This window comes from Hemibagrus wyckioides, linkage group LG22 (assembly GCF_019097595.1).
Source record: "Hemibagrus wyckioides isolate EC202008001 linkage group LG22, SWU_Hwy_1.0, whole genome shotgun sequence".
In the NCBI taxonomy this organism is placed as follows: domain Eukaryota; kingdom Metazoa; phylum Chordata; class Actinopteri; order Siluriformes; family Bagridae; genus Hemibagrus; species Hemibagrus wyckioides.
Window position 1 is genome coordinate 12327028 of NC_080731.1, and position 135043 is coordinate 12462070.

Here is a 135043-nt window from a genome sequence, read left to right on the forward strand (position 1 = left end):
GGGTGGTGGACACATGGTTGCACACCCATTCACACACTACAGACAATTTAGAGATGCCAGTCAGCTTACTACTCATGTCTTTGGACTAGAGGAAGCCCAGAGGTATCCAGAGGAAACTGCATACCCAACATGTGAGGCAAACATCTCACTATGCCCCACTACAACTAAGATCTGAATACATAAATATAAAACCACAGGAACACCAGAGACCCAGAAATAAACCAAGAGGACAGTCTTTGATATATTGACAATATTTCCATGTTATTTTCCTCCTAAAATGAGCAGTGGTGTAGATTTACATTTATTTACTTGGGAGAGACTTTTGTACAAGGTGACCTAGAAACTGTGTGTAATACAATCCAAACACTGAGCTGTTAAAGGAGCCAGCAGTGAGAAAATGAACCAGAAGACGAAGGCTGTGTTTATAGTACACGCTTTATAGTACACGGTTTCCTGCATGATGTTTCACATTGATATTTATAAGCTGTATCATTTCGTATAACCGCACCAGCTGTCGAGGGTTATTCCTTACATCACGTGATATTTCTTACTTAACAACAAACTATTTTTTGTGCTGATTTTGATAGGGCTGAAATTTCACAGGACATCACAACAAATATTAACATGGATTTTCTCAAATACAAATTTTTGACTTACTCCAGTTTTTACCATGGGACATATACTAATCAGCCATAACATTATGACTACCTGCCTAATATTGTGTTGGTCCCCCTTTTGCTGCCAACAAAGCCCTGACCCGTCGAGGCATGGACTCCACTAGATCCCTGAAGGTGTGCTGTGGTATCTGGCACCAAGATGTTAGCAGCAGATCCTTTAAATCCTGTAAGTTGTGATGTGGGGCCTCCATAGATTGGACTTGTTTGTCCAGCAGATCCCACAGATGCTTGAGTGGACTGAGATCTGGGGAATTTGGAGGCCAAGTCAACACCTCAAACTCGTTGTTGTGCTCATCAAACCATTCCTGAGCCATTTTTGCTTTGTGGCATGGCATCATCCTGCTGAAAGAAGTCACAGTCATCAGGGAATACCGTTTACATAAGAGGGTGTACATGGTTTGCAACAATGCTTAGGTTGATGGTACGTGTCAAAGTAACATCCACATGGATGGCAGGACCCAAGGTTTCCCAGCAAAACATGACACGGCCTCCGCCGGCTTGCCTTCTTCCCATAGTGCATCCTGGTAAGCAACGCACACACACCTGGCCATCCACGTGATTTACTTGTCCATTTTTCCAGCTTCTAACACATTAACTTTGAGGACAAAATGTTCACTTGCTGCCTAATATATCCCACCCACTAACAGGTGCCATGATGAGGAAATCTCAAATGTGGGATACGTTTTTAATTAGAATCCAAATAACATTAGGTATGATCTGATATAACTGGTGTAGATAAATGATCCTTAAGGACTGGTAAATTTTGTTAAATTTAAGTTATCCTACTGGCAGAAAATTGTGCTTCAAAATATTTGTGAAGTAAATTAAATGAAAGCATGTACAACTAAAGCAGAGTTAGATTGCCTAGAAATAGGCTTACAAATCTTATAATTATAGATGAAATGACATGTCTAGATGAAACAGTAATGGGGGTGGTGGTAGCTCAAATGGTTAAGGCTCTGGGTCGTTGACTGGAAGATCAGGGTTTGGGCCCCAGTGCTGCCAAGCTGCCACCATTGGGCCCTTGAGCAAGGCTGCTCCAGGGGTGCTGCATCGTGGCTGACTCTGTGCTCTGACCCCCAACGATGAAATATGTGAAGAAAGTAAATATGTTTTCAGACATGGAAAGTCTTCAGGACTTTCAGGAGAGAGAGATTTATAAGTTTTATAAAGGGTCTATACCTTCAAGTATAACATTAAACAAAGGATTATTTTTATTTAATAACAAATTCAAGTAATAGATGAATTGCTGTGTAATATAAGATAAATAAACACTTCATTAGATGCAAAACAACCAACTTCCAGGTGTCACTGTTTATTTTCCTGTTTCAGCACGCCCCATATTGTTTTTTTTGGTTTTTTTTTATTAATAATTTTGAATAATAATAGGGGAATACAAATTCGTACAAAAATACAACATTACAGTCAATTTTACATAAATGACCACTTATACATCTGAGGCATTGAGTATGCTTTTCAACAGTTGAGTTGTCAGTCTACAACTGATAAATAAGTGAGAGACTCCTCTTTACAAAATCAACATAATGATGAGAACATTTCTTTAAACTTACTAATAAAATCATTACATGGATAATATCTATGCATTATTTTAAAATGAGTTTCTTTGACTTTATTAGGAATTACATATTTATTCATGTCTGACCACGGATTCTGAAAAATAAATGAAGGATAATCCTGTTTCCACTTCATCAACGCCTTACGAAGAACACTTTTTTCTTTGTTCTTGAATAATATATATTGATTGTCCCAAATAACACATGAATGGGGAGAGAAATTATGTTTATAAACCAATTTCCACGCATCCAAAGCCTGTTTGTGAAACTTAGATAACTTAATAGGGAGTTTGAAATCACAGGTAAGTAAAAAATGAAGACCACCATGTTTTTTAAAGATAATATTGGGGATAGAGAAACATGGAAAACTATTCTCACAAAGACAGTGCTTGATCCAATTAATTTAAGGACACTATTAATGGTATTAAAATCTATTGTTTTGATAGTTATAGAAACCCCCAAGCTTTTATTTTGAAAGCTGCAGCTGGGGGATTTTTTGGGTAGCAACCAGAAGCATCAGCGACACAAGACGCACAACTTTAACGTAAGTTCTATAAACTCATGTGATAATCACAAAACTGATACAGTTTGCTCCCCGGAAATAGCGCGAGCAACACTCACTGCTTATAACGAAGTCCTGCTGCTAAAATGTTTCGCTAGTAAATGTCATTTAAGATATTTATTGGATAACTAAGTTATATTTAACTATATATTATATTTAAAGCTGTAAGTTGAAAAAAAAATTAATGTTACAACTCGCTAGGCGGCCTAGTCTGTGAGAAATAGCTACATGAAACTGTGTTTGTTTGTGTAAAGAGTTTATGCAGACCACAGACAACAGAAGCCGGTGCATTAGCCGCTGTCGCTAGCTACTCGAGTACGTCAACACGTCCGCCATATTGGGAAGGGCGAGAGAGTGAGATTTGATTATTATACAGCTCTGGAAAAAAAAGAGACCACTGCCCAATCTCCAGATTTGAGCCCTATTGAAAACCTCTGGAATGTCATCAAGAGGAAGATGGATGGTCCCAAACCATCAAGTAAAGCTGAGCTGTTTACTTTTTTGCAAAAAGAGTGGTATAAAGTTCCCCAACAGCAATGTGAAAAACTGGTGGAGAGCATGGAGCCAAAACACATGCAAATCTGGGTTATTCCACCAAATACTGATTTCTTAATATTTATTTAGTCAAAGCATTAACACAATATGTTTACAAATGATTTGCATTTTGTTTTATTAAATCTCTGCAAATACTGCATGATCTTGGGTTATTTTGATGTGTTGTCATTTCCTTTAAATATACACTCTAAATAACAATAGTTATATTTTGGATTTAGGAGAAATATTGTCAGCAGTTCACAAAAAAAAAATGAGACAAAACTGTTTATCTCACCAATATATGCACCTGTAAGAACAAAACATAAGAAACTGATTATTTTGCGGTGGTCTCTTATTTTTTTTCCAGAGCTGTATATATATATATATATATATATATATATATATATAAATAACTGACCAGTTCTGACAGCAGCTGATTTGATGTTTTTCTATTGTTCTGACTCTTTAAAATGGTTAAAGATATGGTTAAAGATAACAGGATACCTTTTCCTCTTTTTCAGACTTAATTGAAGTTTGTCGACAAAAATTGTCAACAGTTTAGTCAAAGGTTTATTGTTAAATGTGACACTATTAGCAGTTTGTCAGCAAACCAATATGTAATAGTAGATATTGTCTATTGTAAAAAGATCTGTTTTTTTTTTGCCATCTCACTGACCCCTAAGTGCCCTGTGAGCAGTTCTACAAAACCCTGCTGTCAGTCCTGAGTGAAATGTGAGGAAACCCTGACTAATTCTCCCTGAACTGTGACCGATTACCAGCTCAGTTTCAGCTCTGTTAGAAAAGTCTTCCCCAGTGGAAAGCAGCTACCAGCAGGTGGCATCACCGGCCCATAACAGCAACCTTACACCAACATGAGACTCCTCAGACGTCCTTCCAGCTAACAGAAAGCTCCATCAGTGCCACTTGGTTCTTCTGTAGCTGAACCTCCTAGTTTAATTCTCCTGTTTCTTAGCTCCTCTTTCTGACAAAGCCATGACAGAATAGGACATAAAGTCAGGAAGAAATTAAGTACAAATTATTTACAGCCACTTTAATGTTCTCTTATTCATGACATCTTTCCAAGCTTTATTAACAGATTTGCATATACGCATGACATGATGCTTAATTACAGATTATTACAATATATGTGTACATCACATGCTTAAATGTTAAGTCTTTACAAGCTAGAGCGACTTACATTTATATCATTTATACAACTGAGTAGTTTAGGGTTAAAGCCCTTAATCAAGGGCCCTTAATTAATTTGTTTATACCCATTTTTTAGCAAAAACCACCTGAAGCACCTGTGTATCCTCTCTCTACAAACCTCCTATCTTTTCTCTTTTTGATTCCTTTACAAGCCTTTTAATAATTGCTCAATCCTTTAGCATGGTGGAATCTGATCAGATTCTTGGTCTCAAACTGCAGGAGGCATCAGTTCAAGTTTTAAGAATCACTCACTGTTAAATAGTCCTGCTGCCCTGTTAGGTGCTATTAATGTAACTCCTGATTGGGTCTCAGGATCCAAATGCTAACGCTACAATCACTGTCTGCTATATTAGGAACACCATCTTTATCTACAGTCTAGCAAACCTGACAGAGTGGTACACTGGTCATTTTGTCTGTACCCGGCACACATGAAATGTGTTACTTAGCTTAAGCCAAACACAACAGTAGAGGCATCCATCCATCCAGAGAGAGAGAGAGAGAGAGAGAGAGAAGCCCCTGGTGCTACAAATACATTTTGTATAACTGTATTTGTACAACTACAAATTCATACAGTTATTCTAGTCAGTGGCAACAGCACAATGCATAAAATCTTGCAGATACAAGTGAAAAAGCTTTAGTTAATGATCACATCAAACACCAGAATGGGGAAAAAAGGTGATGCCAGTTGGTGCCAGATGGGCTGCTTTGAATCTGTTGATCTTCAAAGATTTTCACATACAGCAGTCTCTAGAGTTTACACAGAATAGTACAAAGAAGAGTGGACAGTGTTACAGGTATTCTTAATAAAGTGAACAGTGAAAGTTTTAGGATGTCACTATTTATATATTGACAGTTGGATGCAGAAGATACAGGTGAAAGATAAAACTATGCAAAAAGACCAAGGTCCAGATGTCTGGGGTCCTCATAGTTAGTTGTTAAGTAGAAATAAATTAGGCAGCAGACGTTTTACAATATTTACACTGAAGTCTATTAGTATGTCATGACTTTAACATGGCAACATTACCATCTACCAAACCTAGCTGATTAATGAGCTAAAAAATCTATTTATTTATTTACTTATTTATTTATTTACTAACTTCATGTACCATTCAGCTACTTTTTGTATTATCTCATAAAATTGTATTAAGACACAATTTAACACAGAACTTCTTTAACAGTTGAATCTGATTTCTGTTGATTCGGCATTTAAAATGAAGTCAGCACCGTCCTAAGCAAATTGCAAATAACTCCAGACTTGCATCTCTTCTCAAAATCTGATTTTCATTTATGAGCTGTGGAATCAAAACGAGCTGCAAATGAAATTGTTCCCTGCTGCTTTCTCTACTCTCTTTCCTCGCCACTTATCCTCCCGCAAACCACAGATTTTTGAAACAGCAACTCGTAAAGTTTTTTTTTTCTTCTTTTCCCTCTAACGTCCAGGCAATCTCTAGTGCTGAGGCAATCTCACAGTCCATTTAGATTTGCTTCCCATCACATGTTCTTCAGCATTATTTAGAAAGCTTCACCTAAAAAGCGACTGCCCCTTTCGCTAGTTTACCATGTCCTTGTTCATTGATTTTGCTTTTCACTTTTCCCTAACTGCCTGAAGAATAACATTAACATGCGCTGATGAACCCTTCCCCCATCACCCCTTCTGAAACGCGCCTCTCGCCTGAAAACAAAAAGGCGACACAAAACAAGGGATTCGCCCAACCCATGGCTCGGGTGGCAGCTCAGCCTTGCCAAGTGTACGGTTCACTGTCCGGTCACCCCAATCTGTCAGTTTAGCAGGTCTGAGGCCGCAATCAGCGCTGGGCTCCTACACCCGAGGTCCCAAACATTGCCTGGCTCATTATTCCCCCTGGAGGAGGTCATGGCCTTGGCTGCCTAGACAGAACCTGCTCACTAATTAAATGCACTGCTTTGGCACTGGACGTGTCGTGTCTGCAGGACTTCCTGCTGGGATTAATGCTACCCATGTTCACTTTTCATAAGGCTGCAGGGGGGCAGATCCATTCAGCGCCAGGGGCTCCCCTCTCTCTCTCTCTCTCTCTCTCTCTCTCTCTCTCTCTCTCTCTGGATGGATGGATGGATGCCTCTGCTGTTGTGCTTGGCTTAAGCCAAGTACAGCATTTCATGTGTGCCGGGTCCAGACAAAATGAACAGTGTACCGCTCTGTCAGGTTTGCTAGACTGTAGATAAAGATGGTATCTCTTCAATTGTATTAAGCTTCAGGACTCAGCCGTATGGTGGAGAAATAGAGGGGGAAGGAAAAATTTGCCTGTCTGGCTTTGGCCTGCGGTGGCTAATGTGAGCTGTCCCATATGCGCATGCCCAGCCAGTCCCATGGCATCTTCTAATGTATCCGTTTATTGATCGCATCTCTATTTTCCTCCTTCTCCCTCTCTGTCTCATGTTTTCCTCTCTCGCTCTTTCTGTGTCTGATGTGAAAGTCATGCTCTGCGAGAACAGGGCCCTAATCGTGTACAAGTTACCAAATGTTTGCATGCAGGGTTCCACACAAAGTCAAACGATACCTCTTGGAAATATAAGGCCACCTGAGCTGCATTACAAATCGTTTGCTGATTGCTCAGTGAATGTCCAATAAGATCTGCAGCCAAAAACAAACGAATGGAAAAAAAGAAAAAAAAAGGAGAAGAAAGAACGAAAGCAGAAGACGCAGCACTGTGGATGCCATATGTGGAGCATCTATTGATCAGTCCTCCGTCTCTCTAACATGATCCTTTCTGCATTCTTCTAACGCAGCTCTGGGAGATCCAGCACTCCAGCCCAGCTGCTACACTTAGATAAGAGCTGGACATTGGGAATGGGTGATTAAAGGATTTGGATAACACTACACACTTTCCGAAATCTGCATGGTCAGGGATTATAACGCTGCCTTTAAACGCCGTGCCAGAGGAAAGCAGACCTCCAGTGATGTGTTCACATTGTTCTGGAATCCTATTAAAGCAACAGCCGAGGATTACAAAACATCTGAGATGTTCGGGTTTAAAACCAGTCTACTCAGCCAACAACTGGGTTCGCGTTTGACTTTTTGTACTGAGTGGAAAAGAAAAAGGTTCCAGATCTAGCCCTCTGGTCTAGCTAGTGGTCATTAAATCACTGCTGGGTGATTTTTTTTTTCCATCACCTTTTCGCCAAGTACCAGGTCCTGTAGAGAGACACTGACAGTCCACATGTTTCAATGGAAACTCAGCACCAGTGTCTCTAGGCTGCAGTGAGTCTTTCCTTGCCTAGATGGCAGTGTTCCCTAATGCTGTTCACCAGATAATCTGTTTTGATTCAAAGGGCAGGCAGAAGCAGAAGCGATGAACATTTTGCTTTGTTAGTGTCGGTTGGAAGAGCAGCCTGAACGTTCCTCTGTGAAATCCAGATGTTTTAGTCCTTAGTATTGGGCCATCTGACTGCTGATCTTGTACTTCTGTATTTTGTTGTAATTCTTTTTTATTATGGGAATACTCTGGGTCTTCCATGGAGTATAGATTGTTACAGATGTCCAGTTCAGTAAGACTCAAAATAAAATATAAATCCACAATGCAGCCTGTGTTCTATAAAAGTCAGCGTACTGTAGGTCTCGGTTTACTTCGAGTTACAGAGAAATGTATTAAGTCATGAAGTCAGACAGTAAAGAAGCTGACCACTCAAAAAAATATATATATATGGAAATAATATAGAGAGCCACTTTTCCCTTGCCCAAAGGATACACAAAACATGTGTAGCACTTTATCACTTACTTTACTGTTGCTTAATCCACAGTGCAGTTGTAGTCTTGAATCTGATTGGTCCTATTGTTGATTCATTTTCCTTCACAGCAGCTCTGATAGGTAATGCTGGCTGTGGGGCGTATCACAGATTTATATTAATGAGCTCATCCGAATAAGTCATCATTTCTGTATTAACAACTTCCAGGGCTTGTATGTTTTGGATGTTCCATATAAATGAGTTAATAAAACCATGCATAATAGAATAAATATGGGGGAGAATGTGTTTATTTAGTATTTCTCCAAGGAGTCTCCTGTGTCAGTGCTTTTTAACAGTCTAGGAAAAGCTTTATGTTTTTCACCACAGGAAAGTCTAAGGATAGAGTATTTTACACTCTAGCAATTTTAATAACTTCAAGAGAGAGCATGAGAACAATCCTTTATCTATCTATCTATCTATCTATCTATCTATCTATCTATCTATCTATCTATCTATCTATCTGTCTGTCTGTCTGTCTGTCTGTCTGTCTGTCTGTCTGTCTCTCTCTCTGTATACCTGTCTATCTATCTATCTATCTATCTATCTATCTATCTATCTATCTATCTATCTATCTATCTATCTATCTATCTATCTGTCTGTCTGTCTGTCTGTCTGTCTGTCTCTCTCTATATCTATCTATCTATCTATCTATCTATCTATCTATCTATCTATCTATCTATCTATCTATCTATCTATCTATCTATCTATCTATCTATCTATCTATCTATCTGTCTGTCTGTCTGTCTGTCTGTCTGTCTATCTATCTGTCTGTATACCTGTCTGTCTATCTATCTGTCTGACTGTCTCTCTGTCTGTCTCTCTGTATACCTGTCTGTATGCCTGCCTGCCTGCCTATCTATCTATCTATCTATCTATCTATCTATCTATCTATCTATCTATCTATCTATCTATCTATCTATCTATCTATCTATCTATCTATCTATCTATCTATCTCTATAATATATAATAACAACAGTATAGATTGTCATTATGTCATTTGATCAGGTTTTGAAGCAGTAGTATATAACTTGTGTTTGAGCTTAAAATAGATTTGCTGATGAGCAAGATTTTCTGACAAGAACCAAAAAAAGGCAATAAATCAGCCCCTTTTGGCCTGAAAGGACTGCAGCTACTTTTCCCTCACCGCTGACTCTCCTTAACCTGTAAAACTCTTATGCAGGCATAATGTTGAAGTATTTAATTAAAGGATGAGCAGTTAAATGAGCATCTAAGGAGATTTTTACAAGCCTGGAATGAAATACAGTTTAATATGGGAGAGAATAGGTTGTTTTTATGTCTTGGAAAGAGCGCAATGCCATTATCGTTAAAAAGATTGTCCAAAGTTAATAAACCCTTAGAGAACCAGATCAGGCTCCTGGAAGAAATGTGGGGCTGTACCAGAGCAGGGAGGATGATGTGAATCGAGGTGCTACTATTTATTCTGCAATAGAGCATGGCTAGTAATGAGGTCATGTGATCTAGCTAATGTTATATTAAATAGGGATGTGCTGTAAGCACTGTGGTTACATTCTGTCTGGATACGTTGTGATTTCAGGAAACAGTTATTAACCACTATTAGTTATTGATCTGATACTGTCATGTACTCCACCTTCCGTAACAATATCCAGTATCCAAATAACATAAAATGACAGCGACCTGAACGTGTTTCCTGATTAATAACAGCAATCAAATTAAAGCAGACTGCAAGCTGTGCTGTGGAAAAAAAGAAATACATCAAGAGGACACACTACTACATCTCCCTACAATACAAATAACCTGATTAAAACATCATAGTGTGTTTAATCTGCATCTTTAATAAAGAGCATGATGGAAGCCGACCTGAGCAAGCAGAGCAATAACAGTGGAGTTTGGTCATTAAAGGCATCGTGATTTGTATGTTAACAAAGGCATTTGTGAGTGCAGAGAAACTGGCTCACGTGAGAGCACTTTATTTCTGCGAGCACTGAGACACAATCATTCTCCTTCAGTCCTTCAGTATTATCCAGAAATGGCCGGTGTGGCTGCAGGTTTTTATTCCAGCTCAGCAGGAGTTCGTACCTGTTTCCACTTGTTAACCAGTTCATCTTGGTCTCCAATCAACTATCAAGTGTTCCTTCAATTTGGTTGGAATGAAAAGTTGCAGCCGTGCTGGACTTTTGTGGATAAGTTTGAAGACCCCGTCTATAATGTGTCCTCATCAACACTTTCCTTGCCTGCAAATTTAATATTCATTATTAAAGACCACACTCAGTGATAATGTTCTGCAAGCTTAGTTCAGCTGTCCTTGACGTACTTTATTAAAGATGCTCTTTAAAAAGGCAAAAATAAAACTCACTGATTGAAAACAAAATGATTTGTTCCATGATTGCTTTCTACTATGTGGGTTACTTGTTTTTCTGAATCAGTAGCGGTATTAATCAGAACCTAAACATGGAGTCTACTGTGTCAGTGCTTTGCAGTTGTCAGAGGTAAAGCTGTTCCTTTGCTTTTCACCACAGAAAAGATGACCGAAAAAAAATTAATAGTTGCTTGTTATATCTATAATTTCTATTTCTGTAAATCTCTATTCATCCATCCATCCATCCATCCATCCATCTATATCTCTCTCTCTACATATATATATATCATTCTCTCTCGATCTCTCTCTCTATTTTTTCTCCCCATCTTATTTCTGTCTTTCTCGTCTGTGATTTCTCTCTCTCTCATCATCTTTTCTCTCTCTCCCTCATTCTGCTTCACTTCCCTCTTTCTCCCCCATCTCTTGATTACTTTCACACTCTTTTCCTCTTTTCTCTTTCTTCCTTCAGCTTTCTCTGCCCTCCTCCTCCACTTTTTCTTGCTATGTATGTATGTGTGTGTGTGTGTCTGTGTGTGTGTGTGTGTCTGTGTGTGTGTGTGTGTGTGTGTGTATAAATGAACAATGACTTCATGAGAAACTGAAGCTAGCAACCTGAGGAAGGCACTCAGTCTTTCAGGTTCTTTTAAAATAAGATTCAGGTTTAATGAGCTACACGCGATGTGCACTCCTGACGCAAAGATCTGCTCGGCTTTTAAAACCTGATTACACACTCTCCAGCAGTGAAAAGGAAAATCCCTTATTGATTTGTTTTCCCCACTGCTATTAATGCTAATCCCTCTGTCCTCGGTAAAGCTGTACCTCTTCCTATTAGTGAGTGGCCCAGTGCTGAAATTATATTTGTATTTAATGTCAGCAAAAGTTATTTAGTGAATACATATAATCTCTACAAATGTAGATCGTATCATCCAATCAGCTAATTGTTAAAGTGCATCGCCTCGTGGATACCACATTCTCATATACCGCTTTTCTACGACATGATTTTTATTTTATTTTATTTTAAACGTAAAATGTCACTTATAAGCACAGTGGGTTTGCATGTGCCAAATGATTGCAATAGAATGGGGGAGAGACTGGCTTATTTGATGCAGGTTTACATGCATTTAATGCAATCTAATAGTGAGAATGTAGACTACAATACATGAGTCAGACAGTAATCAGATTTAATGTCATTACGAAGCTCTAACTGTAGAATTAGTTGCTGCTTTTTAAATCTAGCATCTATAGTATTATAGTATTATCTATAGTATTAAAAGACGTTATAATCGGGTATCCCCGATTTCTGTTTTTGAACCTCTGATGTCATGCTGTGATATATTTAATGTCCAGCTCAGTTGATTTTAGGTTTTTGGCTGCCTTGCATATTTATTTATTTTAAATGAAAAGCACTATTCAGACAGGATTTTAGTCTAATCCAAAACGAACCATTTTTTTATGGACAGCTTGTGTATGTATATGATCATGCATCAAGATGCTGTAATATTCTATTTTTCATCAGTATAAAATCCAGGAATCTATGATCTTCTGCCTAAAACCAATAACGTCTGAAACAACACAGAACAATAAAATCCAGTGTATAAAAGGATGCAATAGAGAAGCGAAGCTCCTGACGTTTTAAGGAAACTGAGTTCCTAGTATGGCTATAGCCTGTAGACATGCTATGGTCATGCACTGCAGAAAAAAAATCTAAATAAAACAACCAAACAACAGTGAAGGCATGTGGAAAATGTCTTGAATATTTGCAAATGTATCTCATATTTCTTATTAGATTTTTTTTTTTGTACAGTATTTATTACATTCTTATATAGAATGTTAAAGCTAAAAAATACAGTAGAGTGTTAGTCTGTTGGCAGATCATTTTTCCAGACTATTAGATAGAAATAGTTTTGATAATCTTACATTTATTTGACTGTAATAATAGGGAATGCTATGTTAATATGACTGCATACAAGATATTGTCACATGCAGTGAGGTTTTTCACAGTGCTTATGAATCTTGCAGTCACTTGGTGGTTAAAATAAAGTAAACAATCTGGTTGTATTTAAATAAGTTCTATGGGGAACACATGGGCCAGACTGATGTATTCATGATGTGAATAATCTGATTATAAGGCCAAATTCTGGTATTGTATTGCACAGTATTCATACATGTACAGTAATATAGATGGCAGTCTTTTCCAGACTCCCCCCCCCTTTTTTTTTGCTCCACCTCCAAAAGGAAGTGCATACCACTTTGACGTCACCGGACAAACCCCAATCGGTGTGTTAGTGTGTGGATGTGGTGTCTTTGTTTTATGTAAATGGGCTGTAGTGTGACGAGACGCTGCCTCTCCTGCAGTCAGGTACAGAGCCCCGCAGGCAGGAAAGCATGTGTTGACCTGTAATTCTTTCCAGCAGCTCACACTTCTCTTAGATGGCACTTCACGGATTAGAGCACACGGCCCATTGGCCTCTTCCCACACCTCACACACCGGCCGAGCCAGATGTGCACAGCCACAAGCATTTGTCACACTTCTGCTCACTCTCTCTTCTTTCTTTCTTTCTTTCTTTCTTTCTTTCTTTCTTTCTTTCTTTCTTTCTTTCTTTCTTTCTTTCTTTTTTGAGGCTTCTTTCTCTTTTTTGACGTAGAGAGCAAAAGAAAGCGTCAAGGGAGAGCTTTCTGGGGTTTTTTCTTGGCGGGTATCTTTAAAGAGCTACAGATGTAAATGAGTGTGTGATTGTTTACTAATCTGTTAGAAAGTGGTGGTATGGACTGGGGCACTGGGGGCAGGGGAAATCAAAGGGGTTGAGGTCATCACAGGATGTTTGGCCCATAAATTAACATTAATATCTCTCTCTCTCTCTCTCTCTCTCTCTCTCTCTCTCTCACTTCCTCACTTATATCTTTCCCTTTCTTCTTTTTCTTCTTCTTCTTGCCACATACCCCCTGTAAAAAAGCTGAATTAGTGATTGTATGATTTTCATGAGAAATCCCACAGTGGGGGGAGGAAAGAGTAAAGGGTTAAAATGAATAAAAACTAAATAAATAACTGATTAATAACTGACTAAGAAATAAACTAACACAACTTGTTGCCGGATTCGTCCTCCATCTTCATCTTCAGTCTTGTTCTCGTGTCTCATTTCCAGATGGCGCTCAGTGCTCAGATGGGGAAGTGCTCGCTGGACAGTAGCTCATTAATCAGCAGTGATCTGGAGAAACGTTCCCTCAGCATACACACCGAGTCGAACGCCGTTATAGTGGAGGTACACTGACTCACGAAAAACACAAACGCAGACGTGTTCTTCCTGTAACTGTGTTTTATACACATAGAAGAAGATGAGGAATAAACCTTTTGCAGATCAGTCAAATGACGTAATCTAAACCAAATGTGTACTGTGCAAGTGATGAGCAGGCTTTAGTGTCAGTGTTACCATAGCAACCAGATGTCCAAGTGGCCTTTGAGAGTGTAACATACAGCTAATGTTAGTTCAATAACTGGATTGTTAAAACACAAGCATTTTTTTTTTTATGTCATTTTAACTGTTGTATTTTATAAACTGCTTATTTATTATAATTTAACTGTTATTATTTAACAAATTATTAACTCTATATGATTATAAACTGAGAATGTGTAGTAATTTTTGGTGCTTCCGATAGTCTTAGCTTTTTGCCTCGCCTTCATATTTATGTGCACTTCAATTTTATTGCAGAGACTCGAAAAGGAAAATGGCAGGCTGAAAAGGCAGCATGAAGAACTGAGGTAACAGATGGAACTGCGTATTTGCTTTCCTCAAAGCCTGTCAGTTTTCTATATAAAGGGTTCCTCTGAGAACCGTGGTTCAGATACATCTTCCTGCCTGGCACCACCATCTGCCTCTGTGTTCAGGTGTCAGTATGTGCAGCTCCTAGAGGAGGCCAAGGAGGAGAAATATGACGAGAGGAGAGTCAACCTGCTCAAGGCTCAGGTCATGCAGCTGGAAAGACAGGTATCGAAGAGATGTATTTATCACCACAATGTACACTGTAGGTTTTTTTTCTATCGATTCTGTTTGCAGCTACACTGTCAATTAAAGTGAAGTCAAGCGCTCACATAAGGTACATAATACACACAAGAGACACAGCATGTTCAATTCAGATGATTTTGAAATGATGTTTTCTCTTGCCTATACTCTCTGGATAATGATATGGTACCATCAAGGACAAACCTTTACCTCTACTATGTAATTTGTTTTGGGTTTTTTTACCCAAAATATGACCTTAAAGCTATGTTCACACATGTAGTGATTTTTATCACTGTCTGCCACTGTACTATAAAGTCCCCGGTAGGTGATCCTACTTCTGGTTGCCATAGTAATAACGTTTATCAGTGGGTGGTGTAACTAGCATTCCACTTGACAACAAATCATTTTTCTTGCTTTTCAGTATTTTATTTTTCCATTCAGGAGGGACTAACACAAGGTGTCTATACTTTTCCAGTAAAGAAGCCTTGATTTTTCTCGATGTGGGAATACCTGTGTAGATACATATCATATCACACATAATATAAAAGTATATACAAGGTTTTCTGTTTACATTTGAAATTGATTTCAGGAGACTATTTACTCTATGTAGTGAGCACACTAATACAGTACATACACATTGTTATACCCTGTGTAGTGAGCACATACACTGTGTTGCCAAAAGTTTTGGGACGTCTGCCTTTACATGCACGTGAATGTAATATGGAGTTAGCCCACCATTTGCAGCTATAACAGTTTCAACTCTTCTGGGAAGGCGTTCCACAAGGTTTAGGACTGTGTTTATGGGAATTTTTGACCATTCCTCTAGAAGTGAGATCAGGCACTGATGTTGGACGATAAGGTCTGGCTCACAGTCTCCGCTCTAATTCATTCCAAAGATGTTCTATCAGGTTGAGGTCAGGACTCTGTGCAGTTCCTCCACACCAAACTCACTCATCCATGTCTTTATGGACCTTGCTTTGTGCACTGGTGTACAGTCATGTTGGAACAGGAAGGGGTCATCCCCAAAGTTGGGAGCATGAAATTGTCCAAGATGTCTTGATATGCTGAAGTATTAAGAGTTTCTTTCACTGGAACTAAGGGGCTGAGCCCAACCCCTGAAAAACAACACCTGAATTCAATGATTTGGAGGGGTGTCCCAAAACTTTTGGCAATATAGTGTACATGCATTATGTTGTACCTTATGTGTTGCACTACTGCTAATCTTCACTCATGTATCTATAGCAGTACAAGAGTACTTAATATTCAAATAATCCTAATCCTAAGTCTTTCTAGATGTAGATTCTCCAGATACTTAGTTCTGTTGCTCTTTCAGCTGTTGTAGTAAGTAGATAAACATCTGCTAAATGAGTAATGTAAATATGAATCAGGCCAGACGTACTGTCATCATTTTCACTCTTTTTTTTGTACCCATCTTTATGCATTCTGCATGCATCCTGATTGCTTTGCAGGTGATTTTGCTGTCTGAGGGCTTGAGCTCACAAGTCTGCCGCAGTCAGGATGTGGAGAAAGCCCTTGATCCTCTAACACAGAGATTAAGGTATGCTTACTGAGTGGTGAGGCCACGATTCAGTGACCTGACTACAAATAACATTTCTTCATCCTCTGGTCAGGTTACCATAGAAGCAGAGTTTTTGATTTAGACATGAATAAAATTTCAAGTCCAACTTGAAAGAAAAACTGACTGTAGCTCAATGACATGAAAATGTTTAAAGCATTTTTCCTCAGAAAGGTGTGAAATTCCTGAAACAGGCCCAGGTGGTAGTGGGAGGTATGAAGGTTGATCTGGTGTCTTAGCTATAATTCTTCTTACTGTATCAGTTATACTTGTAGCTTTATACTGGTATGGAACTTGAGAAGACCTATTACAGATAATCTATATTGGATATATTGCGACAGAGAAAATGATCGAGTGATGGTCAGAAAATGGGTTTATATTGCAGTATGCACACTGGTTGTGCTTGACAACAAGCATACAGCATAACATCACCTGAATGCCGCACTCTATTTCAGAGTCTTTACACTCATCTTGTGTCACCTCTGAGCCGCTGTTATTGATCAGTCAGTAATTGAACAGATTCTGCTTGCTCACGTGTGTAGAAAAAACAATACATATCATGTTTATATCTAAGAATGATCAAAATGAAAAGCTGATATTTATTGTTGTACTCTGTCCAGGGTATATCCTGCCTTGATGCCCGATGATGCCTGAGATAGGCACAGGCTCCCTGTGACCCGAGTATAGATTGGATAAGCGGTACAGACAATGAAAAAATGAAAAAAATTGATTGTTGTAACCAAAAATAATGAAGAGTGTTGAATAACAGGAGTAGAACCTGATGTGGCCTTTTGCTGTTATAGCTCATGCAGAAATACTCATACCAGCCCATTTATTATCAGCGAACATGCCACTGTCAAAGTCACTGAGATCAGTTTTTCCCCCATCCTGGTGTATGATGTGAACATGATTATATGCATTATGCTGCTAGCAAATGATTGGCTAATTGGATAATTCCATGTATGCACAGCTGTTGCTGTTAAGGTAACAGGTAGGTGTATATGGGATATTTGCTCGAGAGGAAAACCAAACCAAAGAATACCCTAAATGTCACTCAATAAATACAGTCCTGTCTGTTGAATAGGTATCACATTATATGTACTAGGAACCAGTGACTTCTCCCATGTACAATTAACTAGGGAAAAAATAGTGGTTAGTGGTTTTCACATTTGCCTCGCACTTCCAGCCCTAGTGGCTTGATTCCTGCCTCTTCATCCTATTTTTCAGGGGTTTCCTCCAGTTTCTGCCCCAAGTCCAAAGACTCTCTCTCTGTATATATAATGTTATTCTAATATTTTATTTTTATTTTCTAAGGACGTCATAGCTTTACTCTCACCTTGATTTTTGCCCTCTTACATGTGCACCTGCTCTGCTTAATCCATCTTACTGATCTCAGCTCAGCTCTGTCTATAAAGATCCCACCCAGACAAAAACATCCAGCCCTTCTCAGATCAGCTAAAGAAATCAGGATAGTGTGAGCCAGGTAGGGTCTCTGGATCCGTAGAGCGGGGGTTGAAGTGATTCAGTGCAGTTAATCAGCTCAGCTTGCCGCCTCTAAGTGCCTGTTATTGGGGCCTCTGATCCAATAAAGGCCAGGATTACGGCACTTTGCGCTCACATAATTTCATTGGGTTACGCCCCGCGAAAGCACAGTCGCATCTACTCTCTCTCTGCTGACAGCTTGACGATCAGCAGAAACAAGCCGAGAAATGGGCTGGCCTCTATAAAAAGAACACAAGGATATGACACCATCTTGGCTGTCAAAGCTGTCTTTTTGACATGGCTGACACTCTATGGCAAGGCGCTTGATTGTTCTTTATGAGTCGGCCGAGATGAATTTTCCCTCTGTCCCCACAGAGCACAGGCTGTCATCATGATGACACTCTAGGGTTAATGATATTATCTTTCATTTACCAGCCGTAATATATCTTTATTACTGGCAATTACAGAACTAATTAAACATTTGTTTGTGCTCAGATCGCTGCTGTGCCCCGAGAATCCTGCTGCTGATGTGCTGATCACACGGACAGAGCTCTTGCAGCTTCTAGAAAGGTGTGAGGATGTGAAACAGAAGCTGCACAGAAATAATAAGGTAAAGTATGTTAGGAATCATACTCATCCGAGCATGTGTATTGGAAAATAATCAATTAGAGGGTAGGGTGGGGTGATGGGGTGAGGTGATGTAATGGGGCTCGACGAGAAGCAGAGTTACTGTTATTATTATTTTCCTATCACAGCACATCCTGATGTATTTTATTCTGTTGATACCAATAACGGGTCATTTTTTTTTACATTAATAAATGGCACATTACATTTTTTTAAAATTAATTTATATTTGTGGGATGTCTGTGAAACAAGTTATTTCCTTTGTGCATTTATGTTATTGGTCATTCCCTTGCCAGCCTCTTCATTTTTCACCTGAAAATGATCCATGAATTTTAAATAACTATCTCCTTATGGAAAACCTTAACATCAGCGATTTACACAATAATGCAGTTCTTATTTGTTTATTATTAACCACCGGTATACTTTACCATTAAAAAAACAGCTGTAACACATGTGTTACGTTTGTTCTATCATGTCCTGTCTACAATTATTCCTGACTGTTATGCTAGGATTGGTTCCACTGTTTTTGTTATAGTTGCTATGGCGATAAGGTTTTTCAAGCCTCCAATCAGTGAGCTCCGTATCCAAATAAATGTCAGATTATTTCTCGAAGCATGCAAGCTTCAGGACTTGCAGACACGGAGCATGTGTTTGAGCACGAGTAAAGAGCAGCATCTGCAGTGTGTGTTTAGGGAAGGACAATATCAGTGCAGGTTTGTTTTCACGCAAATGAATTCCTTCTGAGCTGTGGATTGATTAGATAATCCGCAGTATGTGAAATCTTTGCAAACATTTGACACTGATTAGCGGTTTAGGGGGAAGCCTTTCTGTCCAAGCTGCTTGTTTTGAAATACCTTCTTACTCGATTTGGCTGAAAGTCCTACTGCATTACCTGCAGACACAACATGTCTTTCTGCAGCATTATAAAACCTGAAATAGGAACTAGCATCATGAAAGAAACTCCAGACGAAGGTTTTCACATGGATCAAAACGAGTGAACAAAAAGGGCATGTGTGGTGTTCGAAATATTATAATACAACACATTGCATTGTCATTTTCATTGTCATGTTCATATTATAAAATAATTTAACAATTCTATTTAGCATTCGCTTAAAGGAAAAATCCACACGTGATGTGGCTTACACTTCAAGCTCTATTATTAACATGCTAACATTCATCATCACCTAAGATTTATTATGTAATGAAATATACATAGAGATAAAAAGAACTCATACATTACCCACAATGCTATTCATCTACTAGCCAATATTGGTGTCAGTAACTTTATCTGTACCTAAAGAGAGTGATGCAGCGGCGCTTTTGTACATGAGCCCATCCAGTCATGTCACCTCTTCTTTGGTAGATTCTGCTCAAACATTTCAGCTTCCAAAGCTTGAATTCTGACACCACTGCCTACGCCATTTAGCACAAACTGTGTCATGTACCTGCATCGCGTTGTGGACCTTCTGGTCTAAAGTTTGTTGTCAGTGACTTCTAAACTGAACTATTCATTAACGTGATCTCGATCGTCGCCATAAATGGTTAATGAGCGAAGACGCTTGTGGACCAACCAAGAAAAAAATCAGCACCAAAATGACTGAGCAAATTACAAACAATTAAAAGATTTCCTTTAAAGATTGGCGCAAGAATATTGTGAAAATTATTGAAAATCCTTTTAGAAAGAAAGAACATACAGAGACTTTGAGAAAACATTTTTTTTTCTTTTCAGGTTAAATGAGCTTTATGGTAGAGGTGATAAATTAATCTTCATTAAATCCTCATTACTGCATGTAATATAGGAAAATTTCACCTAACATACAGTCTAATGAGGCGTTTACTTGATTACCAGCAATCATGAAACTATAATCCTGTTTTAAACATCAAATAATCTTTCCGAACTATTGTGCGTCCTGCTTCTGATTTGTCAACACAGACAGAGGAAAAAAGGTTCTCATCGGTGTATCAGTGATGGAACCTGATACAGCAAGCATCTCTCATCTACAAATCTATCATCTGAGAACATAACCTCATCATCATGACCCCTCTGCCACCATTGACGGATCTGCTACCACCAGGAGTGGTGCGTAGCTCAAAGACAGAGATTTGTCCTCGTGACTGATCTGGAACCTGTTCATCATCTGCTATCTGGCCTCTCCAGCGTCGTTCCCATCACTTTCTTTTGTTGAACATATACCAAAATACAATGTCTATCTTTCTTGCTCTCCCGTTCTCTCTCTCTCTCTCTCTCTCTCTCTCTCTCTCTCTCTCTCTTTCTCTCTCTCTCTCTCTCTCCAGATAATAACATGCCACAATGATAGAAAGTCCTGTTAAATAATAGGCATGGTGTTATTACATGCTCTGTCATTTATGTGCTTCAGGGGAGGATATTCTGTATACCTGTCAGGATGAAAGAATGGCAGCGGCCCAAGACCCAAGAGTCTTTCTTTCTTTCTTTTTTTTTTCTCTCATTGTTCTGAAAACGTGTCACAGAAGCAACTTGTCAGCTGAGATGTACTTCTTGTCCTCGCTCTCACACTTCTTTTATTGTCGTGCTTTCCATTCTCTTCCCGGTGGGACCGTAGAGACACAGAGAGCGCTTGCGAATAAAGGAGAACCGTGAGCTTTTGAATATCCTCTTCAGGTTCGTTGTTCACCTGGAAACGGTTAGCTAAAGCAAAAGCATGTTTGCTAAGCACTGTTTGTTTATGCAGTTCTTTTGAGAAGTGTGTGTGTGTGTTCTGAGGTGCCATATTGCTCACATTGAGCTGATTCCGACTAATCAGCATTGTTTACGGCTTTCTCAACCGAACAGGTGAGGAGAAAGAATGGCGCTTTTAATGACATACGGTGTGCTCGTTTTCAGATGGAGAGCAGGAGCGCTCCTTGTTGCTTACATATTTGCTTAAAAACCTTAAATCAATATCCCAAGACACCTCTGATAAGCTAAAGGCAACCTCCACCCTGGAACAAAATCAATATTTCAATACATAATATTATATCTTTATAATAAGATTTATGAAGTAATGGGTATTCTAGGATCTGTTTAAAATTTTTATTTATTTATTTATTTACCCAAAAGCATTGCTTGTGTCCCCCCCTTCGAGGCTAAAAATGTCATTTGTGCCTCTTCTCTTGTGTCCATGTTCAGTCGAAATTCTTTGTCATGTCACATTCCACACTGGTGGTTAATGGCTCATATGAAAGTAATTTTTCAAAGTATTTCTGTTCTTGCCTAGCCTTTTAAGGGCAATGTATGTAGTATCTTCAAAGTAAATAATGATTCTAAACACATTTCTGCTCGTTGAGATGCCCCTCGTGCTTGTTCATACGCATCTAAAATTTGAAGGTACTGTTTTCACCTACTGAAATTCTGTGTAGGTTTATCCCAACAGAGATAAACCATCTCGCACTGAAAGCTAACAGCATCCTGAATAATATTACATCAGATCTGCGGAAATAAAATCATTCATTTGTTTATGCTGATTAAAAATGCTCCATAATGACATAAGAAAATTTCTGCCAGCATAATGGTATGCCAGTGTACTGGTAAAAGGGGTTCTTCGCAGCTTTGGGTTACATTTTCAACCAAACTAAAAGCTGAAGGAAAGCTGACGTTTTGGAGCGAGATGTGTTTGAGTAGAGCGTACAGACGAGGAGGTACGAGAGCTGGACAAGCTAAAAGATTAAAGTGCTGCTGCATCGGTCTCTAAATCCCAATGGTGCCATTATGAACAGGGAGTCGAGCGGCACTGTCCTGCAAATAAATCAACCTGTAGATGAAAACTCGAGAAATCTAATTAAAGTTTGATATGCAAGGGCCTCTAAGATCAGTGGAGCATTTTAATAGTTGTCTGCTTGTGATTTATTCAGCTGTACATGCTCGATGAAAGCTTCTTTTTTTTTTCACCCCTCACTCCCTCGACCGTGGTTTCGGAGTCATTTGTTCCCCTATTAAGGCTGAACAGGTTGAATGGCTGTTAAGTAGAGCTTTCACAATCTCCTTCGTAATTGAAGTAATTACAGGTTCCAGCTGCTGCATGTTGCACCATAAACATTGTTACAAGGAGAATTAGGAAAGCAGTAGATCCAGCGCAAGCGAATGCATCCCTGAATCCTAATGCGCCCTTTTCACAGATTCATGGAGTCATGAAGCTTCCTTTCACCTTTTTAAAAACCTGTTATTGTACGGCATAAACACCGAGACGTGAATTTGTCACTCATTTGATGGTAAAATACTTCCAGTGTGCATCTCCTCGCTCATCTCATATCTTAGACTGTGATTACGGGCGTGAGAGGGAAAATCAGCTCATGAAAAATCTTCCCTTTTCCAGCCTGGAAATTCTTTAATTGAATTTGTAATCTCGTCAAGATGCTAAAGCCGTTGATTCAAACAAACTGCTGTTTGTGGTTTGCTGGTGCATGATGACAATTCCTGTGTGTGTTTGTGTGTGTGTGTGTGTGTGTTCATGATTGCAGGTTTGTTTAGACAAAATTGCAGTACATTCCTAATTACAAGCTTGTGAAACATACCACAGTTTACCTAACACAAATATAAATGACGCAAGAACACACAACCTTTCAGAAAGTAATTCTGTAAAAGTCATGTTGTGTGTTTTAAAGCACATTACAAATGTTGAACTGTAAGGCAGAATTAATGCAGTACCATTTTATTAATCATAAAAAGACAGAACGTTCATGGGAACAACATTGTGACTTCACTATAATCTAATATTATCATTTTCCAATTCTGAAAGTCTTTGAATACGATATAAATATTTCAAGATGATTAGATTACGAAGGTTTCTGGAAAAGGCGTTTTCAATTAAATCTGCTCAAGAGAAGAATTTGAAGGGTGAAATGTGTCTTTTCTTTTTGTGCTTGTCTGATTAATAATTCTTTGCAGCATTTGATCACATTTTCAAGGTTAAACCATGAACCTAAAACCAACTAAAAACCAGTATTGAAGAGCACAAGAAAAGAATCTATAAGCCGTGTATAGACTAGCCTCAAAGTTTACAATGTGTAAATTATGTACTATAAATAAATTGGTACAGTATTTGTACAGTTCTCAGCAGTGTAGCTAGACCATATTTATATGTAATTGAATAGCTGGGTGAAATAATGATGGAACAAAGAGGACTCAAAAGAGGACACTCAACACTTACACGCACACTGTCCTTGCAGTATTGAATATTTTCCAGTCCCTACAGACCATGAATTCATTTGCATCTATAGTAAGTAGATTTGAAAATAAAAGTAATGTAAGCTATGAAATGAATTTAAAGCCCAACTCTCTTCTTGCTAACATCTACAGTTTAGAGGTAGCATTTTTGCGACTGCATCCAGCCGAGAACGTAAAGCGGCATTCAGAACAAACACACACAAATTTCCCCTTGAGGGAAAAAAAAAAGCCATGTCACTGAACAGACCTGATGTGTAAAAGTCACATTTGCTCCTGGTAGTGGTTACTTTTGCTTCACACTGACTTTATCAGTGACTTTATTTGCCCTATGAGTTACTGAACCACATCCTCCATTTCAGTCCTTTTTCAACATACCCTTGTCACAGCTCAGGAGAACATTTTAAAATAAGATCTTGCCCATGGGACTCGCCCAAGGCCAAACAGCAAGGGCATGTAAAAAAATAGAGTACTGGAACTGGGTCTTGTCCTGAACTAATAGAACTAAGAAAACAAGGAAGGGGGTCTGTGGTATCAAGCCTGTCCAAAAACATACAAATACACATCCAGAAAAACGTCCATTAGGAAGTGGATTCTTGGAAGGCAGACCACCCACAGCTGCTATGTATAAGGTCATTCCAAACTCAAGTGATATAAAAAGCATTTACTACAAATGCAGCTCTTAAATGAAACTGGCGAGAAGTGTTTGTTGCATCAGTAGTAATAAAGAAAAGAAGGTACAGAAGCTATCTATCTTGTTGAATCTCGAGAGCTCTCAAGTGATGCAATAGAAAAACTTTCTCCCACTACCATCCGCGGCCTGAAGCCAGGGAAGCAGAATTGGCCGTGATCTCCGGTTGGGAGAGATGGCATTCCTCGACCTCCCCTGTCAATCACAGCAACATAAGCCAATCACAAGCGTCTGTGAGCTCATGTATGCGGAAGCGTGCGTGTCACGCCGCCCTGTGAAGCAGCAGTTTTTTAAAAGGGATAGGTTTGGATGGTTTCTCATGTCTCAGAGGAAGCATGTGTTAGACTTCACCCGCCCCATTTGGTTGCTGCTGTGTGATAAAAGAGAGCCGGCTGGGGGTAAGAAATGACAGGTGACCAAATTGGGGAGAAAAGTCCAGCAGTCTTGCTTCTGTGCTATGAAGGGTGGAGCATTCAGAGATTATTTTATAATATATAAATATTCTTTTCTGAAAGCATTATTATTATTATTTTAAACAAAGCATCTCTCTGCTGTTTATTTTACTGTATATTACTGTTTCTTCACTTACACACTCTGGGTCTTAATAAAACATTGTATTTTAGGAAGCTGTTTTCTTTTTTTCCCCCCTCATTTCCTTTGATTCATGCCAAAACCTAGAGCATCAGACCTTTTTTTTATTTTTATTTTGCACTTATCAGATGAGAGAAATGTCATCTTAAGTAAGCTCTTTAACAAGAGCAGTTTATCGGCCTGGCCTTGAGGACAGAGGGAGGATTTCTTTCATACTGCCGAGTCTGAGGCCATATTTGGTGCGAGGGCTACGTCTGGGATTCTCATCAGCTCTGCATCTGGATATCATCATGTTAACGTTCCGCCTTGTTAGACTCGCACCCTGCCTACGCAAAGCTGTTGCTGATGTGTATTAATAAGGATGACATGTATTAGATCTAGGAGGGGCGTTTAAAAGCCTTGGGTTTGATGGCCCTTATTGATGGCTGCAGTATTATATCAGAGGTCATGTTGCACAGTACGTGATCCCAGGACTTGACCGTCTGCCTGAAATCTGACGAACGCAGAGCATAGTCTTAGTGATCTTCTATTCAGTGGTGTATTGAACTGTGTCTGCTTAATTAGAGCAGAGATTCGTCTGTTGCTTCAAATCCAGCACAAACGTTAAGGTTATGAAAAGAAAGCCAATGATACATGAAAAAGAGCTGAGGGATCTTAGGTGAGGTGTGAAGATAGAGAAGAGATGGATGTATATACCTACACAGGCACAGAAAGCCTGTCTTGGGTTGTGATGTAGAAATGCGCTCTTGTGATAAGGCGCTGACCCCAGTGGGTGCAGGCCATCTGGATGGATTGCTGGCACTGAGCATCTGCAGAAGCCCTTATGAGAGAGAGAGAAAGAGAGAGAGAGAGAGAGAGGGAGGTTGCGACTGAGCCGAGAGCATGCTAGGCTGTTCGGGGGCCGTGGCTGACACATGGATCACTGTAATTACTGGGCAGTCCAGGGCCGGTTATTAGTTTAGGGAATGTCAGGGGCGTATATCAAACCCAATTTGCTCCATAGCTTGAGAGGTCACTCATCTTCCTGTGCCTCTTTCCCTCCCTCAGAGACGCAGGGCGGGTAGCCTTCACTACATACACACCACAACAAAGAATAGGCTCTGCACTTATCATACATAATTTATTAATTATTTTTTAACATCACTGCTTTGTCTGTAATATCAGTTGTCCAACTGCACAATATGACTTTTGTGAAAAAAACCCCCCACAAAGTTTGTCAAAGTCAAGATAATGATCTCATGCTGGTCAGTTTCTTGAGTAGAAAGGAATCCCCCCCACCCCACACACAATTTTATTTTACACCTGCAGGGCTTAAAATATTAGTGTTGTAGTGCTGTTATTCAGTTCAATTCACTCTTATTTGTATAGCGCTTTTATCAGTGGACATTGTCACAAGCTTTACATACTTAATATGGAAAAAAAGTATATTAATTCAGTATCTTGTTTTTCAATATATAAATGAAATATTATTTTGTCCTTTCTGTTGGCTATTCTATCAGTCTACCTTTTTATCTCTCTGTCTGCTGGTCTGTAATGTCTGTCTGTATGGATAGTGTACAGATAGTTGGATAGATGGATAGACATTTCAAGCATTCTCTCAGTCGCCTGTTGTTTTGTGTCCTCGTGATCTTGTGTCTCTGACTCTATAGCAGCTATAAACAGTCCCTTTGAAGAAAAAAGTGTATGCACTGGATTCTCCTTTTTTAAATGCTAAAATAACTATAGCAAAATTAGCTGGCAGTAGAACAAGAAAGTTTAAGGCATGAAATAGTAACGTGTGTAGAAAAGCTCAGCTTCAGAATCTTACATTTGGTTATACTGTCATCTTCTCATAGAAAATAGTAGATAAATCTGACTATATTAAAGATATGACTGTATTTTAGCTGCTAGGATTTTTTTTTTGCAGTGCATCCACCATACACATGGATGTGAATTAGCTGTTGCTATAGAAACGTTCACACGTTAGAACAAATGCCTTACTTTTGGCACTATTGCCAGTGTTGCTGTGAAAGAGAATTAAACAACACTTCCTGCCCATTCAAATGAGTGAATTCAACAGGTAGAACTCAGCCTAATAGATTTATATTTCTGCCCTCATATTATGAATAAGCTGATCCTTGTACAGTCAGTGATTCCCCTAGCAGCGTGATACCTCCTGCTACCATGCTGAACAGTTTTGTGCATCCTCCAAAGCCCCCCCCCCTTTGTTTTAACATGTTCCTTCGAACCCTCTGACCGCTTTCTGACAGCTTTATGCTAATACAGTGTCCTGGTCATGCCAGCTGTCAGGTGGCCTCAAAGATGGCAGTGGAGCTGCTGTCCCTCTGGAGGCTGATTGAATGTGTGATGGTTGTTCCAGAGTCTGGAAAGGTGTGACTTGGGGCCAGGAAAAGGCTGGACTGTGTACCTGTATCGGAGGAATGCAGCAGATGGTGGACTTGGCATGAGCACTTGAGCACAAGGGAATGACAAGCCTTCATTTAAATTACGCTTCACTGCCCATGCTATGAGGTTGAGCCCACCTGGCTGCTCAGTGCACAGGAGATGTGGAGGAACTTCATTATGTTCTCTTTGTCTCTACACTGAGACACGACTGCTGGACCTGTCATTAATAATGTTTGATGGGTTTCTATAGCATCTAGACCCCCCCCATGCCATTTCTGGTTGTTTTGATGGCGCAAATGATCAGAATTGAATTTCTTTGACATGCCACACTGTCATGTGGTGATTAATGGCTCATATAAAAGTAGACACTCGGGGCTATAAGGATTTGTAGTTTTGTAAAAAATATTTTTAGACCTAACCTACTAGGGGCAATATTTTAAATATAAAATATAAAAAATATTTTAAAAAAAAGTTATTTGTTTTTCCACTAAAATCTTTAAAGTAAATGGTGATATGAAACTTATTTCTGCTCCTCAATTTATACTTGTTTATAAAATTTGAAGTCGGTACCTTCAACCACTAAACTTCTATGTAAGTTTGAATATCAGCAGTCCTGACCCATATTATATCAAACTTGCGTTGATAATTCATTTGTTTGAAAAATGTCAGATAAGTTGATTTTCATATTCCACCAGCTGAACAAAACACCAGGGTTAAATCAAGCTCTTGGCTTTAGATCCAAAAAAAAATTCTGGGGATAGAAAATACTGACTTATATCAGTTTCCTATAATATTATATTGTTGCATAATATACTGTAGATTCTAATAGTCATGAATTATCCTCAGTTGTGCTCAAATGTAATGGACACATCCAAATTTTGGATTAAACTTCACTGCTTGTCCATATACCCATGTCTCCCTGCACTGAAAACAGAATTTTAGCATAATTGTCCTCTCAAATGGATTCTAGTTCAGTGTTAGAACCAAATGGTTTAGAGTTACTCACTTTTATTTACTTCAATAAAAATAATCCAGAGGGTGTAATGTGAGCTGGGTTTGTGATTTTGTGAGGTAAAGTCAGAATTGAATCTGTGCACTACGCTAGTTAATAACTGAGCTAATGTTTTTGCATCAGATGCAACGTTGGTTATTATGGTAGTGTTATTTTGGCAAGTGTTACATCGCTTATAATATCAGAAAGCATATTAAGCCTCAGTATTGTAGCTATCTGTGTCAAAAGTCAGCTAATTTACTAGCGATCGTTTTGCTGGCTAGTTATTTGGAATGGCAGGAGGTGCATGTGGATGTTTTGCATATCATGTATATTCATATATTTTTTTTAATGAGAATAGAGGCGTAGAGATTTTGTTTTTTCCCCATTTTTTTCCATTTCTTGGAATTCAGCAGTAGAAAACAGCTTCGCCGAAACGTAAATGCGAAGCACACCATAAACGCAAACCTATAAATAAATGCTCTAAATAAACACATCTATAGATTTATTCTTTATTCTATGGAGTGTTCACAGAGGTGGGATTGTGATCGAACACTGTGCCATTGATTGCAAATGGTAATAGCAGCCTGGAGAAATGATCTTCATAGCAGAGCTCAAGTCTGTGGGCTGTTTATTTACTGACAGGAACAGAGTGTGTACAGTTTGCCTTAAAGTATTCCTGCTATGCAGAGCTCTGCTCCTGAGCGATAAGCTGTGAGGACTAGAGGAAATGTTGTTTACTACAAAGTCCAACCTTGTTGTGAGCTTAGCATACAGACACTGATTAGCCTCCTCTGGGAATGTACACTTGCCTTGTTTGCACTGAAAATAAGCGGCAGACTGCAAAGCCGGACAAAAAGCAGCTTTCCGTGGAAGAGCGATAAATATATATGAAGCACATTTTTGGAGCCACCGTAACATGCGTGATTGGATAATGAGGCAGATTCTCAAATTATTGCAAATACTTTAATTATTGCATATTTCTTCAGTAGAGATATCAGTGTTGGGGCTGATATGCTATACTTATTCCACAGAAATGAGATCATTTTCCTATAAAAAACAAACAAACAAACAAACAAACAATAAATAAATAAATAAATAAATAAATAATAATAATAATAATAATAAAATCACGTTAAAAAGACTTAATACTTTCATATTAACTTTAATATTAACAATATTTATATCTTCAATAATGCAACAAAATTAATAATATTAAATTAACAGTGTAATATTAAATGTTTTGAATAATAAATGCCCTTACTTAATACTTAATATAAAGGAACTAAGTAATAGGAAGGAAGGAAGGAACAGAGGAAGAAAAAAAGGAACGGAGGAAGAAAGGGAAAAAAGAAATGTATTTTACATTAAAAAAATTTTACATTATAAAAATGATAAAATATAATATTTGACAAGGTTGAAACACTGCAAAATCTGTTACATAAGCTGAATAAAAATACAACTGAGTAAAATAACATGGCTGATTGGGGAGAAAAGTTACCGAGTGCAGGTTTTCATACCAACCGAGCAGGAGCCACACCTGAGAGTACTGAAAACCAAGATCAACTGGTGGACTCAGGTGTGGCTCCTGTTTGATTGGAAAACCAGCCCTTTCCGGGTTAGATTGGACACTTCACAGTTATGGTTAGAAATAAGACATCAATTGAAGGGGTTATGTTTGTTTTTGTAGTGTCATTTCATGTTTCTACTTTTGGCTAGATCCATGGTCTCCTTATTTTAAACCTGTAGTGGAGAACAAATGCATAGCTCTCTGTCCAATCATCTTTAAACATTGTTCACTATTTCACAAGCTTTTATTGATCAGACTAGTGAAGGAAATGAATTTTAAAAGTCTATAGACATCTGTGAATACAGAATCTGCTTCATGGTTAGAAAACTGAACCACAGCCTATGTTTATTGGTACGTCCTTTGAAATACTCGACTGGGACTGGGACTGGTCTATGATTTGCCTGGTAACCAGTTTTAATTTATTGTTGGATTTACTTTTTTTTTTTACCCCACTGTTGTGCACGTACATATATAATACATTGTATGGTAGCTTTGCAGTTCAAAATGACTGTATTTCATAAAGGGTGACATGAGATCAGTAGAGCCAATTCAGTGCAAGGTAATGTTCCAGTTTTGGTGAATAGTGAGGGGTCAATTAATCATACTATCTCTTTGATTTCTAAAATACTGTACTACTAACTTATATTTATGTCTTGTGTCGAGGTAAATGGCTAAAAAAAGTACATTTTAGATTTGCAGGCTAGCTAGTGGAAAGTATGATGACAGATCGTATAAAATTCTGAAACATGTTGTCTCGAAAGGAAGTCGTCCATTTCCTCCATTTCTTCCTTGATGAGTCATCTTCCTTGATGATAAACTACAGAAGGTATTAGTGGGACATTTCTAGCCATAAAGCAACTCTGGTGGGTGTACCTACTTTTTTAAAAATCTTATGAAATACAAACCTAAGGAACTCTGAAGCACTGATAGTACGTTTTTTTAATAACTATGTATTTTAAGTAACGTCTAGCCGAAGCGCTATCTGTTCCTGCCAGTTAATTTGTATCCCTGACAGTTCCATTAAGAGAAAAAAAAAATGAATATGTGTAAATGTAAACGTTCCCCTTGAAGTAAACAATCATATATACAGTATGTTGCTCACTTCCACAGGTGTCCATATTTCATGCCAGCAGCTCTCAGATCAATGGTGCAGCTGCTGTCTGTGCTCCCAGGCTGCTCTTCCTGTCTAAGCTTAGCTTTCTCTTGCTGTCAGATTTATTTAACTCTGGTGTGCTGCAAAGTATGTACTAGCCCCGGGCATCATCAATGTACACTCTGCTCCTCAGACTAATTTTCTGCTCGTTATGTGAGCACCAGCTAGAGAACATTGCTGTGCATTCCTTTGCCTCTACAGCCTAAAGCAGTGTGGTTAAATCAGAATAAGCAGTGATGACAGGAAATAGCATATGCAAGGTTTACAGTCTGGAGCCAGTTCAGGCTCTTCAGGTCGACTGGTAACGAGACGGAGGAGTAAATACGAATATGATATTAGCTGGAATGAGTATCAAGCAATAAAGACAAAAGAATGAAAGAAGTTATTACAGTGAGTGTGTTATGCCTTATGTATAGCACACAGGAATATTTTCTATATGTAGCCTATTCAGAGTGTGGAGGAAGATTATGGAAAAGCTTCACTGTTTAAAGTCTGGTTTGCTTCTTGAATATAAACACAGACATGTTTTAATCCAGTCTTTAATGATTATTTCTAGTCAACACTGTATTAGAAAATCCCAATAACATTTTGGCCAGATTATATAACACATATTATGTATATAGTGATCTAAATAAAATTTAAATAAAATAAAATAAGAAAGAAAAAAAAAACAGACAGTATTATAAATACAGTTGTATTATAATATTATTTAAAAATATTAATAATATATACATGGACAAAAAATATTTAATAATAAAAAATTAAAAAATATTCTGTACAAATATTAATGCAATATATAAAAACAACAAATATAATATTATTTTAAAATATTAATGTAATATATAAAAATTACAAATATGGTATTGTATTATTCATTACATATTATATAAAAATGTCCTACAATATCAATATAATATCACATTTCCTCAGCTCTACACTCTGCTGCAGAGTCGAATGTATTTGCACCCCACACTTAAGACATACTGTATATTGCATTATTATGTATTCTGCTACAAATGTGGCTTTTCCATAAATATTTGCATTTTGCTAACCTTTATATTTATATATAGTACATCTTTACACTTTAATGGTTTTAATTGTTTCACAGGTTAGGTATGGCACACAAGAATGTTTGACTTATAAAACTCTAAATGCTGTTCAGTATTCAGGTTATGTGGCTATCCCAAGAGTTTCATGTAATCCTGTGCTTGTCCTACTAATGGAGGATTTAAGGCGAGTGTCGTACTCAGATTTAAAATAAAAAAAAAATTGTAAGAACTTTGTTGTGGATTATCTGTGGTAGTGATTGATCACAACTCATGACCCTTAAGAATTTCAGCAAAATACAAGCTTTATAGATGATGGCAGGGAGGTGGACGGAGAGGGATGGAGAGGGTAAAAATATTCCCCAAATGAATATTGTTATGCTTTCATGTCCCCCTCTCTCTCTCTCTCTCTCTTTCTTGCTTTCTCTCCATGTTTCTACTTCATATTTCAGTTTTTCAAAGTATAAAACCCTTTCTTCTTTCCTTCTCACTGTAGTTTTTTTTCCTTCCACAGGCAAAGAACACAGACCTTCGCTTCAGCCCAAGCCATTACCAGTTACAATACAGCAGTAACGATCAGAGCACATGTATAGAAAGGATCACATCCAGTGTTATTAATGCCACTTTGGGCATTGATGTTAGAGCGCAGAAGGCTATTTTTCATATTCCGCTCGATCAGCATAGCCTCAGATGGTGCAATTGCTTTGATATTCTTGGTTCTGTGCTACGGCTCTATCCAAAAATAGTTCTGTTGCCCTTTGAAGTTCACCTCTATATTGAAAGTAAAGGAGCTTTAATCTTTCGGCATTGTCCCAATAATCCTGCGCCTTTGATGTCCGAGTGTAGGAAGAGCTCTAAAGCGTGGAGGCTGGACAGTAGCCGAGGGGTCACTGACTGATGCTGACCTACTCTTACTGCTTTTCTAGGTCACTTTCCCGGAGGATTTCGCCAAGCCCTGGATACTGAGTGGGTCGAACCTGAACAAGCAGCCCATCACCCTGCTGGATCTTTGTTACGGCAAGACCAATAACCTAAACCTTCAGCAAGTGGTGAGTCTTGAGAGTTAAGCTCAACTCTACCATTAAGTAATATGTTTCATTTTCTAGGGAGTTAAATTGAAATGAGATTTAGCATCTGTCCCCAGTGTGAGGCTGCAGATAACCGACAGCTCTCGACTCGTCCATTGTCCTGGTGTCAGATCCTGCCCCTGGTGACTGTCCCCATTGTGTCATATCACAGTATCTCTAATCCAACCTGTGTTATAATGGAAATCAATTTAGCTTAGAACTCTTCGAATGAACAGGTGATGTCTGTCCTCAGTTTGTTCATTTCTATTCTAGTCAAATATATTTCTTAAAAATACAGCACAAGATAGTATATTCTTCAACGATTAAAATGGGTCCATTCTAAATCCAATACAACGTCTGCTTGAGTCACGTTTGGCCTCCAATCAAGTATTATATCTCACTGACATTTATTTAGCAGATGCCCTTATCCAGTGTGACTCTAACCTGATCTCTCTTTTTATTTTATTTTATTTTAATACATCTGAACCTTTGAGGGTTAAGGGCCTTGCTTAAGGGCTCAGCAGCTTGGCAGTGATGGGATTTGAACTCGACCTTTCAATCAGAAGTCCAACGTCTATCCACTTATCTACCACTCCCCATTTCATTTGCTCATGTGAACACAAGCTTCCCTCAGTGTCACAGCTCTTCATTGTCACATACACAATGAAATCCTTACATGCATGCTGTTCCTCAAGACTGCCAGAACACTGCAGACATCCTCACAGCCCAAAGACAATACAACACCAAGCCAACAGCAACCTATTAGAATTTATAGCCAGTTGTAGAATTTTAAACGATAATTTGTAATCTCTTTCACGAAAAATAAAAATATAACAATCACAGCCTGCTGTGCTCCAACCAGGAGTCTGGATGTTCATCCTGAACTGCAGTGGCACACTCATCTTCTTGATCTTTTAAAAAAGAGAGCATTTAAAAAAAAAAAAAAAAGTTTCCTTCTTCGAATAGCTCGAGGCAGCGAGGAACTTAAATCATCATGCAGCTGTCTAAGCTACAGAATGTGCAAGGAAATGTAATGGCACAAAAGGAGAGATTTAAAGAGGGTTTATGTATCTTCCTCCTCATGTCCTTACAAATCATTGTACTCGGGAAGGACGAATGCGGTAAAATCACCTTATCAGGATAGCTAAACACTCGCATTTCAGACATTAAACAATCCACTATATATCCAATGCTGTGTAAAAGTCATAGTCTACAATTTTATGCACTCAATTATTTTAAAGCCACCATATTATGCTACATTTACACCACCAGTGACTCGCAGTGACAAAGCGACTGGAGATCAGTGAGAGCTGGTGACTTCCAGCAACATGAACTCATATGATATGATATTTAAAAAATAATGGAGAGAAAAATTGTTTTTAACATCTTATCAGTCTGTATTCTAAAAAGTTATATTTAATATAAAACATTATAAAAAAATATCTAAAAATATGTATTTATAATATCGAAATATTATGCAAAAGAAATGAATGGAATATAGAAAATATAAAAAATACTACATAAAAATATTATTTGAAAATAATACTATAACTAAAAATATAAATGTTTTATAAAATATTATGTAAAAAAATAAATAATACAACATAAAAAATATTATACAAAAAGTTGTGAGAATATAAAAGATCTGTCTACAAATATTATATAAAATATCATCCGTTATTGATTATCGTATCGCATTTACCCATCTCAACAAACTATTGAAGAATTGAATGTAGTTGCACCCCACTGTTGCTTGTACTACATACGTGGCTTTTTATGTAAATATTGGTTATGTGCTAGCGTTTAGGTATAGTACCTCTTTACACTTCAGTGATGGCGTAAAAGGTGAAAGCCATTATTGCTCTATACCTATTGAAAAAGCAGGAAAATGGATAGACACAACACCTTATTTCGTTGAATGTCAACATTTAAGCAAGCCACCTATCTCAGACTTGTCTTCTTTAAAAAAATGACCCATAAATCTTCCTGGACATCAAGTCCAAACCACATTACTAATAATTGGAAGCCAAGCATGATACAGTGCTTGAGAGAGAGAGATCTACATTTGTTATCAGCTGGGGGAAATTGTGTGTCATTCATAGCTGTGGAAATAGAAATGGTGTGGAGACTATTTTCAGGGCGTCTGGATGTTTTTTCCCCCTTCTGCGTCCAAGAGTAATTGTTTGTCAAATAGATTGTCCCTACTCTGTCCTCGGCTTTGTAGAGCTTCAAGAGAGATTTCACCCTAAATTTCACTCGGTTCCTTTCCCATTTCCACACCCTCCTATTCTCCACGGTGGGGGAAAATAACAAAAGGGAATGTCATGAACCAATTTGAATTTAAAGTGGATTTTTCTTTGACCGCCGTCCCCAGAGAGCAGCAGCACAGCTGCACGCGTGGAGTTCGAACGCGTGACTGGAGAATTCCTCCCAAAATCAAGAGCAGCACTTTAACTGCACAGTTGTGTGCTAAAAAGTTTACACAAAGAACATTTTTTTTTAATAACCAGATCTCAAATTGATTTTCCAATCAAGCCTGATGAAAATGAACAGAGTGCCGAGTGGTATGTGGTTTTAATCACCGTTCTCTCTCTATTGACTAATTTTGTGAGATCAGGCTGAAAATATGGTAATAATCTATTTAACATTTGATGAGTTTAATCGGAGTCAGACTGGGAGATGGCAAATGGGGACCGTGGGGGTTTTCAGCAGCACCTTTGCAACCCTAATGACATTTGTATATAATGAGGCCTCATATGGTGGCGTGTTAAAGTCATTAGGAGGAAGACGGTGCGATTTCGGTCACGGTGAAATGAATTCAAATAACGTTCGTAGATAGTACGCATCTGGTGCGACGTGATGTATTTCATTTGCTTCCTCTGCATTTGTAAGACACATTGTTCATTCAATTAAACCACTTAACGATGATTTATTATTAATAAAGCGATTCGCAAATGTAATAGATTCCGCCGGCTAGGGCTATACTCAGAGGCGATTCGTTTCAGGGGCTGACTTTAATTGGAGCGCAGCCGGCAAACTAAAAAAGAAACACAATGAACTGCAAGGCATGTATTAGCAGTGTATTTCTGTCTGACAACGAGCTGTCCGGTCGTCTTCGTGATCCTGTTTGCACAGACAGAAACAGACAGTTGAATGTAGACAGGGATGATTAGGCATGGCAGGACAGATGGGGAACACATGGGGCCGGACAGGCGTGCGTTTTTTCATACACACACATGTAGACAAACACGCCAGTACTTACGTGGCAGGAGGAGCTTCCTGCAGTTGCGTCTTTCTCGTTAGCGCTAGCCGGTAGCTGTCAAAATGGATGCGTTCGGCTGAGGTTTGCTCACCTCTCGAAGCCCTTGCGCTGTGTGAGAAATGCAGCTGTTTCAGTGGTGGGAGCATTATTAGCTTTTCATTTTCATCTCGATGACGAACTGAGCAGTAGGGAAGCATATTAATGTGTGTGCGTGCGTGTTTAATTTCATGTCAAACTGGAAAGCATATATTTACAAGTCTTTTTGTTATCAGTGTGTAAACAAGTATGATTGTAACATGGTTTGCGAGTGCAAAAATGAAATGGCTCTGGTTTTTCTGCATTTTTATTGTCATGCTACGTTCACACATACAGCGACTCGCAGCGACAAAGTGACGAGAGATCATTCATTTTCAATGAAAGCTGTGACTTCCAGTGACATGAATGACAGCGGCTGTTGGCGACTAGATGTGGGCATTTCCAATGACGTGACAAAGCTGAGAAACTTTGTGCAAATCTTAAGAGACTTGGTGCAGCGACTAGCAATGGGAGTGAAGACAGTAGAGCGTATGTAATCCATGGTAAAGAGCACACACTGCTCCATCTCATATTATATGATGCAGATAAACACTGCTGAAGTTTAGATACGAACGCCAAATCTCCCTCCAGGAAATCTGAATCGCAATGCTAGTTGCTCCACTCACTAATTACTATGGCAACCAGTTGTAGGAATGCCTAGTGGTGGCTTCATAGTACCGTGACAGCACTGATCCAAATCACTGTGATGATGTGTGAACACAGCATCAGTAAAGTCACTCAAACATTCAGGGAGGAACATTCTTGTCATTTTTTTTTTTAAAGAAATTATGAAATCAGTTCAGAGGTGTTGAAAATACTGAGATGACAGCAACACTTGAAGCTGGAGGACATTTCAGTAGAAGCTGACTCTCTCTTGGTTTGGGCTGAAGCCACTCTTGTCCAGCTGGGAGAATTTTTTGTGGCTGTAATAAACACAAACAGTATCAACAAAGCTGTCTTTGCAAACTTGCATTGCCAAGCATCCATCAAATGTGTTTTCACTTTGGCAGCACTTGTATGTTGATGTTCATGAAAATGCAATTAAAATATTTTGCCATTGAATCTGAATGACAGATTAAAATATGCGCACACACACACACACACACACGCACGCACACACACAGGAAATGCGACTGCAAACGAATTAGCACTTTCTAATTCAAGTGATGTCCGGAATACGCTGCCGTAACTGTGTGTAAGATTTGGATATCTGGGGGCATTGGCAGTATCTCTGTCAGTGACACTCTAACCTTTCATCATGTCACTGGAATGTTGGATGAGTTCAGTAGCACAGAGTTTATAGGCAAGTCTACATCTGAAACATGAGATGGGGTGAGAAGTTGAATTACATTTATCTCTTGTGTTTTGGATGTTGGACAAAGTCTGATTTAGGTGCAGGATTACAGGGTAATATTTAGCTTTCCTATATCCTGCTGTAAATCCACAAGCAAAAAAAAAAAAAAAGATTGGATATTGGGAATATACCCAACTACAGTGTTAGTTCTCACTGCCATGCTTTTAGCATTTAGAAGGCAGTTAGATATGGTAAGTATAGCAGTTAGGTATCTCATCTGGAATAATTTCACACTTAAATTTATTCTGGCCATACTAGAGCACCATATGTGTCCACTAAATCACATGGCTATGGCTGCCCAGGCTACAAATTGGTCATAAGTTCACTCTAATGGAGAGCATCTGATGCCTGGAGACACGTTGTCCTGACAGTGTGGTCAAAAGGCAAAAACTGACTTTTTTTTTTTTTACATGATGGATTTCTGCAAGTCGTGCAGGAATGAGACCAATAGGACAACTGGAAAGGTGATGTTTATTTTAATGCCTCAGGGCATAGCAAAGCATTTTAATTCACATTCATTTTAATTCACGTTACTTTCTTGCTTGTGTAATATAAATTGGATATCTGTGAAGATATTTTAGTTACGGTTATAGCATGTTCTCTAAGTCAGGTATTAATCATCAGTAGCGGTGATAATTTCGATTCATCCCACTGACTTTGTTCACCGAAAATATTTGTTCAGATTTGTCCAGTGATTCATTCAGTGACTCTTGTAGTTGTTATAAAATGTGCATGTCTACAAATGACTTGAAAATAATAACTGTGTGGTGCTTAATAACTGTTTCCAACACAAATGATAGCGGATCTGTTGTATTTTCCCGTATTTTGTCAACTGCAACAGGATTATGTTTCATGCACAGATATAAACCTTCTCCAGTGCTCTATGCCTCATGGCTCCGCCCCTATCTCCTCTTGTTGTACCAGTAAGTCTCAGATCTGTACTGAATGCATGACGCGTCTTGTTCGTTCATTTCACAAACCTGTTCCTTTAGTTTCTACTGAACCACATGTCCCAGTGTACAGAATCAGTACCGCATTTGTTCAGACTTCAGAAGTTAACAGCCTGTTTCAGTAAGAGGCATAGATTTTCAGTAGGTCCAACCTGAAAAGTGATGGCTCCTTGTTTACTGATTATAAGGTCGGAGGTTTGAGCCCCAGCACCACCAAGCTGACACTGTTGGGCCTTTAACCCTCTCTGCTCCAGGGGCACTGTATCATGGCTGACCCTGTGCTCTGACCCTAATTTCCTAAGCCGGGATATGCAAAGAAAAGGATTTCACTGTGCTGGAATGTATATGAGACAAATAAAGGCTCCTTCACAGCCCGCACTCTGAAAGGTGTAATGAACAGGTACCAGAAGCAGCAACAGATGACTTTAATTGTCCTTATGGATGCAATGAAAGAAAGGAGTTGGTTGATTCAGTAAATTAGCTCAGGTCAGGATAAGCATATTTTCTGTCTCCACCTGTTGCTGTTAGCCTAGCGTTGACTGAGCTAACGTTAACATACACTGTTGCTGCTAGGTAACTTCAGACTGTTAGCTATTTCATGTAGATTAGGAGATTCTGTGTGCCACGAAAAACGAGTTCACTTTAAACCGCTCATTTTCTCTCATCAACAGATGACCAGCAGACTCATGTTTATGCATGAAAGACATCATTAAAGATCATTAAAGTAATGATCAACTTTTTCATATAATTATATATTAATGTTGCTGCTGTCTATCTGAAATTGATATCATAAAATAGTGATGTAACACACGAAGTTCATTAAAGCTTTTTGCTTTTTCTATTCTAAACCCCTGCGGTTTGGTGGCTGTGTCTCTGACACACGTCCTGTACAACAAGTGATTTATTTTACATTTTCAGGTACAGCAGTCAGTTTAAAATAAAAGTTTGCTTAACAGTGGAAATTGAGTCTCACATTATTTCAATTTTATTCACACACAAAACATTAACGGTGAACATTTTTGACTTTTATAATACATAGCTTACTGTGTGTGTGTGTGTGAGAGAGAGAGACAGAGATTTTGCCCACATATTTCTGCTTATTCTATCTGTGAGACTTCACAAAATAATGTCAAGCTATTCATAGATTATTAAATTTGAGCCTCCCATCTAATATTACATGCAGCCGTATCTGGCCTTAATGTAACACAAAACTGTAAAAGACAATTAGATAGTTACTGTGTTGTTTTTGTGGCATGAATCTTTTATAAGCATTTAGTTTATACTGTGTGTCTACTTTCTACAATATTAAATAAAAGAGTGCATATGTAAATTACTGTTCAGTGTCGAACTCTATAACAGTATGTTTCTGTTTCAGACAGTAATCTTTTGAACTTTGTAGAAGATAATGTAACCCTAGAGCAAACCCTACATTTTCTTTTCTTTTTTTTCTAATAACATATTGCCCGTATCCGTTTTGTAATTGGCGTTTGATCCTGGTTTTCACAGCTCATGTAAAAGCTATGCCTTGGCTGCTCTTTGGTCTTGTTATTATTTCTATCACCTTGAGCTACTTTGTGGCATTCCACAAACAGTGGCCCCTCATTCTACTGACGGCTCTGACTGGTGTCCAACAAGCCTGGACCAGCAGGACCGCTCTGTTTCAGACAGGTGCAAGGCCCCCCTGTTGCCAGTCACCTGTGTCCAGATCTCTTGCATATTGACGACTGTTGACATTGCTTTCTCCCTCGCCTACTTCCTGCAGAGTGCCCTGGAGTCCAAGCTCAGCCAGCTGTTCAAACACCTGCACGGAATGAGACAGACCCTCAGCCTCATCCTGGCTCCTCACCAAGAACCTGACAATCCCGCAGTACACACGGCTCCCACAGCCGTCTACGCCCGGCTGCTGAACCAGTCGCACCACTGCTGCACGATCCTGGACCGCTGTTGCCTCGACCTCCTGACCCTGTCTCTCATCGTGCCCTCGGCACCCTGGGTAAGCGGATCGCCTCCCTGCAGCCCTCTTCGGCTTTCCTGATATCCATCATTTGTTGTCCCATTGTTAGCTCAAAGCTTCAGCGTGTTTTAGGTATCCGGGGTGACATGAAGGTTGTCCTTGTTTTGGAAACTGATACATTTGCACTTGACAATTAGCCTGCATGAGGGATTCAGGAGCTGGGCGCAGGAATGTGCACAGTGAAAAAACAAAGCGAAGAATGTGAAAACAGTGAAATGTAGCTGCTGATGCTGAAGCGAGTTATCCAAGCATGTAATCTTCTCACTCCCCTTCTCATTACTAACTAACTGAGATATCGCTGAAGTCATTTACCTATGAAATCTGTGCTGTGAATTGTGAAGTTTTAATTGAAGCAAAATATAAACTCAGATGCTCAACACAGCCAAAAATGCTGTAATACAGCAAAAACGAGTAGTTCTCAAATCAAATCTTTTATCCCATTTCCTGTCATTTCTACCCATAGCAACCGCTTTGCGTCATCTTCCCACCTGATTTGGGTAATGCCGTCTCTCTGAGCTTTCACCTCATGCGTCTGGCCCTGGTCATATTGACTATACTCAGGGTGATTAAGCGAGAAAAGAAGGAAGCGTTCAGGCTATTGTTCCTCCTTTTACTCCCCATGGACTAACTCATCTGTGGCCCTGAAGATGAAGCAGCCAGACCCACATTAACCCCTGCGTTGCCCATCTCCAACCCCTCTCCACACCCAGGGGCTTTAAAAAACGTGCATTATTCATTCCCCATTCAAATGACACGCTATCCACTCGTGACAGAGCATAATGAAGCCCGACGCTGTTTAGAATTCCGACTTGCCTCAGCAGTAGCCGAGAGCAGACACAGCTTTGAGAGAATTTCCTCAAAGATCTCTTGTATGTAGTGCAATTCACATTTTGCCTGTAGAGTCAAATTCATAATTCAGTTATGCAAAGAGGGTCCTTGATGTAGGCTTAGACTAATAGCTTGCAATCGCTAGAACAAACAGCAGAAATCCCTCTCTACTTACCTGCGTTTTGCTCTTGATTGGATTTGTCCTGTCTAACGCCAAACTAGGGGGTATAAACCAATACGAACACATTATTCCAAATGAACAGGTAATGTGTTCAATACAAATACAGAGGCAAATAGAAGGCAGATGAAGGTGTGAAGGAGTGATCAGATATGAAGCTCACCGGCCAAACAAAGACCCTTTTAATGAACTAAACCGTGGTATTCATTCATTCAGTCTCAGTATCTGCCTGGTCAGGATTGCAGTAGCTTTAATGTGAATATTAGGCTGTTTATATTTGGGGAAATAGAAATAAATAAATACCGTGGGCAGTAATAATGTATAGTTAAAATTATAATAAATAGTAAAATCGGTGTGAGCCGGATAAAAAAAAATTCTCTGGTTCAGACCAATTATGAGCTGGACTGATGTAGCTGAGTTTGAGGAACTGTCAGAGCTAAATATCACATATCATGCTGACAGAATTTCAATTTCCACTTCAAGTTTAAATGTCAATCTAATATATGCTTAGAGGATATTCAGAGCACTAAACAGATACTGATACAGATAACAGCATTATCACCCTTAATACAAACCACACCCCTTAATACACTTTATTCACTTCTGTACATTTATCTTTATTTATTTATCATTAACTGGAATGTCTTATGAGACTGAAGGCTACAAGAATTAAAATCAGTTACATTCTCAGTTGATTCAGGTTTAAAATGAACACTTACACTTTATTTGATTCTATTTGAGTATTTGATTCTAAAAGATTGTTAACTAGCAAGATATTGAACCAGTTTTCCTCAGAATTGAGTAAAAATGAATACTCCTCCTGATGTAAAAATGGTAGGGTTTAAAATAATTAGCATCATAATAATAGCTACGAATTATAACTATCTATGAAGAATAAATCAGGACTTGCAGCATACTGTTAACCTGTTTAATGGTTAAATGTAGTAGTTGGTAATGTTTTTTTCAAGAGATTTTAATTGGCCAAACATGTTTAAGGATTTGAATTAAGGCATGACTTCATTTATATTTTGTTGGGAAAATACATTCCTGCTCTGGGAAAAATAGCTCTTTGAATTCAGATATATATGTGGGTATCATGTGAATTGCGTAACATAAACACTATTAGTTTTCGTAAATCTATCATGATTTTAGTGTGTATTTTCTAAGCTCTGAATTTTCTGTACAGTAGAACCTTGGCATATGAATTTAATTCGTTCTTAAGACGAAAATGTGTATTGTGAAACAAATTTTCCCTATAAGAGATAATGTAAATACAGATAATCCATTCCAGCCATCCAAAAAATATTACCAATAGGAAGCGTATGTAAACTGTATGGCTGCTTACAAAGAACTGACCCAAGCCAAGCATTCCATTTCACGGGTCCTCACAGGAAGTCGTGCCACCAAGCTTGGGCTAAAAATAGAACAGTCCATCCATGTCACCAATCTGTCAGCAAAAAACGATGTGAATCACATAGCTTTAAAAGCATTTCATAGGCAACATTGGTATCGCAGGTTGACTCTTTTGAAAAAGCTTTCACTGACTTAAAAAAATGCGTAAACTCAGCTTTGGTTGGCTTTTCTTGGCTTTCCGCTGATGCAAACAGGTTTTTGATGGCTCCCGGGTGTACGTGCAATTTAGACAGCGCTTGGTTTGGTTCGGTTTTGTTCGCTCGTATGCCAAAAATGCTTAATATGCCAATGCAAATTTTCTTGCAAATTTCAATTCACAAGGTGAAAATTCTTAAGGAAGGGAATTACTATGCTGAGGTTCCACTGTATATTTCAGTGTAATTGGTTTATATTAAGAAACCTTAATGTAAGCAGTGACATGTTTTGTTGATAATGTAATATTGATTTCATTAATGTAAACTTTGTTTTTTAAGAAAATATATCTGAATCTGCTTTTTAAAACTACTGAACACCGTCATACTGACCATGCTAGATATCTAAACAGTCTAAAAGAGATGAAGAGACTTAAGTCCACTGTAAGGGATCCACATAAATCTTTATACAGTGCCTTGCAAAACATGAGAATGTTCAAAAAATTAGAACATTTCAGTGCTTTAAATCTATTTCTGAACTGTTAATTTGGGTTCTAGTGAAAGTTTTGTCTCCGATGAGAATTTTGTTTAAAACACAAAGGTCACAACAAGTTCCAGGCCGTCAGAAACCCATCTGTGCCTTCAGTCCCGTTCAGGAAGCACTGAAGCTAAAAGTAGGTGAAGGCGTCTTCACAGGGGGCGTCTGTTTCTGCCTGAACGGAGATGCACATATCAAGATCTTCATCATCAGTGGAGGATATCCGTCACCCCCTCCCCACACACACACCTCAGCTATGTGACAAACAACCCAGCTCCATCCTAGGAGAGCCCCCATCAAACACACAAGATAGATGTGGTCAGTTTTGTATAGTGGAACCTCAGCGCGAGTGCACTCAGGGACCCATCTGTGGAGTATTAGGACAAGGCTGCGTGATTTATTGCGATTTTGCATGTGTGTACACAGAATGTTATTAGTCATTTAGAAGGCGTGCCCTCCCGGTGTTGGATGTAATTGGTAGTAAACGTTTACATGCAATGATGGATTTTGTGGCACTAACACAAACCGCAGCCCCAGTAATCATGTAATTGCAGGCGAACAAATTTACGTGAAGAAAAAAAAAATGACTTGCCATCCGAGGGGGCCTGATTACCATAATTACATCTGTTGGCTTTTAATTGAAGGATTTTAGCCGTTAAGGTAGAACAAATAGTGAGGATGTATATTATGTGCTAAGTAAGAACTAGTAAAAGAAAGATAATGGGTTCTTTTTCAGGGACGTGATTTCATGGAGTAGACGATTTCCATAGCAGGATCCGTAGGGAGAAAAACGGAAACCCTAACATTACAGATGGCACAGCAAGGGGTGGAAATGTCTTTGTTGTAGGTTCCACTGTGTTCTCAGGAGGGAATGGATGGGCTTTGTATCCAGGAGAGAAGAGATCCATAGGAATAACCGAAGTCCCTACCATTAAAACACATCTAAAGGCCCAACAGCTGGTGTCTCAACACTGCTGTGGGCTTCACTCTCTCTCTCTCTCTCTCTCTCTCTCTCTCTCTCAGCAGCCCCTGATTGATCTGTGTATCTCCTATTAGCAGTAATTTACACCAGAGACACACCGTATTCTCAAGACGCACTAATTATCGCAAAATTATCGCAAAAACTGATGCCCTTTTAACTCTTCAGCTGTTTCAATGTGACTTGTTCCCCTTCATGCAAATGTTCAGTCGCTGCTTTAGCAATGATTGACTGCATCAGTTGATTTCACACCCACACGCGGCTGGTCACCGTTCCTCAACCACCCTCAAAGTAAAGACGAATGCTACTGCTAAAGTTTCCCGCTAAAAGCCCAGAAGTGGCTGGGTTTATCTCGAAACATTGGCTAGAACTTCATATCAGGAGTTGGTTACAAAACTCCTTTAGCTTTAGGTTTGGTGACATGTGATAAGGACTGTGTGTGTGTGTGTGTGTGTCACGCAGGCTTTTGTTCAAGTGTCGGAAGTGTTTGATAATCATTCTCATATATTTCCGTCTGGTAACTATGACTAAAGTGGCCTGTCAGATTGCAAAACATAATTAATTTTAACAAAACAAAACAGAAAATGCAGCAGCAAATACAACAACATATTTAAAAACATCAGCAAATTTAGGAACATCAGCATTATCTCGTTATTGAACATCACACACTCGTATGTGTGAATCTGCCTGAAGTAATTTTTTATTAATTTGATTTCACTAGGCTGACTAGATAACAGGGAAAAAGTGCAAGTTGTTTCTGTGTGATAGCCATACAGTATTGTTCAATCAGCATGTGATGTTTAATACGCATACACACTTTCTGCTTTTAGCTAAAGTTGATGTGTTTCTGATTTTGCGGCTGGGATGTTAGTTTTCCTGTTGCATTATCTGTTATGCTTTTGCTTTTTTTTTTTTTTTTTTAAACATTCTGTTGCCTATTTCTGAATTTCTTCAGCATTTTCTGATTTGTTGTAGCATTTTCTGACTTGCTAATTTTTTTGTAGCATTTTCTGACTTGCTAAATTTTTTGTAGCATTTTCTGACTTGCTAAAAAAATTGTAGCATTTTCTGACTTGCTAAATTTTTTGTAGCATTTTCTGACTTGCTAAACTTTTTTTGTAGCATTTTCTGACTTGTTAAAAAAATTGTAGCATTTTCTGATTTGTTGTAGCATTTTCTGACTTGCTAAAAAAATTGTAGCATTTTCTGACTTGCTAAACTTTTTTTTGTAGCATTTTCTGACTTGCTAATTTTTTTGTAGCATTTTCTGATTTGTTGTAGCATTTTCTGACTTGCTAAAAGAAATTTGTAGCATTTTCTGATTTGTTGTAGCATTTTCTGACTTGCTAAAAGAAATTTGTAGCATTTTCTGATTTGTTGTAGCATTTCCTGGGTTGTTGTATTTTCTGAATTGCTATTATGTTATTTGAATTGTTATTGTTTTCTGTATTGCCGATAGGTTTTGGGTATTGTTGTTGCGTTTTCTGACTTGCTAAAATTTTTCTATGGCATTTTCTGATTTGCTGCGTTCTCTGATTTGCTGTTATGTTATCGCCGTTTGTTCCTGTGTGATATTTGCATCGATAAATTCATTTTCCTACACAGTAGTAAAGAGTCGCTGGTTTCCTTGGAGATTTTCTCCCAGGTGTTAATCGGTTTTGCCTTAGAACCGATTTGTCGTCTATCCGTTTCATGCTGAATGAAAAGCTAGAGAGACGAGGCTGTTTAGCAACCCGTTAAGTAGCTTTAACCTTGAGGAACAATGGTTGCCAGGTTTAGGAATAAATTCACAGCTCCATTTACACTGAATTTCTAAGCTGCTTTATTGGCGACATTTTTTTTTTTTTTTTACTTTTTTTTTCCAGAAGAATTTCTTCATGACCTTAACCTCACGTGAACACGTCAGTTTGATCTTCAATGGATTCGCTAACTTCGCTCTGTAACCTCGATTTTAATTTGAAAGACCCCATATGTGCAGCTTTGATGTTTTATTCACACACTATGCTCTTTAAACTCTTTAATAGTTGAAGAGAACGCATAGAGGAACATATAGGTAGGTAGGTAGGTAGGTGTGTGTGTGTGGGGGGGGGGATCATTGCTTTTGAAATCTTTTTCTAGAAATTGTAAACATGGACTTTAAATAAAGGGTTTGGTTTTATTTTACATTTTAGAGTGTATGAATTTCTATAATTGCGCACACACAGTTCACAGCTTCCAGAGTCAGTACTAACATTTATTAAAACGGTCAAAATCCTAATTTTTTAGATTTATAGTGTATAAAATATTTAAAGCATTTAACAGCTCTGGTCTTGATCAACAGCCACACCTAATAAAGAATTCTCTTTAAATGAGCCTACTGAGTAATATATATTTCACAAGTAAGTGGTAGATATTTCAAAAAATAAAGAAAAAAAGAAAAAAAAAAGGATAAGACGCGCCGTTTGATTTTGCTCATGGGGTTTTGGGGTGCAAAGCTGATGTTAAGCTAGCCTGAAGCTAAAACACCTGCTCCCACTGCACCCATTTAAATCAGCTATCATCCTCCCTGTTGAAGCTACAAAGCAGAATAAACCGGCGATGTGTGTCGTCATCGTTTTTTTGTTTCAAGACAACCGATTGAACCGCTGCACCGTTCGTTATTGTTCACCTAGTTACCTCTGAGCTGTGACAAGAAGAGAGAGAAGCTGAGAAGGAAGACGAGAGATGGAAGGGAACTGTGATTGACTCCCAGCAGGTGTTCTTCAGCCTCGTCGTGAGGCGTAAAATGGGGAGAGGGGGTGTGGGGTGGATAGAGTTGGATGGTACATCCTGACAGGATATACCCACATGCTTATCATCTGCTAGCTGAAGCTGCGTCCTGTATCGGTGTTGAATTGCAAAGCCAGGCTAATTTATCTTTTATCTTTTATCAAAAACCGTTAGAGACTATACAGTAGTGATTTATACACATTTACGGGTGGGTAAAATGTGTGCAAACATCAATTTATTAAAATTACGTCTGTTTCCCAGGTTTTCCATTTAGGGGTGAAAAACCATTTCCCATCTAATAGCCAGCTTTCCTCATCATAAGACGACTACTCATGAGGGAGATTTAGCCTGAAGGCTAAAGAGTGTTTCCTCTCAAAAACATGTAGACTTTTACATTTCTGGCATTTTGCAGACGCTCTTATCCAGAACAACTGAGGGTTAAGGACCTTGCTCAGGGGCACAGCATTGGCGGTTTGGTGGACCTGGGATTCGAACTCACAACCTTCCGACCATTAGGCCAACACCGTAATCACTAAGCTAGCACATTCCCCCTATTCAGACTGCTGCTCATGTTGCATCACAGGGCAGTATAACACACCCTGAAGAAAGCTCTGCTCTTTTCTGCATGCATGACCTCACACACTCATTATCACCCATGATTGGCTCGTGTCTCTGTCATTGACACGAGGACAAAATTAATGCCATCCCTCCCACTTGGACTCGGAAGATAAGACCTCGCTCCCATTATAAGATCTCCCATTGCTGTACAGCTCCAAGCACTGATCATGCAATATCTGATATTTTAGCAAAGAATGCAAATTAGTGTTTGTTTATACAAGTAAATTAACTAAGCAAATGCTGTACAATTTATTAAACTGGAAAGTCACTATAATGCTTTCACAGTTTAAGTAGTTTATCCTAAACTCTGGGAAACAGAATCCTGGGTTTCACATTTCACCCTGCTCATAATTTACCCCCCGGGGGTTAACAGTTCATCCTGGCTCTTCATAATCTGATGTTTCACACTGTACATTTCCTAAACCCTGGCTTAACCTTTCTTATTTACATATTTTCACTGTCACCAGCCATGATTGGATAAATACAGCGTGTGACTGGTTTAAATAACAGCTTGTCTTGCACATTCACATGAGTGACAAAAATGGCATTAAAATTAAAATGTCATGTAATGTAAAATACTCGGTTATTTGTGACCACAGCTGTAAAAATAAGTCTCCTCTCCACTCCAATTTTTTCCGTCACCATTTATCTTTTTTGTAATATATGTATATATTTTCCCTCAAGCACTGCAGCTACTATTTAACAACATACAGGGTTTCTGTGACCGTACAAAACATGTGATATAAGGTAAAAGCTGTTCAGTTTCTCACTGAGTGTGTGCTGCTAAGCATCTTGCCATAAAAGGTTTTGGGAGAAACACTGTATTATTTTAGACTCTCCACATTTGGCACTGCAATAAGGGGTTAACACTGACAAAACACTGCTTCGGAGTTTCATAACCCGGGGTGAATAGTGGTACTAACCATGCTTCTGAATTACACGTGTGAAACGTAGCTCTACGAGGGGTTAAGAAGGGGTGGGGTTTTTAGAAGCACAGTGTGAAAAGCAGTATGACCACAGGGCAAGTATTAAATATGTAAAAAAAAAAAAAAAAACAAATAAAATAATTTACTTCTCAAAATGATTACAAATAATTGATACTTTTCACAGTATTTTATCCAGACTACATATTGTATATGAACAGTCTGAAGTTTCTCACCACCTTTAATTAGAGATATTTCACACATCTTTTTATACAAGTTGGAGTTTTTTCAAGGACGATCTTAGAGATCCAAGCTCACCTTCGCTTTTGAGCTCATAGGCAAAACATATTGACATATTTTCTCCTTTTGTTACTTTGGAAATGATGTTATAATCTGTATAATCGTCGTCATCATCATAAAATATATACTACACATAAACTAAATGGTTAGAAAAGCAGGAACTGGATAATAAAGGGCAGATTTGCAATGAAAAAAGCTGGCAACCAGTTAAAAATAGTGTCATTACGTCACTTGGTGTCTCAGTGCGATGGACTCGGCAAGTGTTGAGCAGAACAATGGACTGATTGATTTGGATTTGTAATCCTGCGGCAGCTGTATCCTCTTGCTGCCAACCTCGCTCACTGGGCCAAAAAAACCTCACACTCACATGAGACGATCATTATAAATCCCAAACACTTGAGCTACTTTAACCAGAAATATCCCCACCCCCTTCTCAAAAAATCCCTTGTTTTAATGAACCAGATTTTCTCCAAGTGGAGGTTTAGGCTGTAGAGCAGACACCTTATCTGTCAAAGGAGATCAAAGTAGCTCATAGGATCAGGACTAAGCAAGCTTTACTGGTGCACCCAGCATTTAATTAGGTCCTAATTGGCTGACGGGTAAGCGGACCTGGTGTGCAGGTGTAAACAAGCTGGTGTACTGTCCGTCCACCAACAGGGATGTCTCAAAACGGGAGGAAAAGAATCTGTTATTATGGGCAGGGTGATGAAATTATGGTAATGAATGCATAAACAGCAAAACGAGGGATGAATTTTGAAAGGCTTTCGGAATCTCATTTCTCCAGGCTGAAAGCGGGAGAAGAAAGAGTTCACTAAGCTGTGAGACCTGACATGAACACTGTGATACCTGTGACAGGTCCTGTTATTGTCGTATCTTGTGACTGTTTTTTTTCCCCCTTCTTCTTCTTCTTCCCCTGAAGCTGCAGCTTATCATATTAATAGACTTGGAGATGCATGTCTGAGTATTCAGCAGTGGCTTGTGCATGATTCAGGAGTTGGAGCTACATGACGGCCTTCGAGTTTTTAGCTTGCAGTTTATAGCTTGCTATTCTAGACAGTACATTATTGAATCCAGTGGGACGTTTGTGGTGCTTAAATCCATTATTCATGGTAGTCAAGTTTTTTTTTCTTTTTTCTTTTAAACATTTACCCTGTGTGGTGGTGCTATTTTTTTTTGTTAACTTTTCTCAGAAGTCAGTCTGCCAGGATCATTTTCTGAAAGTTAATGAGTCCCTCCTAGAGCTTGGCTCAGACACAGCAACAAATATGACTAGTCAAAACTAAAACAAACAAATTGATAAATAAATAATTCTAAGGCTTTGTGCCCATTTTGCTGATAACTGCTCAACTTGGCTGGCACAATTGTGCTACTTCCAATTTCCATTACTACATGCAGGTGGCTTTGTGTGTGTGGGGGGGTTATATAGGGATATCTTTCGGGAAAAATAGATTTTCTTTGTCACTGTCATCATCGGTGGTATATCATTTGTATGTTTAACTTGTATTTTTCCCCTGGAGACATTAATATAATGTAAAAATGTAATATATATAACTGAAGCTTGAAGACTACTGGTGTAGCATGTGTTTTTTTTAACACTAAAAGCTAAGTAAATGTACCACAAGCAGTTTTCCAGGTATAAGAGAAACCCTCTATGGTAGCACTCTGTCATCAAGGAAAAAGTATCTTTATTTCTGAGAGAACAGGTCAACATGCTGACCACAGATCCCCGGCTAGATCCTCAAAAAACAATGGAACAAAAACCAAACAAACTACATACCAAAATACACAAGAATAAACAGACAATTAAATAAATAAAAGATTTTTTTTTTCTCATCCTTTGTATTGAATGGTCTGATGATGGTACAAAAGATTGTACACTTTTAGGTAGATGTTTTGTTCATAGCAGCAGTACATATGAAATGTGTATGTAGGAAATGTTATGATTCACAGATGTTTCTTTAATATCAGCAGAAAAATAAGTGCTAAAATGTTATTAGTGGGTATTAGTTTTTTTGTCTTATTAGTATTTTCCCCCTTTTCACTTCTTTCTGTTTTCCTTGCGGAAAGCATAAGGGAATATAAGCAGCGGATCAACTGATTGACAGCTTCATTTGCATGCTGTGTTGCTGACTGGCACTCCCATCATGTGGCAAGGTAACGCCGAAGGGATCCCAGGGAGACATTCATGCCGTGTGCAATGTAAATGTACGGCTAAACCTTGTCATAGCAATGGATGGTGTTTATTCACATCCCGCTACACAGCCTGAGGCCCTGTTAGTGCTCTGTTACTGTAAACAGTGAAGGAACAGGCTTTTAACCCTCACCTCTGCTACATTCATCCACACAAATGATCAGACTGCTGAGGCATTTCGCTGACAGATTCCTCACATGACTAACCCTCATAGAACCTGATTTACAGACAGAGTGACGACCTTTCCATTAGAATTGGAGCAACTGTACTTTATATTTGACTCTCCATTCACGCTACCAAGGAGCTAGCTCAATAGGAACATTACATTACTAATCTGTTTTTTGTTTTTATTCTATTTTCACGACCCGGATAGTCGTTAAGTATTCCACTACATGCCGTATGTATGTTTGTGTATGTACGTCTGTATGTTTGTGTGTGTGGCAAATGAAATTAGAATTTGAATTGGGTTGTCCATGCACAAACACACCACCATATACATAACTAGGTGTCTGTGTTGACGGCATTCAGATTTAAATTCAGCACGGTGTTGTAAGATGGAGGTGCGTGCGGTTTCCAGCACAGCAGTGTCAGGTTGTGTTATATAAAAACATCACATGCATGAATCTCATCCAAGAATAAAATACCATAATATGCACCAAAAGGCTCCTGTTGGCTCCCTGTTTTGATGCATTCAGTGGTGTCCATGAGCAGGAGCTGATAAGATCTCTCGCAGCACAACTCTCTTCATTATTGAATAATTCATCAAAGTAAATGTGTCAGATGAGGACCTGAACCGGCCCGCTGTCTCGTTTTTCCAAGGACTAAGCAGATTCACTTGACTTGCCCAAAGATATAGTGTTTCCTGATGCTTTGTGATCAGGAGGTAAAGTAGACAGATTCCTGTCAGCAGACAGAGTTTAGTGGTTTTTATTCTTAGTAGATTTGATACGGAGTAAAAAGAACTTGAATACAGAATTTTATATAAAGTCTTGCTGATATGTTTGTGTGTTGGAGTGTATCGAGTCTACTGCTCGAGTGTACTGAATGGATCCCAGTAGATAAAATGTAGAATTAGAATTCTGGATGTGAATCTGGCCTCCCAAATCTGAGTCATGTCATGTTTTATTTTTAAAATGATCCTTTTTTTTTTGCAGTGAGAGAAACAATTAGCAATGCACATTAACATTAACCCAGGATGTACCTCTGTAAGATTGGCTGCTTTATGACTCCTCAAATAAAACCAAATACAGATTAAAAGGTCATTCAGATCTTTATTGTTGCTGCTGTTGCAAGACAAACGATGTTCCCATTTCCCAACCACTAGAGAACCTAGAATAGAGTACTCTATTAATGCCCAGAAGAAATTTGGTGATTCTACCTTCACAGTTCTCTTTATGTGAAGGAAAACAGTCAACCAGAATGCAGTTATGTTTTACTACAGTGTTTTATAATCTCCCAACAGCATAGCTACTCAATCAGCCCCTTTAGCAAGAAATGTCTTGGCTCACAGTCTATAGCTCACTGTGACTGTGTGTTTGCAGGCCAGCCCAGAGCAGCGGGTAATTCAGGAGCTGGAGGTGGAGAACATCCTGGCAGCACTGCCAGCTTTTCCCCGAGGAGCACCCCTCCAGCGGGCAAGACGCGCCGCCCAGGCCCTGAGCCGAGCCGCCAATTACTCAGTACTGATGGCCCAACAGCAGGTGGGTGTGCTGAGAGAAAGAAAAGAGAGAAAGAGGGAGGCTGACTCACAGCTGTATTGGCTCGTCTGCATTTGTCTGGCTCTTTCTCTCTCCTCTGCAGCCAGCAGGGTGGTCGTGGTCATGCTTTTGTGTCAGTTATCCTTGTTAATTCCTGTCTTTTTTTTCCTCCCCCATCTTTTTTTTTTCTTTTTTTTCATATCTTCTGTTTCCTGTTCTCACTGCCAAGCCCATGCTCATGCCTCCTCTTTGTGGTAATCTACCCCGCTCTGTATGCTAACAGTCTGTCAATGCCAATCAATATTTCATACTAAAATAACCTGACCGGGGCGTTCCTGTCTAAACCTCATCTGCTTCAACCTCAGGGGTCATCAAACTGTTATTTCAGGAAAAGAGTCCTGATTGTACCTCCCTATTGTAGCACAAAAGGGCTAAGCTATGAATCATTCATGATACACTCTGCCTGACCAGGAGAAACACAATGATTAATGCAACACTTGTTGTGACGCCTCTCTACAGTCAGGAGCGGCATCGCCCAGGCGCCTCCTGACTCCGGGTTATGGGTCCATTATGCATTTTTAAAGACCTGGCATTTGTGAGATAGAGTGAGGAAATACACACTTATAAGCAGGCCATTTCACTCCATCTATATGTACTGTTAGACACTGTGTTCATGAGATGTCATGATTAGCTTTCATCGAGGCGGGGTCATGCTAGGTTAAGCTCTTTACCCTTTGGGCGAGTCTCTTTGAATGCGATTCAAGACATTTGCTCGAACACAGAACTTCAAAGTAGGATCTGGTGTTCTGTAAAAGCCGTCTTCTCCAAACAACATCTGGCCCTTTGGCTTGCTGTTGGAGATGCGTATTTTTGTCTTGTCTTCCGATGATGTAGGTGGAAGCTCTCAAGGCAGAGCTGGACTTCCACAGAAGCTTGTACAGCCTGCAGGTCCGGACCATAGAAGAGCTCGTCCAGGGAATCCGACAGGCTTATCAAGCCTTCCAGGAGAACATCTCTCAGAGTCTATGCGTTCCACTGCAAGGTAGATTTCCAAAACTATTTAAAGTGATGTAAAGGAAATCATGTTTTTCGGTTTTCAGTGGAAATAACTCACTCTCACAGCAGCTGAATCGCTGTGATCTAACCTTCAAGCTTCAACAAGTTCATTAATGTAACATGAATTAAAAACTGGTCCAATACTAAACACTTTAACCTTCAGCATAACATGTTGCTATATAAACCTGATCTCTCTACTCTCACAAAACTGTTTTACCTGAAATTACACCGCAGTGTTGTTGAATTCCCGAATCTCATTAGTCACAAAGTGTTCATTACAGTTTTCTAGAACAGCTGTTCTGACAGTAGTGCTGAGGTCTACCAAATCACAGCTTTATATTAATGCCTTCATTTTAACACGTTATCGTTTCTATAGTAACAGCTCGTTCACAGGGACCGTGGCAGATGTTCCACATAATCTGAGGTGAATAATAAACACCTTTAAGACATATGTTGTTATTTGACAAAGAAAAGTGTATAATTGTTGATATGAAGCTTTCTGTACTAACATTTATGGAAGGAGTCTCCAGTGTCAGTGCTTTGTAACAGTCAGTACTGGAGAGTCTTCAGTACTTTACAGTATATTTCTGTATTATTAACTGTTTAAAGAAAAAAGGGAGGGAACAGCTGTTTACAGATGTATAGTGAAGCTGTTTAAAGCTTCCTACCCATAATGTACATTAAATGATAACTTGATTACTTTTCCACAAGCAACTAGAAATGGCTAAAAAATGACTGTGTAACAGTTTTTAATTAATTATAATTTAATTATATTAATTCAATAATTAATTAATTGTCTTTCACTTGGAATATTCTGTAGTCTAAAAGCAAACCAAAACCTGGAAATAAGTCAGTATTAGAGCATGTCCGGTTTCATTGTCCCATGAAATATTTGAATGGGTTTTTGGTTATATGTCTAAAATGAGGTCTGTGGTAAACACAAGCTCAAGATTTTTCCATGTTTTATTCTACAAAACTCTACTCATGATTTTTAACGCCTTTAGTGTGTGTTGAAAGGTACGGTAGCAAACAAGTGGTTAATGAAACTACAGAGGTTGTCGGGGACATTAAATGTGATCACAGTGAACAGAAAACTCATCTACTGCAGCCTCGGTGTGTTTATACTCATGTTCTTACAAAACTATTCCGACTCATTCCAATTCATCCACCAAAAGTAGATCTTTATCAGTGAAGATAATAATAAAAGATTGAATGCCTTGTTGGAAGCTTAGTAATGACATTCAAGTCATGTGTGGTTTGTTTATAGTCTTACTTTAGCTTTTTACTTTTGGTGATGGTTTTAAAATTCATAAAAGTGTAAATTCAAAGCGTGTAAGGATCAGCAAGCGTGAACTTTTGTTGGTCACAGAAATTGTTTTCTGCAATAATCCAGAAGCCAGTGGAAAATGGGTGCTGATCATGTCCAGGTTAGTCTCCAAAAATATGTCATCATTGCAGCACTCTACAACACTTCAGGGCAAATAGAAATAATCATCTTTATAATTGGGTGATAGTAATTTTGCTCATCATTCTACCTAGTTGTTGATTATTTTTGCTGTCGGAGTGTGTTTTATTTCTTTTTATTCCTTACATAGTCTATGATGGAAAAATGAAACAGATCTATACAAAGTCAGTGAAATTATATTGGACACTTTACTGTCCATACGCTCAAAACGTAGTTTCTGCCATGCCTAAAGCTGCTGTGTACTGTTTTGCTGCTGGTTTACAGACCACATAAAAAGGCACTTTTGTACACAATCTATATGATCTCAATTACTACCACAGAGCTGTATTTTGGTGTGTCAACAGGACAGTGTCACTCTCCATTCAAAACTCAAATCAGTAATGGCATCAGGAGGCTATTACAGGCTTCTGGAGCGCGAAACAAGGCAACTCGAGTGACGACTAACACCTTCTTCAGCCATTTGGTGTTTTTACAGCGCATACAGGGCAAAATGGCATACTCCAGCACCAAGCACCTAACAGCTAACAGATGATTATTGGCGTGTTTTGCCTCACACAAAGTGCTTTTCTAAGCAGTCGAATAATTTGCCTATATAGATGCGGCATTCAATTCGAAAAAGCAGCAGGCTAAAAACAGCGATCGGCTGCAGAACGCCATGCATCATCTTAGCCCGAACATTTTCTGGAAAGAGTAATTGCGTCTACCTGCAGCCCGCAAACATGCAATTCCAGACATCAGCTATTTCTGCTTAGAACAAACCACATAATCAGGACACTGCTGTTTGCTAATATTGATCCTGCTGACTGTGGAAATGGGAAAGGATGGGTTTTTATTTTATCAGACACTTGCTTTAATGAATATAGAAAATCCATGATAAAACAAATGGAATATATATATATTTATAATATATAGTGAGTAGTATCTCAAGTACACCAACATATCTATCTATCTATCTATCTATCTATCTATCTATCTATCTATCTATCTATCTATCTATCTATCTATCTATTTCTTCTTTCTCTCTCTCTCTCTCTCTCTCTCTCTCTCGCTCTCTCTCTACATATATGTATATATATATATATATATATATATATATATATATATATATATATATATATATATATATATATATATATATATATATATGTGTATATATATATATATATATATATATATATATATATATATATATATATAGTGAGACAGATAGTGCGTGGTATCTCAAGTACATTCTCAACACCTGTAGTGTAGAGTAGTGTTGCGTGTAGTGTTTTTTGCGTGCGTTTGTGTTTTGGCATGTGTGCTTCAGGAGAAGTCATTCAAGAGGTGATGAAAACATTGTGCTGGTGGGGAGGGCAGGCATGCATACCAAAGTGTGTGTATCTAGATGTATCTGTGTGAGAGAGTATGCATGTGCGTGTGTATAGATGTGTGTATATACAGGTGTGTGTGTGTTTGTGTGTGTGTCCTGCTTGTGTGGTAAATAAGTAGACCCTTGCACATGAGGATGCATTTGTTTTTGGAATAGAGCATATATAGCCTGGTGCTTCTTCACTCCTTTTCACTGGCACACATAACTCCTCATTAAAAGCCTAATGCTGGACCTCCTGCTTTGTCTCTGCATAATGTAGAGCATTATTTCCCCCTCAGTTTAGTCCCCCATATGGTCAACAGTTCTGCTGTGTTACAGATTGCATCACACCTGGACCAACAATCAAACTGAACTGAGAGAGAGAGAGAGAGAGAGAGAAAGAGAGAGAGAGAGAGAGAGAGAGAGAGAGAGAGAGAGAGAGAGAGATATTACAGGCTGAAATGGGAGCAAGTGATTTTGAACAAAACAATTTGCAGTAAGTCCATTTGCACACAACCAACATGTGCTTACTGACCTGTAGTTTTTCTGGAATATTCCTTTACATAGCAGTGGTATGATATGTGCAAACTGTTGCAGTGTTCCATTGAACAATTAACAAAATGTATGTGTGTATATATATATATATATATATATACTTTTAATCAGAAGAGTGAATCAAACCGCTGCAAACACTGCAAGTTATAAAAACTAATTCCTACATTCTGTAAACATTTAACCGAAACCTCTATGTTGATGAACAAATCAGTCCTTTATCTCATGTTTATGTAGTCCCTCTCATAATTACAGACTTTTTTTTTAATGTTTCAGTGTTAATGTTCCAAACATTTGGTCTGTCAGCATTTTGCCATCCGTTTAAGTGAGGCCATTGAGGAACTGAGACAGAGCAAAACATGTGGACTGTGTGGATTTCCTGAGGCTTGGCTTGGGGAAACACAGCTGTAAGAGACTTGTGAGGTCACCACAGATCTGCTCTTGCTGTGCATGGTGCATACCAGACCTCTGGATCATCATTATACAGTACAACGGGTGCAGGGTCTACAGACTTTAACATCTTACATATCACGAAAAAGCATGAGAGCATGTTCCCTTCATTCTTTAAAGACTCTCTAGCATGTTTTGTCACTAAAGCCATGTGAAGTCACTGAAGCCATCTGACTGGCAGTGACTTTTTCTTTTTTGCACAGCTTTTGGCAAGATTATTTTGTTTAGTAACTGTTTGAAATAAAAAAAAAAAATTGTGATATTGTGAGTAAATGGAACTGTAACTGAGACTTTCCGTAGAGACATATAAATGTGTTTAAAGAGAAATGTAGGAAATTTGTAGCCTGCAAGATTTTTAAGCTTGCAGACAGAAAAGAGTCCTGAATGGCCTCATGAAGAGACGTAAGCTTGGAAGAAACACTAACGGAAAGACATAATATAATTAACTTCTTTATAAGTCCATATTCAACAGTGATTAAATTCAAACAAATTCCAGTGCATCAAGACATAAAAAGGTGTACAATCACTGGTGTACATTTTTAACCATCACTGGTGTCGCTGTGTAATTTTCATCTTGCTCAACGCTCTTCACATAGAATTGCAAATATTCCAGCTCCTCTGTGTTTTGAGCTGAATTAACCATGCACATCTGAGCCATTCTGTTTGATACAGTAGGCCTCTTCTGCCCCGTTTTTTTCTCACTTCTTTCTCTCATTTTTTTCCCCATTCCATTTTATCCCAGATGTCCTTTCAAGTTATGAGGATCTGAGGAGCACAGCGTCAGAGGCTGCACTTCACCGCTTCCTGTCAGCTTTTAAGAGCAACTTGGCACAGATACGAGAGGCGGTGGATGCCTTCGGCCCTTCAAAGAGTGAAGGTGGATCAATGCCTGTCTCAGACTCTATCTCTCTGTCTCTGTGTGTGTGTCTCTCTCTCTCTCCACTACGTCTCTTTCACTGTTAAACTGAAATCTAGTTCCTAAGCCTCAATCAGCTTGCGATCCCGGGGCCTGTTAAGCTTTTGAATTATTCGCAAAATTCCCACAGTTATCCCAGTGCTGCGATTTCTGTCATAGACTCGAGTAAAGCCGAGTACTCTAATTGTTGATTGCAAATGTTTGCATGCCTTTACTTCAAAATGATGAAAAACAGTCACTTTTTTCCTCTTTCACTCTGGCTGTGTCTCTGCATCTGTTTCTTCAATTGCCTGAATGATGATTTTCACTGCTGGTAACAAAAAAGACACTTGTCATCTCCTTGTTCAGCTTCAGGAAAGATCTGAAAATAACTGCTGACTTTGACTTGATGTAATATTTTGGCTGTACAAGGTAAACGGTTTCAATACAACACCATTAGCTAAACGGGGAATTCTGTTCTGTAGAGAAGGGGGAAAAAAACCCCTAAATTTAATTTATTTTTTACACAGACGTGAAAGGAGGGAGGATGCAAACTTTTGTACTGAACTCAAGCTACCTACAGAAATCATTAGGATAGAAGCATTAATTAATAAAATACATTAAAAAATAACACTGACATCACCTTCACTAAATAGGATGAAGGGTTAAATATTTCTCTTCTTTTCATTTCTACCAATCAGCCTATAAACAATCCTGCTTTCTTTTTCATATCCATTCATCAGTTAACAACAGAAGTATTTACAGGCAAACTGAATATTGAATTAAAGATCAAGTGAATAAATATCATTATTCACAGTATGTCAATTCTTTCACTATTTCTTTGCCGCCATTATTTGTCATGTACAATCGTTTTGTACACCAGTTTTGATTCAGCGCAAAAACACATTTCCCTGTGAAAATGAACAGACGGTGGAAGAAAAGCCCCACAGCCTAGGTGTGGCTTTGAATCGCTGTATTTATTTTAAAATGTGTAATGTTTAATACACTGCTGTCTGCTCCTTCTCCATCACGTCTGTCCTGCAACTCCTTCCTGCCAGAATCTTCCTGCCCCGTATACAAACCCCTTGTATTTTTCCATTACAAACACAGACAACAGCTGTTAAAGGAATCGCACATGCTTTCACACAGAGAGGGGGGAAAAAGATTCCGGCAGGCAGGGACGTTTCGGCACAATGCTGAAAGCCGTTGCTTTTTTCCCCCCCGCCCCCTTGAAACCAGCCAATGCTTTCACTAATTTAGTTGCTCCAGTTTCAGCTGTCAGGTTGCACACAGTATTAACAGATTCTTTAATCCACTGCTGGTCTATCCGAGGGTAATTCACAAGTTTATTATGTTTAGAAGTGGAAAACACTGCAAAAACAAAAACATCTCTTATTAATGGAAACATAAAATATTTAGCTTCCACCCCCAAATAATACCGAGGGGAAAAAAGGAATGAGTTTAATGATTCATTTGCTTAATGTCTAGCATGGAAAATGAGGGAAAATCGAAATGGTACAAAAATACTTAATAATTGGAGGGCTAAAGTTGCATACCTTTAACGAAAGAAAACAAAGAACTTTATTTTAGCCATGAAGGCATTAAGGGTTTTGCGTGTTAGGTTTTTAGATGTGTAAGGAGATTTGCAGGCAACCCAATCTGTCCTTTTTTCATTATTTAAGTCTTTCAGGTATCATATCAGTTTGATAGAAATACCAGTAATGCACACATTCTCTAAACAGATCAGGATACATCGTCATATCAGCTAGCTCTAACTTTTGTTCGAACCATCAGTACAATTCTAAGAGCAGAAAGTTCAATATTATGGAAATAATCCAATGTAACGTCTATGCTCTGATTGTTTGTTTGTTTATTTATTTATTTATTTATTCAGATTACTGTGTGCTGCATCTGAGTGCCCCGGATTGGTATGCAGCCCAGATTACACTGGAGTGCAAAAATGCAGCGCTCTCCTGTGAGTGAGGGAGTGTGGGAGTGAGGTAGGGTGAGAGTGTGGGTGTGAACGAGTGAGGTGGAGAGAGAGAGGAAATGTGTGACTGTGGGTGTGAGGCAGTGAGTGTGATTGTGAGGGAGACTGTAAGTGAGGAAGGGAAGCAGTGAGTGAGGGAATAAATGAGAGAGCGAGGCAGCGGGTGAGGCAGAACATGAGGAAGGGAGGGAGGCAGTGAGTGAGAGTGAGGTGGTGTGTGTGTGTGGGAGTGAGAGAGCGAGCAAGCGAGTGAAAAAATGATTGTGTATTTATGTGTGTGTGTGTGTGAGAATGAGTGAGTGAGTGATCGAGAGAGAAATCTAGAGAAAGTTTCAGTGAGTGAGTGAAGGATTGTGGGAGAAAGTTCGGCAGGGAGGCTGGTGTAACGATGTGACTCAACAAAAAGCTAACACGAGTGTGTGAAAGGGTGTGACGCGGTGTGAACATAAACAGGCACCTTGTGTTACTGTGTGATTATGTGAAAGTGCATAGTGATGTGTAATAGCTTTGGTTGTGTGTGTGAGAGAGAGAGAGAGAGAGGATGGAAGGAAGGAAGGAAGGAAGGAAGGAAAGATTTAGTCCTCTATTTGTATGTAGGCATGACCAAATATCCTCACAAGGATAGACATATTCTTTTCTTTTCTTTTCTTTTTCTCTTTTTTTAATTTTGGCATTAATAATTACATTAGTGGAAATTCCTCAGAATTTTAGTTTGTGTATGCGTGTGTGTGTGTGTGAGAGAGTGAGAGAGAGAGAGAGAGGGAGAGAGTGAGAGAGAGAATGAATGTGTGTGTGTGGGTACACCACAGTTGGCCCTGGTGTGTGGTTCTGCGAGTGTGTGAGTCACTCCTCCGTGCTCGGTGTTGGTGTGTGGTTATGGGTGTGTGACAGACATGGACTGCAGCCCAGACCTCCCCGTGTAGGAGCCCGTGGCAGCGCAGGCCTGATTAGACTCCACTCAGCAGACTTGAGTGTTGACATCAGCCCTTAATAACCACACACACACACACACACACACACCATTACTGCATACTCTTGGTTAATAAATGTGATGCCCAGAGCTGTGTGACGGTGGTTGTGGCTGCACCTGTCACAAATGTCCCACGCTGTAGCCTGCACACTGTAAAGCTCTAAAGTTCACACTTCAGCTTCATGCTGCTCTTATTTTCCTCTGCTGAATTCGGAGGACATGCTGATACAGTGTACTGAAATGAAAGCACTGTCCACAGCATTGGATGAACTCACTGGAATTAAGTCACTATTGTAGTGTTCATAGAGCTACAGGACATCTACAAAAACGTTTATGAATACGAGTTTCATTGCATCAGTGATCATAAAGAGGGAATTTGTCAGTGATCAGATTCCCAGGATTTTAGTTCGCATCAGGTTACATATTCAGAGCTGACTGACTTACAGATGCTAACCTGGCAAAGAATTTCAGAAATACTACACCAGAGCCAAACAAACAAATACATAAGTAGACAGACAGGCACAGACTGACAGACAGACACATACTGAGAGACAGACACATACTGAGAGACAGACACATACTGACAGACAGGCTGACATAGATAGATAGATAGATAGATAGATAGATAGATAGATAGATAGATAGATAGATAGATAGATAGATAGATAGATAGATAGATAGATAGATAGATAGATAGATAGATAGATAGATAGATAGATCGATCTTGAACACACAACTATAACCAAATCACAACTATTACAGATAGAGACAGACAGACAGACAGACTGACATAGATAGATAGATAGATAGATAGATAGATAGATAGATAGATAGATAGATAGATAGATAGATAGATAGATAGATAGATAGATAGATAGATAGATAGATAGATAGATAGATAGATAGATAGATAGATAGATCTTGAACACACAACTATAACCAAATCACAACTATTACAGATAAATAGATAGAAAGAAAAATAAATAAATGTTTTTAAACATGAACCAGTGTAGCTTCTGTAGCTGATCCTCTGCTGTTGCTTTTCCAATCACATGCATTTATGTAAATTATTTATCAGGCCAGAGAGTAGCTACAGGGTTAGAGATAATTGTAATTGTTTAGAAAGGAAAGAGCTCATGGGTTCTCGTAGAGTTTTCCATTTTTGTCTATTCCTTTTCCCTGATTAGCCGACGACATGCCATGTGTAATGAGAAGTCAACAAAAACAGCAGGTTTAAAAACAAATTCAAGGCTGTAGCACTAACAGGAAGAGTCATGAGCAACAAAACATAACCAATTAGAAATGTACTCGATATGTAAATAAACTAAACACTTAATCATTTCGAATTTAAAAGGTAACTGTCGCAACTTTCTGTTACAATAGTGATGTTTGTAAGGAAGGAAGTTTAGGTAAAAAAATAAATAAATAAATAAAAATCGACAAATTTTAGCCCTGCATTAGAGGGTCAAGACTTTGCTTAAGCATGAATAAATAAATACTGTAAGAGGCTTTGAAAAGATTTGTCCTTTTTTCCAGAGATCATGCTCTCTCTCTCTCTCTCTCTCTCTCTCTCTCTCTCTCTCTCACTCCCCCGTCAATCACAGAGACACTAGCCAGTCGTGAGCCTCACCAAGCGTCCACCCTGGGCCGCCTAGCAAGGGGCTCAGTTGTATAAAATGACATAAAAATGTAAATCACTCTTGATAAGGGCGTCTGCCAAATGCTGTAAATGCAATGTAAAAATGCTTTTCTTATTAAATGTGAGGTTCAAGGGACACTCTAGTTTCACCCTCACTGATAAGCTATCACATTTTTAGCATCATGTCACTGTTATGTCAGTTTTTTTTTGTTCAGCAGAAAGAGTAATGTTTATTATTGTTGATGGAGTGTAGGAAGCATCACGGTGCTTTTATAAATGTAGATGTATTGTGAAGGGTTTATAAAGATGTGGTCACATAAACACTTCCCTTCACTAAAGTGTTACTATTATGTTATTTGCCTGTTGATCTGTATGCAGCTCTGTGCTTTTTGCTAGGTGTCATGGCTTCCTTGTGTGTGGAAGTATTTGAGCATGATGAAGTGTCTGTGTATTCAGTTTAACGGAGGCGTACCACACCCTTACCAGGCATTACTTACTAAATACTGCTTTCCTCAAACTGTAGTATTACAAACAAGATTTTTTTTGCTGCCATTTATTTGCTTTAACTTTTAATATACCAGCCTTTTTTTGTATGTTTGGTGAATTTAGGCTTTTGAACCAGCACACATCATGAATATTACTTTCTGTAGCTCCTCTTCTGTAAAACTGCTTCTTTCTCTGACAGATGCTACAAAAATAAAGATTATTATTAGTAGTGTAATATTTCCACCATAGCCATGCGAAAGCCATCTGAAACACAAGCCATTGCCCTTGCTTCACTTTCTTCCATCCCAAACACTGGAATGAACAACCTTCATCAGCTTTCCAACTCAAACACCTCCGCTTCTCTTCTCTGCACCGTTCCAGCTTTTCCTTAGGTGGCCCTGGTTCCTTGGGGCTCTCTGTGTGTGTGTGTGTGTGTGTGTGTGTGTGTGTGGTCTTCAGCGAGGCAGCCGCTAACCGCCCCGAGCTTTTCCTGTGCTGCTTCTCCCTTACACCTCTCTCTTACCCTCTCTCTCTGTAAATCTATCTATTGCTCTACTTCTCACCCCTGGTGCCAAGCGCTCACTCGCTCTCTGTAAAACTGCTCTGACTGGAGACACCGACGGCAAATATTTACACAATGAGCTGGTGGAATGCCGGCTTTTCATGGCCTGACGTGGCTGTGCAGAAGGGCCGCATCGTTGCATTCAGTCATCCGTGTAATGTTGCCTCTCAGATATTTATGTGGCCTTGTGGAGCATCTTCTCTTTAGTCTAGCAAATAGCAGCGAGAGCATGGAAGCTAACTGCAAGCATGGCTTACACCAGGAAAGAACCTGAAGGGAATATTTTAGATCAGATTATGGTGTTCTGTGATTCATTATGATGATTTGTTTTCATTATCCATTATCAACTCATTGAATCATCTTCTACTTGATGTTCAGCACCATGCTGAATAATAGCTGTGTTAGCTACAATAGATAAGCTATGTTAGTTGCTTTATGAGGCAAAAGTTTATCTTGCCAGCTAGTATCGTTAACATTATCAAAAGATAGCTGATATTTCTTTCACTTTCCAATTAGAGGGTATTATATAATGTCCTCCTGGATTCATCCAGAAAAACATCATTTACTCTTTTCCCAGTCTTCAGCTTTTCAGATTTGGGTGAGTCTGTACCCATGATAGCATCAGATTCCTGTTCTTGGCTAACGGGAGTGAAACCTGATGTGGTTTTTTTTGCTGTTGTAGCTCATCCAGCTCACGATTCGATGTGTTGTGCATACTGAGATGACTTTCTGCTCACCAGAGTTGAGTAGTTCTTTCTAAACATTACCTACCGCTTTGCATGTGCATGTGTATTATCTGAAATACTCAACCTCTTCTGGCACCAACAACCATGCCATAAGACATACAATGAAGGGTACAGGGAAGGTACGGATCGAGACTCTTCTCTGTTCTGGCAACATTATGTGGTGGAATGAACTTCCTCTCGATGTCTGAACAGCTGAGTCACTGGCTGTCTTCAAACAACGTCTGAAGACCTGCTTCCTCCTGAGGTACTTAAAGTAGCACTTGTTTAAAAAAAGTCTGTGTGCTCTGGCTGTATAACCTCCTGACAGTGTTGTTAGACTGATGATGTTTTTAGTCCATGACCTAGTGAACAAGTATGGATGTATTCATTGATAGAGACTTCTGGAGACGAGCGTCTGGTATAAATGTAAACAGAAATGCTGTAAAGTTACTAATATTACATGATGGTTGATGTGAACATGAGGTGAAGCTCATGACCTGTATCTGCATGCCAGGGTCACGTGATTAGCTGATTGGATAACAGCGTGAATGATCAGTCTTCCAAAGTCTGTTGTATCGGCTTTGTCGAAAGACTGTTTATTCTCTTCTGAAGTCAAGCGAGAACCTTTATTCATGTTGTGCAGTGAAGCCAGTAACACTGTTCCAAATTCGGCGATCGCAACCCAAAAACCACACAGCTATGAATCACCTGGATATGAAAGCAAGGATAGATAAGGTGTCTCTTCTCTTCTGACCTTTAAAATGTCAGGTTTGAGGACTGTTCAAACCTTCATTTATCTGCCCTGACTGTTTCAGTGATATGAAAGCACCTTGGCAAAACACAATTTACTTCACAACAAGATAGAGGCCTGAGCTTTTCATTTCAAAGTTGCCTCTTATCAGGCTGTGTAACATTTCTGTAGAATGCATTGTGCTATAGGTGACGGCAGTGGCTCGGTTATCAGCTAGTGCTTTTCCTTTTGTCTTTGGCTTCTTATCACCATATCTATGCTTGTCAGTCAATCCAAGGACCTGCCCCTGCACCTGCTTATCTCACATGGTAGCTCTGTATAGAGTGGAGAGATGATGTGTTAGGGCACTTAACACCCAGTGAGCTGATACAGACTCACCTAGACTTCATACAGGGCGTAAGAGACCTGTGGAAACCTTACTTCAATACTTACCACCAGATCAGTACTCAAATATCTGTTAACTGCACTAGTTGGCTAGCTGATTATATATTATTTAAGTAGCAGTCAGTATTAGTTAACTAGCTCATGCTACCTCAGTGTTAGCTGGGAATGTTATGAATAATGGACTGTGGGGGGAAAAGTGCATCAGTGAAAGTATTTCAGTTCTGAACAAGATGCCTAACATCAGTCTTTTGGTGTGAAGTCACTAGCCAGTATTAGCTTCATTACATGATACTGTACTTTTTCTTTTCTTTTTTTCTTTTTTTTTTTTTTATTGAACATGAATAGATTGTGGATGAAAACATAAAGTCTTTTCTCATCAACCACTGACTGTTTGAACCAGAAGAGATGAGATGTCGAAGCGAAGTGATTAGTTTCATAACAGAAAATCGATATGGTGTGTAAACTAATGAAAGTGGATGAATTAGGTTGTGTTTTTATAAGATTTTGGCAAAAATGACCATGTCTCTTCCATGACTCAACCCCTCGCTCTTCCGTATCTGTGTTGGAGATTGTTTGGCTCACAAGTTTTATTCTCTTAAAAAAGAGGTTCCTTGGGCTTTTATATAAAACCCTGGGGTTCTGTACTTGGCCAATAGAACCTGCTCCACCGCTCCGCCAAAAAAAGGTCCCTTGGAGAGCGATGAAGCTAATTTTACAACAATTTAATAATTAAGAATCGAAATCAGTGCCATAACTGTTTGGAATAGAGATAACACTGTAGATAACACTGCGAGATTTTGTGTTTATGATGACATATTTTAGAAAAGATGAAATAGCTGTGAAATAATTAAAGCACTTCAATAAGAGGGAGGAGTTTTGCTATTATGAATACTATATACAATTTATTCATAATATAACGCTAACTACATTTATACTGTGTTTGAATTAGCTCTATTTTCTTTCTAAATTTGTATATAATAGAAAAATATATATTAAAAAAAAGTTTGATTCTATAAAGAACCATCTCTTTTAATAATGTATACATTCTGAATGTGTGAGATGCCACTGCGTAATAAAATCGCTACCATTGTCTCACCTTACACTTGTAATTTGTTTCTTTAATACTTTTTAAGTCATTTTCTGTACAAGACTCATGAAAGTCAGCGAGTTAAGGGGTTTTCCATGCAGCAGCTGCAGCCCTTAGTGAAAAATATTTCCTCTGTTAGTCAGGTGACTTTGCTGAGGCCCTCCTGACACATACCTCTCCCCATCTGAACAAACTCCTCATTTATCTTCCCTTCGTTTTTGCACTCCCACCTTTCGCTCTGCCTCTCTGCAAGGAAGAGTGTAATGTAAGTTGAATGTAAACTCTGGATTAAGGCTTTCATGCATGCAGAGAGAGCTAAAGGTCCATGGAGACTCATTTATTACGTGGCTGCAGAGCAGGTTTGTTTGGTGTGAGTGAGTGTTTAGTTTGAGAGTAAAGTTACAGTAATAAAGTTGTATGGTAACTTTTTGTGCCGGGGCTCGGAATACTGCTGGTGCTATAGCACAAATTAGTGTAGTGATACTACTAAACGATGATGATGATGATGATGATGATGATGATAGGGTATAACAGGCCCAGTTTTGGCTGTTGTTGAGAGCCAGAATTCCCACACCATGCTGATAGTACTGGCATTTTTTTTTACCTCTCAGAGTTATTCAGTGTATACTGAAGGAATCATTTTACAAAAAAAAAATGTATTTAGGCCACACCCACTCAGAGTTTAAATCCAGTTAGAAGTACAGATACAGACATTTAGAGCCCTTAATAGATAGTGTTATTACATTACACCCCTTATATGGATGTTTATATATTTAAAATCAGCTTATATTACAGGGTTTTTCAAGGGAAAGAGAGAAAAAAAGATTTAACACACAATGCAGTATATCTCAGATTCTTCTTCTTCTTCTTCTTCTTCTTCTTCTTCTTCTTCTTATATTTATTATTGTTGTTGTTGTTATTTATTTATCTATCAATTTATTCATTTACATATTCTAACAGTCCTGTGTTTCTGTGTGTGTGTGTGTGTAGGAGATGAAGCCCTGGCGCAGTATGGCCATGATTTCCTGCACACTGTGGAAAAGCTCCTGAAAGAGTGCACCGAAAAGAGAGAGAAAGCAGCCAGTCAGCTGCACTCCCTCCAGCAAGAGCAGCAGCAGGCCGTTCAGACCCTGCACGTCCTGCAAGCTCAGAGGAAGGAAGTGAGCAAAGAAAAGGCCCAGCTCCAAGCAGCACATCCTGGGAACGCTCCTGAGACTGGGAGTCCGGCTGCTCGGTCTGGAAGTGCAGGAAAATCCACAGTTGCACCTAAAGATCCATCTACCACAGAGGCTGAGCAGAGAAACCGAATGATCAGAAGAACTCTATCAGTCCATGTCCCCAGAAGCAGCTCGTCTCAAGAGAGGGGGGTCAGTCAGAGGCCAGGCAGAGAGGAGGATGGGCTGAAGAGGAGGGGTTCATTCAGGAGCAAGAGCAGGAAGACAGTAGACAGACCTGAGTGGCAGACCTAGACATTTGGAAAGGAAAAAAAAAGAAAAGTCCAACCTCTCCGTTTTCATACTACTCGTCTGTCCTGTGAGAGAGGGAGCTCTTGAATAGTGAGGTGGGGGGTATGTTATGGGGTTGCTAATGCCTGTTAGAAAAGCCTCTCTGGCTACACAACCCTAGTGGTAATAAAAGCACTTAAAGAGCAGCTGATTCCATCGATGTCAAGCAAAGTCCACGTCTATTTCAAGAGGCGAGAGGACAACAAGCCACGGGGTGTGTTACAGGATCACACAATAACACTGTTTTTATTCACTTCCTTCAAAAAGCTGTCAAGGCAGGTGTGTTCTTTAAAGCTCAACAAGCCCTGCTCTTATTATTAAGCCCATTTCTGTGTGTTGCCTTTGTTTGGATAGGAGTTTACTCTGTTTATTTAAGCTGATATTCTCTTCTCAAAAGTGAAACCAAACCTACAAACATGCCCTTGTTAGTTCATGCCCTTGATCAGATGCTTAAAATGACAGAATTCTGGTTTCCTTCATTAAAATGCCTCACAATAAAAACACAATAAGTAATAAGATCATGTCCTGGTTTACTTTCCCTTCCCCTAGCTATCAGTGAGCCTCATTTCTGAGTCTTTTAGTTAATGCTTTCAGAGGCTAAACCTCATCATCGTGTGTGTACTGTATGTTGAAAAATGCTGATCGGCCATAAATTAACAAGCACATTCACATCGCAATTGGTTTAGACCATAAACACACCAACTCTAACAGACCGATACCATCTTTCTCATTTTGATAATCTTATTTGACTAGCTTTATGGCTCAGTTTTCACAATTTTCACTGAATGTGCATGCAGTAAATAAATAAGCAATATACACTTGCTCATGTACTCCTTGTGTAAAATTAAAGTAACTTGAGATAATGATACAATCTGAAGCATCAGGGTGCACATTAATGACTCTGTGTATATGTAAACTCAGTCTAAGAAACCTTTTTCCGCATTATATTTTTGTGTAAAAGCTCTTGCAAATGATTTACAAAAAAAAAAAATATGTTTGTATCCAGCTTGACAAAGTCCACCAAATGACATTTTGGACCTTTTTTCACCCAATCCAGTACAATTCTGTTGGTTAAAGCCAAATCCAAGCCAATTATTATATCCAATCAGCCCCATCACAAGATTTTTTAAAAAATGCACTCCTTTTCATTTCACGTTATCTTTGATAAATAAGTCAGGTCTGTGTGTCCTCGCTGATTCTAGCTTCAGCTACTTCACGTTCCCTTTTGGAAAGCATGGCAATCTCCGAGCTGTTAGATTTGTTTATTGTGCACTTGTGCTTGTTGCCTTTAGTCCACAGGATTCATTGAATATTCATGATGCCCGAATGTTTGTTACTGACACCATTAGCATATTTCTTCCAGATTAGGCCCTCCACCCACAGCAGGTCATAAAAGACGCCCCCCTGAGTCCTCCATCTCACGCTTATTGTACCATACAGTATGACATCTCTGCCATTAGACAGCGGCGTCGTTGTCCTCTTTTTTTCCTCTTTTTTTTCTCCTCCTCTTTTCTCTCGCTGCTTCTCTCTCTCCACACAAAGGTAGTCATGGGACACATTAGTCACCTCCATGCATCTGTCTTCCTCTTTGACGGCTTCGATGTGAAAACAAAAGGCAGAAAGACAGAGCGAGAAGATGAGATAAGACGAGTAAAATACGAATGGAGTCATTCTTCTTTCTTAGTCCCTCAGCTTTTACATGGAAAAAAAAGTGCTTTCTCTTAAGTCTTTCTTTCCTAAATTTCATGCATTATGCATAAGATGCCCTCCATCGTACACAAACACTTCAGGGCCTGCTTTTACTTTTTCACTCTTTCTCTGAGCATCTCTCTCTCTCTCTCTCTCCCTCTCTATTCAGCTGTCTGACTCACCTTCCATCCTGCTGCCTATAGGAACACAAATGGCTCAGGATGAGCTATTTCCTCTCTGAACTCTAACTTGATTATTCTGCATTTGTCCTCCATCTTTTCTCTTTTTTTATTCTTCCCTTATGCCTTGTTGCCTCACACACACATTTGTCACAACGAAAACTCATTTAATAAAAAATCTCCCACGGGCCATCAATAGAAAAGGCCAAGAGCATCATCAGCCTCAGTGCACTTCTTTAATAACACACTTCCAGGATTAAAAACAAAAATGTTTAATGTGTCTAATCCGGTTCAGGCATTTGAATGTGGTGGGTGATGTGGAGCTTTCAGGACGCAATAATGAATTTCAAATGAGTTTAAAAAAAGATGTTTTGAGTTATTGGTTGATGAGCTTCGTTTTGGCTGGATTTGTTTAATAGGGATTTTTTTTACTACATATTAAAGTCCTGATTTTTTTTTCCAGCCTCCTCTTTATCTGTTGCGTTTGTTGTATGTGTGATTACCATGGGCAAGAAATTTGATCTGTTTCCCTGTACTGAGAAAACAATGTAAAGCCTCTTGACTCACCGCTCCTGTATTTATAATGGCAGTCTAAAGGCAGGTGTTCCATTTAACTCATAAATACGGTAACACTTTACAGTAAGAGAACACGAATAATCCTGAGCTGATAGGTGAAATATGAATAATACTTACTTTAAGTACGATCTATTGATGAGTTAAGGCATGTACAAATCATGAACTAAATAAAAAGCGAAGTGTGAATCGAGTCTTTCTTTCATTCATGCGGGAATAACAACCGCCTTAAGTGCAGGTCTGTACATGTTTGTTAGTTAATGTAGTAATTAATATGTGGAACATGCTCTATCTAAGAAAAACAGAAACTAATCTTAATATATAAACGCCGATTTTAAATGTTAATAGATAATAAATAAATGTTACTTGTATATTCATATCTCTTGTGGATAAAGGAGCAAAGCTGTACTGGTGGGATTTGGAGAAAAACTGATAGAGAATGATAAGCTGAGATAAAATGTAGGATAAAGGAGGATCAGTGTAAATTATGAAAGTAATCCAACACCATCCAATGATGTTTTTGTATGCAGCTCCATGTGGAAATCTACATAAACTATTTGAAATAATGCACGTTTAATTCATTTATTCTGGTTTTGTTTGAGTTTGTCCCTTTGTGTTAATTAATACATTAACAAACAAACAGGTATGTAAGTTGGTTGTTATTCACACATGAATGAATGAATAAATAAGACTCATGTCGGTTAGCTCTTCATCAGTTCATGTCATTGATAATTAGTTCATATTTAAGTAAGAATGAATTTAAGTATTAGTGCTGGATTATTCAAGTTCTGTTATAGTAAAGTGTTACCTTAAACAACAGAAAATACATCTTTTCATTCATGCAACTATCCAGTCCACCAATTAAGAGGTGGCAGGAGGTAGCAAAGGGTCAAGAGATTTAGTTCATGTTCACCTGGTCTTTAGATGTCCAGTGTCCATCCATTCTCACAATCCTGTTCTGGACAAAGAGAAGTGGAACATGGTATGATGTGTAGCTTGCCGCTCGTCCCGTTCCTCTCAAGATCGGACATGTTCCGAGATGCTTTTCAGCTCATCACATTTGTAATGAGTGATTGATTGAGTTACCGAAGCCTTTCTTTCAGCTAGAACCAGTTTGTTCATTCTCTTTCATCATGGAGGCATTTCTGCCTGCAGAATCAATGCGCACTGGAGCTTGTTTTGATTTTGGCACCATTCTTTCTTGCCACATGATTGAGTGATTGGATAATTGCATGAATGTGCAGGTGGATGGGTGTTCCTAATGATATAAATGATCCGCTCTGAAAGGAGTTGTCTCTGTATGGACAAATTATACCAATTTAGACAAAATACACCAAGTAAACGTTTTATTGAATACCTGTAGGTGAATCATTCTTAACAGTGGTGATGATTTGTATTTCACATCGGTGGTTTTTGTTTTTTTGTACTGATGCCACAAACTAATGAGATTCAAATAATCTTGTCTTTTTATAATAATTCTTAGACTTGTGTGTATTGTGATTGTTTCGACAGTTGAAGATTCATCTGAAGGGTGGAGTATTACTTTAATGCCCTCAGTGTACTAATAAACATCATTTAGCTCGGATTGTGTAACAGCACTTTGTCTTCTTATAGCAGGTTGTGACAAAATAAATGTGCCTCTTCAAGCACCGACTGACGTTTTCCACCAAGGCTGGCGTGATAAGTGTTCCATCCATTTCCTGCATGCTGTAAATATGGCCATAACTGTGTCTAATATCCCTTTAAAAAATTCCATTTCATTTCATATCAGACACACCAGCCAGAAATATACACTGTGCGTAAAACCCAATTACATCATTCATTGTTTCTGGCAGCTTGCTGCTTAGGGAATTATCTTTATCAGTGCCTTCAAGTGTCGCATCCTACTAAGACTGCCTTCATGCCCAGAAATCCAGACTAGATTGGACAGAGGATGTGAAGCATAGCAGGGGTTTATAAGAATGCTAGAGATAAGTGCACAGGCCTGCACATCGACCTGGCCCTGTGGCATCTTCAGGGTGATGGGAGTGGATTTGCACTCTAATGAAGCAAATCGAGGGAGAGCAGCGAGGGGAGGTTAATGTAGTCAGTACTGTGTGTGTGTGTGTGTGCCACATCAGCTGCATAAATACCAATACAAAGCTGGTTATATTGTTTCTAAAACCTACCTGGGGGAGAAAACGGCCTCGGAAAATGAAAGAATATGCATTACAAAAGCAAGAGATCCAGAGTGTGGGAGAGCTATGGAGAGATTTCATTATTATTTTACAAGCCACCTGCAGTCTCTGTACAGTTTTACTCTGTTTTTATATGCCATACTTTAGGAACAATCAATTACAGAGCTTAAAAGGTTGAAATAATTATATGATTACACATTATGCTGTCTGTAAGATTTTGTCATACAATTTTAATAAAGGAGCAGGTAATTAGAGGGAAGTAACTGGAGTCGTTTCACAGGCTGATCATTTGTGTGTTCAAGGGTTAAGAAATGTGCAGTATTAATGATTCAGCTTTATATCAAGTGAATAGTAAGTAGACAAAGATACGATTTCTGAAGAAAACTGATTATTGTTTCTGTGTGTGTGTGTGAGAGAGAGAGAGAGAGAGAGAGAGAGAGAGCATATGTAATCATTCCAGTTCTGGTATATTTGAATAATTTTGGTAATCAGTCCCTCCAGGATTTTTGGATTTTGCCATCTGTGAAATTAGCACAAAATCCAGCGAACTCCCTGATATTTGGAGGAGCTTGCAGACCTGGGCGGAGACGTGTCTCTTTACGTCTTCACAATGTGCATTCAGCCAAAGCCTCTTGGATTCACGTGTGTTGAACATGAGTACAGCTATCATGGAAAGTAATTACATATGTGTCTTCACTGGTAGGAGTTTAAAAGAAGAATCCTTTGTTTGCAATTTAACCAAAAAAAAAATCTTTGAGGGACTGAATATTATTAAAAAAGAAAAAAACAACAACACTCAAAGCCCAAGCTCGAGCTTTTTTAAATGAATGAAGATCCAGTTGTATAAAATGTCTAGCTTACAGATATCCAGACAACACTTACGTCTTGTTAGCAGAGCGAAGACTAATTGAAGCGCTTGTGTTTTGTTTCCCATTCCAGCCACAGACTCTGAACACATGAGACATGTCTGTGCTGAATTGGCTGCGGGGAGAAGAGAATCTTTCAACTTCTCAGGAATCTTTCAATGTTCTGGTTTAGTCATCTACGCTTTCGTCAGGTTGTTAATCAAACCGGAGAAGACAGATAAAATGAAAAATCGACAAAAGTCTGTGAAAACACTTTGCTTTTCTGAACTAATGTCTCTGGCGCTGTAGCTGCTCTCCCGTCTGATGAGCTGCAGAATTTACATAAATGCATGTGATAATCCCTGGGATAGTAGTGTCTTGAAACAAAACAAATATCTGAGCAAACGCCTATGAAAAACTGTGTACAAAAATGCACCTTTATGCTAATAAAAACAACATGTAGCAGTGCATGTGGTTTACACACAGATAACTACACTCTCGTTGGTTCGTAGTTGAGCCTCTGACAGAATATGCTCTGGTGTGAACATTATGATTGTTTGATTTGACAAAAATGTCATGATTGACTTGTACATTATCATGATGTGTCATAGGCTTCCTACCAAACTCTCAGCAAGTCTGAGAGAGGAGTGAACCCGATGACACTGAAAAGAAGGAAAAACTCTTTGTGTTCTCTAACAAGTTGATAAAAGCCTTTAACACGCTGCTTCCAATGTAATTTAAAACTTGTTGCAATATCTTAGAAAAGGGAATTGATATAAATGTATCATGAGATCAGTATTGTGCTTATGTTGCTCAGTCCTAATGATCATATATGCGGGCAGTAGAAGAGAGTGTAGATGCAGGACTGCTGTTATTCCCATAGATTAAACAGGCTCTTGGTTACTGTTTGGTAGATCAGAGGCTCAAGCCCCAGTACTACCAATCTGCCACTGTTAGGCTCTTGAGCAAGGCCCTTACCCCTCTCTGCTCCAGGGCACTGTATCATGGCTGCCCCTGAGCTCTGACCCCAACTTCCTAGCAAGCTGAGATATGCCAAGAATTTCACTGTAGTGTACATGTGACAAATAAAAGCTTGTTCTTCACTGTGCTATCCATTTTCTAAAAAAAGCAAAAACAAAACAAGCAGTAGGTCTGCACTGAGCTTGTCCCACAAACACGTCCCACACATAAATGCAAATAAATACAATTGAATTGTAATGCAGCTGCTTTGCTTTATCCATAGTTCAGTTTTATTAGCTGTGATTAGAGCTGGATAAAATGTAGAATTAGATTCCCTGAACTGAGCATCTGCTGCAGTCTGACTCTGTGTGTGTGTGTGTGTGTGTGTGTGGTTTGGAGCATATCTGATTTGAGCACCAGTGAGCGTTCAGCCCAGCACAGAGTCCAGACTGTTATTGAACCGCAGCTGACAGATGAACGGACGAATATAGAGACGGGAAACGAGCTTACTGACAGGAAGTATTTATCGAAAATAGACGCTAGTGTTCAGATAACATGGTATTTATCACTTTTCCATTTCTAATTATACAGATACAACAGGACGCTTTGGAGCTCATGGGCATTCTGACACTATCAAGAAAAGCTTCGGGTCTGATGGCTAGTCGTTTCAGTGACGGCTTCATTATACCATCACGTCGTTGTAAAGGAAACGGAGCAATTTAGGGAAAATCATTATACGTCACAATCCTGTCAGGAGTGAAATTCCTGCGTAAATCTTCCTCCAGCCTCAGGCTTTCCCTCACGTGTACCTTTCCTCAGGACACTGTAAATTTTTTTGAGAGACATTTAGTAATTTAGTGGATATATTATGCACGCTCAGGGAACAGGGGAACGGTCTTATATCTTACATTATGAGCTGGGTTTTTTGCTCCCAATAATATAGTGAGCTTTCGACACCTCGCAGGTGTTTAAACCCAAGGCGTCCCCTGAGCGAGGCAGAAATGTGTAGCAGTTTGTTTGGATTGGAAAGCGTCTGGTCTATTCTTAGCCCTGTCTGGGGAACCTTTCGGGAATGTTGTACGTGCGAGGCGTTTTTAATTCCCCCATGTTTTCAAAGTGTATGGCGCTTTAGTTCATTGTACAACCTCACAAGATTTGACCAGGAGAGGGATTTTCACAGAAACTGGCTCTGAAACTGGTTAGATTGTGAGGGAGTTAGTTACCAGAATAAAGACTTGCTTTTTTATTTGGTTTGTTTTAGTTGACTTTGCTCAATAGAAAAAAAACCCCAAAAAACAAAAACACTTTAATATATTGCAAGTGTTTTTCCAGGAGATACTAACTGCAAACATGGATGAGCTACCTCAGCTGACCCTTTCCCTTCCTCTGGATGTTGTTTTCCATTCCATTCATGTTGCATCCACATCCACATCCAGCTGCAAAGAAGCACAGCGAAGAAGCACAGCTGAGTAATTAAGAGTAAGCGCCCTTTGCATAACGCCTGGGGTTTTTTGCTCTCTGCAGTCTGAGCTGAAGTTTAATACAATGCAATGTGATATTAGTTTCTGCTCAGAAAGCAAAAGAAGGAACATGTTTCGGTTCAGGGAAGAAGTTGATCTTCTTCCAGACCACATACAAATCTTCATCAGACGAGAATGAGCATTAAAGCAAAGCGTCATGTTCCTCGCAGCATGTGTCTCTGCTTGATGGCCTGCTGCTCCAACGATAATGGACATGTCTACTGCAGACCCAGTGAGGAAAATCACTTCATCTGGCAACACTCGAACCCTGCAGCTGCATGCTGTGTGTGTGTGTGTGTGTGAGCGTTTGTGTGCATATGCATACAAGTGTAGGCCTGTGAGGATGGAAGAGAGGGTGTGTGTGTAAAAATGTAGGCGTGTGTGTGTGTTTCTGCAACAGAGCACATCCTTCAGGGGATTTCCTTGGATAGGTTTGATGGAAATATCTGTAGGCTAAAACTCTGAATTCAAATTCTTACTTCTTTCTTTTTCAAACCCTATTTTCCACATACAGTCAGCCGGACTGCTGCTTTTGTAACTGAGCCAAATAAAGGTACACACACGTGTGTGTGTGTGTGTTTCTCACGGATGCAAATAACTAGTTGGCTTGAACTTAAAAGGCACAATAACAAGAAATCCTCAAGAAAAGCGTTTCAGAAAGTTCTCTGTGCTGTTTAGTGCCTTTATCTTCAGCTCTGACTCAGTCAGCTAGCTAGCTAAAGCTACCACTGAAGCTAACTTAGCTAAAAAGAATTTTCTCCTGACAAATCTCTAAATCTACTTCTGTTTTATGTTTCTTGAACCAAATGTATCACCTGTTCAGAAACATATTTTAATGTATTCTTTGACAAAAAAATGAAAAAAGTGAAATGTGTCACTTCCTTTGCTAGTTTTATTGCAGTTTGATGCAATAAGCCTCTAAATAAAGCCTCTAAGCCTCAGAATAGTTGATAGAAAACAAAAATACTACATTTTAGCATGACTCAAACATGATATTGGTTTCTCTCTGAGAAGAGTCTCTGGCTGCTGTGCTGTTTGAATTATTAGCAAGTTATTTTGTTTTTTAAATAAAGCTTAGCTAAACAACCCAGTGGATGACATGTAGGGAATCTATGCATTTTCAATCCTAGAAGCAAACTAGGAGTAATTTAATCGTTGTTGTGTGTCACGTGCCACAAAATAAACCACAAAAGAACCAAGCCACAAGTCGAGGTTAAACTATTTAATTTGCATAAGGATTAGGTTTAATAACGGTGATAAAGAGCTGTACTGTGATTCAGAATGATTCCAAATCCTCCAATTTTCTTCTTGCTTTTTCTTTTTGCAGTTTTCTTGCTAATGAAAGGAGGAGTAATGTGTGTCAGCATTTCTTATGTGAAGGGCTTCAGTGGTGCTTGGATTTCAACTGTAAACCTCTGTGTGTGCGAGACACAAGCTTACTCACACGTGCATTGCTGCCGGTGCTGCATAGCAGAGATAGACGCTGCCACTCATCACTTCATGCACTAAAGTGTAAATTAGACAGTGAGGGAAGTGGAGCGTGACTTAATGAGCGAAGGAAGGAATTCTGAAATTTTTGGAACTAAAGCCAGTTAATAGATGGTGTGATTGGCATGCTGTGCTCCTTTCGCTCTCTCTTTCCCCCTCCCTCCCTCTCTCTCTCTCTCTCTCTCTCTCTCACTCCTTCTCTCTTCCTCTCTCTCTCTTGCTCCCTCTCTCCCACTCACTCTCTCCCTCTCACCCTCTCACTGCCTCTCTCTCTCTTCCTCTCTCGCTCCCCTTCTTTCTCTCTCTTGCTCCCATTTTCTCACTCACTCTCACTCTCACAATCTCTCTCTCTCTCTGTTTCACTCACTCTCTCTCTCCCTCTCTCTCTTGCTCTCCCTCTCTCACTCACTCTCACTCTCTTGCTCTAACCCTCTCTCTCTCTCTCTCTTTCTCTCTCAGATGTTGTGCATCCCCCTGCTTCCTGTCATACTGCCAGCCAGACTCAAGCATCTGGCTAACACTGGATCTGTCATGCTGTCAGTGCAGAGACACAATTAAAAGAGCTCTGAGGACCCAGGTTCAAATTAATGATGGCACCTTTGCTTCTTAAGGGCGTCTGTCGGCTACATTTATTGCTTGTCCTGACCTTGTTCTAGTGACCTTCCTTTTTTATAAGAGAATTTTATGATTTTTTTTTTTTGTATTTTGCTGACGTTTTTTTCCCCCTCCATCCCCCCTGGATGTCTGTTCATCCAGCCTCATCTGAGATGCGAACAGTACAGACAGCTTCTTTTGTATGGTGACATCTCATACAAAGGTTCAGAGCTGCCTCGTATCCTAGGAAGTGCCGTCCTCTTTGTTGTTGCACACTGAACCAAAAAGCGATTTTAGGGAAGCCTTAAGCCTGCTCTTCACCACATCAGTCTTTTCTCATATCTCAATTGACGAAAACTGCAATCCGTTATTTTTTTTCTTTTTTCTTTTTTAGACTCATCTCGACTGGTGTGCAGAGCTGAAGCTGAGAACAAAGCAAGCAGTGCAGCGTAGCAACCAATTTTGCGTCATCCAACAGATTTGCTTCATTTTCATTCCGTAGTAATACTTTTGTCATACCTGAGCATTTCAAGGAGACCTCCTTGAGCCAACACGATTTTTATTTCAGTTGAGTTGTATTGATCTATTGCTCACATGATGGGAAGGTGGGGGGAGCATAGATGGATGTCAAGGTCAAACTGTCAAGCCTGAACAATATGTGTGTTTTGTTTGGCGAAGCTTTTCAAGTAAAGCTCACATCCATCAAAAAAACAAAAAAAAATCATGCTCCAGTGCTGCTGTGTGTGTCATTTGGGAGGTGTCTGTGTATCAGGAGACACTGTTTCACATGTATATATTGGTGTACATCTATGTTTTCTTACATCAACACGTTTGTTGGCTTGGTGTTTAAATATATTTAATGACAGAGCAATCCTTTAACCAAGCATTATTTCCGTGGCATTTACTCTGAAAAGCAGATTACAAAACAAACCTACAAGAACAAGCCGTTCTGTTTCTCTAACCATTACTTACACTCAGGAAAAGCTGGGCTCATGTCTGCGAGTAGGCTCGAATCGTCTGCTTTTTTCCTACGAAGCAAATTTTGGCTGCGACGTGCCGCATTTTCAGCTTGGCATGGAGCTTTGTGTTACCCTGTCATGAGTAAGGAATGAGTCAAGGTGAGAGTGTCATTATGGGAGTATTATATCTGCAGATATGCTGCACTGGGCTTGTCAGGATTTATAATGCGTGGATGAGGAATCCTCTGACACACTGCGGCCTCATCGTGTTTCATTGAGCTATTTTAGATATCATCTAGAGCTCTGGAGTCATTGGAGTTAGCGTTAGGGACCCGTTTGCTCATACGATTGACCACCTACTGACTGTCTGAGCCAGATTAAGATGCTCAGGTCACAGGAACACTGAGAAAACCTATCCTGGGACAGCCTTCAAATTAATTGAAAGATGTAGACTCTGAGTCTTTAATTAAATTGGAAGGTCAGCAGTCGTGTTGAGCCAGCAAGCCTCTGATTAGCTTCCTGGAATCGTTCTTAAACTGCTTAAATGACTCGTCTGTGACACTCTGACCTGCTGGATGACATACATCACGCACGGCATGGAGCAGACCCCCACCCCCTACCCCCTTCATGCTGATGACAGACACTGACAGTGAAGTGCTTTATTATGGATACAGCAACACAGTCTTTACTTATGGCTCAATTACTTTATACACCAATAGTAGAGCCTTTGGAGCATAATTGTTTGAAAGAGTGGAACTATATGAAAGTCTTTTGGAGAAATTATGTTTCTGCAGAATCTCTGACAGGAAGTAAAATGGCTTTTAATTTAAAGAATGCTTTAGCATTTTCTCTCTCTCTCTCTCTCTCTCTCTCTCTCTCTCTCTCATCTACCTGCTCTAATACATTTTATTGTACCAATTTACAGAGAGACTTGTACTTTCACACCATGCAAGCTGAGATGGATGCAGTTGCAGTTTTTAAACAGTTTACAAATGCAAGCAACAGTGAAATCATGAGACAGAATCAATGTCAAAAAACAGACCACAGTTCAGACCATCAGCAAACAGTGCAACGTTACATAGCTGAGACGAGGAAGCAAAAGACCAGGATATCGTTACACAGATAAAAGAAAATTCAGGTGAGACTTTCTAAAGTTTGTGTGAATAAAAGTCTTTTGTGACCAGTGAGTGTGTGGGTGTGGACCTGGCAGAAGGTGTGTGTATGTGATTAGAGCTCCAGAGACTGGAGCTGGGGATTGTAGTTCATGGCAGCCATGTTTGTAGGCTGCCGTGCATTCTGGGAGTTCGAGTTTACCGACGGTGCTGATGTGACATATAGTCGATACTTCACACGATCCAAGCCTAATATTAAACAAATGTCACATAATAGCAAGAAAAAGACACGATTGTTGTTGATATAATCGTGAAGCTTTCTGTAAGTAGAGCTTTCTGGAGTCTTCAGGAGATCATGAAAGAGTTTCTGGTCATGGAACAGCTGTTTATCATGTTTTGTGCACTTTTCCTCAAACATTAAATATGACACTAAATGGATATATATGTGTTTTATTTATTAATAATATAATATGTAATCCTTGGCATAGTGCTGTGGAATAAAGGGACTGAAAATGTGGAACAGGCGGAAAATCATGGGCTTTGGGACGGTAACAGTATAACTGCTTCACGTCAGGCCACATCACACACACGTCACTGGATACTTTTCTATAACAGACGCCCAAGTGTTTTATTCCTTACATATAAGCCATTCTTCTGCACTAGTCTTCTGAGTTCGTCCCTCAAATCTGTCTGTACCTTGAGCATTTAGTGATGTGACTACTTTTTTCCAGAGGGAGTCTGTGGTTATGTTTTAACAAAATGGCTCAAAGTCATGGAAGTGTGTCAGTTTCTGCCTGATGCTGCAGGAATACTATGGAAAGCTAATGGAATGACTACTCTATAGTTTCGGTGCATGAAAGAGTGTAATATTTTTGGGTTTTGCAAATGCCTTTAGACTTCTTATAAAACATATGATGCGTTTTGAATACACAGCTATTCTGTTGTTTCTCAGTACATGAAAATTTCAATTCAGTTGTGTTTGTATAGCGCTTTTAACAAGGGACATTGTCACCAAGCAGCTTTACGAAAATTCTGAATAATAATGATCACATTTTACATTTAAATGTATCCTTAATGAGCAAGCGAGAGGTGATGGTGTTGAGGAAAAATTCCCTGAGACAATATGAAGAAGAAATCTTCAAAGGAATTAAACTCAGAAGGGAACCTCATCCTCTGAGGTTTGGCGGAAATTGAATACTTGAATCTCATAAACTACAGATGAGATAAACAGTGATTATTTTTATGCTGTGTATTACTTTAGCAGGTTTGTTTAATCATTTTGTATTATATAGATTAATTGTATCTTTCTCAAGCAGTGGTTTAGGATCCGTAACATACGGTGGCCGAGAAGTGCAAAACTAAATAACAAATCAGAAACAAAATAACGAAAACTAAAAACAAAATAACAGATCCAAAAAAAATATAACAAAAACTAAAAATAACAAATCCAAAAACAAAATAAATCCAAAAACCAAATAACAAAAACTAAAAATAACAAATCCAAAAACAAAATAAATCCAAAAACAAAATAACAAAAACTAAAAATAACAAATCCAAACACAAAATAAATCCAAAAACAAAATAACAAATCCAGAAACAAAATAAATCTAAAAACAAAATAAATCCAAAAACAAAATAACAAATCCAAAAACAAAATAATAAATCCCAAAACAATATAAATCTAAAAACAAAATAAATCCAAAAACAAAATAAATCCAAAAACTAAAAAAAAAATAAATCCATAAACAAAATAATAAATCAGAAAACAAAAATACTTTATAGTGTATAGTTTGCAGATGGAATTCTTACCACTGATTGGATGAGACATCTGTCACTCAAGATATACAGGAAGTACCAACTATACCTACCTTTTCCAATTTGTGCAAAATGTCGTTGTGTTTTCTGATTTGTTATTTTGTTTTGCACGTCTCGGCCACCGTAGTAACATGATGCTGTTCAAGGTTTCAGGAAATTCCTTTGAAAGCCATTAAATAGTCCTCACTGTACATGCGAGACAAACAATACAGATTGACACATGACACTTTGCATCCAGTTTCTATTCAAGCCAGACATAACTGTCTTGTGTAACTGTCTTACTGGAGTGTAACATGGTGTATTCTGAACAGTTCGTTCAGATAAGCTGAGAATGAAACTGCAGTTCCATTCTGTTGTTGGACTACAGGGTGGGAACTATTGTCATACCTGTAGCTGCTATCTTCCTGGCTTTGACTTCATGTGCTTTATCTGCTGTCAGACCTGGATTAAGTTGTCATCACTAATATTCCAGAAGAGTCAGTCAGGCACACACAGGGATTTGAGAACACCGGTTTGTTTTGTTAACTGTATTAGACCAGTGGATCCAGTCAGAAGGTATTTCATTCGTAGTCATTTCCAAACCAAGCTAACTGTAGAAGGAACAGGGATGTTGTTTTATGGCATGCATAAAGCAACCAGCAGTACAACTTGGCACATTTATAATCACATATGTTCTTCTTGTCTTTGCCAAGTGACTGAATTTAAATAAACACCATGTTGAACTGATGCCTGGACACCAAGACAATGGCACTGAGTTCCTGTGTGCTATATGCAATATTATATTTACAGTCACTTAGATACAGTTCTGAGGCTTGTACGTGATATTTGAGTGTCAGTATGTTTTGCCTGTAAACAACTATATGCTAATCTTTATTGTTTCTATAGTAACAGTTTACACAGGGACTTGTATAATGGTTGCTTCACATAATCTATGTTCAGACATACAGTGATTTTATTTATTTATTTTTTATAGCGCCACAAGTCTTCAGTTGCTGTACTTTAAGTCGTCAGTAGGCTTTCCTAATACTGGTTGCCATGGTAATAAGGTTTATCAGTGGGTAGTGCAACTAGCATACCAATTTTGTTCAGCTAGAATGAATCATGCTGGAAGGACACGTGGTGTTCGTATATAAATTTCAGCAGTGTATGTTTATGCTTTATCGTATGAGATGAAGGTAAAGCAGTGTGTGCTCTCTGCTACGGATCACATGTGCTCTACTGTCTTCAATCCTAATGCTAGTTGCTTTGCTGGACACACCCACATCTAATCACTAACACTCACTGTCACTGATGTTACTGGAAGTCACAGCTTTCATTGAAAATGATGATCTCCTGTCACTTATCCCTAGGAGTTTCTGTATGCGTCGTTGTAGCATAATAAAGGAATGGAAAACATTTAATGAATAAAAATGTACATCGTTTGTATACTGATCTTTTCTGTAAGGGGATATTTATGTAGGCTACTCCTTTCCATGGCTACTTTTTATTCTAGCTACACTGACATAAGCTATAACAAGAACTTAGCTTTTTTTTGTGTTGTTACACACTAAAACAACGCTCTTGTATCTAAGTTCTATTTATTACTGACATTATTATGGGATGTGCTAACTTAGTGGTTAAGGTGTTGGACTACTGATCTGAAGGTTGTGATTTCGAATCCCAGGTCCACCAAGGTGCCTCTGCTGTGCCCCTGAGCAAGGCCCTTAACTCTCAGTTGTAAATGTAAATGAATAAAGATAATAAATAACGGTTGTTTGACAGTAAAAGTTGGAAGTCACATACTGGTGAACATCCCAAAATAGACGACGACTTATTATTTTTAGCTCAAATGTGGTAAAATTTAACTTGTAATATTGGTGAATGAAATATAGTAAATAAATGAAATATAGTATATAAATATTAATGATTCACCATGTCCTTATATTCACACACTAGACAGTCATTTCTCTTCAATACTTTATTTTGTTTTTGTTTGTTTTTCTGACCCCAATGTAATGAACTGCTCATTTAGTATATAATAAATATATAAATATCACATTTCCAGTAATTTAGCAGTTTCTTATCTCTGTGTACCAACCCCCCCCCCATCCCCCCGCCAAAAAAAAAAGCTCTTTTCAGATATTTGCTATAAAAATGTGTTGTGAAATGTCAAGGACCAATCTCACACAGGTTGCTTTTTGTTTATTAACCTTTCAGTATCAACAAAGTTTATTTCATCCACAAGTGAAATTACAGTTCAGAAAGCTCTCTCTGATGGTAATTACATGCAATTTCAAATCTGCGACTTGCCAATCTAGCGTGAATAACGTGGCTGTATTAGCATGTCAAGATGATTCTTGAGTAGTGAATTTCACATTCAAATCTGAAATTCCTAAATGAATCTGCATTGGCCTTCTTTTGTGTTTCCTATTTCCCGGGCTGGAGATGTTCTCGTGCACTGTATGTCGAGGTCTGAGGTCAATGAAGCCTCTTAGAGAAACTGAAGTGGACAGCTGGTGTAGTGTAAAGTGGGCTCTAGTGTGCGCTTCATTTAAATATGAAACAAGAGCGATCATTTCAAATGTAGAAATGTTTACAGGAGTAGAAACAGCTTGTTTTATGGACATCAGGCTGAACATTACATGATTGCTTTTGTCATTTAAAGCCCCCCCCGCCCCACCCCACCCCTTCTGTCTCTGTCTGAAATGAGAACCAATCCGTCCATAAAATGCTGGGCTGATGCTAAACGGTTTGTTCAGCAGAGAGATAATATTCAACCAAACATATTTGGGAAAGGTAAACAACAAAGTGACTCCATGTAGCACTTTCAGGCTCATCAGCGTGCGCTGTACGCTAGCAGACAGTCTGGCGAGGGCCACTGGAGCCAACACTCTTTACACAGTGAAGATGGTGAACAGGCTGATTGCTTATGCATCGGGTGGACACACAACTAAAATGGAAACGATTTTGTTTGCTGATCGTTCCTTGTTCATCTTGGTGAGGATTAATGTGGGAGCGCTTCAGCTGGATTCCCGGTTAGTATGCAGGCCGAGTCCCTATAACTGCTGCAGTGAGCTCATCAAAGCCATCATCAGACTAAAAAGCCCCGTCCTTGGGTAATGAATGAGCTATTGTAATCTGGGGGCCGAAGTCTATCAAAAGCCCTGAGACAAACAAAATGGACTGTAGGGGGGGTGGAGTGGGGGTGTTTCTCTACAGACGAGTCTCTTTACAAAACAGCTCACGTCGTTTAATTAACACGGCTGAAATTAAAGCAATTTATTAATTATTCCCACACTGATTCTTTATTGGTGAGAAGTAGATGAAACAAGGGTCATTTGCATTGCATCTAAAAGAAAATTTCTGGTAAGCCTGGGTGATTCCATAAAAGGGGTGGCATTTGCATCTTGCTTAACATCACATTAACAAATGGCTGGGTTAAAGGAAATGTAAAGTAAAGGTGAAGGGTTTTTAAAAATAAATAATGTCTTATACAACAGCCCATGGGCATGTTTCTAAACAATGTTTCTCCTGGCAAAAGCTACTGGGGCAGGAATGTTAATCATTTAAACACTTCAAAAATCATAATGTGTGAAATCACTGTCATGTTAGAAACACTGATTCAACAAGGCATCCATTACGGAAAAAAAGGAACTCTATTCTACTCTAGTCTACTCTATTCTACTCTACTCTACTCTACTCTAATCTAGTCTACTTTATTCTACTCTACTCTATTCTTGTCTACTCTACTGTATTCTACTCTACTCTTGTCTACTCTACTCTACTATAGTCTACTCTATTCTATTCTACTCTACTATAGTCTACTCTACGCTATTCTACTCTACTATAGTCTACTCTATTCTATTCTACTCTACTATAGTCTACTCTATTCTATTCTACTCTACTATAGTCTACTCTATTCTATTCTACTCTACTATAGTCTACTCTATTCTATTCTACTCTACTATAGTCTACTCTATTCTATTCTACTCTACTATAGTCTACTCTACGCTATTCTACTCTACTATAGTCTACTCTATTCTATTCTACTCTACTATAGTCTACTCTTCTCTAATCTAGTCTACTTTATTCTACTCTACTCTATTCTTGTCTACTCTACTGTATTCTACTCTACTCTTGTCTACTCTACTCTACTATAGTCTACTCTATTCTATTCTACTCTACTATAGTCTACTCTTGTCTACTCTATTGTATTCTACTCTACTCTTGTCTACTCTACTCTACTATAGTCTACTCTGCTCTGTTCTACTCTACTATAATCTACTCTACTCTACTGTATTCTACTCTACTCTTGTCTACTCTACTCTACTATAGTCTACTCTATTCTATTCTACTCTACTATAGTCTACTCTATTCTATTCTACTCTACTATAGTCTACTCTATTCTATTCTACTCTACTATAGTCTACTCTACTCTACTCTACTCTAATCTAGTCTACTTTATTCTACTCTACTCTTGTCTACTCTACTCTACTATAGTCTACTCTATTCTATTCTACTCTACTATAGTCTACTCTACTCTAATCTAGTCTACTTTATTCTACTCTACTCTATTCTTGTCTACTCTACTGTATTCTACTCTACTCTTGTCTACTCTACTCTACTATAGTCTACTCTATTCTATTCTACTCTACTATAGTCTACTCTATTCTATTCTACTCTACTATAGTCTACTCTATTCTATTCTACTCTACTATAGTCTACTCTACGCTATTCTACTCTACTATAGTCTACTCTATTCTATTCTACTCTACTATAGTCTACTCTACGCTATTCTACTCTACTATAGTCTACTCTTGTCTACTCTATTGTATTCTACTCTACTCTTGTCTACTCTACTCTACTATAGTCTACTCTGCTCTGTTCTACTCTACTATAATCTACTCTACTCTACTGTATTCTACTCTACTCTTGTCTACTCTACTCTACTATAGTCTACTCTATTCTATTCTACTCTACTATAGTCTACTCTATTCTATTCTACTCTACTATAGTCTACTCTATTCTATTCTACTCTACTATAGTCTACTCTACTCTACTCTACTCTAATCTAGTCTACTTTATTCTACTCTACTCTTGTCTACTCTACTCTACTATAGTCTACTCTATTCTATTCTACTCTACTATAGTCTACTCTACTCTACTCTAATCTAGTCTACTTTATTCTACTCTACTCTATTCTTGTCTACTCTACTGTATTCTACTCTACTCTTGTCTACTCTACTCTACTATAGTCTACTCTATTCTATTCTACTCTACTATAGTCTACTCTATTCTATTCTACTCTACTATAGTCTACTCTATGCTATTCTACTCTACTATAGTCTACTCTTGTCTACTCTATTGTATTCTACTCTACTCTTGTCTACTCTACTCTACTATAGTCTACTCTGCTCTGTTCTACTCTACTATAATCTACTCTACTCTACTGTATTCTACTCTACTCTTATCTACTCTACTCTACTATAGTCTACTCTATTCTACTCTACTATAGTCTACTCTATTCTACTCTACTATAGTCTACTCTACTCTTCTCTACTCTAGTCTACTCTATTCTACTCTACTATAGTCTACTCTACTCTAATCTAGTCTACTTTATTCTACTCTACTCTTGTCTACTCTAGTCTACTCTATTCTACTCTACTCTAGTCTACTCTACTCTATTCTACTCTACTATACTATAGTCTAGTCTACTCTACTCTATTCTACTCTACTCTATTATAGTCTACTCTACTCTATTCTACTCTACTCTACTATAGTCTACTCTACTCTTCTCTGCTCTTGTCTACTCTAGTCTACTCTACTATAGTCTACTCTACTCTACTCTACTCTAGTCTAGTCTCCTCTACTATAGTCTACTCTACTCTATTCTACTCTACTCTTGTCTACTCTATTTTACTCTTCTCTACTCTTGTCTTCTCTAGTCTACTCTATTCCACTCTACTCTAGTCTACTCTACTCTATTCTACTCTACTATACTATAGTCTAGTCTACTCTACTCTATTCTACTCTACTCTATTATAGTCTACTCTACTCTATTCTACTCTACTCTACTATAGTCTACTCTACTCTTCTCTGCTCTTGTCTACTCTAGTCTACTCTACTATAGTCTACTCTACTCTACTCTACTCTAGTCTAGTCTCCTCTACTATAGTCTACTCTACTCTATTCTACTCTACTCTTGTCTACTCTATTTTACTCTTCTCTACTCTTGTCTTCTCTAGTCTACTCTATTCCACTCTACTCTAGTCTATTCCACTCTGTCTCTAGTCTTTTCTATTCTACTCTACTCTAGTCTACTCTACTCTACTCTACTCTACTCTAGTCTACTCTACTCTATTCCACTCTACTCTAGTCTATTCCACTCTGTCTCTAGTCTTTTCTATTCTACTCTACTCTAGTCTACTCTACTCTACTCTACTCTAGTCTACTCTACTCTATTCCACTCTACTCTAGTCTATTCCACTCTGTCTCTAGTCTTCTCTAATCTACTCTACTCTAGTCTACTCTGCTCTAGTCTACTCTAGTCTTTTCTACTCTATTCTACTGTACTTTTACTCTAGTCTACTCTAGTCTTTTCTACTCTACTCTATTTACTCACTGTACTCTACTGTACTTTACTTTACTTTACTCTTCTTTACTTTACTTTACTTTACTCTTTTCTACTCTACTGTACTGTACTCTACTCTACTGAAAAGATTTACACACATGATGTGTTAGTGTGGTTTGCATGGCAGAAAGGATTATTCTCCATAAAAATAGTAAAAGTACACACACAATTCATACATCTAAATGTGTCGAAAACTAAGAATCAATAAAACTTTCACCAAAATATTTCAACCATTTTCAAGACACTTCATAACACAATAGCCTTAGGCCTTAAAATCAGCACAAATCAGGAAATGTTGAAAGAGAAAATTCCCATACATCATTTAAAAAAAAAAAGTATATAGATATTGTGGTACATTTATGGTGTTGGATTTGTTTAGTCTGTATGAATCAAGTACGTAGGGCTTCAGACATGACAACACATCAAGCTGAACAACCAACACTGACCACATGTGGACAGTCATTTCCCCCCAACTCATGCATCCAAGCATTCTGAGCATATGTAGCGTTATAAACCGCCTCCCAGCATGAACAGCGCCGCTGAAGTCAAAACCAGGAATAAATCAGGCTTTGTTTAAAGAAAGAAATATGAGTTGTAAAGTAATCATCATTCTACCTGATGGTCATTGACCTTCTGACAATCTGCTTCAAATATGGTAGTATTTTATCTAACAGTTCATAGCTGCTAGTGTGCTGTATATGGAACAGGCGATGAGCTGCTTGCTGGAAACTTGGACTGGTTTGTGTAAGGCTACAGATGGATGAACGCAGCCTCCACCCTTTCCAAACTGCTCGCCTTCCCCAAGAGAAACGACTTGGAGAAACGGCCCAAAATGTGCTGATCTGACTCTCTACCCAAGCGGCTTCTGCAAATATTTTGCTTGAGCAACCCTTATGGTGCCATTTGGCGTGGGTGTGAGAAAAGATTACGGCGATTTACTAAGCCGTTTGTTTAATAGGCATGCAAATGGCTTCCCAGCATGTGAATCAACTCAGCTACATCAGGACAGCTTGTTCACACATTGTGCAGATTTGTCAGTTGGGTTCAATCATAGGTCCTTTTCAGCTGGACAAGAAATTAGATTCCGGCGTGAGACCTATGAGAATTCTGAGGTTTTCAGTACATTCTGAGCAGACACGGTATAGTGGGACAGATGTCACAGAAATTATGACACTGTCTTTTTTCTGATGTACATCAAGCCCATTGCCAGTGACAGGCTGAATTTACGTCACCTAAATTCACACCTTTCTAGCTGGGCGCCCCATTTTGGAGTAATTGGTGCCAATGGTGTAGAAATGCAGAGATAAAGTGCTATCTTTGACATCTGCACGTTGCTCAGAGGAAAGCCTATTTATTGGCTGCAGTACCCCCAAGAGCACTAAGTGCTGCTCATGTTATACTCCATGGACCAATTAAGGCAGTGGGGCGGTGCTACCCAGGTGCTGTTTACTCACAGGTCTATTTTAAGTGATACTGCTGATAGAGGAGGTGAAAACAAGCTCAGAATCAAACCTGAGAGAGATCAGGTGGAATCGTTCTTTTTGTTAATACTGATCCTGTGTTTAAGCTCCCAATCTGGGAGATGTCTTACAGAAATGCATGCAGATGTATTCCACTTCTTAGTCAATCTGGTCCCATGGCTGAATAAACTTAATGCTTCCTTAACAAAAGCAAAAAAAATAAATAAATAAAAATAAAAAACCCTGGAAGATATCAGGTTTAAATGGAGCTTAATTAAAGCAAAGCCTGATTTTTTAAGCTTCGACTTTATGCTAATCCATTTGCAAATCTGTTTGCTTGAAAGCTTTTGGCTCTCAATGTGTTGGCTTTCTAGGAGGGAATTTTAATAAGTCTTTGAGCTGAAAAAAAAAAAAATCCTGACTTTGCTATGATATTGGAATGGCAATATAAAGACAGACAAAAGAGAAAACAAAAGAGACAGACAAATTAGAGCAGCCTTAATCAAGCACTGCTCTTGAATTGGTGTATAAATGCTTAAAAGTGTGAATAATTCATCTGTTTCCTGCACACACACACACGCACACACACACACACAGTGAGAAGGTCCTGGAGAGCTCATTGGCTAGTGAATAATGAAGCAGTGCACTCTGGGATGGCCTGTCGTGGACAGGCTTCTTTAAAATGCAATGTCTGTGACATGAATCTAATTTCCGAGCCATTTCGTCTGGGTGAAATCGAGGACAAAGGCCTGGGGAAGCAGATCAGCACACCAGATCCCTTCCCTGCTTCTGGTGCTTATGAGAAGACCAGGAACGTCGTCTTGGGGTCATCCTAACATCCCTGCATGAAAGCGAAAGGGGAAATTGCTTTGCCAGACATTTTGACGAGAACAAAAGGACTGTCTTAAACAGTGTGCTCAGGCTGAAAAATGAAGCCCAAATTTTCAAATCTGGACACAGGAGGTTGAGGAGGTTCTGCATAATCATCCTTATTGTCTGTATTATACTGCACTAAAGAACTGCAATGAACCTATAATCACATCTGGCTTATTCTCATCTCTCTGCATTGGCTGCTGGTCAGATTTGGAATTGATTTAAAAATTATTTGTTTTGAAATCATTGAATGACCAAGCGGCTGAATATCTGTCTGATGTGCTGAGCTCACACAATCCATCCAAATCGCTTAGATATGGGGATCTTGGATTGCTTTCTGTTCCCAAGTCCAGATTAAAGCGTTGATGTGATTGAGCTTTTGCCGTAGCTGGACCTGAGCTCTGAAATGATACGCTGGTATCCATTAGAGTGGCATCATCTCTGTCGGTTTTTAAATCCATGCTCAAAGCTTGAATGTATTTTCCCTGACTTTTAACTTGCATTGAATCTGTTATGGGTTATCTGTTATTGTCTGGTGTTTTGTGTGAGGCTTGTAGTTTTGTTTCCTTATTTGTTTCTCTTGCGAGTGTACAGCACTGTAGTGTATCTTCAGCTGATTCTAAATGTGCTTTATAAATAAACAGCATTGATTGAGTGATTGACTAATTGATTGATTGATTCGTTCATTCATTCATTAATATGATTTGGACTAAATGGTATCATTTTATGATATAAAATTGTTATACCACGAATAAAATTACTATTACTCTCATTTAAAAGAGCCCTAATAATAATAATAATAATAATAATAATAATAATAATAATAATAATAATAATAATAATAATGGTAGTAATATTGCTCTGAAATGGTCAGAGCATACAGCTGTTCCTGTAAATTTTCCATCATGGGAAAGACTTTGCTTTGCAGTTTCTCAGGTACAAGCCCAACTGCTTTTTTTCTGTATGAACTTCAACGCAGAGAAATGAGAGACACTGACGAGGTAAAATAATGTTGGTAAATAGCTGTAAGGTGTTTGGTGTGGTAACAGCATTGATTGTTTTCCTATAACAGCAAACCCCAAGGCTTGATCATTAAAAAAAAACTGTAAGTGCTATTAAACCACTATTCCAAACAACCTGGACTGTTGCCATTGCTTTAGCAGACATGCGCTCGCTTTTGATCTTTTAGAAAAAGGCAGATGATTTAATACTAAGGAAGTTATTAGGTTGCATCACTGAGCCTCATCTGGGGTGAAACATAAATCCTACAAATCTTAAAGCATATTTATAAGATATGTTTATTCCACTCAGCATTCTACCGTCTTTCTCGGTTTTTTATTGATTTTGAGGCTCACCTTGACCGTGAACCACGCATTCATCTTTCCCCGAGACGACCAGACACCTGCCTTTGTCCTGAGAAATACAGCCAGTGGCGTTTATTGCTCTGGGTTGATATATAGCACCTGAAGGAGTCCCAGGGCTCAGAGGCAGCAACCGCTGACCTTCCAATATAAACTTCAATCAAAAAGGCACGGCTTTATTCAGAGAAGAAGCAGGCTGCTCACGTTTTCCACTACAAAGGCTGGACAAAGTAGAAAAAAAGGTCATCGGCCATGAAAACAACTCTCACTGCCAAAAGAAAACCGACTTTCTCCAAGTCAAGTGTTATGATTTATAGGCTTTGTAGCAGAGGCTCAGATCAATACTGACATTTTTACAGTACTTTTACACACTTTCTAATCTAAATTTGGCGAGCTGACGTCATTGCTGTGATTAGATATGAAAGGAAAAAGTAAAGTGTGTCACATGTTGGTTTAAAACCAGGTTAGAAAATCCACCAGATGAGACATTAACTTACCACATCACTCGTTGAATCAAGCACAGCCCATTTAGACTGTACTCTCTGATACTTTTGGCCAGAATTTGCTTACAAAAAAAAAAGAAAAAAAAGAGACATTATAAAAGAATTGGCCGACGACAAATTTCTGGCAGTGTCAGTCTCAGAGTGCGAGTGCTGCTGCGAGACTCGTCTAACTCGGATTATGGAGTTGTTTCCTTATTTGTTTCTCTTGCTCTTGTAAACACTTTGGTCAACCCTGAGTTGACTTGCTTTTTAAACAAAAACGTGATGGATTGATTGATATGGATTTGGAGAAAATTGTACATCGTCCCAAGTGTTTTACGATATAGTCGTTACAGCACTAATAAAATGAATGTTACTGTGGTTTAAAAGAGCCCTGCTCATTATAGTCACACAGCGCTACTAAATTCTAGATTCTGATTGGCCTGAAAGTGTTGATTCATTTTCTACATTAGAAGCTCAGGCAGTAGTAATATTGCTCTATAATGGTCAGAGCTACAACTGTTCCTGTAAATTAAATATGCAAAAGCTCCAAATCTGCTAGTCGTTATGTTGAAACATGAAGGAATTTGAAGATTTGTTAAGAATGACTACAAATGCATGGCATCCAACTCCTGAGCACTGCTGAGGGATATATAAAGAGAATCAGATTCCAGTTCCAGATTATGACACAGTTTATATTCAGACATTTATTGACTGATTTTATCCTAGTCTTTGCCTTATAAAATGTGTTTTCTCTAGACATAACATTACCCCTTACATACTGAGGGCTTGTTTCTGTTACTGCAACCCTGTTTTCTGCACGAGTCTGAATCATGTCGATTAATGGCGTAAGCAGTAATTTTCTTTAATTGCAGGTGTATTGTTAGAGGATCTTGCTCGTATAATCTGACACGGAGAACACATTATTGCCAAGTTTGTTATAGATTTTGATTCCACTTGTCTTGTACAGTGTGATAAGTACTAATCCTAAACGGCAGCTGTAATCATCTTGGACTGTACAGTCTTCTTCTATCACACTAATCTGAGAGTATGAGAGGAGATCTCATCTACACAAAATGTTAGTCATCCGAAAATTAGCTTACTTAGCCGCGCTCGGAAGTACAGCGCATGCTAGTAAGCTCGGTAGTGAGTGTTTTCGGTTCTTTCCGTAGTGTTTCATTTCCTGCACCAGATCATTTACAGTGTAATAAGTCAGGTTGTGTGTCATACACTTGTGCCAGTGTGTTTTAGAGGTTTTCGTATTGTTCTAGCAGAAAAACAGAATCTCCCGTGCCAGCTCCACAATCGGATGAGCTGAACAACTCAAAGACGTTCACACATCTGTGGTCACCCTGAAGTGACCATAAATATTGTCAGCGCAGATGCTGGTTGTGTCAACAGCAGCACCCAGGTGCACTGCCTCAGGATGCAATCTAATACACACGTCTGACACCGAGGAATCTCTGCTTGGCTTTGCCTCTTTACTGCTTGGGGGAGGGAGTGAGAGCGAAAACATTCCTTGTACGTCTCTTCATGGATGTGTTGATCTGCTGTTGGGTTGTTACGTTAAGCCGGGCCGGGTCGTACCTCTGTTTGTTTGCTCGCTCAATGACGCGTGAAATGGCTGTGCTGCCCCTGTGATGATGATCAGCGCTGGAGATACACTCGTGAAGTCACTGCGCTGAGAACCAGTGGCAAAAATGCTTTGAAGTGTGTTGTGGAAACATGCTGGAACAAAACGTGCAAAGCGATTTCTCGGAAACTGACGCCACACTATGCCGTGTTATAAACACGCTTCTATTATTGTTACACTGAAATATTACTGGAGATGTTTGCCTCAGATTACTCATCATCAACAACAACAGGCTTTGACCACATGAGATTACTCTTACTACTATTACTAGATTATTCACCATTAATACTTAAAAATTCAATCCTGATCTATTTCAAATAGCTCTAACTGGAATATGTTCCAGTTAATCAAGGTTTTGATTAATGCCTGATTCACACAGACTAGGTTTTTTTTTCGGTTCTCGGCTGCACTATTATAAACAGAATGAGAGGAGCTAACCTTTTTAAACATAAGGGGCCTTCTGAGTGTTTGGCAAAGGAAGTAAGACACACTGAGATGCTCAGCCCTGTCCAGGCAGAATAAATATTTGGGTAGCTCCAACACCTCAAGAATGGGCTTTTACAAAACTGACGGCACAGGAGCTATCCATCCACACAGGGCAATAACGGCTGACAAATAAACCTAAGACCTAAAAGAAGTAATTAATGATCCACGAGAGGTTTAGAATACAGGCCTGTCGTTTCTCTCTCAACAAGGAAACCCGAAAATCCTGTAATCCTAGTTAATGTGAAACTACCGTGTGCTTGAAGCCTCATGTACTCGAGTCTCACTTGATACGAAATGCTCAATTAGTATGAAAAGAGCATTTTGACGGCACAGTTGGTTCACTTTCGTCTGAGACATCCACAGAATTACTCCAAAATTCTAGTAAGGAACCAACCAGTAAGGAAACTGGTCACCAGAAGATGACAAGTAGGGCAACAAACTGGTGTGAGGGCAGCAGTAAAGACGCTATCTCCACCAATTAGGCTGCAGAAGAAGCGAGGCAGACCACAGCTGTTTAAGCCCTGATTAATGGAGTGCTGAAAGTGGCTCCAGGGCTTCTGCTCAGCTTCATCAGCTCCACACAAAAGCCTGCAGCTCTCTCTGAGGTGATGATTCTTCTGCCAACCTCCTGGTTATCATCATATGCCTTTGTCTCATCTCATCTGTGGCTTGTACATTAAGACTCTGGATATCTCACTAGCGAGAAAATTGACCCTTCGTTGGGGTTAAAGTCCATGGATTAGGGATTGTGATGAAACAAAATCTGGTGGTCTTTTCTCAGCTCTGTTTATACATTTTTATTCGAGTTTCTCAGAATTCTGTAGGAAATGCGCTGGATCTGGCACGCAGCTTCACAGATTGTGATAGGAACATGTGTCCACAGATGGGTCTGGCAAAGGCTCTGCACTCCTACCTTAATTTTAATTACTTGTCCTGAAGCCAGACGTGGATCTTAAGCCAAATAGCTGTAATTATAGTTCAATCAGGCATCCAACATCGTGCCATTTGGAGGAAAAGATGGACGGATGAAGCCTTCTCTAATTTGCATTTCGTCAGGGACTGGGGCTGTAAATGGGGTATCATTAATATGACAAGGTGCTAAAGGCTGTTGTGGGGTAAATATTGTTAATATGTGCCAAATATCAGTGACAGAACTCGCAGTTATTATCACGGCTGTTATTATGAAGACTAAATGGATCTTGGGTTACACTGCAAAATCAGTTCATTGGATGGTAAAAGGGGGTACGGTCTTCATTGTCGGATCATTTTCTTGCAAGATGTATCAAAGCCATTATACATGAACTTATGTGTTAACATTTAATAAAAGGAACAGGACGAAAGTATAATCCATGTTTTAAGGAAATCATACAGGCGTCTCCTTTTAGAACAGTTCCTATTAGTCTCATCTGTATTGATTCTATTTTATTTCACTCCTGGAACACCTGCACCGCTAACAAGGGCCGCTGACTTATTCAAAGGTACCCTGGTTTATTTAGGTGCTGAGGCTCATAAAACACAATCTATAATCCATACTGGGTTTGACTTTCACCACAGAGCCCTGAGGGTGTGGCTGTACAAATTCCAGCAGCGCACTCACATTGTGTTCATCGCTCTGCTATTTGTTTTGACACCGCTCTGACAGAACCCGATCACACGACCTGTTTGAAGAAGCCAAAATGGCCGCCTTCGAAAGTCTGGAGCTGACGGCGGACATCAGGAGTTTGTGTTTGAAATCTGCGCTGTGTTCTGTTATGATTGCTGTGTCTTGAAGCTCCAATAGGTCCATGAAAGAGATAAATTGGTTGTTTGGGTTCAGGTGTTACCCTTGAAAGCATGGGGTCTACTGGAGCTCTGCTGGAAAACCTCCACCTAGAACTGAAACAACAAAAGAAGCTCCAGCGCTGGCAGTGAAAGCCTGAGGAAAGGCACAATGCCAAGGCACATTTCACAGCGCTAAGCTCAAAAGTACAGAACTATAAATCAAGCAGTCTTTCATTTCAGAGATGCTCGCCAACTTTCCAACTTCTCTCTCTCTCTGCCAGCCTGGATCATCTGCTTTACTTAACATGACTGCTGTTTTATTTGTCTTCTCTAGACTCTTTGCCAAAGTAATATATGAAGATAAATGATTGTGTATACTATTTTTTTTCTAAAGCTTTGATTAATAAGTTTCACTTTATACATATTTTAATATGCATTTTTATATGAGCTCTTTGGCAGTCATAAAGAGCTACACAGAGACTTAACTGGGGTCGGAGTCCCGCTGCAGCCAGCAAGCAACGATAAGCACATGTTCACAACAAACAGGATTCACACTGAGCTGAGAGGTTCAAGAGGTTGTGTGTTTCAGATGGAGGTAGAGTTTAAAATGGTTTAGTAAAGAAGGAAGGAAGGAAGGAAGAAAAAAAAAGAAAGAAAGAAAGAAAGAAAGAAAGAAAGAAAGAAAGAAAGAAAGAATAAAGGGAAGGAAGGAAGGAAGGAAGGAAGGGAAAGGAAGGAAGGGAAAGAAAGAAAGACAGACAGACAGAAGGAAGAAAGAAAGAAAGAAAGAAAGAAAGAAAGAAAGAAAGAAAGAAAGAAAGAAGGAAGGAAGGAAGGAAGGAAGGAAGGAAGGAAGGAAGGAAGGAAGGAAGGAAGGAGAAACATACAAACAGAAAAAAATCCATCTATTGGAATATAATACAACAAATGGTTGTAACACCATTATTATTGTATAATAATAATAATAATAATAATAATAATAATAATAATAATAATAATAATAATAATAATAATAATAATGTACTCAGTCTTTAGTAACCTTTCTTATAGATTTCAAGGCTAGACATAGCCAAGAGGTCTCCTGAGTATCTGACTATCAATAAGAATTTAATAGTAGTCTTGCTATTCAAGGCTAAATATAGTGAAAGCAGAACAAAGCAGCATCACATGCTGGATAAGACTGATGCTGAATTTTAATCACGGACTGACAGTAAAAAGAAAAGCTCTCACTTTTAAGTGATTTTGAAAAGATCTTTGAGGTTTTCCCCCTCTCACTATTCTGTAATTCTGTTTTCGCTGGATTTATTGAACAGTTTTCGGTTGATTAAAAATGTAGATGAATTAATTATTCATGATGTTATTTTAGCAAATCCATGTGAAGCCGAGAGACGATGTCCGTTTGTCGCAATAAGCTACTTCAGCTGCACAGAGCTGCAGATCAGTCAGCTCATGCCGTAGTCTTACTCCGAGTTAGAGGAAAAAATACTTGTTCAGTTTTAACCAGGATCCCAACACGAACATTTTTATTATGACCTGAGTAAGATTTTTCACTGTTTCATCATATCTCCCATATGTTTGTGTTACTGCATGTGCGCTCATGTGCTTGCTATAAAACAAAAAAGGCAAAACATTCATCAGGCAATTACTATGCTGATTTGCTTACAAATTTCCTGGGAGGAAATCCCTGAGGATAGAATGACAGACATGCCTCCCACAGGGAAGCAGTCATGTCGTGCTGCTGCATTAAACATATCGTTACACAGCAACAAGCAGCCAAACAAACTTGTTCAGTTTTGCTGTCGATTGAAATGAAGAAATGTAATGAATCAGTCAGCGGTATTTAACGCGTAGGTTCAAATGGGGGGTGCACAAACTTTCTGCATTCTTTTAAAGACATCCTATTTGCAAATGCACGAGAGATCGATTTTATATTCAAACAGAATTTATATACAGTATCAAGAGAAACTCCTTCTCTCCATTGTGCTCAAATATTTAGAACATAAACACATTCTGTATCTTATAAACCTCATTTTGTTGCTATTTTCTAATTCCAGTAATTATTTAAGGTTTAGACAAGGAAGCGTGACCTGCAGTGTAACGGTTGTAGCTGATAGCAGTTGATACTGATCTCCAACATCAGCATGTCATTAAAGAATCATTTTAAAAAAAATACAGTCATTAAGAGACCTCTGGAAGTAGTGAGGCTGAAATACTGCCTTCAGCACAGTGCGAAATTCCATGAGAAAGTGCAAATGCCATGCACAACTGGTCTCAGCGTGGCTACGGGAGTGTGGAAGTCTCTCTGGTCTCACTGAGGGGACAGCTGTAGAGGGACTGGAAGAGTCATTTGTTCACAGCGGCTGTGCTTCATGGAAGGTGCTGACAGTGCAGAGAATGTTGAGGAAGTGAGGGTCCATCTCTGGCTCTCATCCCTCAGCAGGCCAGATGGTAGGAACACTTGTCTCACCACTAGTCCCCTTGGCACCCACACCCTCACACTCACTTGGTCCCACACACACACACACACACATGCGTGCTGCTTCAGCTGTTCACTTTCTTCAAGTCACAGCAGCATGGAGGTCTAATTTATGAACACGTCTGTATATTCCCATGCAGATAGATGACAGATAAACAGCAACGAATCTAACCCGGCACATTCAAACTGAACAATAGGAACTATAAAAGCCACTTTTTAGTTCATGCAAACCAGTTATTTTCATCAGGCTCTGCACCGTTCCCATAAGGTCTGAGGAATTTTGACATCTGCCCCAGCACACATGGGAACACAGATGTGCGCAGAACTTTCAAAAAAAAGAAAGAGAGAGAGAGAGAGAGAGAGTAAAAAAAGTCAAATCCCTGATTTCCTGTCTTTTGCGGTTACTGGGGATACTTGCTGTTCATGATTGAAGAGATCTAGCTTGTTTCAGGAGACTACAATCAGATTTAAAAGAGATTTATCATATGATATATATTTTACTACGCAATATCTTTCCCGCAAACTCATATGATTTGCTTTCTAAAAAAACCACTCAGAGGTGTAACATATATATATAGATAGATAGATAGATAGATAGATAGATAGATAGATAGATAGATAGATAGATAGATAGATAGATAGATAGATAGATAGATAGATATATAATGCAGAGCTGCCTTTTGGGTTAAACTCAATCTATCCTTGTCAGATTTTCTGCAGGAAAAAGCATTCTTCCTTCATCAGCTTCCTCTCTTTACATTTCTTTCACATGCACTTCTATTCACACAAGCGTTTCAGGTAGGATTGTGCAAGAACGTGTGAGACAGATGGCCAACAAACTGAAACAGAGCTAAATGGATGATCTTTGGATCGCAAACTGCACAGAGTTTGACTCAGGCCGAGTTACAGAATGACGTTAACTACAAGTTCTGAGTGTCTGCCTGGGAGGGCTGCGAGCTATTGCATTATATCCGCTGGAGGGAGAGTGAGTAATGGACGTGATGAATTCGCTTTATGAACAGTCTGAATCCGCGCCAGAGGCTGAGTTGGATTGATGAGGCTGAGAGAAGCGTCATGTACATAAACGACAAGCAAATACCGTGCATGCTGCTTCATGATCATGTACGGTGTAATCTTCACTACTGAATCCAATCCTACTGCGAGACATTTGGGATAATCTGATCAGCACTTTTACTCACACCTCAGCAATCTGATCAAGGGAAAATCCTGAGTCTACACAAGTTACCAAGTAATTGGATTTCTTTCAGCAATATTGCTACTGCTAAAGGCTAGCGATGAGTGGATTGTAGAATGTGAATGTGAAATGACGCAAAAGTAAAAATAGTCAGTCTGGCTTCAGAATGAGTAGAAAGCTCATGGTGGAGTTAACTGGGGACATGCCGTAGCCTGGAACCCCTAAAAGCCGTGGCGCTAAAATAAATCCTTAAATAAATGTTAAGAAACAATAAAAAAAGAGATTTATTTTTTCTGGTTTTAACATCTGACGTTTAATTTCATAAAACCTTAACTAACTAGCCAGCTGTTGGTACACTGTAGATTCTTCAAACATATTTTTTGCATATAATGATACGCGTAACATATCACAACATTTCATGCACTAGCACGGCTACGTATCAAAATATGGACATTATTATAGACTTTTTGAACACTACACAGGACCTTTGGATGAAAGGTATAGGTGTGTAAGGGAATTGCTGCTACAGTCATTTTGGATCATTTTCAGCTAAACAGAAATGCAAATGAAGTCCTTACACGTAGCAAACTTCGTGGTGATTAGCAACATGTGAAAGCGTAGGCTCAGAGCTGCGGCTTGCGCAATGCTATGCAATCGTATTCAGTGAGTTTAGAGCCTGCTGATGGTGCCAGCTCACAGACACTGATCCAGACTCATTTTTGGAATATACCGAGGCTGGAGTCAAAGATGGTGGAAAAGCCTTCCATGTGTAGCTACATTCAGCATCCTCCCTTTGTGGAAGACTTTTCATTGGTTGTAAGTTAAGATCTGTTGGTGGACATGTCCATGCTGCGCAGTCTCAGTTCTGAGTTCAGCTGCGCTGCCAGATTCTCCATATGAATACATTTTAAGAAAGAGAACATCTTTAAATCAGTGTAATATAATACATATATTTATTATTTTTGCACATTTATTGCATTACTTTATTAATCTTTATTGGTAACGTCATTTAGAGCCTGTGTTTGGTGGGTTGCCACATATTTTATGTTCATTCTTTTAAACTGAACTAATAAAATAGGCGACAAAAGCAATGTCCTGAATCTGAATCTGTTTTTGAATCAACTACTTTTTTTGAATTAATGTTGTAAAAAATTGCAGTTGTATATCCAATAGTCCATGTAAACACACACTGCGTTGTAAAAGTTCATTAGTCATATGTGATTTGAGCATGAGACAAATTCTGTGAAAAATGTAAGCTTTTTTTCTTTTTCGGTGCCCCTGTCTATATGAAATGATCTTATCTGCATTATGATTTGTTTTTTTATTTAGTAACGTATAGAGTATCATACGTAGCACAACAATACAGTAATAATGTACAGATTCTCAACCACAAAAGACACCGAACTCCAGTCCTCTCATATTCATTACAGCACCATGAAGCTACTCTCTGCTCAGTCAGATAGGAATCATGAACATCATCCCTGAGTATGAGTATCAGGGAGGGGCTTCATGTGGTCTTTCTGCCACCTCTGACACCCATGAGACACCTTCAGATAATGAAACGGCGCACACACACATTTGGCTCCTGCACTTGAAGAGAAAGCAATCCACTGCACCCCTCCAAAAGAGCCATTAGATTTTATAATTACTACACAGGATGAGCAGGAACCTCTGTGTGGGGCTTTAAGGACTGGGGTTTGTCTCTTAGTGCTATGGTTATGCATTAAACATGAAGCTCAGATGCAGCTACGTGGAAGCTGCACTCCCTCGAGAGGATGCTGAAGTGTCTGAGAGAATACCAGGATTTCCCTTAATGTGTATGCAAAAAGCAGGAATTAAAAGCGCATACACGTGTATACACTGAGGATCATTTTGCATTTCGGCTTAAAATGATGCTGACAGTCAAAGGCTTGAAATGATACGGCGCAGTGTTATACCAAAATAATCAGAGCCAGGGAAGTATAAAGCTGTAGCAGCACATCCTGTAGCGTTTTATTCCCCTTTCACCACAGCCAATCCACAGCCAATGATTAACAAGCCATAAACATATTATGATTTTAATTGTTTATAGTTGTGAAAAACCCAATTAGGTTAAGTTAATACTGTACAACACAATAAAATCTGACCTTTACAGCACAGTGATACTGCAGATACATTTTTTCCCTAAATGTAAAACGTAAGCATCTCCTTACAGTAAGCTTTACCATATCAACAATTTATGCAGTTATCTAACAAGCCAGTCATGTGATTGTTGGTGGCAGATGGTTCCGTTTCAGTATCTGCTGATCTTCTGGGATTTTCACACATAAATGTCTCCAGAAAAAACAAAAACACACAGAGTGAGTGACAGCTCTGTGGGTGGAAACACCTTGTCGATAAAAAGAGATCAGAGGAAAATCACCTAGCTGCCAGGAAGGACACAGTAACATTATAATCACTGTGTAAATCTGTGGTGAGCAGAAAAGCTTCACTATGCACAAAACTATCACATGGATGAGCTACAACAAAAGATTAGACCGGGTTCCACTCCTTTCAGCCCAGAACAGGAACCTGAGGTTATCATGGACACAGTTCCTCTATTCATTTGTCCAGTTTTGATGATTCTGTTCCAATGACAGCCTCAGGAGTGGAACACTGTTGTAGCTCGATGTTTAATGTATTGTGAAATGCCTTTCTACTCACCACAGCTGTGAAGAGTGATAATATGAGTTAATATAGACTTCATGTTAGCTCATTCACTCTAAAGAGGATGGGTTCTCTTCTGAGCCTGGTTCCTCTCAAGGTTTCTTCCACCTATTATCTCAGGGAGTTTTTTCTTGCCACCGTCGCCTCAGGCTTACTCATTAGGGATAAATGTTCGGGATATAAATAGTAACTAAACTTTAAACATTATCATTTTGTCTATGTTTCTATACTTCTGTAAAGCTGCTTTGAGACAATGTCCATTGCTAAAAGTGCTATACAAATATATTGAATTAAATTGAATTCTCTTCTGAGCTCTCTCCTTTCTTAAATGTTAAACACCTGAAAAGCTTTTCCTCATAGAAATCATCATAATATCAGTTAGTGTATAATTTATTTTGTTACAGTAAATGAAATATCATGTTTAATGCATGTGAATGAACACATTCATATAAACCTGTGGTACGTTTTACAGATTTAAGAAGCTGGTTGCTTTCATTACACATTACTCAAATATAGTGTGTCCAGAAACATCTGATTGACTGAACCAAGACCGAGGAATGTTCATAACACTGATGTTTTTTTATATGGGTTCATGAACAGGGCGATGTTTGAGAGAGAGAGAGAGAGAGAGAGAGAGAGAGAGAGAGAGAGAGAGAGATGAAGCCAGGTGGCTGACCCTGTGTCACTGTGAAATGTTTCGGTAACTAGTAGGACCTCCCACAGGATAATGACGAGGGTTCATGCTCGCTTCACCAGCAGCAGGTGGTGGAGGTCGTGCTCACATCACCTACCTGAACTAGTTATGCATGTAGACAGCTAGCAGACTTGCCGAGAGCAGAAAAGACATGGTTTGGAGTGGGAGGTTTGCCAAACAGGACTATAATATTGGTAAAATCATTAATACGTAATAGTATTACAGATATTGCATCTGTTTTATTTTTATGGCATTCTCATGAAATTGTATAGCATTCCTTTATTAGCAGCATAGCAGTATAGTAAGTCACTGCATGAAATCCATCCAACAATGATCTTCTTGAAAAACTTTATTAGATCCCTAGTGGAAACATCACATGCCCAACATAAAATATGACACGTATCATAAGACCCAGCATTAGATGTGTTGCATATTTCCTATAATTGCTCATCTTTGTTGACACAGTTCTCAGTGGTCAGTCATGTCCACTCCTTCCCTGCTGAAAAATGATCTGTTTGTTGTTGTTGTTGTTGTTTTAATTCTTAAAATATACATCCAGCAGCTTATCTATAGAGCAGCTATCGAGCACCTGTCAAAGACACTTTGGTGAGATTTTGGCTACTGGTGTGAGCCAGACAGCTAAAAATGGGCCAGCCATAGATCTTATGATCTCCATGTGCTTCACTGGATTTTTGTCAACTGTATTATTAGGAGATAGAGAGGAAATAATAATAAATAGAGAGAGAGAGAGAAAGAGGAGGGTGTATTTATCACTCCATGAAGACAGAATCCTGTTCACACACCAATCTCACGAGGACAAACAACATCTGGAGACAAGAAAAAGCTGGTTCGTGTAATGAAAATGCACTGATACATATAAGGAGAATACAGTCGAGCTCATTTTAACCATATGGTGCAGGGGAAGCAAATGTTCTCAGAAGAATAGGAATATTTGACAGTTTTGACCTTGTGGGGACATTTGGCCTGTCCCCATTAGGAATAGTGCTTTTTTTAACTAACTTTTTTCCACTAAAAACTGCAGCTTTTATTTAAAAGTTACTGGGGTTAATGTTAGGGTTAGGTTTAGCATGGCGTTTAATTAGCTGCATTAATAGTTTAAGACAAACGTGTGTGTGTGTGTGTGTGTGTGTGTAAGAGAGACATAATCTGTTTTAATTGTGCATCTGTGCAGCTGTCTGTGTGATGATTATGAGTGTACCCATGGGTGTGGTTCTGCATACATATACCCATATACAGTATATTCGTGTGTGTGTGTGTCTGTGTGTGTGTGTGTGTGTGTGTGCCTGCATGTGTAACTAGGTTTGCATTCCCTTCCAGGGAAACCCTGCATGAGCACAAAGGCACCCTTGTCTTAAGGTGTCATGGAGCAGTATGTATCAGACACAAGATTGAATGTCCCTTAAGCATGGAGGAAGCGGAGAGAAGGGGCGAGACCGTGCCAGCCTGCCACCAAAGAAGCTTTTGACGATGGGCCAAAACAGATGGCTGGGAATGGAGAAACAAGGTCAGAGGACAGAGAACACAACTCTCGCCCCTCCTTTGGCCTCACCACATTTGATACGGCGGAGCATCATCTGATGTCCGCCTTTCTTTTTAATTAAAATGGATGGTATGGAATAAGAGCTCGCTTGTTTTCCCTGGAAGGTGCTTAGGGGAGAAGTAAAGCTACACAGTGGCTTTGTGCGGCCCTGTCTGGATGAAAAGAGCTACTGTGTCAGTTGCTCGGAGTGCGAGCAGTCAAAGATAACCCAGGCCCGATTGATAACAGTCACGACAATGTTTAGAAGACATGTATCTACATGGGAGTTGATAACTTATGGTAACACGACCTCGGGGTGGTCCCTGCCACATTCACACTGCCACAATGCGGCCCAAGGCTCTTTCCGTGTTTTTGTGGCCTAATCTGCCGTTATCCGATGCCTTCTTGGCCTGTGTCAGATGTTGCGTGATGCTCACACAGTACCGGTCAGTCACACAGGAAACGGGTCGACTAGAACACTAACACATTAGCCCCTTCATTCAGCACTCTGTACTCTACAGCACCAGACTTCAGAGTTCCAGAGTGAAACATAAAATTTTTATGCTAATATATATTTATAAGCCTTTTACAACCTTTATTATATTTATTCTCTTTTAAAGAAAAAATGTAATGAAATATAACATAATAAACATGTATTTCAAATATTGTTTTCTGAATGTGTCATATTCGTCCACTTCACATTCCCTCCTTGCATGTATTCATTATATACTTTATATAAATTTGATAAACCTTTCTGATATCCTTTTTTTTTTTAAATAAAACTGAACAAAGCTCAGAGTAACATGCAGTGTTTTAAACACTTGATTTTAACATATATTCCGATTCATTTCTTGTCTGTTTGTGAAGGTGTCAGGAGCAAGAGTTCATGAATTTTATCATTTAAAAGGTAACTTGCTCCATTACAAATGCAGGTTCATTTTCTATCTATTTTCGCAAAAAGAAAAAAAAACAAACATTTTTGGACTTTTTTCCAGTGTAAAAAAAAACAAGTCTGTACGAAAAATGTTTCAATGGCTAGACATGAATCCTACAGCCTTGATTCATCTCACCATATATAATTTATCTCTGAATAAATCCTGCTAACTGATGTCTTCTTCACATGAACAAAGCAGGTCCATGTTCATCAGTTCAACCCAAGTTCAGAAATTCAGTGTAAATAATCTGGATAAAAGAATTGATATCTGAATCACCCATGCTATATGTAACCCTGCTATTTCAGAAGTCATTGTAATGTTAAGCTGATTTTAAAATAAAAACTGATGCTGAGCACTCTGTTTGCAAATCCTTTGCTCTCATTGACGACCACTGATCTGATACTGGTAGACTCTGATGATGCTGTGGACTGTAATGCAGCCTTCGTTAGACATTACCTGCTTATGTGGAGTTCAGGTTAAGCTCTTAAGCAAATGTACATTTTAAAAGTAACATTTATGAAGACATCTGAACTGCTGGCAGCAATACAAACTCACTGCATCAAGATTCCTTATTTCCTTTATTTCTTTATACTTTCCTTATTATATCACTTGGCTCACTCTTATGTTTGCAGCACAACTCCAGGGTTTGATTCTCGCCTCTGCCCTGTGTGCGTGGAGTTACTTCTGGGTACTCCAGTTTCCTCCTCTAGTCTATAGGCTATAGTGCTATAGGCTGACTGTCATCTCAAAATTGTCCATAGTGTTTGAATGTTTGTGTGAGTGGGTCGGCATCCTGTCCACCTTGTGCCCCGGGTCCCAAGGTTTAGCTGCTGGTTCCCCGTCACCTTGTGTAGTTATCCTTCAGAAAATGGATGGATGGATGGATTTTGACACTGATGTGCCCTCAATCTTTCAGGGTCATGTACTGTTAGTGTACAATGCAATGATTGGAGTATAAAACAACCAAATACACAACACTGCCCTTTTTAGTGTGCACTTCAAACCCTGCTCATTCTCTGAAGCTACTGTAGTCTAACCACGGTGTGGGGAGTAGACAGGCAGTACATAGGAAGCCAGCTGGCTGCAGAGGCAGTGCACTGTAAGCGATACTAGATGAACCCTACAGACAAAAATAGAAAATGCAGGAGATAGGAAAGATGGGTGGGTGTTTATAGGTTTCCGGAAAAATAAACAATTAAAAAAGTTGGACTGAAATGAGTTAATAAATATAAATCAGAACTTACTCTACTGTAATTACACATCCCCTTTATTTATTCTGTCTCACAGATGGTCAGATGGAAATGATTTACTTAACCAACAGGTAATAATGATCTGCATTCTTAATGAATCCCTATCAGTCCAGAGACTTTCAGAGACTTCACTTTAACACCCTTATGTTCTTTTCTATTAGTCTTATTATCTTTATTGAATACATGATTATATGCTTTAAAAGTAAGACCTGAATAAAAGCCTACTACAGCACCGAGATTCGTACTTTGTTAAAATTAATATTTTAAAAAATAAATTTGTGCATTTGTTAAACCACCCTGTACTTTGCAAGGTAATGAAAGGTCAAGAGACTAACTAGTGACTGACCTCTATTCAATCCAGGACAAAGCCACTGATAGAAGAGCCAGCATGCTCTATATGTCCAATCAATAAGCAATTATCACAGTATGCACACACTGCTATTTCTGGCTCACTTTGAAACCCAAAAGGTTTAAAACCAACCAGTTTTAATACAATAGCTGCATCCCATATTTTATTGTCCACAAAAGCTATAAAAATCCACTATAACCCACCAGTTCACAGAGTTTCACACTGCGGTCAAAAAAGTGGTTATGGAGAGGAATTATGCATAAAAGTATAATCCGCTAAGCAAGCCATGTCCGACTACAGTAAGAGCCAATGTTTATTTGACCCAAGACTGTATTTTGGTCTTGAGAGAGGATTCTCTGCACCACGGCTGATTGCGGGCAGGTCCCTTAAGCCATCAGGGTAGAAGAGGATTAGAGGAATAAACATCTCGAAGCTCTGCGCTTTCCTTTGCCTGTTATTCTATGTGGAAAAGTGTCAATTCAGTTTAAGCTGCATGGAACAAACCATGGTTCTTTAGTAAGTAAGAGGGTTATAGGAGGAAAAAAGTAGACTTAACATCAAAAAACATTGTCTATTATCTAAAAAATATTTTCAGGTTACTATATGCACTAAAAAGTTCATTTTTAGTCTTCTGTCTTTCTCTTTACTAAATCATCTCTGATAGGTGATTGGGCTTATTTGTATTCTGGAAGAGTTCTCATGCTGGATGTGTGTGTGTGTGTGTGTGTGTGTGTGTGTGTGTGTGTGTGTGTGTGTGTGTAAGAGAATGAGAGAGAAAAAGAGGAAAAGATAGAGATAGAAAAACAGCAAGGGAGTGTGCAATGCATATGTATGTGAGTTCCTGTGTGTGTGTGTGTGTGTGTGTGTGTGTGGCTGCACATGCAACATCAGTTGTGAATATTTAATCAGCACCTGCACATGCTCATATGTGTCCTGTATGTTGCATGTGTAACACATACGGTAACATGTTATTATTCTTATTTATTAACACATGGACCATTCGGGCAGCACTGCAAATTATTTCATTATTATTATTATTATGTTTTTGTTGTTGTTGTTGTTGTTGTTGTTGTTGTTGTAGGTTCTGCTGCTGCTGTTGATGATGAGGAGGAGGAGGGGGATGATATCATGCAATTGTGATCAACAGATATACTGTAATGTTTTATTTAATATATATATATATATATATATATATATATATATATATATATATATATATATATATATATATATATATATATGTACTTTTGCTGAATTTTCTTGTACTTATACATTTATTTCTATTTTATTTAATACCTTGTTAAAATGTCATATTATAAAATATTGCTTAACGAGAATGAGCTCTCTTGTAGATGAAGGGATATATTTAACATGCAAATCCTCTCTCCAGAAAGGGAGGGAAAAAAAAAAGAAGAAAACTCAGCCCCCTTTTGTGCACATCTCTCACCGGGATTTCCTCTCGTGTGCGATTCACCATGACTCGGTTCTTTACGAACGACTCTTTTAAGGCAGATGAATCGATTCACGTCCACAACGGGGTTTTTTTTTTTTTGTCTGCACACAAGACAAATAGTGTGAAGTACCTTGCCAAATAAACCAATTAGTACCATACTCCACAACATATCTGGTCTTGATGTAGATTTTTTTTTAGTCCACAGCATCTGGACAACTACAAGTACTAAATGTCTATTGTAAAATTTAATGATTACCTTTTCAGTGGTTGCCAACAATTGTTTAAACTTAGTTTTGGCATAGTTTGGTCCCTGGTTCGACCCTGTGTCTGGAGCTGTGAGCTGTGTCTGGAGCGGTGATATGTTGTCTGTGTGGAGCTTGTGTGATCTTCCCATGTCAGCATGGGTTTCCTCAGGGTTCTCTGGTTCACTTCCCAGAAATATGCCAGTAGCTGGATTGAATATGATCTTGGCGTGTGTCCGTGTTGTCCTGTCATAGACTGGTGTCTCATCCAGGGTGTATTCCACTATTCTCACTCCCAACATCCCCAGATCCTGATCCTCCACAACTCTGACTAGGATAAAGCTGTTTAACTGAAGATGAATGAATAATGATAGACACATGCTGAATCTGTCTGTCCTTAAATTTTGTTCCATAGCTGAAAGGACAAAGACTAAACGTGAGAAGACCTCTACACGGCTAAGGCAAGTTATGAGCATAGACTGACGATTCAACATTTTGATATTTTCAGTGCAAAGTACACAAAGCATAGTATAAACTGTACAGTAGAGCACAGTGTGCCTCCTTCTGCATACAGCACAGTGCCGAATCCACCGAATCATTTCGGAATCGAATCACTTAAACGGGTTTGTTCTTGAGAGTCGACTCGCTGACATTCTGAAGCCTTTCACTACAGGGCAGGCGGGCGCGTGGAGCTAGCCGGGGGGCGGGCTTTCCGCTAAACCCAGCGGTAGGCTGATTCACTATCGATCACTCGGAAAAAGTCTGGAGGGCGGAGGGGGGAAGGATAGATTTCCGTACGGAGGACGATCGCGTAGTGTGTGTGTGCGTGCTTGTATGCGTGCGTGTGTGTGTGTGAATGTATGTGTGTGTGTACCTATGGTGTGGTCGGAGCATGGATTGATCTTCGCCTCGCGCTCGCTCTCGCGCTCGGACTGACCGTTTTGTGAGAAAGACTAAAACTGTGCGCTGAATTCCAGAGACCCGCTTTTCTTTCTCTCTGTTTCTCTCCACTGGACTCAGTTCGCTACTTCAGTTGTGTGTTCGGGGCGCGGACGGTGCGACTGAATGCGAGCGTGCATGAAGGAGTGAAGTTGGAGGAGCACGGGAAAGCGGAGCTCCGGTTTGTGGACTCGTTTTTGCGTGACGCGAGGAGTCTCCGGGTCGCTCCCCATCGCGCGCTGGATGGATGGGCATGGGGCAAACGGGATCTTACTACCGCGGGGCTGAGCGCCTTCTCACCGCCTCTCTACTGCTCCTGATCACCCTTTCACTCCTGCTCCACACTGGTGATTACTCTTATTCACTTATATACTCACTACTGAGTCACGCGCTAAGAGCTTCTACTTCTATTCCTAAAGCATTACTATAATGCTGTAAAGTACAGGCACGCGCTTTGCTATACTTCTGATACACTTTAAGTAGCTCCGTTATAATGCATGGATTTTCATGGAGGCACGGTGTTTTTTTTGTTTGTTTTTTTTTGCTGCCGATTGTATAAAATAATAATAATTATTCCTATACGTTGACGTGGAAATCTACAATGCTTGTTGGAGCAGATGTGCTGCATCAATCAACACAAAAGCGATTTCACACTCTTTTGGCCTCACAAGATTGAACTGGGGGAAATGGGTCTTGTTCTTGTCTAATTTGTTACACTAAGTATTGATGCTGATTCATATTGAATCGGATTTAACTGTGAAACTGACCCGACTCAGACCCGTGTCAAACTAAAGTGTTTCCTTTTTCCGTGTAATTTATTTATTTTTTTATTGCTGATGGACTCATGATGTTACTGAGGCTCTAAATATGTCTGGTTCAATATATTTATGAGTGCTGGCCTACAGCTCATCAATGCTAAACCTCTGACTGACTAAAAGCAGCTGCTTTTACTTTTACATATATGCATCTTTTAATCCTCTCTGCTATAGCAATTTCGTGTAGAAATATAGTTTCTATGGAAGCGTCTAAAGAAATAGAAATTGAAATTGAATGCTTGAGTGTGTTTCTGTATGTGGGAAGTTTCTCTGAAGTGATTTTTCTTTTTTTTCTTCTGTTTTTGTACATCTGATATCCTTAGAAATCTTAGGAAATATTAGGCTTGCATTCTGTTCGTCTTAGTTCTCGCAAATCTGCTAATAGAAGATGATTATCAGACAAAGATCTGTTTCAATCTGTAGAAATCCTAATCGGTGAGCCTTTATCTCTGTATGATCTGTTTTTTTTCCGAACAAAGTGGTCTATCTTAGATATACGTCTGTTCGCAAAGGATTTGAGGCATATCAGATACCTATAGTTTATGTGCATCTTAATCGTGTTTGTCTAATGTGGATGTCCTATTATGCTCATTTGAGTACCTTATGGTTTCTGAGCGCCCGGGTTGCTTGTGCAGAGGAGAGTGTGAACCCATTTGGTGTCCTGGTTTCCTTTGGTCCTGTCTGTCAGCTACTCAGAGTTAAAGGCAGCTTTAATACAATATTCCTGCAATTGTGTACTCATACCTTCATCATTCAGTTTAACTCAGGTCCTGTCAGTGAGATATATCAGATCATTTGTGAATCATTTTTGTGATATTAGCCAAATGTTTTGATTTTACATGTTAAAATGTTTTATTGTGTGCTGTGAGGATTCAGTTTCTGCAGGGTTTCGATCACATTGATTACCTAAACTGTTTGATTATAATAATGCAGGCTGATATGTTGCTTCAGTAACATGCTTTTAAAACACTATACTTCTAAGATCTCATAGTCACAGGAGTCTCATGCAGCCGTTAGACCATGGGAAGCTGAATACGTTCGTCATTTGCATTTCTTTGAACATCTCTCACATATTTAAGAATTACAGTTTGTCCAGAAATCTCTTACTAGATATTACTTGTGTTGCAAATTCCCAATGTCACTGTATGACATTGTGTGTTTTAGTGGTCACGGGTGCTTTGGCCAGCAGGAATTTAAGACATCTTTTTAAAGTGGGCTGACAAAATATTCTTTATTTCTGTTTTCAGCCGTGAATCTCTGCTGGAGTTGGTGGACTTCCAAATATGCAGGGAGTCTTGATTACATTTGACTGAGCAGAATGTTGTGCTGTCTCTTTTTGTTTGGCCTTTTCTCATTTCTAATAGCTCGTGGCAAGGCAAGACGATGGAAAATGAATCTTTTGTTATCACCTGGCCTAGACATGCTCCTGTTAAACATGTGCGGAAAAGTCAGACCCTATTTTTCAACACTAAATCAACACTAGTTGAAATGATTTCAGGACAGCTTTGGGTCTGGAGATGTCATTGGGACACGGTGGGTTGTAAGCTCCCTCACTGTAGGCAGTTGTTGAAGTTCACTCCTGGAGAAGAAGGAGGATGGGATTGGTAGTGGTGGTGGTGGGGGTGTATGTGGGGGTGCAGTTGACCTTTCTGCCCTGGCCAAATTCCACATCTTGAAATTTCACTCGCTTCACACACCGGCGAGGGCCCCTCTGCAGCTGAGAAGTGCCTCGCAAAGCGCCTGGCCACCCTGAGAAAATATTTCCAGTGGCTTTAATTGCAACAAGGGTGTGCTCTGTGCTCCGAAACGACACACTTCAGCCCTGCAAATTAACTCAGCCTGTGAAACAAACACCTTGTTTTTTTCTCTCCGTTGCTCTCTCTCTCGCTCTCGCTCTCTCACAGCCTGTGGTTTATTACGAGCTTGGTTTTATGATCTCGGCTGAACCAGAAAAGAAGACCAAGGACTTTGTTCTTTTCACGCCTGAGGCACTGAGGCTGTGAGTTTACTTGGCAATTAAAAAAAAAATCAATTCAGAACCACAGTGTAAGAATGATGTATTATTAAGGTGTATATATATATATATATATATATATAAATACCATAATATATATATATATATATATATATATATTTTATATATATATATATATAAATCGTTTCAGTTTATAATCTGTTCAATTCACAATATATTACAGAGGACGTATTGACGGTTGAGTTCAGCTACACTATTTGGCAGTACACCGAGACATTCTAACACAAACTGTGAGAGTTTGATTTGTACACGCTGCACTGCGAGTAATACTTTATGATCTGCTGCCCCCACCTGGGGGACCCCTGAGACATTCCTTTTCTCACTCACTCTAAAATTACAAACAGCTTTAGGGGACGAAGACGACTGGCCTACTTTCTCTGCTCCCCCACATTTCTTCTCTTATCGAGTGTCCCGGTGTCATTGTTGTTATTGGTATGAATGTGGATCCAATTGCACGGCTCCCCTCATGACAGTGTTTTTGAAGTGGCAGTGTCAGGTGACGTGCTAATTGTGTTTCAGCTACCTAGCCACAAAAAAAAAAAAACACAGACCGTGTCCATGACTGCCGAGAATTGGATTAGGATCAGCCGCGATCGTAAGCCTCGGCCTGCACGTGCCTAAAGATTTGGTCGTACACTTCATTCTGAACGTAGACTCATGATAGACATCTCATCTCATGGACTAAGGCTTTGGGCTACAGAGCTAGAGCTCAAATCTCAGCACCAGCACCACCACCATGCTGCAACTATTAGGTTCTTGAGCACCACCCTTCATCTTCAGCTGTGTCCTGTCTCAGTTTTTAAGGAAATTAAAGCCAAATTAGTAAATGTGATGAACAGACTAGACTTAAACAGGCAATTTCCCCCACTCTGAGCTGAGTTCCTTCGTCCTGTAAACGTCTCAGACATCTCAGTGTCAGAGGGCAACATCTTGCCATTGCCCCACACATGCAGCTGGGTGAAGTGCTAGAGGCGCATGAGTTTGCCAGGTGATGAGGTCATGTGGTGGCCTCATCTGTGAAAAGCCTCTCTGTTTGTGGGTGAGATGTGGGACATCCATAGCTAATGTGGTTACATCTACTGCTTCGTCTTCTAGCGGTTTCTTTAGCTACCTATAGATACATGTTTTATGACTAAAACCTGTTCCTATTTTCTGGTTCTAGATTTCACCAGACAGGATGCAACAAAAGAAATAAAACCCATATTGCCACATTGACAGTTGATTCAGCAGCCTTCCTCCTGGCATTTTTCAAAGCTTTTGCCTTTGTACCACAACATGGCTTCAGCTGGTCCTCCATATTGTTTTACAGCTTGTCAGTGAAACCCAATCTGCCCATGCTTTGTCATGCCGGCTGCAGTGGAGGACGCTGGGCCGATCTTCCGCCGTTGGCTGCACTACGCCATCATCTGATAATCAAATCAGGCGGATTTGAATGGGCTGCTCTTGCAGGCTGCAGTGGGGGGCCGCTTAGTGTGCAAGATTGAGTCATTACAGGCGTGTTAATGGAGAGGCTGCAGCTGATATCGGATTATGAAAGGCCTCTCTAAACCACTCTCTCTCTCTCTCTCTCTCTCTCTTATTCTTTCTTATTTTTTCTCTCGCACATTCTCTCACTCTCTGAGGTAATGCACTTGGAACACACTTTAAAGCGAGTCGCAAGCTAATGGTGTATGAATGTTCTTTTCTCACTCTCTCAGGCGTTTTATTTTGTGCTATGTCATCGCCAGATAATGGAGTGAAGTGCTTCGCGTGTGAAAATTGCATAATCAATAATGAAACGGAGCCTCTTAGCGTTTTTAAACAAAGACCACTGTGGCATGTGAGCGTGGTGGACGTTTGCACTTGAGTGTGCACTTGAGTGTCCGAAAAGAGAACCAGAAAAGTTGTTGGACCTCATGGTTAAGCATGTTTATGAAAACGTTTATATTTGTATGTAGATATAATGTATTGATGAAAACATCAAAGTTGCATTTGAAGTGAATCTAAGTGGCTAAAGCTGCTTATTAGTTGCATGGTGGCTCTTTTGTGTCTCCAGGCCAGGGTGCTAGCTGCTACGTATTGCTTTCACAGTAGAAAAGCCTCCTCTGTTTTGATCCATTGAGGTGCCGTTTTATTTGATCTTATTGGTGCAATAAACAGGCTCCTCTGGCGATAAGGGGAGATTTTACATGCTTGTTGAATCGGCTGTCTCTCTCTCTCTCTCTCTCTCTCTCTCTCCTCTCTCTCTCTCTGTCTCGCTGTCTTTGCGCTGCAGTGTAAAACAAGTCCCGGAATCTGACCTTGAAGAAACACTCGGCACACCCTTTAGACAGATCTGGGACTTATAGGGAAATTATTTGCACATATGCACAGTGCACAGCACGCTACTCCTTAACATTGCTTTGACTCATGGTTCATAGTGTGGTGATGAGCAATTTGTTAGCAAATAAAGCAGGTGACATAATAACAACGTAATTGGCTGTTATTATACATAATCAGATAATGGACTGTTTTTGCAGCTTTGTGGAAGTGACAATAAAATGACTCTAATCTTTCTTGATAGATGTGAGGAATAAAAAAAATGCATCTAAAAAACATTTATTAAAATCACACTTTAATGTATTTTTATTACAATAGATCTAGCGTCATTTCAATGTATGTATGTGACTCCTGGCAGAATACACTGTATCAGTTTGGCAGGTTTTTTGAAAGACTCAAAAGCGACATTTTACCTTCCTAGTTTATTTTTCTAGTCACATTTTGTACAACTTATCTTTATATTAATCTCTTAAATGACAAAAATTAAGTGCATGTATCTAGAGAGCCATTAGAAAATTCAAGAACTTGCCAAAAAAAAAAGATTTTTAAGCACATGTAAATTCATTTTGCAAAAATGCAAAATAATGAAATGAAAAGGTTTTCTGTATAATCTGTGAGGAATAATCCACTACAGGGCAAGCTGAGATAGGAAAGTAATCAGTGTTAGGCTGCTTTATTTTCTGATAGCAGCACAGCCTGAAGTATTCATTCATTTATTTGCAGAATCTTTTACATTTTACAGATTACAATTTACAGAATGTACATCATGAGGTGAATGGGATCAGTTACAACATGAAATTTCTCACAGGGTTTGTGAGTATGGCTCAGATCCATTGAGGAGCATCTTATCATTTTCCTTCTCTTTCTTCACTTTCAGGTGAAAGTCAGGTCCAGACTCCACAGTGCCGTATCCAGAAGTGCACCACAGACTTCGTCTCACTCACATCTCACCTGAACCCGTCTCTGGATGGCTTCGACACTGAGTTTTGTAAGGCTCTGCGAGCCTACTCGGGCTGCACACACCGCACCGCCAAGAGCTGCAGGGGCAACCTGGTTTTCCACTCGGCCATGCTGGGTATTAGTGACCTCATGAGCCAGAGGAACTGCTCCAAAGACGGACCCACGTCCTCCACGCACCCGGCCGTTTCTATCGAGCCCTGCAACTACCACAGCCGCTTCCATCATCACCAGGCTGTACCCACCGCCACAGGCACAGGGATCGCCGGCACACCGGAGCACGCACGGCCCAACTACCTGTTCTGTGGTCTGTTTGGAGACCCGCACCTTCGGACTTTTAAGGACCAGTTTCAGACGTGCAAGGTGGAGGGGGCGTGGCCTCTTATTGATAATAATTACCTGTCAGTGCAGGTAACGAACGTGCCAGTGGTGCAAGGATCAAGTGCCACAGCAACAAACAAGGTGAGTGACCTTCTATTGTGTGTTGTGCAACTGTAGAGGAAAGAACACAATCCTCTAATTACATATACAACAGAACCTGATGAACGTTTATCAAACCAAATTCAGATTTAAGTTAGATTTTCAGTTCGTATGTTAGCTGCTGTTTTAGAGTCATTTATACAGAATTGATGTTTATTTCTTGAATCTGATTGGACAGAAGGTATTTTTTTGTGTAACAGCAGCTCAGGAAATCATAATATAGTGCAATCACTGGTTTTTAATAATGCACATGTTATTATACACAACTGTTTCCATAGTAACAGTTCATTCACAGTCACTTGTATGGCAGATGCTCCACGTCATCTCAGGTTAATAATAAAACATGCTGATATTCAACAAAGCAAAAGATATTATCTTCATATGTGATGGAGTTTCGTGAAGGAGATGTTTATTTAATATTTATGAAAGCAGTGTACGGCGTCTTATTGGATAGAACGTTAGCTTCACACTTCCGGGGTTGTGGATTTGATTCCTATCTCTGCTCTGTGTGCACAGGGAGTTTACATGTTCTCCCTGTGCTTTGTGTGTTTTCTCTGGGTACTCTGTCCGGTTTCATCCAAAGATATGAATTGGAGGTTGTTTGGCATCTCTACATTTTTTGTGGTGTGTTTATGTATGTGTGTATATGTGTGTGTGTGTGTGTGTGTGTGAGAGAGAGAGAGAGAGAGAGAGAGAGAGAGAGAGAGAGAGACTGTACCCTTCAATTAGTTGGTATCCCATCCAGGGTGTCCCTAACCATGTGCCCCAAGTCATCTTGAATAGACTCCTGGCTCACAGTTAGTAAGTTTTCTGTTACAGGAAAGTCCTCAGGACCGAGGCGCTATGCCCTTTCTTGTTAGCATGACAAGCAGTCTGAGCCAAAGTGAAGAAAGTATATAGTGATATATCTGTACCTGGTGTGTAGATGGTGCAGTCTGTAGGTATACAGTGATTTTAATATATTGTTTTAGTTGTATTGCATGTACTAGTTAGTAGATCAGTGTGGTTTAGTGCATTTAGCTGAATATATAGTTCAGTAGTACAGCATATAGTGTGGCTGAATGACATCAGACTTACTAGTTCATATACATTGTATTTTCTTGCCAGAGCAACCTTTTTTATTACTCTATATGTGTAATAAAGTCATTATAGTATGAGTAGCAGACTAAAAAAAGACACAAGTCGTAGAAGTGCGACAACTTTGAGTGACTGTCTACAGGTGTTAGCTGAACAAAGCACAGTGCTCAGGTCTTGTGACTAACACTTGTGACTAACACGTCTGTGAAACTCCAACGTTGCTAATGACTGGATATAACTCGGGCTCAGGCGTGACCCTTAATAAGGTGGCCTTGAAAGAAGGCTCTGTGTCCATTTTTTTCCAACTTGTCCGGCTGTAAGACCTCACACACACATATACGCACACATACATGTGCACACACCAAGACAGTATATTGGCTGCTGCATGCTAGACATCATTCTGTCTTCTACTGATTGTAAATATTTGTCAAACTAGCAAGGTTTTGAGATGCATGCTCTAGACAAGTCTCTTCTCTTTCCCCAAACTACAAATGTGAAGCTCATCCAAGGTCGAGTGAGGGGTACACCACTTGGTTGTGTGAGGGGTATAACTACCCACGTCTCATTTGTGACCTTGTGACTTTGGAGGTGGGGCGCGTTATTAGCGCTCGCCCGTAATTATTAGCACACACTGCTCGACTGAGGCCCTTTCAGCTGCCTCACCTAATGGCTAGTTAGTGGTCATTTTTCATCCATGTCATGAGAACAAAGCTTGCATTCATCCTGCACTAATGTAACGCCACACATCTTGTTACTCCGCAGGCTTCCCCCGTTTTGTGTGTGTGTGTGTTATGGATCAGCATGACTGGAAATCTGTAGAGTTATGTTTGTGTGTGTCTTAAGGCAAGTGCATGCTGACAGGCAAATACACACTGACATTGGTTACTAACTAAAACAGCAAATATATTAAAGCATATTGTCAGTATAATGCTAATTGGTTGCTGATATTAAATGTACCATTCTGAGTTCAGTAGTTATGGGTTTGACCAGAGGGTTGTGAGTTTAAATCCCAGGATTGACCCCATGCCATGAAATCAGCTTCCCATCCTTGGGAAAAATATTTGCCCCCTTGAGAATAAGCATTAAAGGAGCAGTTTGTCATTCTCAGAGCCTTCTGTGGCCTGTGATTATAATTATAATGAAAATGCTACACACCCTGTCCTCCTCCTTCTCCTCTTCATTTATCTCATCCTACTCCTCCTCCTCTTTCTTTTCCTCCTCTTCCTTTATCCCCTCATCCACCTCATCCACTTCCTCCTCTTCCTTTATCTCCTCCTCCTCCTTTATCTCCTCCTCTTCCTTTATCTCCTCCACCTCTGCCTCTTCCTTTATCTCCTCCTCCTCCACCTCCTCTGCCTCCTTCTTTATCTCCTCCTCCTCCTTTATCTCCTCCTCTTCCTTTATCTCCTCCACCTCTGCCTCTTCCTTTATCTCCTCCTCCTCCACCTCCTCTGCCTCCTTCTTTATCTCCTCCTCCCCCACCTCCTTCTCTTCCTCTATCTCCTCCTCCACCTCCTCCTCCTTCTCCTTTATCTCCTCCTCCAACTCCTCCTCCTCTGCCTCCTCCTCCTCCTTTCTCTCCTCCTCCTCCTTCTCTTCCTTTATCTCCTTCTCCACCCCCCCCCTCCTCCTCCTGAGCAGCTCTGTTCCTACATCACAGTCATAGTTTTTAGAGCAAATGAACGTGAAATGGATCTTTAATACATTTAAAAGCCACTCTGCTTGCTCCAGACTTTGCAGATACAAGTGCTGGTTTAGATCTGTTGCTGATAAAAAGGGTGGAGTTCCATTCTTTTTCATAAGAACTTTCTGCTGGCACAGAATGTATGAGATGAGCAGTAATACGTCTTACAGTCTTTTTTCAGAGTGTCCTGTAATGATGAGTGTAAACAAAATAAAGCAGAAAAACAAAAAGCAAAGAGGTCTGAATGCAAGAGCAACTGATCATGTGCTGGTTTCTGTTTCCAGATCACTGTCATCTTCAAACCGTATCAGGAGTGCACAGAGCAGAAGGTGTACCAGGCGGTGACGGATGATCTGCCGGCGGCGTTCATGGACGGCACTGTCATAGGTGGCACTAGCGAGACACGCAGCCTGGTGGTGCTGGAAAAGCTGGCAGGTCGCCACGTGGAGCTGCACGCCGCCTACATTGGCGTAACGGTGGTGGTGCGCCAGCTGGGCCGTTACCTTACGCTCGCCGTACGCATGCCCCACGAGCTTGCTATGGCTTATGATGACACTCAGGACCTGCAGCTGTGTGTGAACGGCTGCCCCGCCTCAGAGCGCATCGAGCTGCCTGCACTCGGCCTCCAGCACGGCGCCACTCCCTCTCTCCCTGCTGTCTCTCCACCTCAGCAGGCCTTCACACTCGAGAGCGCCTCCAGAAAGTGCAGCGAGCAGCTGCAGGTCCAGGACATCTATTTCCACTCGTGCGTCTTTGACCTGCTCACCACCGGCGACGCCAACTTCACCGCTGCCGCCTACAGCGCCCTCAAGGACGTGGAAGCGCTGCACCCCGAGAGGGATCGCTGGCACATTTTCCCTCGCTCTGCAGCTGGGTTAAGACTGACAGCAGCCCTGAATGCACTTCTCGTTTGCTTATTCGCCGCTGCACTTTTGTAAACAGCGTGGCCGGGACGGACTCAACTTTCATAGTAAAATTCACGGAAGCACGAGGAGACTTTGTAAACAATCAGAGCATTACTTGTATATATTGTGTAGACGGAGGAGGCAGGAGACGCTCCTTCGTATGACTGTAAATTTGTGTACATGCCATTTTCAGGAGAGCTGAGGTGCTCGGTGAATTTTTTTATGTGTGTGAAAATTTTTTGTGACTTTTGTTTTGGTGTCATCCTTGCGAGAGGAAGTCTGAATGGAAGCACTTTATTTTTTACTTTTTTTTTTTTTGTTGCGACTACAGAACAGTGTTCCACAGAAGCGCAGAGCTCAATAGTCTCGGATAGCTTGTCTTTTTAATACCCGCGGGCGCTTTTTCAAACCCTTTTCCTTGTGTCTGTATGTAGATAGGACTTGCCTCATCGTGGTTCTCCACAGAACAAGTGACAGTCGGTTATTTCAGGAGTGCAGTTATTAGTACAGTAGTAAGTAGTAACGTGGCTAGATTTCCAAGGATCACGAAACAGTTTGTAACACAACCGCAGTATCTGTCTAGAAATCATTCCTTGTTTGTAGTCTAGAGCTCAATATTGTTGTTGGACTTTTGTGTAAACGTGGCGTGAAAATATGAAGAATTCAAACCAACACAGCAGACATGGGTTGAAGTAAAACAGGGATCTTATAAGGAACTGTTCAGTAGTCTGTTATCCATCCGGCAGACCAAATGTCATTTCATTTGCATTTAATTCAGTCCTGCATTTCATCAGTTACAATCAGAATATCTTTGTATCCGGCACGACTGAGTAGAGACGGCCAAACGTTTTCTAGCCAGGCACGTATTTTGTACATTCAGTCTGATTTGATTAACCTTTTCCTCTCAGTGCAGTAATGGTTAGGAATTAAACACACTGAAGAAACTGGATTGCTAAAATGAGTCACGTTTCGGTTCCATGTGAGTTGATGGAACTGCAGCTTCTCCTTCAGCCGCTCTTGGCTCACACTTGATGGCCTTTTCTTTAGCCTCTTTATTGCTAAACAAGATAGACCTTCAATTAAAACCTATCTAATGTCCTCCAGCCAAAGATTTTGTGTCATTCTGCTGTTCTTCATACGAAAGAATTCATTTTGCCATAAAGGATAGTCACTGTGATTGGCATTTCCTGATTTCCTGATTAGCATGTGCAGCTCGCGACATTACAGTATGCTTAGCGGGCTGACATCATGGTGTAAAACCTTCTTTGCCAGGAATGTCTAAGAATTGTTTTTTTTAATGTCACCAGAAGTTGCTATTTGGACTCTTGTTAACAAAGCTTAAGGCCTTTCTGTAACAAAGCTCACTGAACTTAGCGTCCACATTTAACTGACTGCCGAGCAACGCTTATTCTTTCAACGCTGACTCCCTAACAGTGCATCCTAATTCAGTCAACACTCCCACCCTAAAAAGACTTGCTACTGTAGACTCACATTTGTACGTTCATTTGTTTGCAACTACTGCCAGTGCTGAAGAGCTGCTAACATACTGTGACTAGATTTTATTTGGAACACTGGGATTTTCTGTGATTGGCCAAATCCTTGGTGATGATTTATTGGCCAAATCCTAGATAGGCTTTATTTCGCCGTATAATAGAAAAGACCAGAGCAAAGCATCTGAGTGCAATTAACTGCAAAGATAAGCCTTCATCCTGTGTTTTTGCTTTGTTGCGTTTGATCTTGTGATTATTTTTTATTTTTTTTCTTGAGTGAAATCTGTTTTTTTTTTTTGTGAAGAGTGACTGCTCAATGTTTATACTTAAATTATTTATGAAATATAGTGTATTGTTAGAGAAGGTCCATATTCTTGCTGTTTGGAGAAAAAAAAAAACATTTCAGACGTGATTGTACTGCCACCTAGTGGACCACCGTTGTTACATCAGTGTTTTAGTATTGTCCTGGATGCGGCGACTGAAAACAAGGAGGAAAAAAAAATGTGTTTTATTTAAAAACATTAAAAGAAAATGCATACATTTTGTAGGCTTTGAGTAATTATTAATTAGTACTAATTATAATGGGAATGACAAGATGACGTTGTTGTTATTTGTGTAGTGGCCAGAGAAATATTTGGACAATTTCTGCTGTTTCTTTTTAAGTAACTTCAGAGGTACCCCTGACTTGAGACAAGATATTTTGGAATCAGTATAAAGAAAAGAATTATATTATTGCCGCAAATCTGATCTCAAATGAGTCGCGACACTGTTGGCTTTAAGTATGAAACCTAACACAGAATTTCAGTGGTTGAAGATGAAGCCTTCAAATTTTACATGATCATGAACAAGCACTTGAATTATCTCAGAGATGCCACAAAAATGGGTTTGATATCACCTGTTATTCAATTCAATTCAGTTCAATTCAATTTTATTTGTATAGCGCTTTTAACAAAGAGCATTGTCTCAAAGCAGCTTTACATAAGAAACAACATAAGAAAACAACAAACATATAAACAGACAAACAGTCCTAGATGTTATCCCAAGTGAGCAAGCCTGAGGCGACTGTGGCAAGGAAAAACTCCCTTAGATGGTATGAGGAAGAAACATTGAGAGGAACCAGACTCTAAAGGGAACCCATCCTCATTTGGGTGATAGCGAGGAGTGTGATTATATTGTGCATTGATGTGATGCTGATACAGCGTGTGTATCTGCCGATACATCTGTTTTTGACATCCGATACAACCTTTCTATGAAATATTGCCCCTAGTAGGCTAGGTAAAAACAGAAAATGCTTAAACGCTTAATTCTTAAAGCCCTGAGTGTCTACTTTCATATGAGCCATTAAACACTACCATGGAATGTGGCATGACAAAGACATTCAATGCTGAACATGGACATAACAAAGCAGGCGGAAATTCCTTTTAGTTAAAGTTAAAGAAACGTTTTACTTTTAAAACATTTGAAAATTGAGAAATTAATGGCTTTTAAGTTTCCAGTTTTCATTCCAGTTCCACTGATATATGCCACATATTCCTCTACATTTATAACTTTACCTGCTTATGGAAACATACTGCCAAATATTAAGAATTGTAAGTTTACTATAGTAATAGAGTATAGTAGTTTACCATAGGTAAAGCTTTCTGCCTAATTTTCAGCCACTGATGTACTTTAAAGTAAAAGATTTCCACACAGACTTGGTAAAGTATAAGTATAATATTTTAGCTTTGGCTATTTTCAGCTACAGAGAAGCTGATGGATTTTCCCACACTGCCTCATATTTATTATTATTATTATTATTACATGTGCTATTCATAACTAAATCATACACAATCCTTATTGTATGAGTGAAATGAAAGAACCTTCATTGACTGTTCAAACATGCTCACACTAGTCACAATATGAAACTGACATTCCCTTGGTTTCGAGGTAACCGAACAGACAAAGCTGTCTCGTGCATTTCACCTGTTCTTTATAGCTTGAGGTTCATTTGTGATCTGATAATTCCTTGTTCTCACACCACAAAATGTAGCACCTGCGTTTGCATCAGAAAGCCTGGTTTCATTATCTGATGGCACGGCCTGAGAAAAAGCAAAGCCCAACATTCAAAATGTTCAGCTCCTACACAGTGAGGACACCAGGAGTGAGCTGCATCCAAGTGGAACAGGTCTTCTAAAATCTTCCTGTGGAGCTCGGTTCTTCAGTCATTCATTCAGTCGTGACATTCTGATAAAAAATACTGAGTATAAATAATAATAATAATAATAATAAGAAGAAGAAGAAGAACAGCAAGACAGGAAAAACAACAACAATAATAATAATGACACAAAGAAGAAGAACAAAAATATCAAGCAATAAAAACAACACAAAGAAAAACAAAAAAAAACAATAATAAGAAAAATAGAAGAAGTAAATTATAATGGAATTTTTACCATTTTATTACCGCTGTGGCTGTCATCAAGACATTGAAGACTGTGATCTTCACAAGGATAATCCTAAGAAAATGGATGACCAGAAGGGCAGTGTGTGCTTGGATAGCTGGTGGAATGAAAGAAAACAGTGCTCTTTACTTTGCCCGACTTAAACCTGGCTCATATGAAAATACTAAATATACGACTACAAATATATGACAAACCGTTAGAAAAGCTGTCATGCTCAGGACACGTATGCTCCATGTTCTCATGATCAAAATCTAAAACTTAAAAACACACACACAATTATAATCAACAAATTAATTGCAAAAAATATTTCATTGTTTTTCAGCATTGCCATAGGTCTGTGTTTTAACGTCTGTTCCTTGCACTGAATGAGTGACCCAGAGAAAACACACAGTAATTCGAGACCATTTAAGATGATGAGCTGTCGATTTACCTTTTCTGCTCATTGGCAGTCCATAGTTGTGTCCAACCTTGAAGCGAATCGTGCTTCGGTGACTGATGAAGCAAGTGTACGTGTCCCATCCCACAGAGACAAGTGAATGGACAGACACTACGTCCTGAGCGTCTTCTTTTCCTTGTATGTTATATAAGGCAGGGTTTGATCTGCTGGTATGTTTGGAGAGCCAGTGCATCCCTCCATCCCGGTTTAAAACGTCATTGACCACACAGACCAGTATGGTCAAGCCTCCGTGGTCCAGCGGGATGTGGAAAAAGGGTGATGTGGAAAAGGGGGCAGCCTTTACATCCGCCATGTTATGCACTGTCAAATAGACATCATAAATCATGAATTAATATGGCATTGGTATGGCATATCAACAACCCAGGACTATATCATTTAAAGATATCAGGTTCTCCATAAATGTCTCACACTTACTTGTAAGGAGCAGGATGATAAGTAAGCTGCGGAGCATGATGATGACTGAGGTAATTCTCTGAGTTGGGTAGAGCCAAGCAGAGGATTATCAACTTTCAGTCACATGACTTCACACCCACCATGGATTCTTCCTTTCAACTGTGATGTCTTTTCCTCTCTGCGTAGCCATGGATATGCTCTGGCTTCAGGGCACAGACACCCGTGGTCTTCATTACTTATGATTGTATTAGTCCCAAATCCTGCTGGGAATTTTAGAGCTAAAAGTGCAACTGTATTATTTATTGAAGTATACATACATACAACCATACATAATAATAATAATAATAATAATAATAATAAATGTGTTGGAACACTATTGTACACCAGGCTATAATTTTTAATTGATCTAACAATAAAAACCCCAAGCTCAAAACATTTTCTCACATGTGTGTAAATGTAAATGAGTCACTGTCTTTCAGCAGGCCTGTGGTTCACACCTGTTTTTGGTTTGTGGTCAACCAATAGCAATGATATGCTTTGACAATGAAGCTAACGACTTTTCTGCATCTGCTTCTCCATGACCAAACTGTTACTCATCATATGCAACCTAACCGTTTTTTTTTATTTATTTTTTAAAGCTGAATGCTTGAATCAGAAGAGAAAACTAGCTGTTTAAGCTAACGTATCGACATTGCACTCCTGTATTTTATTTATTACTGTCACTAAGCTTTATCGAACAAAACATTTAAGACCTAATACATTTTGAGTCAGAGTTATTGTGAAAATACCCTTTCCAAGCAAAGAAGGAGTCTGAGGTGAGTGTGTCCACATGCAAATTTGACTGATAGGTCACATAATAAATAATAATTCTTTCATTTTTACGGTGATTATATACATGATTGTGCTTTTAAGTCTAGCGTAACAATCTGACAATTCATAAATCGAATATTATTTATTCAATTCAATTTATAGCGCCTTTTACAATGAACTTTGTCTCAGAGCAGCTTTACAAAAGAAGAGAAACAGAGAAAAAGGAGGGGAAAAAATGAAAATAAAAAAACTAAATAACTAGAAATAAGAATAAATTATTAAATTAAACTATTTTATTTTATCCCTAATGAGCAAGCCTGTGGTGATGGTGGCGAGGAAAAACTCCCTATGATGATATGAGGAAGAAACCTTGAGAGGAACCAGGCTCAGAAGGGGACTTCATCCTCATTTGTAACTGATTAATGTCCTTTCTACAACAGCTATCAATGGCCCATGAGGAACTATTAGGTCATTGTAATTTCTAAGGTCATTATAAACACTAATACTTTGCTGTCACAAGTTATTATTCTGTTACTGTCATTATCAGTAATACATATCTATTGTTTACAAGAATAGGCAAGCAGTATGTAAAAAACAACCAAGATTTTTAACCGATGTGTAAATGGCTAGCAAGGTGATTTACCCATTATGTTTTATATGTAAAATGTTTTCTGCATCATCATTTGTGAATAAACATGAATAAACTCTGAACAAAGTTGGTCACATATTGGTCAGAGATTATTGCTCTTATTTCTTGTCGCACTGCACCTCACTCCCACAGATCCACTAGCACTGCTCGACTGGTCCCACCATCTCTCAGGGTAAGAGGTAGGTTTTACATCTAGACTCTTCTATGTTCTGGCACAGAAATTACTCTGAATTAATTTCATGTTTATAGAACTGTTTTATTAAAGCAATTTCATTCTCACAATTTGGCTGTTGTACTGAATATCACCACGGCTCTGATTACCTACACCTGCATCACAGCAGTGCTGATACTCATTCATTCATTCATTCATTCATTCATTCATTCATTCATTCATTGTCTTCCGCTTATCCGGAGCCGGGTCGCGTGGGCAGCAGTCTAAGTAGGGATGCCCAGACTTCCTTTTCCCTAGCTCTTCCGGGGGGATTCCGAGATGTTCCCATGTCAGCTGAGAGACATAGTCCCTCCAGCGTGTCCTGGGTCTTCCCTGGGGTCTCTTCCCTGGTGGGGCATGCCTGGAACACCTCCCCAGGGAGACATCCAGAGTGCTGATACTCAGTATAACATAATATCGAGTTGTTCGTTTAAGAACCAAACCAAAATCATATCATATCAGACCCTAACAGCAGACTCTCGACTCTCTCCTCCTATCATAGGCCCCACCCACTGAAAACTTACGTATTTGTGGCAACGCCCCTAACAATTGCACTTGATTGTTCTTAAAACAGACTTTGAGGCTTTAACAGTGTTTTAGTAGATTAGTCATAGCTTGTTTCATACTTAGTTTGCGTGTTTTTAACAATAGTTTTAGTTTCCTGTTGTCAGTGTTCTTGCCCTAGCCTGTTATTATCTGCTTGCACTTTCAATCCCCTTGTGACAAGGTGTTGGAAACATCTTCTGTTCATTATCATGATCTCTTCACTGTGTCACTAGTGACAGTCGCAGACAGTGCATCTCGCCTGCTCACGGTTCACTAAGGTTCTATTACAGAATCCATTTATTTGTCTTTCGCTTTGATTCATGTTTACTTCCTGCTTTTTATGCTGCCTTGACCTTCGCTGTATCCGAAAACACTCCCTCACTATATACTATAGACTGTTCTACATAGAGCAGTACATAGGACCACAAACTGAATTAAGAAAACACTGACTAATGAAACACATTAGTGTGGTCAGTCATTGCATAAAAATGAATACAGTAAAAATTACAAACTGAAAACACAAAAATACCGACCTAGGACCAGGGATGCTAATCCCTTGGAGTATAAAAATGTATTTACCAAAAACCTGGGGTTAAAAATACCCTTCTACTGAACCCCCTCTGGTTCCCCTATATCAAAGGTTATTAGTACATGCTGTAAAATACTATGCTAAGCTCAAGGATACATATTGCTTACCTTTGCCTGAAGCAACCATGACCTTCGTTTACTCAAAGCAAAAAGAAAAATATGAATTATTTACTATAATTTACACTGATACCAGCACATTTGTTAATTCATATTTCTGGCAGGGTTTAATGTAATATATAATTTTAACATTATATGGCATGAAATGTAATAATAGATTATCTGTGCAGAGGCATAATAGCCCTTATAAATAATAGCTAATAGCTATTAATAAATAATAATTAATAGCGCTTATAAACGCAATTTTGAAAAGGACTATATAATAATCGCCAGTGTAACTTACACCATGATGAAGCTCCTCATCATGGCACTGTTAGTGGGTGGGATATATTAGATAGCAAGTGAATATTTTTTCCTCAAAGTCGATGTGTTAGAAGCAGGAAAAATGGGCAAGGTTAAGGATTTGATCGAGTTTGACAAAGGGACGAATTGTGATGGATCAGAGCATCTCCAAAACTGCAGCTCTTGTGGGGTGTTCTGCAGTGGTCAGTATCTGTCAGTGGTGGACCAGCAAAAAAAGTAATTTTCTTTATTAGGGGATTAAGCACTGAAGGTTCTGGGACCTTATTATTTTCCAGTTTTTCTTATTTTATATTATTATTATTAGAAGTAGTAGTAGAAGTAGTAGTAGTAGTAGTTTATTCTCATTGCTGTTCCTCTTCTTCATCTTGTCATGAATATGATTCCTTGCCTCAAGAGGATCATAATTGTCAAGATAATATACAAGATACAAGATAATCAAAATGTGGATGTCTCCTACTGTACATAGTAGACTGGGGCTATGTTTAGATAACTGTCCAATTAAGCTGTAATTTTGTCTATTGCATCTCGATGCTAATCTGTAAGTGGATTTTTGTTGATTGCCGGATTCCTGTTTTGGCAGGAATGTGAAACTCAACAGTAGAGGTTTGTAAACATGACCACCACAGGCCACTCAAGCATGTGAATATTGTAAATATATATTCTTACTGTTAACCTGGTTCATTCAAAAACATAGCTGCTGTTGGGCAGTCAGCTCTCAGTATGCACTTCACAGTGTTAGTGCTGAGCTACAATCACCAAACGTTTTAAAGTATACTCATCGATGGTTGCTGTAGTGTTCTATGTAACTTGGTAAGAAGTAGTCACTAGGGGTGCTATCTGCAAAGTTGTGTGTAGCAAGATTGCTGCTTGTGACTATATTTCTATTTATTTTTTAAAGATTGATTTTTAAAAAAAATGTTAATTTTGTCACAAATTTATGTTTGACATGTACAGTGAGGGAAAAAATTATTTGATCCCCTGCTGATTTTGTACGTTTGCCCACTGACAAAGAAATGATCAGTCTGTAATTTTAATGGTAGGTGTATTTGAACAGTGAGAGACAGAATAACAACAAAAAATCCAGAAAAACGCATTTCAGAAAAGTTCTACATTGATTTGCATTTTAATGAGTGAAATAAGTATTTGATCCCCTATCAATCAGAGAGATTTCTGGCTCCCAGGTGTCTTTTATACAGGTAAGGAGTTGAGATTACAGTAGGAGCACTCTCGGGGAGTGCTCTTAATCTCAGCTCATTAACTGTATGAAAGACACCTGTCCACAGAAGGAAGCAATCAATCAGATTGCTCTCCGAAACTCTCCATCATGGTCAAGACCAAAGAGCTGTCCATGGATGTCAGGGACAAGATTGTAGACCTACACAAGGCTGGAATGAGCTACAAGACCATCACGAAGCAGCTTGGTGAGAAGGTGACGACAGTTGGTGCGATTATTCCCAAATGGAAGAAACACAAAAGGACTGTCAATCTTCCTCGGTTTGGGGCTCCATGCAAGATCTCACCTCATGGAGTTTCAGTGATCATGAGAACGGTGAGGAATCAGCCCAGAATTACACTGGAGGATTTTGTCAATGATCTCAAGGCAGCTGGGACCACAGTCACCAAGAAAACAATTGGTAACACACTACACCATGAAAGACTGAAATCCAGTAGAACCTGCAATGTCCCCCTGCTAAAGAAAGCACATGTACAGATTCATCTGAAGTTTGCGAGTGAACATCTGAATGATTCAGAGGAGAACTGGGTGAAAGTGTTGTGGCCAAATGAGACCAAAATCTAGCTCTTTGGCATCAACTCAACTCGCCGTGTTTGGAGGAGGAGGAATGCTGCCTATGACTCCAAGAAGACCATCCCCACCGTCAAACATGGAGGTGGAAACATTATGCTTTGGGGGTGTTTTTCTGCTAAGAGGACAGGACAACCGCACCGCATCAAAGGGACGATGGATGGAGCCATGTACCATCAAATCTTGAGTGAGAACCTCCTTCCCTCAGCCAGGGCATTGAAAATGGGTCGTGGATGCAAAGAGGAGTGAGCCCAAATTCCTTGAAATGTGAGATGTGTGCAAACCTGGTGGCCAACTACAAGAAATGTCTGACGTCTGTGATTGCCAACAAGGGTTTGCCACCAAGTATTAAATCATGTTTTGCAAAGGAGTCAAATACTTATTTCACTCAATAAAATGCAAATCAATGTAGAACTTTTTTGAAATGTGTTTTTTTTGTTGTTATTCTGTCTCTCACTGTTCAAATAAACCTACCATTAAAATTACAGACTGATCATTTCTTTGTCAGTGGGCAAACGTACAAAATCAGCAGGGGATCAAATCATTTTTTCCCTCACTGTAACTATGAAAATTATTGTTGCACCGAAAAGACAGTGAAGAAGAAAGAAACATAAAAGACACTGACGTTTCACAACATGTGACATTAAATAAGGCCATAAATCCTTAATCCATGCATTGTAGCAGAATAAAATGTGTGCATGCGTAACAATAGTGCTACAGAATCCGGCTGGGGATGTGGAGTGTGTAGAGTTAAGGAGAAAATGCTGCAGAACTGATCAACTAATAAAATATTGCTGTTAAAGCAATACTTTTATATTCATTATCTTGGTCATTTATTTAAAATAGAATTAAAAAAATGTTTTAAATAGAAATTATGATCACTTAATTGGACATTTTGATATGTTTAAAGTTATCCATATATTATTTAAATATTTCACTGTATTGTATCATACTATACCACACTAACAGACTTTTTAACATTTTATAATATTTTTTAAATAAACTCTTATTTTACAAGGGCCTAGTTTGTATGTTGTAAAATTACAAACGTTTACGTGCGATAACTGATCAAGCAACAATCGAATGCTTTTGGAAATTTAACCCAACATGTTTCAAGCTAACACTTTATTTTCTAAAAAATATTGTATGGGTGTTTTGTTTTTTTAATTCCATGTCCAGTAAATTGTTTCAGCATGAAATAGTCATATTGTGAAAAGTTATTGCAGTTATATATATAATTAGAATATTATCACTGTACTCCTGTAAATCCTTTGTTTTAAAAGTTCAATATAGAGAGGTGTTTAACTTCCTGATGGACTTACTGACAGTTATATTGTTATACGGCTATTCACCTTAGAATCCTGTCGAAAACTGACAACAACAATTCTATGACCGTACAGAAACATTCAGAAATGAGATATGTTGTTAATAAATAATATACCAGACTATTCAATAATATATCTGTGTGCTGGAGGACTGGAGAGAGAGCATGGTGCAGTGCAGGGTGTACTCAGTGCTTGACGGTAGGTGGGTGCTGGTCCATTTCTGGCTTTGTAGGCGTGCTTCAATCTTTTTAATTTGACATGGGCAGCTACAGGAAGTCAGTGGAGGGAGTGCAGCAATAGGGTGGTGTTGGTGAGCTTGAAAAGGAAAGTTAAAAACCAATCACACAGCTGTAATCTGGATCAGTTGCAGAGGCTGAATGGTGCTCAGAAGCAGACCTGCAGAGTTGCAGTAGTCCAGTCTCCAAATAAAAAGGGACTAAACAAGCACCTGAGTGTCCTGTGTGGTTAGAAATGAATGAAATCTTCTGATATTGTGAAGCAGAAATGGATATGAGCGGGTCAGCTTAAAAACGTGAGAAGAAAAGGACAGTTGATTGTCCATGGTTAGCCCTATGTTACATGCAGGTTAAATCAGCATGGACATCATCAGTTTCTGATAGATTTATTGAATATTTGTTCAATGCCTGTGTATTTATTTTTATTTTTTAAAGAAATTAAAACCATTAATTTACATCTCTATTGATATATGAGGTTATTTTTAATTGATGTGTACGAGTTAAATAGGTGGAAGTAATATGTTTTGATTATTCTGAGACTTTTACAGGTTTGACCAGACGGGAGGCAGAGAAGAGAAGATGGGAGACCCATTGTCAAAAAGGGGTTGGGTGTTTCTTTCTTTCTCTTTTCAGTGATTCTATCTGTGCTGCTCAGCTCTCTCTCTCTCATGCCTGCCCCACCTCCACAACTAGATTTAATGCCACTGTAGCGAGCTGGTTTTTAATTGTTGTTAATTAGATGAAAACACATTTTCAGGTTTTGTCAGTATTTTATAATAAAATGTTTGTATTTCTAGAAAAATGCTGATCTAATGTAAAGCAGAAAACAGTGTCATTACTTCTGTACACCAGAGTTTGAACTAAAAGTATATTTCTACACTGTAATTGTACGTAAAAACCAATGAGAAATGCTTATAGTGTGTAATAAGAAAGAGACACCTGAGACACATGAGTGCTGAACAAAAATAAAGACATTTATTGATCAATTAGAATAATAAACAGTACATTAAAATAAGTCTTAGTATGTGTTATACCTCAACGAATAATCAAACTACAAGGTGTGCATTATCTTAATACATTTTAGTGTAATTATTGTAGTATTGTAGTAATTCCTAATAATAAACCGATTAAAAACAGAAAGTTCTTCTTTTAAAGGTTGGTGTGATATTGAAGGAAATGTTTATATTTATCATTAATGTTAATAAATGACACATTGTTGTTGTTGAGAAACCGTTGTGGTATAATTAACACACACAATTAACGTGTGGCTGATTAACACACTCTTAACTAATGTGTGTGTGGGGGGGGGGGTATTAGGGTAGTAGTAATGCACTACTGGTGTGTTAGTCGTCCTTAATCTTAAAAATTTTATATTAATTATATAACATATATTAATTATATTAACTTTATAAAAAATTAAATATATATTATATACATATTTACAACATGTTGTGGAAAACACAGTGATCAGAGGTGAAGATTACAATTAAGATTACAATTAATCTTCTTTTGTGCTACGATGCGTACTGTTCTCTGATTTTGATCACTGTGTTTTCCACAACATGAAGGTTTCTGTGAAGTGCCTTGGTTCTTTTGTAAAACATGGCAGTAGAACAGTCGCACACCCACAGCTAATATTCCTTCACGTTTTGAGATGAACAATATTTCAGAGAAAATAAAGTGTTCTCTAATTTTGATCTCCACTCTGCAGTAACTGCTACACAGACATCTCTCAAATGTAACTGAGATCTGACATCTACAAGGCGAGATAGACAAAGGGGAGCGATGATTCTGTGACAAGAGAACGGACGAGAAGATATCGAGCTGATTCTCACCACACGGTTAAAGGGATAAAATCATTTACTTAAACAGATAAAAAAAAGACTATTGCTGAAGCCTAGAAGGTGAAATACATACTTACCACAGATACCACACATCTTAAGATTAATATGTGGTGATGTCCATGTCCATGTCTTCGTGTGACACAGGGATGTTAGTCAAAATTGATGGCAAG

At 39.1% G+C, this 135043-nt stretch overlaps 2 protein-coding genes across 2 annotated transcripts; both read left to right on the plus strand.

The window, feature by feature from the left end:
- Window positions 1-2763: 2763 nt before the first annotated feature.
- On the plus strand, window positions 2764-69794 carry LOC131343081 (uncharacterized). The gene is made up of 12 exons (XM_058374492.1): window positions 2764-2795; window positions 13800-13916; window positions 14364-14413; window positions 14540-14639; window positions 16124-16212; window positions 18208-18322; window positions 32869-32991; window positions 40413-40643; window positions 53053-53211; window positions 54103-54250; window positions 58825-58959; window positions 68562-69794. Exons 2-12 carry the CDS (start codon window positions 13800-13802, stop codon window positions 69038-69040), a joined length of 1746 nt encoding a protein of 581 aa, XP_058230475.1. The 5' UTR covers window positions 2764-2795; the 3' UTR covers window positions 69041-69794.
- A 41413-nt stretch (window positions 69795-111207) lies between these two features.
- On the plus strand, window positions 111208-123707 carry rgmb (repulsive guidance molecule BMP co-receptor b). Its single transcript, XM_058375485.1, has 3 exons — window positions 111208-111758; window positions 117437-117978; window positions 121042-123707. The coding sequence occupies exons 1-3, from the start codon at window positions 111659-111661 to the stop codon at window positions 121693-121695; spliced, it is 1296 nt and encodes a 431-aa protein (XP_058231468.1). The 5' UTR covers window positions 111208-111658; the 3' UTR covers window positions 121696-123707.
- Window positions 123708-135043: the final 11336 nt, after the last annotated feature.

What these genes read in the sequence shown, in the direction of transcription:
- rgmb (XM_058375485.1), top strand. Translation starts at nt 111,659, where the DNA reads ATGGGCATGGGGCAAACGGGATCTTACTACCGCGGGGCTGAGCGCCTT. An exon ending in TTCACTCCTGCTCCACACTG is followed by an intron (nt 111,759 to 117,436) that starts GTGATTACTCTT and finishes CTTCACTTTCAG; the next exon opens with GTGAAAGTCAGGTCCAGACT. An exon ending in GTGCCACAGCAACAAACAAG is followed by an intron (nt 117,979 to 121,041) that starts GTGAGTGACCTT and finishes TTCTGTTTCCAG; the next exon opens with ATCACTGTCATCTTCAAACC.
- LOC131343081 (XM_058374492.1), top strand. Translation starts at nt 13,800, where the DNA reads ATGGCGCTCAGTGCTCAGATGGGGAAGTGCTCGCTGGACAGTAGCTCA. An exon ending in CCTCTAACACAGAGATTAAG is followed by an intron (nt 16,213 to 18,207) that starts GTATGCTTACTG and finishes GTTTGTGCTCAG; the next exon opens with ATCGCTGCTGTGCCCCGAGA. An exon ending in AGCTGCACAGAAATAATAAG is followed by an intron (nt 18,323 to 32,868) that starts GTAAAGTATGTT and finishes CTGCTTTTCTAG; the next exon opens with GTCACTTTCCCGGAGGATTT.